The 104,390-nt window shown below is 52.1% G+C and overlaps 1 protein-coding gene across 6 annotated transcripts; it reads right to left on the bottom strand.

Annotated features, from left to right (window-relative positions):
* Positions 1-2,812: 2,812 nt before the first annotated feature.
* Positions 2,813-96,741, bottom strand: SIL1 (SIL1 nucleotide exchange factor). Of its 6 annotated transcripts, none has more exons than XM_035562868.2 (13): positions 96,696-96,736; positions 95,550-95,641; positions 93,150-93,273; positions 73,780-73,894; positions 70,598-70,733; positions 45,375-45,495; positions 44,020-44,116; positions 41,261-41,452; positions 36,404-36,525; positions 7,106-7,202; positions 4,967-5,131; positions 3,383-3,484; positions 2,813-3,276 (listed from the first exon to the last, which is right to left on the bottom strand). In XM_035562868.2, exons 4-13 carry the CDS (start codon positions 73,882-73,884, stop codon positions 2,926-2,928), a joined length of 1,488 nt encoding a protein of 495 aa, XP_035418761.1. In that variant the 5' UTR covers positions 73,885-73,894; positions 93,150-93,273; positions 95,550-95,641; positions 96,696-96,736; the 3' UTR covers positions 2,813-2,925. The 6 variants fall into 6 exon arrangements, with proteins under 6 accessions (XP_035418761.1, XP_035418762.1, XP_050569518.1 ...); XM_035562869.2 differs by having other exon boundaries at positions 95,550-95,666; positions 96,696-96,715; XM_050713561.1 differs by lacking the exon at positions 95,550-95,641 and having other exon boundaries at positions 96,696-96,741.
* Positions 96,742-104,390: the final 7,649 nt, after the last annotated feature.

The raw sequence follows: 104,390 nt of genomic DNA, 5'->3' as shown, positions 1-104,390 counted from the left end.
TGTCTTCAGAGAGCTTCAGCATGCTTTTTGGTAAGCAATGCCAGGATTTTTTTCATTATTTTAGGTTTTTGCTTCCTTTTAAGACTATGTTCTTCCTCCACTGTGTTCCTCTGACAGTTTGAGGGAAAATGCCAGTGGGTGTAATTATTCATAAGCTGCTCGCCGCGGCTCCCCGCCGGCTCTGCGCGGTGTTTTTCTGTTACAGTGCAAATATCTGCGCCGCGGCTTATTTGCATCTGTGCGGTGCTTGCAGCTGGGGTCCCCGCCGCTGGAGCAGCTCACACAGGCACTTTGGAAAGCAAAGATGGGGAGGGGGAGGCACACACCAGCAGAACTGGGGGCTGCTTTCCCTCCCACCACTGCGCAAGGAAGCCCTTGCTGCAAGCCCTGTGCTGCTGCAGCAGGGCTGGAGGCAGGAGGTGGGCGAGCTCCAGCCCTGCGGGTACCGGGCAGGACCCTGCACAGCGCCGCAAAAGCTGAGCTTGTTTCCACATAAACCTTTAGGATTCTGGAGTTGGGTTGGTTTTTGGCCTGATTTTGGGGGCTGAGCACGGAGGGCTGTGCCAGCTCAGTCGTGGCTGCCTCGCCCCGGTGCAGAGCGAGCAGGTGGTTGCGGTGGCGCTAGGCCAGATCCCTGCATTCCCCCGCCAGCATTGCCCGAGGACTCAGGTTCACCCTCCCCAGGTGGTGATTGTGATCAGATTTTTATTTATTTTTACTGCTGCCTACAAACCAGAGCTCCGGCAGGGCTGGCTGGGAAAAGCATCGCTGGAAAATGAAAACAAAAAATCATTTCTAATCCTAGCAAAGCAGCCCAAATCGAAACCCAAAAAGGGAAGGTTAAAAAAAAAATCGATATTTGTAATTAGCCCTACTACTTAGCACTGACAACTGACAAGCCATTAGAGGTAGCCAGAAATACTTTAGCACCGAGAAGGGCTGAGAGCCTTGCAATAGCCTGATCAATGGCTGGCCCTGCTGCAGGAAGGCGCTGCCCCACTCACACACCTTTGCACACCCCTTTGCACGCAACAACACCCCCCCCCCCCCCCCCCCCCCCCCCCCCCCCCCACTGGGCTGCCCCGGTGCTGCTGCAGGGCTGGGCTGTGGGACAGGACCAGGCCGCCTTTAATTTTTATATTTTTTAATATACTCTTCAGCCCATGGGTCGCATGAAGCCACCAGCTGCCCTAGAGCGGGCACAGCAGGAGTGAAACACTGCCAGTGCCACAAAGCGATTCTGAACCTGAATGTGGGCATTAGAAGCGCTCGGCTCCTCCCCGTGCTGTGAAGCAGGCCGGGATGGCAGGGGTGGCCGCAGCACCAACCCCAAGTGGGGGCTGGCTTCTTGGGACCCCAACATCCCTGTGGTGCAGGGGCCGGGGCTTCCCCATGGAGAAAGGCCATCTGCAGCAGCTCAAAACCACGTGCAGGTGATGAGTCAGGGCCAACATGTGCCACCCAGGAGACAGCAGGGTGATGTTCCTTCCTCTCGTTCCACCACGGGCTACGGTGGAACCAGGTTGGTGGCCGTGGGGACCTGGTGCCCATCCCTGAGCACACGGCATCACCGTGGAGCTCACCGCGACGTCCTGCGCTGCAGGACTCGGGGGGGGGGGGGACTCGTTCTTTATGGGGCAGTGGCTCAGAATCTCCCTTTTTTCAAAAGAGGATTCAGAGCAAGGAGGGGCTGATGTTAGACAGACAAAATAATGAACAAATGTCGTTTTTATAATGTTCTTTGCTGATGGTGGCAGTCACCTGCAGGCCAGGAGGTGGGCAGCCAGAAGCATGGGTGAGATTTTTGGTTTCTTCCTCATCTGGGGAAGGACACGGAGAGGGCAGGACTTCTTCCCTGAGCTGGCGAGGAGAAGCCCAGCCTGGGTGTACGGGGGAGCTGAGGGCAGGGAGCTGCAACTGGCAGGGGTGCAGGAGGGAGCCGCACCACCCCACACGGAAAGGAGGGGTCGGAGGAACGGTGACCCTCTGATGGCCAGCCGGCAACCTAGAATGGGCTCAAGTCTACCTGCTGCATGTCACCCATCAAAAACCTTTGGCTGTGAGCCTCAGTCCCTAGGAATCGGCATCTTGGAGCCCATCTCCAGAGACAAGAAGAATCTAAGCAGCAGGAGCGGCTGGTTTTTCACAGGGCTGTGAGCTCCACCCACCATCGCCTCCTGGGAGGGACGGAGCTGGCCCGTGGCCGCACCACGCCAGGCCCTGAGGCGATGCTCTGGCACCCCGAGCGCCCCCGACCTGCAGGTCTCCGAGCAGGGAGGGCCTGGGAGCTGCACGGCAGGGTGGCGGCGTGGCAGAACCCCGGTGTGACCAAGGGACCGGCGAGTCCTGCTCCGAACGAAGGCTGGAGCAGAGGGCCCCAGAGCCCCTCGCCCAGCGTCTCACGGGAACACCACTTGGGCCTCCCAGAGGAGCACAAAACCCAAAAGCAGGCTGTGCTCGCCCAGTGCTGCGATGCATCATGCAGCAGCACGCAGATCACAGGCACTCTGCAAGCCACCGCCAGGCCAGACCGAAGGCGGAGCGGAGCTGCAGGAACAAACATTTCCCCTCGCGCAGCAGCTCTGCCCAGCAAGGACAGACCCAAACCCCTCAGCACCCCGAATAGTCCTGCAGGACGCGCTCAGACATTTGCATTAGGGACCCGGCTGGAGGACGACAGGCAATGTAAGGCGAAACTCTGCCCCTGCCCCTGCCGGGCACGGCCCTCTGTGACCAGAAGCATTTCATGTGAAAACCAGCACGCCCCTGACACTCGCTCTCACAGTGACGCCGCTGGCACACTTGCGCAGGGTGGGGTCTCGGTTAGCCCAGCAGTTTATTCAGAAGTGCCTTTACACAGGAGCCCATCAAATGCCACGCCGTTGTCCTGAATTAGCTGCAATGCAACTGAAATTACCGCGCTTTTCATCCTAACTCCTGGATGATGGTGTTGACGGAGCCGAGGAGCTCCTTGAAGTAGCCGTCCTTGTCACCGTCCCTCTGCTCCTCGGCCGCCAGCTCCTCGTACTCGCTGCGCAGGAGGCCGAGGGCGGCGCTGAGCGCCCGGTCCCCGCGGTAGCGCTCCCTACAGAAGGCCATCAGCACGCCCAGCAGCTGGAGAACCTTCTCCCGGGCGTCGTGCTCCGGCAGGGCCAGCAGCTTGGAGACCACCACGCACCAGTCCTGCTCCACCAGCGCCGGCACCAGCTTGACTTGCCGGTACTGCTGGATTTTCTCTTCCGTTTGGTCGCCGTGCTGCGAGTCCTCGAGCAGCATCTGTGGGGAAGGGCAACAGGCAGGGGGTTGTTTACCATCCGTACTGGTTCACTGCTCCGGGAGGGCTGCCTCGCAGGACAGCGGGCTGCACGCCCCAAAACCCCACCTCGGAAGGTGACCTGCGGTGGGAACACAGGGGTGGCCACGAAGTGGTGGCCCTGGAAAAAGCTCTCGGTGCCTGGGGATCCTGGTGGCATGGGGAGGGGACTTGGGGGAGAGAAGACCTGTAAGGCCCTCGGGCCTGCTGCTGCTCCTAGCTGCCAGCCCCCGGTGATAAGGGCCATGTCATTAATTAGTCGTGATTACCGCGGGGCTGCTCGGCTCAGGCTGCTGAGGGAGGCTCGGGCTTCTGCGGGGCTGGTGGGCAGAAACCAGACCTGCAGCGCTGGGGAAGGGAGAGGGCAGCCCGTGCACCAGCCCCGAGCAGCAAGGGGACAACACTGTCCCCAGGGGCCACCTGGGTCCCCAGGGACGCCCCTGACCTTTCCTTCAGCTGCCGAGGGACTTCTGCTGTCCCCGGGGCAGCTGCTGCGGGCAGCTCCATCGCAGGGCTTTACCCCACTGATGGGCTGGGCACAGGGGACAAGGAGGGACAGCACCAACATCACCCTCCCTTCTCCTGGTCCCCGAGAGGGCTACTTGCTAAACTCCATTTGTACATCAGCCATGCAGGGCTTGTGGTGAAAAAAATGGAAGCAGGAGGCAGAAAAAAGCCACTCAGACCCTCTGCTCTCTGTGCTTTGATGCAGGGAGCTGGCACCCACCACAGCTGATGTTAGTTTACGATTTTAAAACCAGATTTTCACCCAGCCCACTCTGAATCTGCCGACCCCACTTGGCCCAGCTCCGCTCCCTGCCAGGCTGGAGTTTTCTCCCATTTTCTCTGCAGGCTCTAAAAGCGCGGGGGCTGTGAGTTACTGGCTGGGAGGCGGCGCTCCCAGACCGAAGGGCAGTGAAAATCATTGTTTTAACATAAAACCGAGAATCTGTAGGGCCTGCAGATTGCCTCCAGCCAGAGGGAAGCTGGGAACAGATGGGGCTGCCAGAGGTACGGCTGTAAAACGTGCCACACGAGCAAACGGGAGAGGTTACGGCAAAAGGCCCACGGCCCTTCCCCTTGCTGCAGGCAGACAAACAGGAGGGCTGCACGTTAGAGCCAGCACCTGGTAAGATTTCAGACCCACCAAAATAATTTGCACCTTTACAAAATCTCCTGGAGAACAACTGTTTCAAACCACAGACGGTTCTCCTGAAATCCGAGCGCTGCGGCAGCGATAATCTGCAGGGCAAATTGGCTATAAACAGCGCGAGAGTGGATTTAATTTCCATTCTCTGGAGTAAGGGAAATGCGCAAACTAAATAACAAACGATGGCAAGGCAAAGCGGTTTTTAAACTGACATTTGCAGCAGTAATCCAAGGTATTGGGAAACAAACCAGTGAAGGCTGCGGGCTCAGCTCCAGAGCAAGCCTCGAGGCGGGCACAGCCCCCGCCAGCAGCCGGGGGCACGGCCGTCGCCGCTCCGCGGGCTCTGTGCTGATGGCAGCAGCCCGTGGGGAGCGCCGCGGGCCCAGCTCGCGGTTCTCCTGCCCGTGTCCCTGCGGTTTGCTTTACGAACACCCCCGGGAGAACCGGCGCCGTCGGTTAACTGCAGAGCAAGGTTGGATCCCACCGGCCCAGCGCCCCCTCACCTTCTCCACGATGAGGTCGTAGAGCAGCGTCACCACACGGACGTGCAGCGCCTCCGTCCCCTTCTGCCTGAAGAGGCCCCGCAGGACCTGGAGGCCGCCCAGCTTGAGGAACTGCTGCTGGGCGTAGGGGAAGTGCCTCAGCATGGAGCACAGGGCGAAGAGCGCCTGGCGGGGGGAGAGAGGTCCGTCAGCCGCCCGGCCCGGGAAGCGGCGGCACGCAGCTGGGAGGGATGTCCCCTCCGGGTCCCCAGGGGCACCTGCCTCCCCGCCCAGCCCTCGGTGCCGTCCACCCGCTCTCCCCAGACCGCCACTGTCAGCGTTGGGCCTGTGGGCAGCTCCTGGACCGACCCGAAGCCATCGGGTCCTGCAGCTCCCTCCCGCCAGCCCTCGGTACGGATGCTGGCTACGGGCTAAGATGCCAGAACGGGACAAAGCAGGGCTGGAGGTGACCTGGGCGCCTGGGGAACGTCCTCTCCGCTGTACCCACGAGGACAGAGGACAAGCTCGTGCTGCTTGCCAGGAGCACACGCCGCCAGCAAGAGGCACCAGCGCATGTGCACTTGTCTCCGTGCCCTTAGTAGATGGGGCTGACACCGAGGAGGCAATTAGGGGCCAAGTGACTGATTTTGATGACCGAGGTTCCCAAAGGCGACAGGGGAAGGGCTCGGCGAGGTGCCTGCGCTGACAGCGCCCTCGGGGCAGGGCCGTGGCCGTGCAGGGACAGGGAGCGGGGACCTGGGCACGGATCCTCCCCTCGGCTCCTCGCCTCAGCACCGCCAGCGACCTGCACGGGGGCGGCCCCTGCCCCCCGCTCGCTCTCTGCGGACAGATCCGAGCTGACAGCCACTGCTCCCCCAGTCCCGTTTGTTCCTATTTTACATCTCTTGAGTTGCCTGCGGTAAATCAGCGGATGTTTCCATCTCCTTTTTTACCGTAGGCCAAAGGACCGGGGAGTGGAGAGATGCACTTCTGGCCTCGCTGCGAGCATCGGTGCGGAAAAACCCAGGGGCTCGGGCACCGACCGGGCATCGGGCTGCTGGCCTGCAGGGAGGCTGGGGACAGTACGTGGCACGGGAACCCACAGTGGGAATCAAAAGCTTTTGTCCTCCTGGAAAAGGAGATTCAGCTGTGCCCTTGCAGGCTCTAGCAATGCCGCCTGGAAAGGCAGACTTCACCAAGCTCATCTCTCGCTTTTCCCCAGCTGCTGCCAGCAGGACACGTTTGGTCTCTCTGGAAAGAATCAGTCCATACCCACACCAAGGGTTTGGGGAGGTGCTGGTGGGGACGTCTGCACCCCTGCCATCATCTCCTCCCCAAAATGAGCAGCGGGTTGATCCCCAGGGACTCCAAGGAGGAGTTTCTGAGCACGCAGCTCCCCGTGGGGCACTGCTCCCACATGATTCCCCACGGAGGTTCCCCAGCCTGGCCCAGGGGGAGGACATTTGCCACAGACTAGAGAGGAACACGTTTGTGGGCGCTCCTTGTTCAAACATCGGCAGCACATCGCTGTTTGTCCAATAACAGGTACGTGGAAGATGAACACGAGAGCTGTGAGTTCCCTTACCCTGCCGAGTTCCCTCTTGCAGAAGGTCACCGTGTTAAGTGGTGGGACTGGATTTTCAGAAGACGACAGAACATTTTATGGCCAATAAACACCGGCGGCATCGCACGCTAAGGCAAGGCTAATTAGATCTCATGCTCCAGGGAGCACACTGGGGACGGCGGCAGGGAGGCGAGCGAGGAATCCCCCGGCCCGACGGACAGCGCTGCACATTTGGCCGGGGGCTCCCCGAGCTGCTCGCCTTGCTACAAAGCCTCCGCTGCCGGCCACTGCCGGCGGCAGGACGCGGGGCTGGCTACGGCAATTAGCTCCTTCCAGATGTCAGCTCCTGCCTTTGTTGGCCTCTGAGCTCTGTGCCTGCTGCGGGCATCCCCGCCTTTCCTCCCGGCAGGGCTGCGGCATCCAGCCCGGCCCCCGAGGTGGGGACGTGCACCCCTGCCTGCAGGAAGGCTGGGACCCACCGGGGTGCCCTGGGTGAGCAAACGCCCACCCAGTGCAGGTGTGGTTCCCTGCAGAGTGTGTGCGTCGAGGTCCCCATGAAAATGGCTGGACCCAGAGGTGCTTCTCTGCTCGCTCACCTTCTTCTTGACAGCCTGGGGTTGCTCCGTGGCTAAAATGACCAGCAGCTTCTGCAGCGCCCCGCCCTCGATCGCTTCTACCTGGACTTTGGGGTTACTGCAGAAAAAACACACACAAAAGGCAGGTCACACACGGGGACTACAACAACAAGGGGTGGCTGAAGCGATGGCAGCGCCCACGGGGACATGCTGGGCCATCGGTGCCACCCCGCCGCGTGCCCGCGTCCCACTCCTCTTCCCGGCGAGGAGCCCTCCCCTGCGCTTCCCTCGCAGCCCTCGCTCCATTAACCCTGCTGCTCCGACGTGCGTCTGCTCCTTAGCAGCCTTTTGTCTCGCTCCTCGCCTTCCCCTTCCCGCACGCTCCTGGCTGCCTGTTAATGTGCTGGTTTAGTGACACGCTGCTCTGCCGTCGCGTGCCCACGCTGCACCGCAGCCGTGCTCCAGCCTCACCTGGGGAAGGACCTGCTTGGCCCCTGGGCCTCTGAATCACAGCCTGGGCTCCCCACCCACACATCTGCATCGAGCGCTTCTCTTCAAGGACTACAAAAGGCAGAATTCATCCCTCTGTCTGAAAGAACGAGGCTAACATGTCATGGCTAGGTGCGAAGGGCCACCCCAGCACCGCACCAGCAAGGCGATGCCAGGCTGAGCTGTCCTGTCCCCCTGCACCTCTGCTCCGTGCCACTTCCAGAATGCCTCGAGGGTGGCAGAGAGGCTGGACGCCACGGGCTGGATGCTACGTGCTCTCTCCTCGGCAGGGCTTTCAGAGTCAGACCACAACACGCTGGCTGCCTCCAGCCCTGGTCCTGGGTCTCGCGCGCTCCAAGGAGGACCCAGCACTCCAGCCTCCGCTCGCCTCTGAAGCAGCGATTGCACCGCATTAGCCCAAGGTCAGGCCTCCCTGCTACGGCAAACACCCACAGCTCTTACTGCCACGGAAAGCTGCTGAGCAGCTAGCGCCGAGAATCGTGCAAGACATAGGAGATGGAGGGAGACGGGGTCATAAAAAAACAAAATAGAGGAGAAATGGGCTTGGTAGGGAGCAGCCTCAAACTAAACCAGGCTTTCTGGCTTACAGAAATGGAGCAAAAGCTCACAGAAATGGAGCAAAACGCTGAGCTCGGCTCTGACAGTCAAGGTGCTGGGCAATGCCTCCCACTGCTTCTCACATCACTGGAGTCACCCGCAGCGTGTGGGCCCCCGCAGTATTTTCCACCTCAATACGGTGGAAATGGTGGCTGCGATGGCATCGCCAAGTCAAAGCAGGCGAATGGCATCAGCCCCAAACTCTTCAGCTGCCCCAGGCCCAGGGCAGCTCTGTCCCCGAGCACCACCACTGCCCCCAGCTCCAGCAGTACCGGCGGTCGCAGGAGCAGCCCCAGCCCCGCCAGCGAGGGTAACGCACGGGGACGTCCTGCAGCATCAGCCCGGCCTCAGCGACTTCTCCCCTTTCCCCAGGGCGAAGACAGAAGGAGCACGACGGTGGGAGACAAAGCACAACTCTCTCAGAGACCTGTCTGACAAAGCCCAGCAGGCACAAGGTGGAGTGTGGCACTCGCCACAAAAGAGTCACAAAGAAGGAAGATCCACCCCGGAGAAGCGAATGAATCCTGCATCTCCCTTTTGTGCGGATGAGTTTAAAAGCCAGACGTATTCGGGGCTTTTGAGCAGGCTCCTTTGGGAGCCCGGAGACACAAAACCCAGACAGGCTCTGCTGCAAGCCAGGCAGGGGGAGGAAGATTTTTTCCAGCTCTGTTTTTTCAGCAGTGACAGCTTTGGTCTCCACCTTTCCGTGTGTGGGGGGGGCTGTGTTTGTTTCTGCTCTGAGCTTTCCTAGCGAAATCACGGTGCGGAGGCCTGGGTCCTGCCTGGCACATCAGCCAGGCTGCCTGGCACACTTTCAGCACCGGGGCTCCATTACCGGTAAGGGTGCGAGCGCTGCATTTCCAGCTTCCAGGGAGGAGCTGGCAACTCTGACATGCAGAAAATACAACTTCTGATCCTAAAACCCCCTCAGATTTCACACTGAAGTTGCTCTGGGCAAGGGAGAGCAGAAGAAGGCTGCAGGCGGGCGCGTTTCTGAGCACAGCTGCACTGAAAGGAGCCCCTCGTCTGCTGGAGAGCTCTTAGGCCATTCAGGGAAAACTGGGGTACCGAGGTTCTTTTGTCACATCTCCTACCTAAAATAAATAATAAAAACCGCACAGCAAGGGATATAACTGAAAAATTGGTATGCCTTTTAATGCTTGGCTGGTCACCTGGAGTATTAGATCTAATTAAAATCTCTGAACCATGGCGATTTTGCCAAGGAGAACCTCGTGAGGTTAGGAAGCCTTCCTGGCTGGTAGGTGTGCTGCTCCCTTTTCAATGTTTCTGTTGTTTAATGTCTCTACTATCAATAGTCCACTAACAAAAAGCCCATTTGAGGGTTTTGGAAATTCAGCACAGATTTGTACAAATTACACTGTCAAGCCCAGGGAGAAGCAGCCCGAACAAAATAAATACAATGAGACAGACCACGGACTGCTATCACAGGAAATTCAACCTGTGCTAATCTGTTACCAGATAAGGGGATGCTGGCATCAGCAATGAAATCTGCTGAAATGAAACGCTGAGGCTGGGACGGAGACGGAGCACAGCCTGTGACGAACACCCGCAGTTCCGCGGGGACGGCCGAGATCTGGGTGTCCGCAGGGGCCGGGATCAACCAGCCCCAAACCTGGGCGAGGAGCAGCCTCCACAACGGGGGGACCTGGCACGAGTGCTGAGCTTGGGCTCCTGCAGCTCCCCACCAGAAGACCCCGCACGTGCTCTGCACAGCCCCGGTTTGTCCTTGGAGGAGGGAGGTGCACGGACCCTCTCTGATCATGGGGCCCCTCCTGAAATGGACGTTCCCTTTACATGTGTCTGAGGTCTCGTGGCTCCATCCATCCATCCATCCATCCATGTGTCCGTCCGTCCGTCCGTCCGTCCCTCTGTCATCCTCTTCCTGAAGAGCAGAAAACCAAGGCTGGTACAGACCCATCGCCCAGCTCACCCACGCAGGAAACTGCCTGTGTCCTGCGGTGGGGGTTGTGCTGGGGTTAATGGGCCTGACACTGGTCTTAATGGGCCCACCACTGGTGTTCACGTTGGCTGAGATGTGTTGAGCAGGGGCAAAGAGCCTGGGGAGACCAGCAGGAACCTGCATCACCCACAGGTGCCCATGCCATCATCTCTGAGCAGCTCCTGTGAAAGCTCTGTCCCTTACAAGGTAGGCTCCTTGGGCAGGTGACCCTGAGCTCCTTGACACGTGGGTCATCCATTCGTCCATCCCAGATCATGCCAGGGCCTCTGAACTGCTCTGACACGGCCACCAGACCCTCCCAGCAAGGATCCTGGACACCACACCCCGTTCCCCAGGGCACAGTCTGTGGTCTGTTCTCGTCTTCGTGCTTTCACACCCCAGCCCAGGCCAATTCTGCATCCAACACCAGAGAGCCCCGCCGCCTGCAGCCCTCCGTGGTGCTGCCACCTGGTGCAGTGACCTCTGCAGAGGGCTGAGCTGCCACCAGCACTGCCCCACGCTGTCACACACACCGCTGCAGGTAGGACCGGTCACTTTGGCCACAAGACAATATTTATGCTGCCTCCTTCCTGAGCTCCTGGAGCTGTATCTTTGCCTAGCACGAATTTAATGCGCCATTTTATCAGCCCAGCACATTCTTGCTCCCTGTCTGGAGGAGGGTGACCATGCCCTTTGGCTGAGGGAGGAAAAACAAAAGCGGGGAAAGAAAGCAAAGAAACCCCCTCCACCCGAGCCTGCCTGCTGCAGAAGGAAACACTCCGTTTTCTGCCAGTTTATATTTCACTACGCTGGAGTTATAACTTCCCACAAGGGGCCAGGCAAGGCCTGTTTGCCAAAACACCGCAAGCCTCCACAGCACGCAGAGAGAGGGAGAAAAGGCATTAACAGCGAGCTGCGATCAGCTCCGGCCCTGGGCAGGGCAGGGAGGCTGGGGCAGCGCCTCAGTGCTGGGTGGCCAGCCCTGCCCTGGGGGGCACCGAAGGCAGGAGCCCTGGCAGGGACCTGGCCTCAGCCAGCAGCCATCGGGTCAGGCTGTTTGCTCCGATCTGCCTTTTTTTTTTTTCTCCTAAAGCGTTTTGTGGAAGCAGCAAGGCTGTAGGATGGGGCTGACCGGCCGGAGGAGCCACCAGTGAACATCGAGGTGCAGCTGGCAGCAGGCTTTGGGGCCGGGGCCGTTGCTCCTGCACATCCAGCACCGGCTTCACCTTTGCTGTTTTCACTTCACATGGAAACAAACAGCTCCTGTTGTGCTGAAGAACGGATTTAACAGCCCTGTCTGTTAAGGAATACCCTCCCGCTATCACCTTGCCCAGCCTTGATCCAAGGGTGACCCAGAACACACGTGCACAGACCCAAAGGAGACTTCTCCAAGTTTTTCCAGAGCGCACATTCGGAGGGTGTGGGAAGACTGAGAAGCAGCAGCAGAGCCCCGAGGCAACAGCGGCTCTCCAGTTAGACGGGAGCTTGCAATACAGCAGCAAAATTAGATTTAAATTAAAAAAAAAAAAAAGAAAAGCCAAGCGGTGTGGAGGGGCTCGGGGACTCAGAAGCACAGAGCAGGGCGGGCAGGCAAACGCCCTCATCTCTACTGCTCTGGCAAGGACACACAGAGAATATTTATTTCTCGGGCTGCTTATTGCCAAAGTGATGCACAAACTGCGCAGAGCAGAACGGAGACCCTAAAACAGGGCTGCCTCCTTGCTCTGAGCCTCCTGCTGAAGCCAGACCACAAAGAGGTGAGGGTGGGGGAGAGCGGAGGGGGTGCTTCTGCCCTGCCTCCCTGCCGAGATGCGTGGGGTGCTGAGCGGGGCACCAGGATGCGTGCCCTGAGCTCAGGCTTTGATGAAAGCGCGGTGTGGTGGTGAAGAGGCATGATAATCACCGGGCTAGACAGCACTTAATGGGTCTCTTGTCTCTTCAGAACCAGCAGTCTGTGATACCGCGTGGGAAATCAAAGCCAAGGATCAAAGTCTGTGAAGCAGCCTAAAAAATTTAGTACCGTCTATTTAGCCTGTGCTACAAGCGAAGGATCAGAAACAGGCAGGGAAGCAGTGCAGCTTCGCTTGTCCTCCCCAGCATTTGCTCTGCTAACGAAGCACACGACAGCACCCCAGCCCTCTGCTCGCAGGGGAGCGACGTGGTTGGGGGCTGCGACCACTCCAGGGGGCCTGAAACACGGCCCTGAGCCTCGCGGGGCTCTGGTGCCTCTCAAACCTGGCTGAGAATTGGAAAGGTGCTGGAAAAGGTCATTTCTGAGAGCACTGGAAACTGAAAGCTACACAGGCAGGGTCACACGTGAAAAGGCCAAGAACTATTTTCTGAGAGGCCTCTGCGTTTGGAGGCTTTCTGACAGCTCTTGTGTGAATAATAACGTTACAATTACCCGGCCACACAGACACGGACAACACTGGCTGCTACAACAGCAGTGTTTAAAGGTTTGTCTGGGAGTCAGTAATTCCAGCCTTGACTGCAGCTGTAGGTCTGTGACTCTGAGTAAGAACCGAAACGAGATGCTGGATGACGAACTGCTTGCTAATCCCTCTGCAGCTGGATTTTGGGTTTTAGCTTTAAGGGAAAAAAGCACTGAAATGGTCTAGGTGAGAAGTGGCACATGCAGAGCGCACACTTTGCCACTGCGTTCCAAGCACTGGCTACAGCATGAAATATTCCCCTCGGAAACGACTGCATCGCAGTCACGATGAGCTCAGCCACAAATGAAGTCCCGTGCTCCCAAGGGTCCCCAGGCGGTGGGAACGGGCCAGCCGAGTGCTCCCACAGCCCTCCCACAACACTGCACACTCCGCTCCTCGCCTGCTGCACGTGGCAGCTCCAACATGGCTCTGAGCCCGCAGCTCCCCCGGTACGTACAGGTTGGCCACGTCCCGTTCTGAGCTGTGTTGGCAAGAAGAGACAGCTCAGCGCAGGGAATCGTGCAGCCCCCCAAACTGGGAAACACCACCCCGGCTCCGCCGCAGGATGCCACCCCAGCAGCCTGCTCCTGCCACGGCACCAAGCACACGGCGCTGAAGCGCAGAGGGGTGAATCTCTTACAAAAATACACATTCAGCACGGAGACTTTCCACTATTGCAGAGTCTCACGCTCTGGAGAAGGAGGTGGGATGTCTGCAGGCACGGCGGGAGGGTGCTCAGCCAGCCCCAGCCCCGGGCAGGCCGCCTGCCCCCCTTGGGAGCGAAGAGGAGGCGGCGGGGAGCACGCGCACCCCGAGGCCCGCGTGCGGCACAAGTGCCCCAGAAAGGCTGTTCTCTGAGCGCCGGCCCAAAGCCGAGCTTAGCACAAAGGCCTTCAGAGGTATAACTTAAGGAGATTAAAAACCACCCAGCAAAATGGAGCCCTAAGTAGTTGTGCCGATCAAAACAGAGCGGAGAAGAAAAGTGGGGGTGAGGGGGGACAACCTGACAAAAGGAAAACTAGGTTTCAGTAGGCAACACAATACAACAATTTCGTATGAAAGATGTGAAGCATAAAAGAGATGTTAGATGTTCAAAAGCGCAGAACATAGGAGAGACACAAAAAAAAAAACCTGAGAAGATGAAAATCTCCACTTCAATGCAATGCTGCCTTCTCACTTTCTACCAAGCCAGGCGCTCATCGCGGTAGCGGGGGAGCAGCAGCGTCCCTGCGAGAACAACGTGTCTCAACGTGACATAATGGATTACATAGATGCAAGCGTGGTTTTTAATGAGCAATTAGGTTATTGAGTATTTGTTGCTAAGAGGAGAAAAGAACTGCAGAGAATAAGTTGGAGCTGAGTACGTGATTGTGTGATTTTGATGGGCTAATGCGATACTTAAACCGAGGGAGCATGATTCATGCCATAAATGCAGAAATAGCACGAAGAGCGCCTGGGAAAGGTGGGGAACCTTGGCTTGCTACCTGCGTCCCAGATAACAAGCTGAACTGTCTCTTGGTGGTGTGAGCCCCGTGATGTCCCAGCTCAAGGCAGGCAGGCTATGAGGTCCTGCTGCGGACAAGACCACCGTGCCCGGACTGAGTGATGTGGAGTTGAACCAGGGCGAGCTCTGCTCTGATTTGAGCTGGAACATGGCACTTACCCAACGTGAGGCCCTTTGCAGAGAATTGAGGAACGAGTCCCAGCTCCATCACGAAGCAGAGCTCCTTTACGTGGTGATTCCAGGGTCGAGAGCCGCCAAGAGCCCTGCATGCCCGCTGCTGGCCTCGGCGAGGAGCCCGGAGTGGGCGAAGGCAGGCAGGCCGGTATTTTGGAACAGGGAACAATTAGACAAGCTGCAGTGCCATAATGTAGCGTAACAGATGGATAATTAGATTTACACAAAGAGCTGTAAAAGTAATTAAATAAAGAGATGGCATGGTGAATCTGAACACCCCTGGGACGCAGCGCCCCAGGTGTGGGGTGCCAGAGACCAGCACCCGCTGGGGTCACCGTGAAGCGAGGAATCACCCAAAGCACAACAGCTTCAGAGAGGGGCCAGGAGAAGGGAGAAACCACGCCTGTGGCAACGGAGAGCTGCAGCGAAGCAGTAAAACCCCTCTTGCTCCTCACTTCGCCATGCAGCAGACTAGAAAAGCGAATACCGGGTGTGGACAATAAAATCTTAGGTGCCGTAATAAAATCAGCTGCGGCAGGTTGTTCCGCTAAACGCTCACAAACAACAGCACAATGGGCTGTGTTATATCTGCAGATATAAAACAAAAAACCAGGCTGGAGATCTCACACGGCAGCAAACCAAGCGTGGGCAGGAAAGCCAACATCTCGGCACGGGTGAGGCTCCTGAGGACACCCCGGAGGATCTTCTCCCGACCCTCACACCACCTTCTCCAAACTGATGGGCTTCGCAGGGTGTTGCTCACCTCCAGCTCCCACCGACGCCAGGGCAGATGGAACCGTCAAGAGCCTCAAAGGCGAGCTCAGCTGCCAAGAGTTTAATCAAAGACCCACCACCGCTGCTGTGATGAAAAGCTTTTGGATTCTCGGGGGGCTATCAACTTCATCCTGTCAGCCCAGAGCAGGAAAGGAGATGAAACAGCTCCTTGAATGTCAGCACACCTTCCCTGCCCTGCTGATGGTGAAGGACAGGCCCTGGCAGCCCGCTCCGGAGCGTGTCATGATTTAGGGGTGCACGAGGGGCCTCATGCTCCCTCCACAACGAGCAGGGAAACGCCATTTGCTCCCTTCCAGCACGATGTGTGAAATTACCGATCCTTCTCGGTGGGTACGAGCAAGTGCTCCAGGGTGCATGGAGAAGGACATCACAGAAACTCCCCTCGGTGCTCAGTCATCCAAAGTGATGCTTTATACAGAGGCGTAAATCAACCTTAAGGCTCCGTGTGCCATGCTTACAAAACAATATGCATTTCTGAAAGCCTGTTATTTTACTGTAGGTCAAATACATCTCGTTGCCTGAGGATGGGTTTTGTTTCATCAGAGGCTGCACTAATAAAGAGTGAGTGTCTTTCTATGAGGGCAAAACTCATTTACTTCCACGTAATTTAGCCATAGCCGGCAAAAAATGTCTTGATTTCTTTTCAAAATCACAACGCAGCAAGGAACGAGAACAATATCGCAGGATTAATACCATGTCCTTGAGTTCATCCAGTGCTTTTCATCAGAGACACTTCAGAGCCCTCCCTGATTTATAGGAAGCCCAAGTGCTACCAGGAGCACCGGCAGCAGCCCCGGGATGCGGTGGGAACACCAGCTCCTGCGCCATGGCCGCTGCTCACCCCGCGCTGCTGCCCCACTCTCTTCCTTCTTCACGCTCCTTTTTGACACCGCGTAGCTCTGGTGTGACAAACAGGCGATGTCCCCGCTGCAAGCCAGTGCCCACGGCACCAGCCATCTCCTGAGCTTGGGTTCCCGGTGCTGCTGCTCCAGGTCACGGCTCCCAGGCTGTGCAGTGCTGCTGCGGCAGCTCCCTGCATGCCTCCAGCCTCCAAATCTCAGCTGGCCTGGGGCGGTGGGGAAGGCAGGAGCACCCAGCAGGTCCCTCTGAGCTCTGTGCTGCTGCTGAAGGCCCCCTGAGCAAGGCCTTCTGAAACAGCACCTCGCAGTCAGGCAGCTTTGCAGCCCTGCCAGATCTGCCAGGTCACACTGCATGCCTTGAATTACTCTCTAAATTACTCGAACAGTTACACAAAGCCTATTGCCATGCCTCAGGTAACACAAAACGCTGTAAAAAACCTGTCTGAAAGCACCACGAGAAGAAAGCCTCTGTGCTGCCCGCTGGGCTCCTAGCACTTGGGCTTGTACCCTCGAGTGGCAGTGAGCACCTGGAAGGTGGCTTGAGGCTCAGACCTCTGGTTGTTACTCTATTTATTTGTTTGCTTGCTCATTTGAGCTGATTTTTCTTTAAGACAAGTGTTAATAATTTAAAAAAAAAAAAGCATTTGCCTGGCTCGTCCCTGCTGGGACCGCCAAAGGAGCGCACAGGCTCTCTGCAGCTCCTGCAGGAGATGCGAGCAAAGTGTGAGAACAGGCACTTCGCTTCCCTCCCTCCACAGCATCTCCGAGCCGCACTGTCCTATTTTAACCCTGCCATCTGCTTCTCAACTCTCTGCATTCCTCTTGTAACCGCCGAAGATATTACATTGCATCAAGCAAATCCTTCCAGCAGCTACCACCCTTTCTGCCCCAGAGCACCTCCCGGTGCCGCATCGGAGGGCACACCACCGCTGGCTCCCGAGCAACGATCGGCTGATCACTTCCACGCCTGGTTTCCATCTCTCCCACTCGCTCTAAATGCAAGGGGAGATGGTGGATCACAAGAAGAATCACACCCATTACAATTGTCATGTTTTCAACTTTGGCTGTTCCCAGTCCCACTGGGTTTAACAGAGTGCTATTAGAATCATTTTAAACTAGAAAACTAGATTTGTTTCACTGAGTCATAATTCAGAACCGAGACTCTGCTCCATTTACAAAAGCAAATCACCATCTCGCAAATGCCAAGCACAGAGAATTGCAGCTCCAAAAGAGAAGCCTGGGGAACAGTTCCAGCAGGGAAAAAGGAGATAAAACTGAAAAGCTGCATTTGCAAACCCTGCAAACCTGTATTATCATTATTATTTTTTCTAATAAACACAAAGTGTGACCCGTGGAATAACAGTTCCCAGATAAATCCAATGAACCAGTTCTGGATCAAGGGACTTCCAGGCATTAACAGAGGGAGAGCGACAGCGGGGTTTTCCATCCCAGGAGCAGCACTGTGATGCTGCAGGGCAAGACCACAGGCTCTTCAAGCCCGTTCCTGGGTGGGAAGCCCTCGAGGAAAATTTGGGAGTGACAGAAAGCACCAGTAATTCTTTCTGCCTTCTGATTCATCCCTACTCAAACACCCACATACTATGGCAGAGGAGGCTGGAACTGCTACATTTAGGATGACATTTAAAATCAAGGTTGTGCTGCTGATGGTCATTAAAAATCCAACAGCATTTTTCAGAAACAAGTGGGTACTCGCATCGGTGTCCCTGCCAAATATCAGCACAGCAGTAATTTTTCTTGTAGCTTCAGTTGAAAGATAAAGGAAAATTGCACCCACCTATAATTACTGTTATTATTGTTGTTGTTGTTTTTCAAACATTTACTATGTACCTTTCTATTTTCCAAATATAAAATAAGATAGAGACATTCCCCCAAACCTTTCTAAGTGTTAGATACATCTCACTTAACATTAGACACCTAAAATTAAGATATCTAGCTTCACTGAGCTGCCTGGGCTCCCTCGGTACCATGTTCCAATCTGCAGTCTGTACATCCCCAGAGAACCAAACTGTTCCTGGATTTCCAAGGAGCCTGCCCAGGCTAACCCAGAAAGGCAAGTCTACAGTCAAAAGCTTTGGATTGGCTCTACAGGGGTCTGTCCCTTTTTTTTTTTTTTTTTTTTTTTTTTTTTAAGTTTCGGAGGAATTTGGTCACCAGCAGTGAGCAGAAAAAAATGACCTACCCTGTGGGAGTTGGGTCTGTCTTTGAGTCCTGCCTTACAACGATGCTTTGTCTTTTGGAGGCATCTCTCTCCTGGTTGGAGATGGAGCCTGGACACTTGGCTCAGGTGGATACATGTGGGAAGACTGAAGCTTGGTGGCGTGGAGCCCATCTTCAGAGAAAGGGCACTGGAAATAACTAGGAATGCCTGAATCAAGCTGTCAAGGAGTTACAAGGACCAAGCTAGCTACCAAAATACGTTAATAAAGCAATGAATGAACATCCGTATATAAAAAACAAAGAAACACAGCTAAACTGAATGCTCAGAAAGGGCAGGAGCAAGGAGGTGAAGCACTTTCAGAAGGGAACATTCTGCATAAAAGATGCAGTGGAATAAGGCACTTACGCAAGAAGAGGGGAATTTCAGTAGTGTGTCCTACATCAGTGGGATGGAGACAACAGATACCTCGACACAGAAAGCCAACACGCCAATTAAGTTTTCATGACCTTAATGGCATAGACAAAAAACCCTCCTCTGCCATGGTGGAGGAGGGAGCCGACAGATGGACTTAGCCTGGGAATGAAATGGTTAGGAAAAGCCAGGAAGACCTTGAGATGAGCACTGCCTGTGTACTGGAGAGCAGTCGTGGGTACCAGAGGTACGTTCGCCGGGACAGGAGCTAAGGGCTTGATCACTGGGGCAGAAGAAACCTCTGAGGGCTGAGAGCCGCCGTGGAAGATGTGAAGCCTGGATTCAGAAACAGCTTGAACGTGAAGGAGGAAGCGGGGTTCAATTTATTCAACACTCTGGAACTGTGGAAAGACATACGCTACCCAAACGTTAGCTGCGATGATCACTTCCCACTGTCAGACGTTGTTAGGAGAGGACAGGAAGGTGACACAACCAGAAGTTCACACGTGCTGCGAAGGCGCAGAACGAGGGAACACTTGCCAGGATTGCCGGGATGGTAATACTCCAGTTGATCACAGCCTAGTAAACAAATCTGGGTTTGCATTTCCATCTGTCCTTTACTGCATTGGTCAGGGGAGGAAAGAGGGCAGTGATTGCCCCTCGGAGCCGTCACGGACACGGTGCAGACCGCCGGGTGGTCTCTGCCTGGTGCTGGGGGCCGTGGGGTGCTGTGCCGACCTCCAGAGGCTGCGGATGCTCAAGGGAACCACTTCAGAAACCAACGGCCCTTAACTGATGCTTCCTGCCTGGACAGACATTCGTCAGGCCGCGCAGGAGCACCAAGGGTGTCCCCTTGCCAGCATCCCTCAGCCCAGCACGCGGCAGTCGCGCTGATCTCAGGCCCTTCATGCAGGGGAGGCTGCCACGGCCTCCAGCTGAGCACACAAACCCCGCGAGATGAGGAGCCGCCTGTTCCACGCTAATGACTAACGACACGAGTGCATCATCCTCCCTTGGCCATCCCCTGAAGTGTGAAAGTCTGGCCTCCTTCCCGAGCGGAGCTGCTGTTGCTTCCCGCAGACAATACCCGTTAGCGACTCGTGATGAAGAGATCAGGATCCGCACACCTCCTGCCTTCCTCTGTCCTTCCTTTTTTCCCCCCCAGCAACAAGGGCACCAGCTGGAAACCAGCCCAGGGAGGATCTGTACGGCCCTTTCCCCTCCCTTGCCGCGCTGGCTGGCTTTCTGCCTTGCCGCAAAGCTGGCGGCACCAAGTGGCACCAGCAGCGCGGGGTGAGACGTCCCACCAAGTCAGCACACCGACCTGCCTCCTTTCTGCTTCCTTTCTGCCTGCTGTACAAAACCTAGGGAAAAACAATCTCAGTTTGATCTCAATTGATCAATGTGAAATTCAGCAGTGGATCTCATCTGTTCTTCACCCCCAGGAGGGATCGCTTGACAGTAGGGGTAGGAGACAAACCAATTATCACGTTGGGAAACAGAACTTTGCTTTTTGTTCAAGTCCATCTCACAAAACTACCGTGTAGCTCAAATTCTCTCCCTTTTGTGTGCTTTCTCTGTAAATTCCCCAAATCCGGCACAAATCTTCCAGCGTGTTTGCCCTGGGATAAATCTGGGCAAGCTCCCGGTCCTCAGAAGCTGATCCACGTTGATGTCCTTCACGCCGCGCTGTGACAGCACGTCACATAATGCCTTTGACAATCTGGGTCCCCTTATTTATGGCAATGGACCTCCGTGTTCCACAGCACAAATCTGGGGCCGTACAACTGACTGGGGGCACATTACTTGTTCTTGAAATGTAGGCCACAAAGCCACTTTAGTTCTGCTTTTGCTTGTAAATCAGGGGCTTACATATGTAATTGGCCTAAACCGTAAGAGCAAACAACAGCAGTGGTAGCACAGTGCCAGCAATTATTCATGCCTATAATAAATGCCTGTAAAATTGAAAGCCAGCCTTTAAAAATCTGGCTCCTAACTGCACATACGAAAAAGACAAAAAACTCATTTGCAGGGCTCGGCCAGTGGAGTTTTTGATGTGGGGGGAGAGGCTGAGAGGGTTAGGATATGTTTTTTTCCTTTTTAATTCTTTAAAAACATCGCTCACGCCTACGTTTAGGTCAGGGATTATTTTGGCTGCATTTCAGAGTTTTGGAGTAAACCCAGTGACGTGCACGGAGGACAAATCTGCCGTGCGTATTAACAGAGGAGATCTTTGGGAAGGAGCACAGCTGATCCCCATCCCTCGGCAGGCAAGAAGCGGAGAGCATCCGTCACAGACCGCCTTTATCCCCGCCGCGGTGCTGAGCCAGCAGCGAGCCTGCCGATGAGATGTCACCAGCTGGAAGGGACTTACAGCCCCTGCTGCCCCCGGCCCCGCGCTCCTGGGCATGCAGTGCGAGAGCAGCCGTGCCGACCCGGAGTCCTGGGCAGCTCCCACCCGTCAGTGACGGCATCCTCGCTGATAAATCACGAAGGATGGAAGGTCTTAACAGATCGTTCTTTCTGCTACCCATATTTCTCACCCACAGCAGCCCCTATAAAACTTTGGCAGCATGTTGCTCAAAAGCAACGCGGTCTGCCCTGCTGGCAAAGGGAACAGGCGTCTCCCACGGGTGGTCCTCACAAGCCCAGGGGACAACATTGGGCTGCGATTCTGCAACCTCCAGACCCTGAATTTCTTCAACGATCAGCAAGGCTGGCAGGTGGCAGCACCGCCAACAAATGGAGGGAGGATGGGGTGACTGCCAGGGAGCGGAGCCGCAGCCCGGTGCGCACACAGGGAACGGGCACCTCACTGCGCTCACCCCAAAAGCAATGCGTTGTGTTCTCCTTGGTCACCTGCCTTCACATCCTACAGATGGCCTTCCACGCACATCCCTCAGGGGGGCCAGGGGATGGCCAGGGGCTCCAGGGCTGGAGGGTCCCGCAGCTTTGCCGGCCCCGCGCTCCTCCAGCTCGTGACTTCCCCAGCACCCATCGGGCAGAAGCAGATCTCTCCCGTGCCAGCACCAACGTGGACCACACCACAGGAGCAAGGACGTTTGACTCGTGTTGGGCCTCCCAGGTCTGAGGAGCCGAAGGACTTCCTTAAACACGGAGCATGTTTCACATTTCCCTTGGCAGCTCTGATTTTTCCCGGCTCTAAGCAGTGGCTGAGCATGAATGGGGAGAGCCCTGCAAGGACTGCTGCCCCTCTCTCCGCCACGCAGAGCTTCCCCTTTAGAAACGGTCTGTAACTACCAAGTTTCAAGAGCTTCTGAAGGGAACCACATTCATCATAGCTCAGAAGGGACCTTTTGGCCTAATCCTCACTAGAAAAACTGCCACAACGATCCTCCCATCTCACAATTAGCAGTGACAGAGACTTCGCGATGCCGGGCGATGCGGTGCTGCTATGACAACAGGACCCGGAGACTTGTTACGGGTCTCATCGAGGGATAACGAGCAATCACGGCTCACGGAGAAGACAGATATCAACGAGGGCCGTTGATATTGAGACGTTTCCCTGGCTCAGGCTGGGTTTTTGGTGAGCCTGTAAAGGTTGGCTCGCGTTGTTAGGGCACAGGCACCGCGAGTAAAACTTCTGAGGACGGGCAGATTCCTGGGGAGTACAGATGAATATTCATGAAGGAACTCAGTTTGGGAGAGGAAATGAATCAAGTGTGACAAATGCTGCCTATTAGGAAAAGAGGGTGGTGCCTATTTTTAGTGGAGTTAAGCAAACATTAAGGCTCACTCTCTAAGAACTCCAAATAATGCCACTCGCCGGCTCTGCCTCCCCATCGCCGGGGAAGAATTTAGCAGCATGTTGCCACAGCCAAAACCTGCTCGCCTGAACAGAAGTGTTCTGATTTAGCCGCCGTATGTGTTTTATAAAAATAAAGGTTTTAATCTCTAATCTGCATAGGAAGATGTGACAGCTTCCACCAGGATTTTTTCCCCCTCTCCAGCATCAGAAGGCTTGGAGGAACCTTTTTAAGACGGAAGAAAACGCTGCATTCAAATCTCCGAAAAGAGCACTCACGCGGAGCTGTAATCACTTCAGATGCACAGAATTATCAGGAGGAGAAAATTCATCTCACTTAGAATCAAGACCCAATTTGAGGCAGAAAGGAAGAGGCTTGGTTTGCCGCCGTGCCAAGCACTCAGACTTTTCACTGAAGTCAAAGAAGCTCCAGCTGCTCAGAGCCATTGAAAATCATGCCCAGAATCTCTAGTGAAACTTGTTTGTAGAGATGACAGCAAGCTGATAAGGATGTTGACTATTCCAAATAAGCACACATTATTTTATATTTTTAGAGATACTTAGCCCGGCTATTATTATTATTAAGCAGAGGTGGAGTATTTACTGCCTCCTTCTCGGAAATCTGTAAAAATGCTGCCTTTTAGCAGGCTCTTCTTTTCTTCTGGTTAATATTAAAGAGTTTCCTCTTACTTTTCAGACTTACAAAACGTCCAATTAAGTAAGACAATCGAAAGAGAGTACTGCCTGATAAAAATAACATGCTCCCCACTAAGCTATTTGAAACGCCTTGATCTCATAACCTATGCTCCCAACCTGAGATTAAGATCAGGGCATTTGGAGAGGTCTTTACGGTGTTGTCCTACGAGCGAGCACTCAGAAGATGCCGCGGGCAAGGGGACGGCACCAACCATGGAGGAAGGACCCTCAGAGAAAAGCCCCTGCAGGCACGGCCCTGCTGTCATTAGCTCAGCTCGTTCCTTGACTCCTCCACCTGCAACACCACGTGGCTTTTGTCACGTCCCTTGCAGAGCTTCAATCGTGGTCTTACCGATGGCTTCTTCCAACAAAGAAGCAGCTCTGCAACGAGACTTGTACGTATTTATTACTGCTATCTGCCTGCGGCACTCTGATGCTCCCATTGGGGCTGGGTGGGATTGCACCATGCCAGCCACCGCACGCAGAGAGAGACCCCGCAGCAGCCACCTCCGGCAGCCTGCCTTCCTGCTCATCCCTTCCCTGCAGGGAAGTCCAAGAGACAGCTGTTCAGAAGAAATGAAGTACCTTACTCAGCTGAGTCCTCCTGAAAGACAAAGAGGTGGCTCAGCTGACCAACGTCCTTTCCTTACCTTCACGTTGCCGCCTAGCAGCATGGGGAGGATCTACTGGAAGCTGGTTAATGCCAAATCTGCCCAGAACGAAAGCATTTGCTGGAGTCCAAGCGAAAGCCTGGAGCCTGGGGCCAGACAGGCTTTTAAGAGAAGGGTCATCTGCACGCCAGGGAACCAGGAACAAGATGGAAATCAACAGCAGAAAGTTGCAGTCTTTCCCAGAGCAGCCAGACACTGGAGCCTGCTCGCCACGCACAGGCAGTGTGAACCACACCTGTGGCTTTGGGATCAGAGTTGCCTCCTCCTGAGGCTCCCAAATTGGCCTCTCCCGATTGATTCCCCTGGCTTTCAGGTAACGAGCTCCCCTTTCATTTGGAGGGCATGATGCCCACCACTAACGAAGCACAGCTCGTTACCGGCTGCACTGGGGCAGCCCACGTCCCCAGGGTGCTGCACACAGCTGGGTCCCCACCAGGCCAACAGGCAGTGCTCACCATGCGTCGTCCCCTGGGCACGTCACAGGGTCATTTGTTAGTGAAGTTGGGTCCCTCGTCCTTTAGAAAACCCAGCTCCATCCCTCGCTGCGGCCGGCCCTCAGCAACTGTTGCCATGGTTATTGCATTTGAGTGCTTTTCATCAAGAAGATGCTGCAACAGCTGAATTGTCTCTAGCATGAGTTATTTAGGAATAACTAGTTAGTGAGTAGGAATAATGGGTTTAAACTGCCCACAGAAGCCAGCGATCGCAATTATTTTTGCTTTGATCCTGCCTTCTTTCTGGTCTCTGCCAGGTTCAGGTTTAAAGTGTGGGCTAGAGATAAGCAGCAAAGGATGAACGCTTCCTGAAGGGAAACACACTCATCTCTGCGAGGAGATTAAAAGTCTCTCTTTATAGAAAGCCTCTGCTTTTCAATCAGTCATAAATAGGTTATAACAAGGCACAGCAATAAACCAGGAAACATAGATCCCCACCTGTCGGGTTCGGGTGGAGAAATGAGATGTACTTTGCAGCTCCATCATGTTAATTGGTAATCAAGACGTGATGGGCAGAGCCCCAAATCCGTCCATCAGGCACGGGGAGCGACTGGCGTGCCGGCACCCTCCTGCAAGGCGCGGGCTGTGCCAGGACACGTGCTCCTCGCCGGGCACAAAGCTCGTGGCGGGCACAAGCCCACGGCTCTGCTGGGGTGTTGGCACCTCGCGTCGAGCCGTGCTTCAGACCCACTTTCAAGATCACAAAGTGAGCGAACAAAGGCTGCTCCAGAAAGCCACGTCCGTTTTGTTTTGCTCTCATTTAAAGCTCTGAAAAGTGACGGGGTAACAATGGAGCTGGTTTCCCCCCGCAGATCAGGTCCCACAGCGCAGTCCGTCAGGCATTTAATGACATAAATGCCTTGTGCTGCTCTGTGCCTGCCCTGGTACAGCTTTTGGGTAGGGAGGCGCATCCCACGGGACCTGCAGAACAGCGCAGCTACAGCAGAGGCACCGGGAGCCTGCTGCAGCCTGCACCCACCGGCACCAGGGCCCCCAAACCCCATCCCCTTACAGCAGTGGGCACGGCAGGGTGAGGATGCTGCCCGGGGTCCCGGACCCTGCACACGGAGCAATCCAGCTTCAGCTTCATTCACACACACGAGCCTAAGGGCAAGAGAAATGCACTACATGTCAGCCAAGCACGACTCACTGGAGCCAACGCAGCGGCCGTGCCATGGAGACTCTCCGCAGAGCAGCGGCACTGGGCTCAGAAGGGTGCCTACCCAGCAGCAACTGGCAGGGACGCCTGAGCTGGCTCCAGCACCGCAGCCAGAGCCACCAGGCTCTGCCACCAGCTCCCGCGGGCTCGGCTTCACCTGGCTGTGTTGACGAGCCGCACGCCGCCGGCAGAGCTGCAGCCCACCACGCAGCTCTGCCCACGGCACGCCACAGCCCTGCTCGGCGACCACCCACGGGCAATGAGCTCTTTTCTTGCAAACTGGCTACACTTTCATAACGGCAACAGGCTAAAACAAATAACTGCATTTATGTGACGTGACGTGATGCCCAAAGAGATCTCGATTCAGCCTTTTCTGAGTTACCAAAGGAGACAGAAAAAGACTTCACTTATTCTAGCTAACGTAGCTGGATTTAAAGAAATTAAATTTGTCAGTTCATTAGCGTGTAACATAAAAATGAAAAATGCATTTCTAATTCCTGATCCACTAATCCACAATCCGCTGATCTGCAATCCCCAGAACCCACAAAGAAAGAAAAGAAAATCCACAGCAGCCTCTCACTATTTCTCTAAGACTTCCTGGGCACGTCCTGCAGAGAAAGCTCGCACCGCAGACCTTTCCTCCCTGTACAAAATACACTATGGCATATTTCCTGCTGTGCTAGAGGGTATCATGAATAACAAAAAACAAATTGCGCTTGTCAGAATAAATGAACAATGGATGTTCTGTGAGGTGCCAGGCTAGATGCTTCGCATGTTTGCTCAACTCCCTATCGATCCGTAATATCAGCTCATTTGCAGCAGCCCTCCCGCTCCCCAGGACAATTAGCGAGGTCCTATATTTGCGTTCTTAACTCAGAATTGCTGCTGCTGCGCTGCAGGAAAGGTGGCTGGCCCATGCGAAAGGCTCCCCTGGCTGGCCTGAAGGGACTGTCCCTCTGCACCTTCTTCCCAGCTGATGTGCCTCTTTGGAAGCTGCTCCTCTTCCACTTCTGCCCCTTGCTCACTCTGTATACGTCAAACCATGACTGCTACGGGCAATATCAACTTTCTACACCAAATCCTTCTTTACATTATTTTAAAACCCTCTGCTTCATTCAACTAGCCAGGGTGGAGGCATCCAAAACCCTCTCTATGGCCAGCGCACCCCATGGCAGCACAAGCCATGGCTCTATGCAGGGGGAGATGCGCTGCCAGCACCGAGCCATGGGCTGGGAAATTGGGCTGCCTGCTGGGGGGGGCCACAGCTGCACGTAGCCGCGCCCCTCGTGCCCTCTCCAGACACACTGACACAACTCCGTGTGCTGACCTGCTCTGGCCTTTGCAAAGCAACTCTGCCTTCACTCACTGCTGCTCCCCAACGCTGAAGCTGCTGAGGACTTGCTGACCATGCACGCGTGGCTGTGGTTGGAGCTTTTCGGCTGGTTTGCATGGGGAGGGCTGGCTTCCAAGGCACAAGGCAGAGACTTCCTTTCTGCAACATCCTTTCTTTCTCTTTTCCAGCAGCTAGGTGAGAAAAACTTTAAAAGTGTGTGGCTACAGACTCCAGGAACACCCACTAATGCCCAAACCCACGCAGACAATGCCACCCTGTACTCCTCCGCTGCTCCCTTTCGAGGGGCAGATGCACCCTTCAACATTCCAAAAGCAAAGATGTCCCCAGCACACATGAACCACGCGCTGCCTCTGCACCTCCATGCTCCCAAACTGCTTGGAACATCCCTCAAAGCCTTCCCCCCCCCCAGCTCTGCTCTCCATCGCAGCAGTCGCACAAGAGCCATCAATGACTGCACAGCTGTGGGAAGCTCGAGACCAGAAATAGCAGCTCGTTACCGAAGCGCGTCATCGCGTGCCAGGGACCCCGATGCGCCCTTCGGCTCCTCTTCCCATCGCTGGCACAGCTCTACCAGCTCCTCGCGCCCTCCTGCAGGAACAACACGCACCAGCACCCGTCCCAGGACCCGTGCCGTGACCTGCAGGGGACAACCCGGGACTGAGCCCACCAAGTGACATCTGTATTTGTCACATCGAGCTCCTCAGCCCACGCGCGGGGACTCACGCCACCTGAACTGGTCTTGGGATGCTGCCCGGGCAGGACCAAGCCCCGGTTCCACACAGCTCTTGAAGGGTTTGGTTAATCCTAACGCCAACTCCAGTTTGGGTTCCATCTGTCTTTATTCCTCCGGGGACTAATAAAGCAGCACCGTGTGTTTTCATACACTAGCTGAACCAAAATTAAGACAGATTTCAATACAAAGTGCCTGAGAAGAAAAAGCATTTTCTAGTAAGAAAATTTCAGGGTCGTTACTGTTCTCAGCTTGGAGAAAGATTTTGTTAAATAAGATCAGCAGGGTATTAATTTGGAGAACAACACAGGTGAATTCCTGCTTGGTGCAAGACACAAACACACCAAAGTCACATTTACGGGCTCTTAGGACAGGAGCATGTATGGAGATGTACTCCCGTCCCCATCCGAAGGGAGGTGGGGAGCTCACAGCAGGAGATGAGAAGCACCCACGCGTGCAGCAGCCGACCAAACGCATTCCTGCAGCCGGCACCCTGCTGCACCAGGCATGGACCAGAATCCAGAAACCCTTTTAAACTCTGTTACGTTGACAGGAATAGATAATAAACCAACCAAGAACCCTTGCGTTTCATCTCATGTGGCATTTTTTAGCTGCTTAAGGCTAGGGGAACCTCTGCATTTTACGGTACCGTTACCACCCCAGGATTTTTGCTCCTATCACCCAGAAACCCAGCCACAGGCGTGCTTCAACCAGACAGACCTGCACGTCCACTTTAATATGGCAATTCCCATGTTGATCTAGTGGTTTATACAAAGCAACAGCCCTAATTACTGATCTCAGCAGATGGAGCCAAGGACTAACAGCCTGTCCCTCAAACAGCCGCGGCGGAGCTGTGCCCATCGCCGCCCGGCCGCCAGCCAAGCAGCAGCACCGTGCTCACTCGTTCCTCTCCCAAAGATGCGATCCTCCTTCGGTGACAGCCAAAAAATGCAGAGATGCTCACGATGGACAGGTCAGCTGCAGGACAGTTAACAAAATTGAACAGGTACAGCTCGGCGTTGGGGCAGGAATAACTGAGAAATGGCCACGGCCACGGAGGGAGCAGCGTGATGGACGGGGCGTTGGCCGTGACCCACATATCACGCAGGCTCCAGCTAACACCACCTGACTGCTGGCAGAGTCCTTTCTCTTTCCCATCACCTATTTTCAGGGCATTCAGAAAATTCAAAAAGGAGAGACAGAGAAGTTACATGGTGCACTCCGTGCTAGATTCATAACAGACAATACCAGTGAGAATCTGCGAGAACCGAAGCACGCTGCGGGACAGCCAGGTGCGTCTGATGGACGCGAGGACGCAGCCCTTTGATGGTTGCCTTCTGGAACTGGCTACCCTGGAAACTCATTAACTGCAGCAGAAAGGGTAAGTGACGTACAGAGAACCAAACTGGGCTTCAGATCTATTCAGAACTCACGCAGTGGTGTCAAGGGGCTACGACTCAGTGGGCAGCAGCGGCGATAACGTTTCTCAAACCTGGGGGATGGCTCCAAGCCACGGGGCAGGGGCTGCCCCCAGGAGCCTGGCAGGGCTCGGAGGTCTGCCCGGCCTCCCAGACAGCCGAGCCAGCGGGTCATCCCCTTCCAAACCACGCGAGGCAGCTCTGAGGGCTTCCAGTGGACATTTTCTTTTAAGCAGAAATAGGATCGTCTAAAATACAGATCAAAACCTGGCTCACAAGAAGATGCAGAACGTCAGCACCTGAGGGAAGATGCAGGCAGTCAACAGTGATGATGAGTTTCTTCAGAAAAAGATAATTTCCAGTAAGCTGTTTTTTTTTCTCTCGGCAGAACATTACCCTATGCAAACACTTGGAGAGCCTTGAAGGGGCTGCGGTTGGAAGCAATCTGGTGGAAGACCTGAGGAACTGTCTTTGTGGATGAATAACCAACTGTTTCGCTGCATCTTAAAGCACATGAGCAGACAGAAGACAAAAAACTTGATCAAAACACAGTATCTGGAAAACAGGCAGGCTGGAGGATGCCAGCCTGGGAACGAGCTCATGTGCCGCGACTTGATCCCTCTTCAACCAGGACAGGCAAGGGCCAGCGTTAGGCACTGTGACAGCCCATGGCGGCTGGCTGGTTTTATTCGCTCCCTACGCGAGCCCTGGGCCCAGCAGCTCTGCCTTCCTTCGGCACGACGGGGAGAGCAGGGGAACAACAGAGGGCTGGCAAGAAACTGGAGCTAAACCCCAGAAGCCGCCTGGAATCCCACGAGAGCTACGGGCAGGCCCCCAGGACCCCTTCAGAAGCCTGGTTCTGCCTTCCCCGTTTGTGCTGCGAACCCGGAGGGATCTGCCTCTGCATGCTTGCAGCGTACAGCCTGCCAGCAATTAAATCCAACAAAAGCAGCAATCAGGAAAGGGGTAGGAGGGTGCACACAGCAGGACCTGCAAAGAAAGGGACAGGATCCAGATCCTCCCATAGCAGCTCAGACAATTGACTAATCACTGGGCCAGCTCTGTCCACCCCAACCCCTGCTCAGAGCAGGTATGTAATTGAGGCTAGATCCCGCATTTCCTGCTCTCATTGTTCGTCCTCCTCCCATTTTTTGTTTCTTTGTTCTATTCAATGCACTTTCTCAACCTGCCTTCTAAAAACACATTAACGACGGGCTGCTACAGCCCCCTGCACAACGTGATTAAAGAGGAGACGCAGATGCCTCTTCTTTGTGGAGCGTTTTGCACCTATTACTCGGAGGGAATGCAGGGAACACGCGACATGGAAAAGTCGCAGCAGGTCAGGAAAATAATGTAGGTGTTATGTAGGAAAATCTTTGAAGCTTGTGAAGCCATTAACTGAGCGCAGAGGCTGTAGTAGAAAGGATAAACACAGAACATGGATGATGAATAAATAGTGGCTTAAGTGACAAAGGAATACATGTTGCGTCCAGTGATGAAGCACCAAACCCAGCAAGTTTGGGCTGTTTTTTGCAGAAAGTGATTAGGTAACCAGTCTGAGTGCATTTCTTACAAATGAACCACAATAACTCAACGGCTTTAGCGGAGAGCACGCCTCGTGTTTTTCCTAAACGAGAAGACAGAAACAAGGTGTTTTATACAACGCGTTACCTGGCTGCGAGGACTTTTTTCTGCAGGTTGTGTCACCAACCTCCCTGCTAAAGGCAGGGCGCTGCTGAGCCCGGCCAGCGGGCTTAGGTCCCCAGGCACCGCCAGCTCTCCCGCGAGCGGTGCGCTCAGGGCACGCCAGCTCGAGCACGACAGCGAGCTCCTGCACGGCTCTGCAGCCCCTGCCTCCTTGTGGGGTCAATACCTGAAAAACTCCCCACATTCAACCGAAGTGAAGACATCCCCAACCCCGAAACAATCCCACTGGGACAGGCTAAGATGTGCTAGATATCCACCCGTCCCATGTCCACCATGTCCTCCCCTGCTGCACCGAGTCAGCTTCCAGAAACCTGCCCTTACCCAGCATTTACACGACCAAAACACTCAGGAAAATGAAAACAGACGCAAAACTCGGATTCTAGATTTTTCTCCTGGGGTCTCCTCTCCCTGTTTTCACGAGAGCACAAGGATGGCAGTTTACTATTTAATTGTTAATCACACTTCCTTGTTATATTTCAGACAATGAAAAATGTTTAGGGATTTATTCTTCTGTGTAATTACCCATAATGATGAAACACAGTTTTATACCGCACTGCAGTTTTTGTTGAGGTTATTTATAATGGGAAAAGGCTAAATAGGTTGAGTTCATTATCGTTACAGAAAAAATTGAGGTGACCCAATCAAATTAATTTGAAATTAAGTGCAGTGAGGCTGCTAACTCCACACAAGTCAGGAGTTTAAATAAAAATAGAATAGAATCTACAAAGCAAGAAATTACCAGTGGGCAGGGAGCTGAGCTAGAATTACTGCGTCTGAAAGGTGGCAGCACACAAAGTTGTCAAACAAGGCCACTGAAGCAAACAGCGAAAATGAATAAAGAGATGGGAAGAGATTGCAGGGTGTAAAAAGAGAAGCCGGAGGAGGAAGGGACAAACATGAAGATGGATTTGAAATAAATGGGAAGGGACAGTGCTTGTTACGCTAACTATATGTATCTTTCTGCCTGGAGATTCTTCTGTCCTTATGAGACAGAACCAAAGCAAGGTCTTCAATTTTACTTTTCCTGAGTTTATCGTGTACCACTGGACCTCAATATTAAACAGCAGTGAGCATCAACCAGTTTCATTGCGAAGTCAAACTTAATTCCAAATCGTTACATCTGGTGGGGATTTTCTCCTGTTGGCAAAGATCCTGAAAGCCGCCAGTACTCCCCCAACAGACACAGGAGTCGGATGCTGTAGGAGAGCGGACACCACCGAGATACCAACAGATACAGGGGGTGCGAGACACAACATTCCCCCGTTCCTACCTCCCGAAGGAAAGAAGATGAAAAACCAGAAGCCAAAGTGAGAACAGGCAGACCTCACGGTGCTGAGCAGCCCGCGCACAGCTCAGCACTGACCTGCGCAGGGAGGCAGCGGACCCATGGCTCCGGGCTCCTCTTCCAGGCTCCCCCTTGCCGACACAGGGCAAGCTCTCAACGCGCCTTGGGGCTGGCTGAGACGAGTAACGGCTCTCGGGATGTTTGTGATGCACGTTGTCAGAGTTCCAGGGGTTTGTAACTTATGGGAAATGAATAAGAGAGGCAATGGGCTGACATGAGACACGTCTGGGAAACTTCCAGGCTGCCGCCAGACGATGCCCAGGTTACTAGCCGGGACGGGTTTACTCCCAAGCCTTTGCCAAGTCATAACACATGATTTATCATTCCGGGCCGAAATGGGGAACAGCGAGATCCCGGTAGCTTCGGGCTTGTTGGAAGGTCTCCCACCCAAAGAGGCTGTGCTGGGGACTGCCTGATGTTCTGTAGGACATCTGGCACACACGAGATCAGACCGCTGGCTGGAGATCCTGTCCCCAGCTACACGGCTCGAACAGAACTCAGGTCCTGGCTCCCACTTAGGCCACACCAAAATCTCACTTTTTGCCCTCTCTGCCCTCTCCCCGTGAAATACAAACTGCTTCTCTTTGCCTCACAGGCTGCATGGCTTAGCTCCTCTCCTTCTTCACCTCTAATTCACCCCTAAGCATATGGGGATCATTTGGGATAAAGCTTCAAGAATGCATTCGACATAAATTATTGTTCCCCTCCTAAACGGATTACAAAAATCCTTTTATTACAAAATATTAAAATGTTCAAATTGTTGGTGTGGAAAAATGCTTCCTGGTGGTAAAGTTTTTAAAAATTGAGTTTTTAAGCACAAACGTAATCCTTCCTGGCTAACATTTCCAGTCTTGTGAAACATCTAGATACAAATTGCACAGAGGCCTGGCTGTGCTGCGAACAAAGGAAGATGTTGCCTGTAAATAGCTTAGAGGACATCAGAAGACACTTCTCTCATCAGCAATCTTTTTAGCTTAATATAGCTCCTCTTTGCATAAAACATTGACATTTTTGCAATGTTTGGACCCAATGGTGCGAATGCTGATTGTCATCCGAAGATGCCGGAGCGTACCTTCAGAAATATGCAAGAACATTTTACAGACAGTAGTTTTACTTGCCTCCAAAATGCTGTATCTTAATATTTCATACTTTATATATATTTAAATGTTAGTACCACTGGATAAATGCTAACATGCTTTTATGCTAATGCAATCACTGAAAATCCAGATAATGTTGTGTATTGGCATATACTGTTAGTGAATTATGGATACCTAAATGTACAATCCCACATGCCTAGCAATTATTTTTGTTAGTGCATTTAACTTTTATTTGCAATCAGAGCACACGAGGATTGTTCAAATGAAGTTTACTTTTGCAAACTGCTGAATGGAAAACATTTTGTTAAAGGTTTAAAAACAGTGAGGCTGTGATGAGGTTGCAGAGTTGCAATAAGGGCAGCGCTCAGAGAACTCCACCAGATGGAACGATGTTTGGTTTGGTCACAGGCTCGGCAATTAAACCCCACATGTCTAAAATGAAGGACGTATAAGAGAAATGAGATGAAATCTTGATTTCTTCCGAACCAAGTCACCCTCTCGCAAGACAGAGGCTCACAAGTAGACGCAGACGGAGCCCTGGAGGACCGCATCCATCCAGGCAATTCCCTGGGACCCTTTCCTCTGGGGACCAAACTCCTCTGTGCTAAGGCTGCTTTTCAAAACCAGTTTAAGCCAAATAAACCAGACTGCTATCAGGGCAAGGAAATCCCAAACATCCCCTGCTGTGCCTTCTCCTCCTCCTCCTCCCTCCTGCCTTTGCTGATTTCGGCATCTTGGCCAGCTACGTGGCCCATTGACTCAAATTGCTGATCCACTTGAAAACCATTTTATCCCAGCTTGGTTTTCAGCTCTCTGAGCCAAATCCCCACCAGACTGCACGCAGGCAGGGCCCGGGACCCAGCCTGAGGCAGTGCTGCTGCCCTTCTACAGCAGTTGCACTTAAATTCACTGTGAAACCAGCTCCTGAAGCAAGGGAAGAACTGCTATAAATCCACCTCCCACCTGCAGCATGTCATTGGCATTGAGGAAGAGCTGCAGTGAGAGTTACAGGCCTGGAGGTGGAAATCAGAGCTTCAGTTTTAGGCTGTGAACCTGGGAAATCACCAGGTTCTGTAGGAGGACACGGCTCTGACCTCTCTGAACAGCAGGAGTAAGACCTGGGTGATGCAGCTGGTTTCTCCATCCTTCCCCTGCTTCGTGCCTGCACCCACCTGGTCAGAGTTACAGACAAAGCAAACCTGAAGAAAACCTGAGCATTTTTCAGTTTAAAAGTTCTGGATCTGACCCCTGCAGGTCTGAGACTACTCAGTGCCCTGTGGTTTTCTCCTGTGTAACACCACTCACCTACAGACAGCACCACAGACAAACGACCTCCTGCAGGTTCGGCTACACCAGGACTTACCGACCTCCCAGGCTGGGCAGAGGAGCTGCTACGATCACAATCCGATTTTTCTCTGGGAAGGTTTGCTTAGCTTGAACCTGCTGGCCTGAGCCAACCCGGCTGCTTTCACTTGAAGGGACCTGGGAGGTGCCACAGACCCCCTCGGCAAGCAGGAGACTGCCGCCTCTTGCCCAGGCATGGCTCAGCATCCAGCAGAAGACCTGATACCAGCACGGGGCACGTGAGCACAGATCAGATCATGTCCCCACAGCCCAGCGAGCTACGGCACCTCTGGGCAATTACAGGGAAGTCCTGCCACCAGACTGAGGCCCCCAGGAACAACTGCGAGGGAAGGAAATAAATAACAACCCCTCCAAAGAACAAAGCACAACCGAAAACGCTTAGCGTGAAGTACATGAAATGCCCCTGGCAGTTTAAGCAGAGCATGGAGTAACCTGAGAAAAGGTACGAACAAATAAATTAACCAGCTAGCACAAAGCAGATGAGTTGGCATGTAGGTGTCTACTGAGAAAGCTTAAGCACAGCAAGGAGAAAAAAGCAAATCCAAAACTGAAGCATAATATTCCTCACATTTTGGAACTCAGCTCTCAGACAATACATCATCTGAACCACTCAAAATTACCATCTGTCAGAACGTCCTTTAAAGAAAAAAGGCTTAAAAGTTTTCAGAGCAGTATTTTAATATTGTCACGTTAGAAAAGACACAGTTTCTGTCCAAAGGAAGGCATTTCCAATAAAATGAGGAATACTATGCAAAAACATTAGTTTCATCAGCCAGTGCTACATGCTCATCTCATGAGAGAATGAATTTCTTGAGTCTTGATCACGTCACATTAGCTAAATCCGAAAAGATAGGGTTTGATAGCCCCTTTTTATTTTGTAGGTTGCCTTTACGTGTTTCCAGAGCCTCTGCATGAACCATATTAATTAATTAAACATCCACATGCCATCAAAAACCCTAAGGAAACAATTATAGTTTCAAATATTCAGATATGCCAGCAGATGACAAGCAGGTCTATGCTTCTGCCATGAAGGAATGTATCTTATTGTAATCAATAAGGCGAGCTCTGTTTCAAATCATGAGCTGGATCATTTCCTGGTGTAAATCAGGGGACCTGCTGCTGTCAGTGAAGCCCCATTACTCTGTACATGCTGAAGACCAACTGCATTCTGTGTAAGGTTGCAAAAGAAATGCAGATTTGTAGACTATATATTAGACTAAGTGATAAATAATTTATAATGGTGGAGAAAGTGATCATATTTTTAGGCATACAAATAAGCAAATATAATGGTCCTGACTTTCAATCTTCAGTCTTCACTTCCGACCTTGAAGCTTGGGTCCATCCAATGCATTTCTGAAGTCTCTGTGCAGGGGAATGCGCACTATACCCATGCACACAACAACGCCCAGACACCCGTAAAACAAAAAGAGCACCAACAAAACCCACCTTGCCCACAGGGTGCACCTGAGTGGTACACGTTCCCACCTAGCACGGGGCAGACTAGGTTCCTGTGGGCAATAGCCATCAGCCAGTGAATCACAGACATCCTCCAGATCAGTCTCTAACACTGTATCTAATTGAAACTGCTTTGGTTACACCTGTAGGTCAGAGGGAAGTGTCCCTGAGGCTAAAAATAAAAAATAAAATCCCTTCAAAGACCATGGGAGCTGCTATATTTCTGAAATCAGCATCTCACTATCCTAAAGCAGCTTTGGAGCAAGGAATAGAAGGGAGAACAGAGCACCCTGGGCGCTCATAACTGCATCATCCTCAGAATCTTCCCCCTGAAAGGGCTGCTAAGGGGATAGGAGGGGAAGGAAGAATTATTCTCCTCGGATTTGGGTAAAAACAAGGAGATCAGGGAAAAAAAGCAATCTTGGTTTCCATGCTGAATTACTTCTGGCTAAGTTTAATGAGCAGGGTGAGGATGCGCTGAAGAAAAGCCTGGGGGAAGTGAAGGGCTGCAAGAAAAGGGCTAGGCAGGGGAGAAGAAACTTTGGTGTCACAAGAAGAAAAGCTTCCAGCTCTGGCTATAAATAGGGGAGCTGAGGAGAAGCACACCCAGCCCGTCGGGCTGGGCAGGAACAGAGCTCACCTGGAGAGCGCGGCTCCCAGGACGAAGGCAGCATGTTCCTTCAGGACAGGCTCCGTGCTGTTCAAGCCCTCGATCACGAGCTGGAGTCCACCCATGGAGAGGAAATCCTTCGCGTTGTCCACCTGGGAGAGAGCAGATCCCCGTCAGTACCAAACAGCCACAGCCACCGGCCTCGAGATTCAACTCCATCATTCAACAGCGCCTTGCTTCAGAACGAGCATCAGCTCATCCCTCCCCGTCTCACCAGCACGGAGCTTTAAAAAGTCTAAATTAACAGAGAACGATCGTGGCTGGTTTCATACAACACTGCCTGTGAGAATGGACGTCATGTTTGCAGGAACAGAGCCTGCTGACAGGTGGCTATTATCAAATGCGGAAGCATTGCTGATACTTTGATTAGCTATCAAAACTTCCCTCGGCACGTGCCTCAGCAATTCAGGAAGCCTGATGATGTCAAAAAAGAAAATTCTCTGCTCTCTTCTCTGAGCAGGCCATTACTGGGAACCCAGGGAATTGTGTGTTTTGCAAATGCGATTAATTAATTAATCCTCTAATTGCAGCACCAGGAGTTAGGAATGCTTAAGAGCCCATCAGCAGCAGTGGTACATCAGCAGCAGCATCTCTGCTCGCAGCGCTGTACACGGGCTATTCTAGGCACTTGTCATGAACATGGTCAACAATTTCCTGCGGACGTGGAAAGCGAGAAGCCAGACCCTGCTCGGGAGCACTAGCGAGGAGCTTTTCCCTCGGGCAGCCTACACAATGATTTCTCTAAATCCGACAATATTGGAGTAACTGCCACTAGGGAAAAGTTTAAACGTTAGTGGGAATTCCTCCAGGAAATTCATCAGTCTTTGACTTTAAACAAACATGGGGCTAACCAGAAAAAAATCACAGTGGACATCTGTTCTAAGGGAGAAAATTAGAAAAGGGCTCTGAGTGGTTTGCAAACAAAATTTAGAGGAACTGTGCAAAATGCTTCAAGTAGAAAATTTGGTCCAAATTCAAATTAATGCATTTTGTTTTTAAAGGCTTTTTTTGCAACTTATAAGGAAATCTGTCAAATTTTCAGAATTGCTTATGCAAATAACTTGGGTTTACGATTTCAACATTTCTCTCTTGCAAAAGAAACAAAGACAGCATATATTGGTGGATGGAGAAAGAACAAAAATGAAACTAGCTGGGCAAAATGACCTCCCTGGTTTTAGTGAGAGGGCTGATCTGAAAAGGTAGGAAAGAACAAACACTGCAAAGCGTGCAGAATATGTCGGACTAACACATCACTTCCACGTCTGAATGCTCTTTGAGAGTCAGCAGTGATGTCATGCTTAGCGTTATTTCTATCTCGACCGTGTGCCTTCACCAAACGTGGCCATAAGTCAGGTGGTTTAGATGCCATTTTCTGGAACGAAGAAGCTACTCAGTTTTGTGTCCTACAGCCTTGTCTTCACCAAAGCACGACCTGGGGAGCTATGGCTCGTCTGTTCTCCCCACTGGGACAATACCTGTCACTTGCTGTCCCTCTGCAGAGCCGGTAACAGAAAGGCAGTCTCCGGGGGTGTCCTGTAGCTCATTCAGGATTTGCAGCAGCTTTTTGATCCTTTCAGGTCCTACTTTTAACCATCCCTATAAACTGGATCTGCCAGACCTCTTACCATTCTGCAGGTCCCTCTTTGTCTACAAAGAAACTTATGCAGCAACCTAAATTCATCTACCGGCGGGGGCTCTTATTGCTCAAATTGAAAAAAAACGAGGCTGTTTTAAGGCTAGAATTGGACGTTTACTTCTGCTCAGGAGGGAACCGCCTCGTTAGGCTATGCAGTGCCTGTCTAGAAGGGAACTCTGTGCCACAGAAAGTTTCCAGCATCAGTCCTGCTAAAATCAACCGCTGCCGTATCCTCATTGGGAACAGAGTCCTGCAGGGCAGCGGCAGTGCCAGGGAGAGACCTTGACCGCAGAATATAAAGTGCACTGTAAAGCTTATTTTGAAGATGTATTCATTTTTAACCACATTTCTTCCTTCACTGGAGTCTCTTGTGAGAGCTCCTTTCCTCACCATTAAATTTAAAAAAAAAAAAGGCACCAAAAAACACAACAAAAGCCCCAAACCCAACAACTCAAAGGTATTAACCTCTCTGGGGAGCAGAGGATGCTGTGAGGCAGCCTGCCTGTGCCTCGCTTCAGTCCACTGAAAACAGCACGGAAGAAAGGCAAAGATCAAAAGAGCTCTTGAGTAAAGTACACAGGCAAGGTTGGAGAGGAGAGGGATGGGAGAAGAGCAAATATGACAGCAGTTACTTAGGGAGCGCCTTCAAATTGGAAGGGAAGGAAAATGGGGAGGGGAGATGAGAGAGAAAATGTTAGGAAATGAAAGCGAGGAAAAGCAGCATGTCAACCATCCGCGATGGAGAGGAAATTAGCAGTGAGAAATGGTGTAGCATGTCACAGGAGGGAAGAGAGAAAGATAAGGAGAGTAAATAATTGAGAGAAAGAGCCTGCAAAAGCATGAGCAGGGCTTGGCTCCGCACACTGCTGTGCAAGCACCGTGAACTCTGCTTATAAATGAGTTATGCTCTGGCCTCTGCACATTTGCATTTGTTTTTTATGCATTACGGATAACCTAGGAAGCCAAACCGTCCTGCTCTTCCTCCAAGATGGACTCCCAAACATGCCAACTTGAATCCTGACTGATGAGAAGCAAACCAGAGCTGGCAACCCGAAGCCGAGCAGACAGAGCCCTTGGGCTGGCTCTCCAGGAGCAGCAGAGCATCTCTCCCCAGCTCAGCCCTGACCACAGTTCCCCTCTGCTCCTTCGTGGAGGGTTTGGCAGCTTCCCATCCAGGATGCCCGTGACCGCGCTGCGGAGCAAAGCACAATCCTCCGCTTGCAAACCCCGCAGGGCACGACATGTCCCACTCAACAGGTATTTGGGGAGAGGAATAATCAGCAAAAGCAGAGGCACACTGCCACCGGTACCCCGTGCTGGTGCCCACAGCCCTGCAGCCCCAGGCCCCACACCTGCGACGTCCCACAGCCTCCAGGGGCACGGCGCCGCTCCCGACCGGTTGGGTCCTCGCAGCGCTCTGCGGCACAGGCACACTTGGCTGCTGCTCAGTAATTACATTAAGCCGGTGCTGCTAAAGTCAGTACCGAGCGGAGATAATGCTCTGGACACATTCAACTCGCTGGAAGAAGAAAGAGGAGGAAAAGCCACGCTGGCTTACAGACAAGTCATATTTCTTATCAGCTTCCTGCCTGATGAGAAGGTGTTGCCCAGCCATCTGCCCCGACAGCGCGGGCACAGAGCAACGTTGTGATGGATGCACAAAGGAGCCCTGTGTGCGCCGTGCCAGCCTCCCTGCCATTTCCCTCTCTGACCCATTTGATGCTGGACGCGGTTCCCTTTGATGCTCCGAGCCCTGCCCTGGGAGCGGAGATCGTTTCCCTGCTGGTCCTGTCTGAAATGGCTCACCCCATCCTGCGCCACAAGCAGGCAGGGTTTTACGCTGGAATAATCCAGAACGTTATGCTGGGATCTAAAGCATCCCAGCGTGTTTGGGAATTGCTTTTTAGCATGCTGGCCTGATGCTCTGGCACCCTTAACTGGACAGAATTAGCCCTGAGTAGAAATACGAAGCTCTTAGGGCGCCCATTGTTCACACTTATTCTCTGAGTCAGACAGATGCCGGCAGTGAAACAAAAGCATTGAGAACAAACAGCAAGGAAGCCTCTGCGTGTGCATGACAGAGATTTAATGTGGAAAGGCAAGACAAAGAGCCCTGCAAATAATGCTTCTATTAGCTGGAACATGGGACTCCATTCCCAGCAGCTTGTTCCTTCAGCTAACTTCCCCCCAAAAATGTGCTTGTTTTTGTAAGAAACGCCATTCCAGCAAAAGGTCTTGCGCCGTCACCTCTCGAGAGTTCTCGTTCACCCTCTGAAATAACAAAAGTCACCGACAGTGACAGTGGAAACTCTCCCAGTCTGCTCCAGTCCCTCCCGGTCACCGGGCAGGGAGAAGCCCCATCCTCTCCCAGGAGGCTGAGCACAGTCCCGATGCCCGGACACACAACCAAACCGCTGCGGCCTGAGAAGGCACCAAGCACAATGGAGGAGAGCGGCATGCCCAGAGCCTGCAGCAAACCAGGGTTAAAAATGTGTGAGCTTAAAGCAGAGCAAGAGAGATCTGAGGGGGGGAAAGAGTGTGAGCATAAACCAGAGGAAGAAAGATCTCAGGAGATATTCAACCTCATGCACAGCCAATTACCATGGCTCAGCTGATGCTCAGCAACTGGCCATTTGCCTGAGCCTTCAGTCATTTCTGCCATCAGCCCAGCTGCGAGAGAGGCTCTGCAGGCCAGTTCTTACTCACACCAAGACAAAATACAGGCTTCTGGGTGTCTGTCATCTTCCCTGGTATGAAGACATTCTCTGTGAACTGGTCTAAGAGGACCTACTTGCAGCCACAAACGCTTTCCATGGAAGAAGCGAGAAAATATTTTTATTTTTTTTAGCAGCCTTCAATATACTTACCCAGAAAGTGGCAGATAAAACCCATTTTCATAACATTAACAAGTATATAAAAAAAGAAGAGAGGACAAGAAAAAAAGCCTGAGAACAGACAACAAATCAAGCAACACTAACCCCTAGGAAACTGCTTGCTGCTGCTACAAGTGATGATTTATTCAAACTCGGATAAAAAATAAGCCTGCAGTAGCCTCTGCTATCTGTTATTGTCCCAGGATTATGCTAATTAAGTAATTTGTATTACCTGATACTGATAAGAAAAATAAAACCACGTTTATTATACCGTAGTCCCTGGATTTTACATGGTAGTTACAAATGCATTTTTGTTACCTGGTGTACATAATATTCGAGATCATAAAGCGCCGCTACTTTTTCATCCAGTGTGGAAGCAGAGCTGTTGAATTTGCTGATTAATTTATCCATGATTTCATAATCTGTCTCCATCTTCACGTTCAGCTTTTCAAACTCCTCCTTCAGCTGCTGTATGGGACGGAACTTCTTCCTCACCTCTTCCTCGTGGGCCTTGAAAGCAGCAGGAGGAAAGCAGATATGAAGGCAGGCGATAAAGAAAGCAACCCCGGCCCCAGACGTACAAGGGGAACGTGGCTGTCTCGTATTTACCACTCTGTGTCAGAGCTGTAGGGCAGGGCTGGAAGGTACCTTGGGAGAAGGTGTAGGACCTGAAGACAGGGGAGGGGACAGCTGCCCAGGTGCAGCCTCTGGCAGCTCGCTCTGCTGCCTGCCGTGCTGCCCCTGGCTCACAGCAGGCACCACGTGTGGTGGGACCTGTCTCAGAGCTGTGGACCGCGTTCGGCAGCTCGGACACCCAGAGGCTCACACCACAACCCTGTGCAGCACTCATCCACCTGAACCCAGCCCAAGACGCGTGGAGCAGCCTCCTGGGTGTTTGGGCCCTTCTGGGAAGCCCAGGACCTCGTGTGTCTATAAAATATGGCTCGTGGATACCAGCGCACATTCCCCCAGCAGCTTAGCACCTAATGCTTTGTACCCCATTTCCACACCCTATGCACTTTTCAGATCAACACGGAGCACAAGGGCAGAGCGACCCGATGAACCAAGAGCAGCAGCAAGGCGTGCAGCAGGGAAGGAGAAGGCTCTGCCAGAGACTCGAGAGCCCCAGAGGCAGCAGAGACCACTCCTCCCGCAGCAGCGCTGGTGACACTGGGACCAGCAGGGCAGAGCCTGCTGCTGCACGAGGACAGGAAAGCAGAGGCCAGACTGAAGACGGACTGCCCAAGAGCAGGAGAAAGCAAGGAAGAGTAATGGAAGTAAAAGCCCTGGCAATCTAGTAGCAGTTGTACAATCTGCGCTAATGACTGCTGGCCTAATTACTACAGGAACTGCACAGATACACAGAACACTATCCCCACTCCAGCCACACTGAAGGAATTGCTTTTGCAATAGCATATACAGGAGCATGCTTGGTGTAAAACTCAATTTACTTTGACACAGTTACTTCAAGGATGAATTTGCTCCCTGCAGGAGTGATTTTAAATGGAGTACTTTAGGTCCATTAGATATAGCTGGTGTTAGCCCAGTTGCTGGGACAATAGCTATTCTAACAGGTTTTTTAAAATATGGCTTATTTTCACATAATAGAGTATCACTAATTTTTGCATTTAAATGGCACTCATTTCAAGAAGTCCTGCTATCAGTAATGCTACCTGCTGCATAAATAATCTTACAGAAAACAAAACATTGCCCTGATGTCAAACAGAGGAAAGATATTCCTGGGACTCAAAGACAATGGCCCTGACTCGCACCTCAAATTTCCTTCAACGTCAAGGCAGCAGGAGGAGCTAGGGCCTAAGGAAATACTTGGAAGTGGAGAAGGAGACAAAGGCCGTGATCAGCCTGGCAGGTCACTCATCCCACCGGTGTCATGCCAGTGGCTGCTCCTGTGCTGGGGACCAGCTCCAAGCCTGGAGCTGGCTGAAAGCAGCACATGCATTCTCTCTTTGACTTTGAATCGTCCACTTTCTGTAACTAAACAGGAAGTTTACAGCTTCTTTAGGTTAACTTCAACCTATGCTCCACCAAAGCCATTTGTGTTTTTACTACCCTGGCGTGAGGTTGGAAACTTAAACCATAAGATCACTTCTGGATCCAAGTGTGCCAATGGCAGGGGATGGTACATCCCGGGGCTTGTCACCATCACTGAATCCAAAATAAAGAGCCTTAGCTGTGCTTTTTGTACTTCCTCACTCTAATGAGGATAACGAACAGCAAGTAGCCTCACACTGAAATCCATTCCACTTCAGGGGCTTGCAGACATTTTTGCGGCAGATGAACAAGTAAATCAAAACAATGGATAAAAATGCAATGCAAACAATGGAAAGGAAATCAGCCCATGGGTTCACCCAGGTGTCTGCAAGCAACTTTTCTGCGTTATTAATTCAGGTCTAATCACACCAGTATCCAAACAGAAAACTCAGGGGAGCAGCGTCACAGCGGAGAGCTTACTGACTGCACCTCCCCTGGGTTCACAGGAAAGATCCCATAATTTCAGGTTAGCATTGCTATACTAAGAATGGCAGGAAGAAATCTGGTGGGTGGATGGCTTGTGAGGATGGGTACGTGCACACCGTATGCCTGGTTTGCTCGCTGAGATCCCACTGACTTGAGTTAAGACCAGGAGGCACCGCTGTACGATGGGTGAGCTGTTGTGCAGCTGCTGATCCCAGCCCGCTCCACCATGCAGCCCCCTCCCACTGACAACCCATGGGATAATTATTGCCAGGAAACACTGAAATGTGACAATATACTTAAGTAGTTATAAGTAGCTTGCAAAACAGGGCCTCTAAGTTAGAAATGAATACAATGGGCCTGAACAGAAGTTTTCCATTTTAACAGAAAACCCAGGATTCATGCAAAAAGGGGTGAGAGTTTCCCAGGGGACTTTACCACTGACAGAACAGCAAACGTATTTTAGGTCCATATTCACCAGGTGATTAGTCTGGACAGTATTTTCCCAAGTAATTGCTTTAACCATATTCCCAAGACACGCTACACAGCGCATTCACATCAGCATACTGTGCATTGCTTTAGAAACAGGGAACTGTCTTTACCATTCTTTCCGCCTTCTCACTTTCCTTCATTTTAGCCAATGCCTTTTTGAGCTCCTGGGATGTGAACGAATTTGAGTCAATATCCATCTTGTCCAGCCTTGCAGAGGAAACAAAACAAAACATTACACCAATGAACAATTTTATCTGTAACATTTTCATTGCAACATATTAGCAATGGATAATATCAGGTGAAAAAGAGCTAAGAGAGCTAGACCAGCACATATCTCACTTAAAACACACTCAAAAAGCTCCGCACTCAACAAAAGGTTAGTCCCAGTGCTGTATTTTTTGTGTGGTTTGCAGACACCTCACCTTGACAATCACAAAAGGCTTCAGAATCTGCATGCAGACCCAAAATCTCAAGCTTTAACACAGCAAGAATCGCTGATTAATTTATGCCTCTGCTTTCATGTAGGAATACAGAAAAATAGGAAATGTTCATGTGAAAAAAGGAGAAAGCACCACTGTGTCACTAGATCGTTGCTAAGGAATCGCAAGCTTTAGCAGAGATATACAGCTGAAGTTCTGGTGATCATCGTATGCTGTAACTTTATTACAGCAAGCCTAAGTTCAACCAGAAATTTAACAAAAATGCTAAAAAGATAAATAATTTGTTGCTTTTTTTGTCGATCTTATTGGCTCAGGGAACTTATCTGAGCTGTAAACACTCCTGTAGAGGAAAAAAAAAAGGAAAGCTAACCACTGAGGCATCATGAAGTTAATGAGCTCCATACCCCAAACAAGAGGAGCTACAGGGAGCAAGGGAAAGGCTATTTGCAACGTCAAATCCCTGCACTTCAGGAAGGAAAGTTCCCAATAGTAACTGGACGTGTCTTTGTTAAGAGTGTGCCAAAGGGAAAATCAGCACGAGAGAAACTGTAACACAAACCTGGGTGCAGGGAAGGCTGTGTGATCGAAGGGGAACAAAAGCAATAACTCATGTGAGCACCAAGCTAAAACCATACTGGATTGGACTCAGGTCAACACAAACGAAGCCCCTCACAGCTGCTCTGATGGTTTAAGCTTAGAAAGTAATTTCAGACTGATTGCTGTAGATATTTCAAAGGAAAAAATGTCATTCAGAGAAGCCAGGTTGCAAATTTAGTTTTGGCAGCATGGCACAAGAAGCCATAAAGGCATCTCTGAATACCTACTCAGGGCACTTCTACCACCATCCAAAGGGATCACAAAGGATGGAGGCCAAGTTTCAGCACGACTGAACCCATAAACCAGCAATTAAGTCTCCGGACGACACAGCAATTGAGTGCCCCAGGGAACCTGTCTGCTAATAAAAGGCACAAAATTCCTAGTTTGGCTCTATGCAGCGTGAAGGCAGGTGCTTTGCATCACTGTACCTTCTTCTTCTTTTCTCTTCTCTCGTGTCACTTTTTCCATTTTCACTGTCTGGAAGCCGGGCTTCTCTGTCTCCTGTCTGCAAGTTTAGTCGTACGTGTGACCCTGCAGGAACGGCCTGACCTACAAACAAAGGTCAGATGCTTTAGGCTACGCACACCATTACAGGTTTGCACACAAAGGGCAAGCTGAAGTCACACGCTCCTGCTCAAAAGAACCACACAAAAATAAATAACACGCAAAAAAAAAACCCTCATCCTACACGGCGAGAGAGAGGCTATTGACTGCTGGCCACCCAACCCTCCGGTAACGTCCTTGTGCCACAAGTGCTATTTTAACCTTGCAGAAATGCCACGCTGACCTTACCCGCCGATTCCTACGCAAGCATTAATAATCTACATCAGGAGTAGATTTTGAGACTATTTGGAGAAAGGGGAATAGACTGCTGAATATGGGTAGGCAGCATGAAACACAGCTGCCAAAATGAAATCAAAGCATACATCAGAGTACAGCCTGGTGTGCTGAATATCAAGTGTACCGAGGCGAGGTTGTGTTGGTTTGGAAATATTGTATTAAAAGGAATAACTGATCACTACTACCTGCCAACAAAAATATACAGAATACATTAAACTTTGCTTTTAAACGCATAAAAGTTGGGAAATTCAGAGCATTTTTTCTTGGTCACAATTTACCACAAACACATCATGACGGCCACCTGTTGCACAGGGATGGAGAGATGACAGTATTTGGTTGCTTCTTCTTGATTTTGCTTACTTTCCTCTTAACGTAATAAATTTGCCTGCTTAAGAAAGTAGGATCACAGCTGAAAAAACATGGAGATCTCAGCTGCACACACCCAGAAGTACATAGACAGACACACAGCTGCTCACGTTCTTCTCCATGAGGATTCCCTCTTTAGTTTTTCCTTTATTTCCTTTTAGCTAAAAAGATGCCTAGAATAAACCAACACAGCATGTAGGAGACAGGTAGCATCTCCTATCAAAGGGAAGTGAAGACAAGGATAATTATTTTGTACGATAAATACATGTTCTCATAAACAAAATCCTCTAATCTAGGGAACCTCCGGACTGATTCCACCCACTGAAGACCAAAGAGACATGTCGCTGATCAAAGGATGCGGTGCTTGCTTTGCAAGACCCGAATGTTTGTCACAATTCAGATAAAAACATTTCAAAGCCTAAAGCCATGCAGCAGGTACAAATGGTTTTATAAAAAGGAGAAATCCAATTTGGAGGATTTCTGGGTGCATTTCTGATAGCTGTTCTTTCTCTCCCACCATATCCTTTCAGCAGGATGTTGCACTGGTTTGATATGTGAAGGGACCGACGTGTTTGTCTGTCTTAAACGAAGCAAAGACAGGCTCATTACGCCTCCCCTGCATGCAGGTGCAAGGGCACACATCCATGGGCGAGCCTCATGACCCAACTGCTCTACTGCTCCTTCACTTGTTATTCCTGGGACCTTTAGTCTACGCGCCTGCGTAGAGAGGAGCACGTTCCCATTTTCAGAAGGTGAGCTGTGCAGCAACGCGCTGTGGTGGCCGAGCTGTTCCCGTCACAGGCCGTGCAGCTGGGACATTTCTTGAGGCAGGGAGCTGCCAGCAAGAAAAAAAAAAGGTATAAAGTGGCATTACATGCTGAACATACGGGACGTCTTCCTCCTCCACGAGCATGACCATCACTTGGCCGAGGAGACGGCAAGGAAAAAGCTGGGTCCTTCCCACTGCTGAGCGAGAGGCTCTCCTCGCCAGGTCAAAAGCACTCGGGCAGCCCAGGCTGCAGCCACGGCATCTGCTCGAGCAGCTCCTGATCTGTCCAACGCGGCCAGAAATAAACGTCCCTGTTACAACAGTACAGTATATTCTGGCTTTCATGTTGCTGGTGCATCTGGCCACATTAGTTCACTCTGTTGCCAGGGGAGAGGAACAAGGCTGACGGGCTTCACTTAAAAGAAACATAAAAAGGCAAAGCACTGGAGCAGCCTCCAGTAGGGCTGGGTGACTCCCACGTGACCAGTCCTCCCAGTTGTTATTTTCAGCGAGCAGTAAAAAGAGGATCTGAATCCCAGCGTGCACGAACTCACAAATCCAGCATGACTGAATTAAGGATGTTCCCATCAGAGAAGACACAAACCTTTCTACTTCTGCTTCTTCACACTTTCCCAAACAAAATTTGACTAAGGCTGTCCAAACCCCAGAGCAGAAATCTTGGCTCTGACGTATTTAAACGGCATTCATTGCTGCAGGAATTTCTTGCCACTGTGCACAGCAGCACAGGTTCATGCCACAGCAGGACAAACATACTGCCTTATTAAACAAACCAAGAAAGACATCTCTGTTTGCAGTAAAAAGATTCGCGCAGTCACTTAAAATATTCCAGATGTTTGAGCCGGGTGAGGACTTCAGTCTTGTTTAGTTTGGGATATTTTAAAGTATTATTCATAAAGTGTGTTTCAGGGTGGGTTGACTTGAATAATGTGATTAAAATTGCTGACTTAAACGAGCAAGCTGGAAATCTTGAATTTTAATCTTGTTTCAGTATGCAGCTTCTAGACATTTCCTTTAAAAACAGTTGATTCTCTTTGATTCCTATAATTTGATACTATTCAACAACTAGGAGCATGCACCGAAGCTATACATATGTAAGCAATTACCCAGCTTAACGTTCTGTTGATACAGAATCATATCCTTAATAGCTTTTTTTTCCTAGAGGAATTCATTTTTACTTATTGTTTGCATTAAGTTGCATTTGGAAACCAAAACTCAATTAAAAACTGTAACAATTTTACATTTAAGTGATTTTCTGACCTGTTTTCTGCTTGATGCCTCAGAAAAATACCAGATGATTACCCGAACAGGTACGCGCTGCACTCCTGAGCGCTGAATCACACAGCTCCCACATGGCCTCACCTTGCAGACACCTCAAAATCCTCCAGCTGCTCCATCTCCTCCCGTCCCACTGCCTCGCTCCCTCGAATGGGAAGGAGGGGTTTCCATTTAGTTAATTTCTCGGCTCTCAATCACCTAACTGGTGTGTAGAAAGAGCTGCCTAAAGCATGAGAACCCCTCTGCGACCCCGCAGAAAACGCTGTAGAGCTGCTGCTGGAGGAAGCCACCGAACTCCTTCCCCCACATCCCGTCTGTGTTCTTCACACCTTACACAAAGCCCACCCCTGGAATTTTTTTGACCGTAATTTAAAGGATTTGAAAAAGCACAATTGCATTAGCTTGGGCTTGCTCTGCTCGTCCAGGAAAAGAAGCCCCCAGCTCTAAGCAGGCTGCCGAGGCCAGACACGAGCGGCGTGCCCAAATCGTGCTGGGTTTCGGAGGTCTTCCTGGTGCCTGAGCATTCGTCATGTTGGGATGCGTCCTGTCTGTCTTGAAAGTTGCTTTAAGTGACACCGAGGAAGAATTTAATTTATAGCCCTATTCTTTTAATCTTGGACAGCCAGATTTTTTCAGACATCCGTTTACTCCTCCTTATAATATATTAGATGGAGTAACTGCACCAGAGTCAGCTTCGAGGCAGCAACTCACTCTCGGGGGTTCTGCTGACATTTATAAACTGATCCTATTTCTCTCTTGTGTTTTATGTTATCAGCTAAACCTGTCGGCTTAAATTATTGCCTTGTAACCAAATCACAGTTATCTATTATTCTGTTATGTGTACGTTTCTGAAGCTCTGCACCTATATCAAGTTTTGCAGGGGCTGAAAACAAGACTATAAATAAATAAACAAATGGAAAACACAACACACTTCCATCGCGCACACAGCTAAGGGAAGAAGCAGGTAGGGTAAACACAGAGTATCTAAAAGCAGAGGGCTGCTGCTTCACCTGCGTGAAGGTGTCACGTAACATCCAGGTGAGCCCACCTCTCCTTTCCTAGACAAGGATCAAATGCCAGCCATGTTTCCTCATGAAACAAGAAAGGTGCAGTCCTGCCCAGTACCTTTCCAGTACTTTACCCCAATTAGTGCTGGCCACTGCTGGCCTGGTTTGGCATCTCTGCATGGGGACAAGGCGGTGCCACAACTCGACATACAGCAATAAGAAGGGATTAAAAATAATGGTGGAAGTTTTACATCATGCATATACATGCAAACCTCATACCGAGGTCTGCAATATCCCTCTAAGCTTCCCCATCTCCTGCCCGCCTCCAACTCGAGCTGTGGTCCATCGATGTGCCCAGCAAGAGCAGCGCAACACGGACGTGAGATTGTGCCAGGAACACCCTCCTGCTCCGTCCTGTCCCCGGCAGCAGAGCATTGCTCTGGGATGGCTTCTGCAAGCAGAAACAGGGCACCACAGCACCCCGGGGCAGCCCCTCGGCCCCTGCTCCTTCACATCTTCCTGTCTGCTCACTCCCCAAGCCAGCATCCTCATTTGCCATTGGATAAAAAATAAAATATCTATTCAGTGTGAAAACAGCCCACCGTTACAAGTCAGAGACTGGCTCCACGGTTCTTGGAAATCACCTTGGTGTCTGAGAGAGCATCAGATAAGATCTGCCTTTCCTTGCTCTTTGTTCGTTTCAGTGCAGGTGAGTGACGGGAAGGTTCTTTCTGATAGAGGCAACAAAAGAATCTGCAAATCGATACCCGAATGTTCCCAGCAAAACAAACTGGCAGTGCTGCAATGCTGAAAATAATAAGGCTGCACAAGACTGGCAGAGCATTCTCAAGAAGTGATCTGATGACACCACATCTCCACCTTCAAATAAAATAATGATTAAAAAGCACGAGGAGACAAACCCCAGGAAGCAGCACAGCTTCCCCCTGCTGTGGCCCAGGAACCACCAGTACCACGGCCGGGCACTGAAGGGATGCTGGGGCATCCCGGTGTCCCCTGAAGCTCCAAAATGCCATAACCAGCCGAGTGGCGACACCAGGATTATCCCCAGCGCGGCTCAGACCAGAAAGAGCCACAGCCTCTTTGCTGCAGAGGGCAGGGGACAGAGCCCAGGCTGGAGCTAGGGGACAGCTCCTTGTCCAGGGATGCTCAGGCAGGGTGGTGACGACAGCCCCGGCACCTCCCAGGCTGCCCGCGCCACTGCGGGCTCTGCCTGCGGAGCAGGTGGGATTTTGCAGGAGCAGCCAGGTGAGCACAGTGCTCTGATGCCCGTTTCCCACGTTGAATGCTGTGCTCAAAGAAAATCATACGAACCAGCCTTAATCTGGCGGGGTTTGGTGTGTGTGCTCCGACTCCGGCCTCACTGGTTAGCAGCGGTGAGCAAGGAGGCAGTCAGAGCCTGTTTTTATTCTTTAAGGCTGAGTCACAGCACTCCTTGGACTGCTTGTTATTTCAAAACAGAACATTTTTACATACAAAAGGAAGAGAAGATGTGTAGCAGGCACAGGTCAAGAAGAGATGGATTACTGATGGGAAGAGGAAGCACAGAGCCTGAATCTCATTTTGCTATTTCCTGCGCTTTTTTTTAAATTTTATTTTCTGCTTAGCTTTCTATATTAGTTCATCCAGCACTCCCAGCTCCTCCCAGTTAAGTGCCACTTGGAAAGGGAATTTATATGCTATTTATCACCCCTTAGGGTTGGGAGAGGTTTAGCAGCACCAGGCCCCAAAGCTCCCCACAGAAGCTGCCCCAGCAGCCCCAGGCATTTGTTAGGCATTGGAATGGGCTGCCCAGGGAAGTGGCTGAGTCACCACCCCTGGAGGTCTTTAAAAGACATTTAGATGTAGAGCGTGGTGATATGGGTTAGTGGAGGACTTGTTAGTGTTAGGTCAGAGGTTGGACCAGGTGATCTTGGAGGTCTCTTCCAACCTAGATGATTCTGTGGTTCTGTGCTTTCCCACTGCCCCTCGTTTGCAGCGCAGGCAGCGAGGAAGCGCCTGCTCCAGCACTCACGTTCACACTGAGGTATCAGCTCCCGTGGTGCTGGATCGAGTGCTTTATGCAGATCCTACGGCCACTTCGTGTACAGCTCTCGTTTCCATCAATTCTGCACTTCTGCTGGGAAATGACACCCTTTATGAAGCCCGGTCCTAATTGCTGCCCATCGCTCCCTGCCTTCTCAGGTCTGCACAGTCAGTGACAGCAAGGGCTCTAATTACCTACTGTAATTAATTAGAAACTCTTTTTTGTAACTACTATACGCATGCCATGTTCATAAACTGTTTCTTAAGTATGTGCTTGTGGCATCTGTAGGGGATCGCATCTCTTCCAGGGCTGCCTGGATGGCTGACAGCATCCCTGGGCTGCCTCTGTCTGCAAACAAAAAGTTCTTGTAGTGTCAAGCTGGTTTTATCACCGTTATTTTGTATTATTATTGCACCTGGGAGACCTCAATATGGACAAAGATCCTGCTGTGCAAAGTACCTGCAAGAACAAAGAGACATCACTTCTTGGGATTACAGAGGAAACCATGATAGAGGAGTTTTGTCCTTATGACAAGAGCAAACAACAACTGAAATTGTTTTCTTTTGTTTTCCAGAGTGCACAGACAAACACAGAGCACGACGGGCCTGCTCCCAGGCTTGGTGATGCTGAGGGGAACTCACCTGTGGGGCTGAGCCATGGGTGAGCACGGTGTGCAGCCCTCTGGGAAGCCCCATGGGGTGCACGGCCCTGCCTGTGTGCTCTTGGAAGGACTCACAAGCCTTCCTACAGGCTAGCACTGCTGCAGCATAAAGCTAACAAACCCCAAAGTCTCAGGCATTTAACTTCTTCTTACTAAAGATAAGCAAAACTGTTCTAAATTGCATGAACGCAGGATTACTACAGTGTTATGGGCATCGATACCCCACAAACTGCCAGATGTAGAGGCTGCATCCCTTTGTGCTCACTAGCTCTCGGCAGCATCTTGCACCAGCGTCTTCCAGGAATGGCTGAGTCTGATGAATTATCGAGAGACTGAATGAACAGTTTAAAAAAACAACAAGGATGTTTCACATGAAAGACACTTAGTTGGTCCGTTTATCTGACAAATTCTTCCTGTAATACTCCGAGCTATGCTAATAAACACCCTGCGAGTCAGCCTGTCAAAATGGTGATGTCTAAATACAGAATCTCCAACACTGCTTTTGCTCCACTCCGAGCAGGGACAGAGCTATCTGAAATGCTTTCCAACTCACCAAGGGTGAATCTGTTCCCAGCTTCTGGCAGCAAAGCCACCCTCAGGAGAACCCCACATCACTGCACTGACCCACCCCAAAGGCGCCACCCTCTCTGCTCTCGCCCAGGGGTCCCAAAGAAGCAGCCCCGTTTTCTGCTGGATTTAGACCATGAACAGTGCGCGAGGAACGGGCCGCTCTCCACTCATCTCTCATTTGGTGAGATGGAAGTTACTTACTGGTGCTTACTGGGATATTGCCTTCCGATGGCTGATGCCATGGGGATTGCTGCATGGGCTCAGAGCGCTCAGGTCGCCGTGAAACCAGGACTACGGAGAGACGAGTGCCCACGGCAAACTCCTGGAGAACTTTATCTTTCTTGCATCATACGATTTTAATGGCAACAGCTTGCTTGCTGCAGTAATGATGAGGCCTTTAAACACCATCCGTCAGGCCTACAGCTCAAACGCTTGTTTATCTGGAAAAGGATTTAAAGCTCCTCTTTTGTTCTAGTGCAGGGAGGTCTTTGTAATTTGTTTCCCTCAGCATATATAATGAAAATGTTTTTAAAATGTCTTCAGCATCCAATCCCTCCTTCCGCGACTCGACCTGCAGCTAAAGGAGAACAAAGCCTTGCGAGGAAGGCGCCCTCCAATAAGTAATACTTGGTTAGACATGCGAAAGCATCAGTTAAATTTGGACACTCAGCTGGACCACTGCTTACGACTGCCAATTTGAGCCGAGCCAGCCCTCTCCCACTGCACCACTATTTGTGCTCTCTCAATTACCAGCGAGCACCGGGACCCGGGTTATTCAAACTCGCAGTGCCCTGAGAGTACCGGGCTCCAGCTCCTACCAAACCCACCTGCTGCCTTGGCTTGGCCTGGCCTCCAGGAGAGCAAAACAAGAGCCGAGCTAGCTGCCAGCCTGAAAAGCCATCGAAACTCCAACATCTCGTGGCAGGAGGAACCACAGAGGACAAGAGAGCCAGTGGTCAGGCACAGGGCAGAGAACGCGTCTCCTGCAAGGCGTCTGCTGCTTTTTGGTTTGCTCTGAGACAGTAAACGATGGGAGCAGAGGCAGATGCTAGCGAGGAAGAGTCTTCGGGAAGGAGCGATGGGAGGGCTCCGAGAGGACATATGGTGCCTCTCTGATGGGAGTCACTCCTGTAGCATCTGTTGATGTATCTGCTGCCGCCGCCAGTAGAGAAAAGCTTCAGATGGCACAGAGCTCCTTGCAACAAGTGCTTCTGCCCTTCCACCTCCCTCTCTGCAAAGGCTTCTCTCTCGCTTGCACTACAGCAGCAGGAAATGCACCAGGAAAAGAAAAATAGTAGCATCAAGGAAGGAGGAAGAGTTGTTCTTTTGTAAAATGGGCAGAAACATGTTTTTACTTTATAAGCAAAACTTTAGCTCCAGCTTTGAGCCAGTCATTTCCTATGCATTACCACACAGCCTTGGTTACAGCGTGATGCATGTGCTTAGTGATTCTATACGAAGCACTTAATTTATTTTCTGTTCTCATATTGGGCTCGATTCTGTGAATGCTAGCAGTCTGGAGAGTTCAATCCCCCAAAGGGGGATTCTTCTGCAAAGAAGCAGAGATGGGAGGTGTGCAGCCACGCTCGGATCATTTCAGCTATCAAACGGCACGCTGGGCTGCACGGACGCTGGACTGACCTGTGTCTCACCACTTCAGCATCAACCAGAACCATTATTTGCAAAAGCCAGTTGTAATCCCTCACCAGCTCACCAAGTTATTTATTTCTAAGCCTAAACTACTTCATAATGTCACTGCAACCTGTTAAATAACTGTCATCCCACAGGTGTATTTGTTATACTTGAAAGCCCATCTGGGATGCTGCATGCTTATCTACATTCCGGGAAGATCAATGCAGAATGTAGGCAGAAAAGAAAAATGAGGATGACCAGGAGAATTGAGAATCTAACAGAAGGAACAGGGGATGATATTTATCCTGCCTAATTTTAGGAATCTAATAGTTAGATACTTTTCCTGAGCTAGGCAGCACTGGCTTCTTTACTGTGAAAGAGATTTGCACCTCCAAAAAATCATCAACCATAGCTGTCTTTAACACCTGTCCTGGAGAAGGAAAAATCACCCTCAAAGAGCCTCTCTTTCTCTCTCCAATGAGCACTGATATGACCACCACAGATGAACACAAGGGCACAGAAAATTGCCCTCAAAGAACCCGGCGATGCAGAGGCATGACAAGGACAACTGCTCTCTCGGGAGGGATAATCTGGCAGGACCAACGCCGGAACAAGATGAAGGGGTCCTGAGCTTGGTCACGCTGAATCCGTGGCTGGAAATGAGAAGCTGAACCCTAAGATTGTGCAAAAGAAGGAGAAAGGGGCAATAAAAAATACACCAACAAAATAAAAAAAAAAAACAAGCCTGTTTTGGAGGGGAAGGCTGAGAAGCTTCAGCAGGGGTTCTTCGTGACTGGCTCTCAGTGGTCTCTGTTCTTCTCCCCACCTCCTGCATACGTAAAGCAATCAAGGCTGAAATGGAAAAGGCAGACCCGTACCACAGAGGAAAAACAACCTCCCTCACAGCTCCAGCCATCCCTGGGAGCGCTTCAGGACACGCTGTGCTGCTGGCAGGGCACGCGCCTTGTTGACTCGGACTGCCTGGCCACGAGACGCGTGTCAGCTGGCCCGGCGCACGCCTGCACCGCAGCGGCCACATTACATCCCAGCACCCAGGTTTCCCCCAGCCTGCTGCATCCACCAGCGCCGAGAGAGTGCAGGTCCACAGGCAGTTGGACAACATTCCCCCGGTTACACACTGCAAGGTGCCTGATCCAAAAGGCACGGCTGCGAGACGAGCAGAACACATCGAAGGCACCGTCTGCCAGCTCTGCTGCCAAGCTATAGTGAGAATGAATTTGAATAATAAAAGCTGGAATAAGAAGATGCCTTGGAGAGCGTGTTGGTATAGTGCTTTTCTAAGCTTCAATTTAAAGCCTCATTTCTGTAGCTAATGCAGTCGTAAGGGACATTAGCCTAATTTTTGTCAAGAGAACTTGTCAACACTGCAGTATTTAAGACAGGCGCTAAGGACTTGTTTTATCTCACAGATAGATCACCGAGAAAGAAAGTAGTTGTGCCGCTCTTGGTTCACAGCAAAATAAATTGACATTCTCCCTAGGCCTCAATGGCGGAATGGGGGATGCTTCTTTTTTTTTTTTTTTAAAAAAAAAAAAAACAAAAACCACAATGTGTACATGAGCAGCCCTGCATTTTGTTCAGGGTGCTGTGCACACGCTGCAGCAGAGATCGGGTCTAAACCCACAGCAGGATTAGGTATGGGAACCTACAGGGAGGTGCTTTACACACCCAAGACATCAGTCTCGTCCTTTCCTTTCGATATACGTTAGGTAAAACATTTGCCCCAGTTCCTGAAGGGTCTGCTGATGGTGCTCACCAGTTTAACCACGGATTACCAGCGGATTGTGATTTCAGGGCTACGCCAATGAGGCTGGTGGTGGATGCAGACAATTGGCTTTGCCTCCTCAGCTGCTCCAGCAGGAGGCTGAAATGGAAATTGCCTGGGCTGCTTTTAAGTGATGCTCCATGGGTGAGTCAGCAGAAAGCAAAGGACAGAGGCTGTAACCTGCATCTTCAGAGGAAAAAAAAACTCATTTGCACGATCCTGTTCCCATCATACCCCTGCTAATATCTTTGGCATCTGTCACAGTAGAGTCATTCAAGTGCTACAAACTGCAAGTGCCTTAATACGTTCCAGCAAGCCACCCCTGGCACGCGCTCCCTTTGTCCCAGCAAGGCTGCTCCCACCCCACTCCTCCCTCCATGACAGACACCATCCCCTGCAAGCCTCCCTTGATATCTGGGGGGTCTTATCCTCCAGCTGGACAGCACCAAACCGGAACTTTTTAAAAGAATTCACGTGTTCGTAAAAGCCTGGGTGCATTAATGCTGGCACGGCTTCGTGCTATCCAAGTGCCAGCCTCAGAGCTGCATTTGTACCAAGTCCCAGACAATAACGTTGATGCCATGGCATAAACACTAGGGCAAGAGTTGCAGCTTCCCAAGTGCAAAATGCCCTCTTATTTGCAGGAGCATGATCTGGGGCTGCGGGCTGACAGGCAGGAGGCCAGCTCTGCTCTGCTACAAATTCTGCACTCGCAGAAGAGCTAAATCATTATGATGGCCAGAAATGTCCCTTGGGAAGGAAATCCTCTCAAAGATAAATCAATAACTCAGTGTAATTTTAGCATGCAGCCAGGAGAATTTACATTGCCAGGAAGGCTGAGAGCTCTGCCACGGAGACAGAGCTGCAGCAGGATCAAATGGCCCTGAAGCGCTCCCCCGAGCAAGAGCCCAGGCTCTGGGTACTGATCACAACGCCAGGAGCTTCACAAGAGCCTGGCCTCTGGTGTGACAGCACTGCTACAGTCCCAGGAGGACGTGGCAGCACGCAGCGACATGGCATGGCAAAAGTCCCTCGCAAGGAACCTACCTCTTCCCAGCTGTCCTCCTCCACGGCCACGGCAGAGCTGGCAGACGCTTTGGGGTCTTAGGGGTAAAAGCAGGCAAGCACAAAGCACGAGTTAAAGACAAGCACAGAATACAGGGAGAGCGTTACAGCCACTGTCGTTACCCTCTGGCTAGGGTTACAGAGGTTCCCACCAGCCAGAGCATCTGCAAAATAAGGCGAGACAGTGATACGCTGCAGAATGTACTGTGATTAATGAGACTGCAATTTACGTAATTATATTAATGCAAAGTACACTTGGACCAATAAGTTCAAGGAAACTAATGACACTTTACGGCGCAGTTCAACATTGAGCAGTAACTCTGGCAAAAAGAGGAAAAAAAAATAAGGACCCTAATTATTCAGCAGTTCTTCTCCTCGCAGATTCTCAGGGTCAGCTTGGAGGAGAAGGTGGCCTGAATTATATTTTCGTTTCCAGAACATCAACAGAATAGCTAACTAAGTTCCAGCGGCAAGGTCGAAGCCTGCCCGTCGTTGTGCATGCCGTCCCCTTCCCGACTGCCGGCTCCAGCACCGCCGTCAGCAGACAGGTCTCAGGCTGGCAGCGTCTTCTGAGAGCGGGCTCAAGCCACCAGCAGCCTGTGATCCTCCCCCAGAGACACCTTTTTGCTCTGGTTCCCAGCACGGATGGATGAATTACAGCAGCTAATTCCTTAGAAGCTAAAAGCGGTCTCCGTGAAGAGCAGGACTTGAAGCTTGCTAAAGATAAGCTCGATGGGCAAACACCCCAATCCATCTGGCAGCAATCTGCTGTACACCCACACCACTCACATATTGTGACCACACCACCAGGCAGACGTGGAGCCTGTGCTGCTAACACAGTGAGGTCTGGAGACGTCCTTCTCGCACGCAGGTCGAGCAGCGAACACGTCCACACCTGCCTGGGGAACTGGAGCGGGGCCGCCCACCGCAGCTGGAGGATGTGGATGTGCCAACTCGTGCCATTGCTCCCACTCCCCTTCAGTCCCACCAGGCTCTCAAACAGAGCTGCCCACACTGCTTAAGTGCTGCCACCCCCCGCGTGCCTCTGTCTGCAAATCGGGTTTTACAGCAGCTCCAGACGGGGCTGTTTCCACACTATTTCATCAAGACTTGGGCCTTGCCCCTCTGAAACGCTAAGGGCTGTTAGCAGAGCTGACCCAAAGGGTAATGGTAGGGTTGGCAGCAGCACCGAGCCAGAGCTGGAGATGTGTAACGACCACCCCAAAGAGAAGCACGACATGCCGTTACGTCCCTACGATACAGGACACGAGGCTGTCCAAGAAGCCACCGCAGAACAAACCTGCAATGACAACGCAGGACAGGAGACCACACAAAGACACCTCCGTGCCCAACACAGAAGCACACCAAACCCCACCAGAACACTTCACGTGGACGGTCACATTCGGGGGGTCAGGAGCCCCAAGACTGCACTCAGGGGCTACGAGGAGGTAAAGCTCCCCAGCTAGCTCCCAGGCTCAGCAGCATCCTGCGAGACGAAACATGCAAAAAGCCAACTCGATGACTGGGAAGACACACATAAAGTAATCTGTCACATGGCAATTTGTGTGCACCCAAATGTCCTGCAACACAATTAGAAATCAATAGCAAGAAGTAGAAACCCTCAACCACACAGTAAAATATAAAGAACACTTGTAACATTGATTTTTTTTAAAAGTGCCTAAGAGAAGACAGTTGTGAAAGAGCCTGAGAAATCAAAGCAAAATGCCTGAATTGAAGCCCTTTTTCTTAAAAAGACATTAATAATGGATTTTCAATGCAAGAAGAAAAACTGAAACCCACACCAAATTCTCCTGGTAATAACAGCTTTCTGCAAAGCCCAGCTATTAACGTAACAGGGACGTCCATCAATCAAGCACGCAGAAAGTACTTGGAAAGCTAAAAAAGGAGCAAGCAAACATCTGCTTTTGGCAACTTAAATTTTGCCCTTAAATGCAAGAACACAAATTATTGCAAGGTTGGGCTTGAACTCATTTTCTTCCACCCTGGACAAGTAAATGCTGAGTAGGGGGGTAAAGGTCCACAAGCACACCGCTCTGTGATTTGTGTCCATGAGAAACTCGGAGAAACAGGCGTGATTTCATCTGTAGACTAAGCAACACTTGAAAAACACCCATGCCTTTCTCAGAACCAACAACACAACGTCTTCCCAACAGCAAACGAGTGGCAACACCTGCAGCGAAGCGACAGCGAACGATTCTTTGAGCCAGCAGCTTTAGCAACTACCTTTTTGTAGTTACGGAAGTTCCTCTGAACTCTTCTGCACCCCCAGCCATCCTAAAGCTGCCCAGGGCTCTGTTTACAAGCTGAAATGATACCAGGGTGGGATGAAAAGGCATCGAGCTTGCTCTGAGGTAACAGTCACATCCCTCCTCATTTCAGCTCTTCTCTTCCCGTTTCCGTGCAGTCCCCACGGGAAGCTGCAGTAATTAAGACAGGTCTTTGGTGCCTGCGCTTCCCAGGGCTCACATCTCTGCAACACTTCACTCTGCAGGCCCATCTTCCCAGACAAGCACTGTCTGACTGGGGTGTTAGCAGCAAACCTAACAACTGCTGGATTTACACCAAAAAAAAAAAAACAACACAAAAACAAACAAACAACAACCAACCAGCTGGCAAAGAAAGTAACTGAGGAGCCCCCATGCCTCTGATATTTTCTCTTTCTTTAAACAAACTGGGTCAAAACAAGTGCTGGAGCTAATGAACAGAATTTACTGATTCAACTAGAAACTGTAGGCACCGCCGCAACTAAGTCTTAATATATTCTGAAGAGTGACACTATAAAATGACATTATGGAAGTCTGTATTTATTGTCTCCCCATGCTTTCTGTATCCAAGGTGCTATGTTACACTTAATAACAGCTTTTCTCCCCAGCTGCCAGTGTTGCAAATCCTGCCTGACACCTGACAAGCGAACGGTTGGGGTTAGCCTACCCCCCCAGGTACACACATCTCCACTCGATGTAAAGCTTTAGTAGTATGTGGAGGGATGAGCGATTAAAGCAGCACTGCCCAGGCGAGGCACAGGCAAGTACAGGCCATCTCCTCATGTGCTGCCTCTGCAGGGCTCACTGTGAAGCAGCAGCAGCATCCTTTGGTCCCTCCTCCATGGACTGGACCGAAGCAGAGGAGCAGCAGCTGTCGTTGGGAGGCACCTCCAGCTCCGTGCGAGGGTGCCCAGCTCTGCTCCCTGTGACGTGCACCTCAAGGGCCCCACATTTAGCTTGTAGACCTTGGATACAACCTTCCTCACGCGTGGTCTTTATGGAGTGTCGTGTTTTACCTGTCTGCAGGGTATTCTTAAGTCTGAAAGAAATTCACCTTCGCACTCAGGCTGTACATGGGCAGTGCCTTGGGCTGCGGATGGGTGCTTGACAAAGGTGCTGTCGTCCCACCCTGCCTGCATCATCTGCACTGCGGAGGAGACGAAAGAAATCACGTGAACCACCTCTAGTCCACTTCAAGGAAAAGAAAAATGATTTGTGGTGTGTTTTTTTTTAATCGAGTATAGATGAGAGTGAACAGTGAAAACAGGCAGTGTAGGTGGTTTGACCTAACCCGAGGGCCTTTGTTGTAGGAAGTGAAGGGGAGCGTACACACTCGCTCCCTGCAGAGCGGCTGCATTAACACCTCTCACCAACACAGCTTGATTTGGATGAGCCTCGGCTTTTCCTTCTCTTCTCCTTGCCAGCAAACCCGGTCTTTCCTGCAGGCAGCAGGGCAAAGGTACCAGCTCGTCCCTGGCTGCAGCCTCGCCCTGCTCCTCTTGCAGGACAAGTCCTTTCCATTCTGGAAAGCAAGCCAAAGTTTTGGAAAAGAGCACCCGAGGAGATCAAAGTAGGTGGAAAGATGCTAAAACAGGACTTAGGATGAGAACACTGAAAAGCTTCTTGCCTCATCTTCCAGCAAAGGCTCTGGTCCCCAGGGGTGCCTTGGCTCTGGCCTCAGGCTCCAGCCCTGCTCAGCCCCACGTCTCCCCAGCAGCTGGTCCCAGTCACCACTTTGTTGCCTTTCTTCAGTGGGGTCTGCGGCAACTCTTCCCATGTTTGCTTCGTTTGGGTTTCAGCTGATGTTGGCAGGAAGGAACAGTCAGCATCACCCCCAGGACTTGCAGCTCATGGGGAGCCCAGAAGAGATCTTGTCTTATGAAAGGCACCGTCCTACAGCGTCCTACAAGGCCCCTCGGGCGATCATCCATCCCAAGCCCTGCTCAAGCAGGGCCGCCTGGCGTAGGCTGCCCAGGACTGCACCCAGTTGGCTTTTGGGCATCTCCAAGGACGGGGATCCCACAACTTCCCTTGACAACCTGCTCCAGCGTTCCATCACCCCACACTACAACAGATTTTTCTACACTTAAACAGAATTCCTTCTGTTTCATTTTGTTCCCATAACCTCTTCTCCTGTGACGGGGCGCTGCTGGCAGGAGAGGAAGGCTCCGTTCCCTCGCTCTGCTGGCAGTGCTGTCCCTCACGCAGCCCCGGAGCCTGCTGGCCACCGTTGCCCCAAGGGCACTCTGTTGGTCTCTGTTCAACCCCGCGCCCCCCAGGCCCCCCAGGTCCCTCGCTGTCAAGCTGCTTTCCAGCCAGTTGCCACCAGCCTGCGCTGCAGCAGGGGGTTATTCTCCCCCCGGGGCACGCCTTGTTGTTGGACTCCACGAGATTCCTGCTGGGACATTTCTCCAGGCTGCCCAGGTCCCTCCGAAGGGCAGCCCACCCATGGGGGGGGGGGATCAGCCTCTCCTCCCACCTTCACATCACAGACTGTAAGTGCCAAGCCTGCACCACCTGCCACCTTATTACAGCTCTGCACTCGAGCTACCGAGTGGTCTAATCGCTTCTGCACATTACCGAGGGCAGAACAGGGAGGCAGCTGCAATTACCAGTAACCTGGTTAGCAGGTTAAACGGTAGTATAACAGATGAAGAACAGGTGGGCTTCGTTTCAAATAATAAGCAGTTTATATCAAAAGGTAAATGCATCTTAAAAACGGTCTTGAAGATAACTTAAAAGGTGCTTTTGGAAACACCACCAGACAGAAGCAGAAAGGCTTCACTTTGGCTGCAAGACAAATGCTAAAAATAAAACCTGGTCTAGGGTTAAAATGTAAATTGTTGGTTAGATCTATTTATTCACACCCTGCAGTGATGGCAGAGACATGCAGCTTGATGTTTTTTCTTTTACTTTGTAGGACCATAGGCACATTCCTGTTATTGCCATTGCTGCTTGCAAGGTCTTTACAACCCTGGGAGATCTCCAGCAGAAGAACAGAAGAAATACCAAGTGACAGACTGCATACATTAATTCCGTATTCAGATAACATCCTGTTGCAAGTGAATGACCCAAGCGAAACTTCCTGCAGTCTTAAGGAGTAGGGAGAAAATCGGGAGGGAGAAAAAAATCTGAGTTGAAGAGAGATTTTGAATCAGAAATGTTACCCCTAATTAGAATTTCCAACGCCACCATGCTTACTCCTTCCAAGATGTAAATATTTAATAAAAAAATTAAACTTGAATACAGTTTTGTGAGGTTCTTCCAATAAACTGGAGTTAGCTCTACAAAATGCCAAGACAGACCCAGGGAGATTATATTTCTTTCCCAAGCTTATGCTGGTAGAGCAGAGCTGGAAAAAACAGATATCTATTTCTTACCGCTGAATTTTCCTTGAGATGCTAAAGGAAGCTGTTTCAGTAAAGCGGCGACATTTGTTTTGGTGTGCGCTCAAGGAAGAACAAATGCAAAACAAGCTTCGAGACTTCACGAAACATCAAATAGCTGCTTTAATTTACATCTCAGACAAATTCCTTGCAGCTTCTAAAATGAAGGGAGGGCAGAGAGCAAAGAAAATACTCTGCCAAATCAGGACAGCATGATGGATATCTAGAGTTCTCCTCAGAAGAGCAAGGTGCTTTTAAGCCAGAACGGAGGAGGCAGAGCACCTGGCTCTGGAAAGGGTTTGTAGAAAAAGAGAATCTGTTACGACTGCGACCCCATAAATAAAAGTATGGAAAAATTAAAAAGAATAGCTGCAGCCTCATCTGAGCATGAGCACTGATTGTAGCCATGAACTGTGAAGAACCAGGATGAAATGTTCCTCACAGGAGCCATTTCACCATGTGCCGAGTGCCCAGAAAATATCTTTGTGCTCCCCCACCTACAATCAGTTTTGTAGAAATTCTGGTAAGCAGAGTCTTTGGGCACACACAGGAAGGAACAGACAGAGCAGGACCATGGGAAAAATATTTTCTCCCTAATTATGAAAAAGACAACATTGTGAACTCGACAAACACAACTGGGACCACCACCACACACAGAGGGTACGACCACATCTGCGCCTCGTACGAAGGGTTCAGAAATGATCGCTCTGGCCACAGGAGAAGGGAAGGTGCTCAGACTGGAAATTCAAGATTGCTGAGGCTGGATGCACTCCCAAAATGTTTTCCAAGAGGGAAAACATTTTTCTTCCAAAGCACTGTTACAAGCTTGAAATAAATACACAGACTGTTAGATAAAGACAGAGATAAAAATAGGCCTGTTATTAAATACCTCTTCTTTAATGAGGTTCATCCTTCTAAACAGTCACACAAAGGTTATTAACATTATTACAGAAAATATAGCATGCTCGCACATAAAAACCATGGCAAGATATTTCTCATCACCCAGCACACACTGAAGCATCTCTCAGCAGCTCAAATCATCCCCGGCTTGGCTAAAAAAAGATAAAAGAGAGGAATGAGATCTCCCCTGTCTGGGAAACCATCTCTCCTTTCAAAGCATTTTTTCTCTTCCAAACAATGTAAATTTAACTATGTGAATGATTCCCACTGCTTACACCTACTGCAATACAGCTGGTATGCTTACTCTCGTAGCTAATGCTACATTTACACTGTAACACCAGCCAGAGCATCATTAAAGCTAACTCCGAAAACATTTTGAGAAAATGCAGCCTAACCTCCTATTGCTGCACAAAAAAAAAAAAAAGCCCTTGAATCTGCAGCACCTCCATCACCTGGATTACAACTGCTTCAAACCAACCACTAACACGCTGCGGGGGGGACGGAGTCCTACAAGCAGCCAGCAGGAGTCACCAGCTTGTCTCATGTGGAAATGCAGCAGTACAGAGTTCAAATGCTGGACGTAATTGAAAAAAGTACCGGCTGTGTGTTAGAGAAGCTAGCAAACTTTTATCTGGGTTCGGAGAAAAAAAAAAACTGGCTCCCAGTTCACTTCTCTGAAGCTGACACCGTCATGGACATGCTGGCAAGAACATCGGCCGCAAAACCTCCCAGGTCACAGAGAAGCAGACAAGAAACACAAGGAAACAACCCTGCAGCCAGGACGGTGCCTGCCGAGCTCCCGGTGTGCGGCACCAACCTGCTCCTCCCGCAGCACCGAGCAGAAAAATGGTAACCACAACTCCACTGCTACACCTGTCCAATTAGTTGTCTTCTGTGGGAGGTTCTTCCAGTGTTTTTTTCTCTCGTTTTGTTCACTGGTTTGTTTGAAATGTGTGTGTTCAGTTGCTGGCCTACAGAGTGCTGCTGTTTGGTTTTGTATTTCATAGTGAGAAAGGAAAAGGCTCTGCACCTCCGGTGTCTGGCAAAGGCCAGCTTGGTGCCTGAGGACCCAGGAACAGCCACGGCTGTTTCCGCTACCTGGGCCCAAGGCAACGATGTTCCCAGCACCTCCACAGCTGCGGCCACGACGGCACCTCACCAGGAGGCTGAAAGCTGCTTTTATAGACAGTATTTCCACATCCAAGAGTGGGCATCCTTCAAACGGTACCTACCCAAACACACAAAGCTCCTCCCCACATGCCATCTGAGCGTCAGCGCTGCGACCTTGCTTTGTTTTACACTCTTGCCTTCCAGCGCATCCCACCAGGGCCAGAAGCAGCACAGGAGGTTTCAGCCCGGCACCTTTGTCCGAAAAGACTTCTGGTGTAAGGAAGAATTAGGCAGGAACTTGTAAGGAAGGCAGCCTAAAGTGGATCATCCATCCTGGGATGTGAGGGTGAGAAGCACATGAGGACGGGGAAGCTGAGAGAAGGGAGCACAAAGGCATGCAGTAAGAAACTGGACTTGGAGGCACGAGATACTTTTCAGATATCAAAAGCACGAGGATAGATGGAAGAACAGGCAGAAGAGCTACCAGCAGCCATAACTCCAAGCTGTGAACATTTGCAATTGCTCTCAGGACTGCCTGGGCTTTCCTGTCGGCTGTAACCAGCCTGCAGCAGTCCCTGTTGCTGGCCAGAGCGCACTGTAACACCACCACAGTCGAGATTTCTCCCTTCTGCAGAGCAGTAACAAGTTCAAAAAGAAAAGCAGAAAAGAACTGGAAAAGCAGCATTTCATCTGGTATAAATGAGGTTCACACACATCAGGCTTTGCAAAAACAAGCATACCCTTGTGGCTTACCGACACCTCTCACAGCCTCCCCTTGCCAGCGCTGACACAGATATTTCAGAGACCTGCCTACAACTGCCTGAGTCAGGTCGGGGTCACCCAGAAGCCAGAGATTTGGACAGATTCATTAATTCAGCAAAGCAATTAGCAGGAGGCAGGTCAGGCCACCCCGCTGAGCGGCACAAGTGAGACACGCACCCAGAGCCAGCCGGGCTGTGGGACGGGTCTGGCACGGGACCGCTGAGCCAGGGGGGTCCCTTCGGATGGGGAGGAGAGTGACAGAGACTGGCAGGGCACCTTGCGGCTCTGTGTGCACAACCCTGCTCCTGCTGTCACCTTCTCCTCCCAGCTTTAAAAAGCTCTTCCCAGCTTACAGCCGTGCTGGCTCATTTGGAGGCTGAGATCTCTTGAAAGGAAGACTGATAACGAAGCTGGACCCAGTTATTCCCCATCCCAAGTCTTGCTCTTTCCAGCAGCATCACAGCAAGACTTTCAAAGGAGCTTATAAAATTAACTCCCATTGCAAATGTTGTCTTTGAGAGCCATGTTTCCACATGCATAAAACCTTGTTTGCGCAGCAAATGAGACCCAGGAAGACCTGGGACACACATGAACAGCAAAGATAGCTACTGACAGAGAAAGCAGCCCGAGGACCTTTGGAAGCTGCAGCCATGGATATTTAAATGCTAAGTGATGTATCATCAGCTCCCTGCTGAACTTAAGATGGTTTCATCTTCACAGAAGCAGCAACAGCAGCATGCTCACATCAACTTCTCTCTTGCAATTTGATCAAGAGCGGCAGTCATGGCTTCTTATTTTTTTAAACTGCAATATAATTAGGCACTTAGGAAAATGACTGCACAGCGCAAACGCTATAGAGTAACTGCAGGTAGCAGCACGGAGCTCTGCAAGTCACACGTTTAACCACAGCCGAAGGTCCGGGCCAGCCCAGCTCCTTCAGCGTATGCTGCACCTGAGCAGATGCCAAGACTTGGCGCCTGAACCTGACAGAGACCCGGCGCTGCAGCTCTTCAGTCACCAGTTCAGGATTTTGCTCTGTTGCTCAGGCCCCGCTGCTCCGGACCAAAGGAAGCCTTCCTGTGCCCCATTGTTGGTTCCTCTCAAATGGAAAGCCTGCATAGTAGATGGTAAACATTTTGATATTTTCAGCAGATGAGGCTCTCATTTGATCCATCTGGATTTGGAGACTGGACACATTAATTCACAACTTTAAACTGACAGCTCAGAAACCTGCCAGCGAGCTCCTGCCGCGCTGGGGAATACGAAAGTGCTGCTGTCACCGAGGTGCACAGAGCCTGGCTGCAGCTGCACCGTGCAGCCCAGGCCCTCCCGCCTCGCTGGTCGCTGCTAAGGGAGGTGGTGATTAACCCCCTCTTCCTTTCCCAATTAAACACTTGCCTTTTCTGCTTCTTCAAAGCAGCAAGAGGATTACACAGGTCTCTAAAAACTCAGCGGAGAGAAAAAGTCAAAGAAGAAAAGGGCTAGCTAAGAACAGAAACCTCAGTGATAATGAAAAAAGAAAGAAACAAAAAAAAGGAGCATATCACTGAAACCAGCCCAGAAGGATCGCTCAGCCCTGCTCTCCACACTCCCCGAGCTGGGGCAGCTGCAGGAAGCACAGGGCGTGCCATTACGCACACCCACTGCTCCGATGTTCTGCCCCAGGCATCTGCCCTTGCCATGGCCAAGACAAGATGCTGGACTGATATAAACCTTTGCTATAAGCCAGCACGGCCTTCTTAAATTCACACGCTAAATTTCCTGGCATTTAGGATCTCAAATAATGTGGTTCTCCACAGAGTTTGCCACCATATCCTTTTGCTTGACCTTCACAGCAATGCCTTCCCAGAGGAGCAACTTCTGATGCTAATGTCAGGTGGAAAAATCTGCTGGTCGGTGATGTGATTAGCTGATCAGAGCAATCCGATTCTCAGTCATCAGCAGGAATGGCTCTCACCCTACGTTTCCCTGTGTTTTGTTTAGCAAAGTGCCCAAATGACAGAAATAAGTAGTGCCTTGGAAATGAAGCATTAATGCGCCCCAGGACGTTGTGGGGCAGGTTTGAGGTCACCTGGAAACATGAAATAAACGCATTTATATGCGGGAGCGCAAAGAAAACTGTCAGTTTGACATAGAAGACCAGAACAGCTGTGAGTGCAGTAATCTCAAGGACAGTTTTGTCATTATGACTGTCCAAATAACCACAAGTGGTCCCCGCCTCGCAGATTCCCCACCTCTTCAACAAGAACACCCTCCAGTGCTCCTCATCATCTCTGCCACCCCAAAGACTAAGGACCAGTCTTTGGTTCCCACAGCCAAAGAATGCCTTGAAAATCAGTAGGGTGTTCCTGTGTGCTGGCAGACTCACCTCCACGCACTCGGAAAAGCTCGGCATAAGAAACAACAAAGCAGGCCACTTCAGCTAGGTTTCTCCAGAGAGCTTCTGACTCATAAGGGTACTATCATCTGGTACAAGTGCATTTAAAAAGGAAAACAAATGATAATAATATAGGAAGCACAACTTCAAAAAAAAAATCTGTCTCCATGATGGAACCTGAGATGAGAAATGATGCAATCACAGGCAGGAACATCCGTTCAGAGGATGCTGCAATCCCACTCACTAAAATCCAGGTAACCTACAAGTGCCTACAGGTGCAAACCAAGAAGAGAGAGAAAAGCCCTGCAAATATCTTCATCATTTCCTCCGATGACGCCTAAAAGACACGTGGAGGAGCTGGGAGACTTTCCAAGGTGCACGTGTCCTTTCCATCTAACCCAACAGTACCTGGTGCATTATTTAGTGCCATGTGAAAAAGAAGCAATGCCTAACAACTACGTTAAAGGACTTTGTGAAGTTTCACCAACCTTTCCACAGCCCGTCAGCTGCCCAGCTGGCTGGCAGAAGAGACAGCTGATCTCCCCGCTTCCCGATTACAGGCGGCAGAGCTCTTCGGGTAACTGTCTCTCCGTGTTTGCATCCAGCTAGCTTCAGCAGCTTGAAGCGTGCACAAAGCACAGGAAGAATTTGATCAAAATCCAGCTCGCATTTGAGGCAGCGAGGGAACAACTGTACAAAGCAGCATTACACATACAGTAACAATTGAATTTTGTGGAGCGATTTGACAGGCTACAGGTTGATGACACTGCTGCAGTCTCAGTGGAAACGCAGTTTGATGCAATTAGCAGCAAGGAACAGGAAAAACAGCAGAATAAAACTGGAAATACACGTATGAAATATGAGCAACCATGGGACTGGACACAAGCATAAAAATCAGGTGTTAACCTCAGAACAGGAACAAGATGAAACAGGAGTGCGACAGGGGCAAGGTAACTCGGAGCTCCCTTCTGCTATTTAAAATTGAAGACCCAGTCTGAGCGACGTTTGGTTCTGCTGGAAGAGATGGGCAGAGTTTGCTACACGGAGACAATGGAAGATGGGAGGGCATCCTGGAGAGCCGGGCAGAGGAAAGCACATTTCTGAGCGTTTGAGTGCAGCTTCCCTCAGCCAGTGTCAAGCACACCCCAGCCGGGGCAGCCAGGAGGGCGCTCGGCTACCAGCGTGAGGAATCACAGCACAAAACGAGTGAAGGTGCAGAACCACCGGACCTGTTGCGCTGCCAACCTGTGTTCCTCTGTTAAATGACCCAAACGCACCTGCTAACTACGCGAGTCACACAGCCACACACAGGATTTTACCCCCGTGAAACCTGCAGGAGACAAAAAACAGGCTGGCGGGAGGGAAAGCCAAGGAAGACTCCTTTTTCCCAGATGTTTTGAACCAAAGCCTACACGCGCACCTGTAACGTGGACCTGCCATGACTAGACAACAAGGCAGGCCACCAGGTAAGCCTTTTACAGCAGTAACTGAAATTCTTCCCTTACAGCACCCTGTGAATGTTGACAAGCTCCCCACTTCCATAAGTCCTTTACTGCACGTACCTAATGTGGAACTGCTACAAAAATAAAGTGGAACAAAACACCCAAACAATGGAGAAGGTACTTCGGAACAAAAACGGCAATGACATTTACAATAACTGCAAATATATCCATATTCTGCTCCAGCAAGGGTGGTGGGGATCTGCCAGTCTGCATACTGAGCAGGGACACCACACGCCTTCCATACATAATAGTAGGAAAATGAAATGTAAGTGCATACTGCAGCTTTGTGAAATTTAGGGCCTTTTGCTAGACATTTACGTTACAGAAAGATTTGCATTTGAAAAAGTCATTTTGCTCTATCTGGCAGAAATTTCAAGACAAATGGATCCCATATTTATTCTTTCAATAATAATACCGAGCACTGGATAGAGCTCTTTGAAATTCGGAGCACTTTATAAAAATTAATTACTACTTAGTTCACTCTTCTGAGGTGCAAAGGTATTACAGCCACACATACACCAGGACACCAAAGCACAAGTGGATTAAACACCTCATCCAAAACCACAAAGGCAGGCTTACGGATCATCCTAATTACTGAAATGTATGTGCACATGCATCTGTGTGTGTTTAAAAGGCCTCTTCCTCTTCAGAGCCTTGCCCAGAGTACGTGTTTTTGCAGTGAAGCAGCTTGCTCAGCTGGTGTCTTCTCACCACACGTCCCATACAAGTCTAATAAAAGATATCAACCCAAAATAAGGGAAGAGGTTTTTTTGTGGGATGTATGGGTTAAGGTTTGAGGGATAAAAGCTGGCTTTCATACAGCTAAGGAACAGAAAACCCATTGTTAAGAAGCTGCGTAGTGTTACAGTGACAATTCTTAATCAGACTGCCACTGAGCAGCATTTCATCAATCCACAGTGGAGCACAGCAGACCTGAGATATTGCGTGCCAATAAACGTTATAAAATCTGTCCCCTGACAAGCACACAAAGAGAGAAAGGGCTTTGGAGCTAGTGACAGGGACACATCACCACCTACAATTTGACTGGCAGCCCACTCGACCTGCCCTGGTGAACCGAAGGCACTTTAGCAGCCACTCCTGTTACTGGCAGGTTTGGTGACAGTGGCTTTTCTCTGTACTGGGTCATTGGGTCTGTACCTCTTTGTCTGAGCAGCAGCAAAAGAATACATTGTCATGGGAACAAACAGGTATTTTTAGTTTTCTGCAGGGCTTCTGCCGGCGGTGTCAGATGGGGTTTCGGAGGGACACTACAATTATTCAGCAGCACGTTACCTGGACGGAGAGTTTGCCATTGATGTGTGGGGTAAAACACTTCCAGGTCCTCAGGATCAGCATCATCGTCTGCTATTGGCTCTTTCCCGCTGTCATCTTTTATGTCGCTCTCTTCTATTTTTGTAAGGGCAAATTCCTTTTGGACAGAAGAGATTCAGCTCATTAGCAATCGCATCTGGGTAATTTAGTGCCGGCTGAGAATACAAAATTTTTCCCTCACCAGCAGATTTTTTTTTTTTTTAACATCCGAGATTCTTTTCACATGGTTAAATTTAGATTTAGAGTATATTAAAGGTTAAACATGCATAACCAGCATGACATTTGTGCTGAACAAAGCAACACAGCTTATTTCCTATTCCACTGCAGGCTGCAGGCTTAACACAAGCTTTTGCAGAGCCTCACCTATCTTAGAGTCAGAGCAAGGAGCCCTGACTGTTACTAGGGTTGTGTAACATTCCAAGACCCTGTTTTCCCTTGCCTAAAAATATGTCAAACTTTTAACTTTTTCAGCTGAAATTTTCCACACTAGTAGAACGCCTCAAGCATTGTTTTTTTCGTTGATTTTTTTTTTCTTCTTCTTAAATGCATTTATTTCAGGCTTGGAGAAGATTTCAGCTAAAATAGTTCAGCTATTTCCAAAATAGGACACAGGGAAAACACACCCAATTGCCCGCACGATAAAGACGCGAGCATCCTCTCCTTCATGCGTGCCAGTGCCCTACAAGTCCTCTGAAACAAGGAGGCAGTGATCTCCTCACCACTTACCTTGCAGCCGGTGCACGCGAACGCAGGGGTGCAGTAGAACAGTTAGCACGGGTGGCATGGCATTGCACAAAGGGAAAAACAGGGATGAAAGCAGGAAAAAAAAATGCTTGCCCCTAGGGAAACCTCACTGTTCACTGGAAAGCCTCCCTAGGGAGCTGGTGGGAATCAATGAAAACTTCAACGGACAAAATTATTAGGAGTGCATAGTAAGTAACAGGCTCGTACTATCTCGTAGCAGGCTGTTAAGTGCTCGGGAAGCAGGGCTTTGCTATTCTGGTTTTCACAGGAACAGATAAGCCAGCCCAGGCTAATCATCCAGATAGCTCCGTCTCTGTTGCGGGGAGCATTATCAGCTTCTGATATTGCCAAGAACGACACCACTGAATAATTTCCCCAAAACAGCCTACAGGGAAAGATGATTCCTAATTGTTGGCAATTAGAATAAGAGTTGCAGCTCACTTCATGAAGTGTGATATCAATCCTCAGAATATTTCCACAGGGGGAAAAAAAAGAAGTCAATTAAGAGGTTAACTGGAAATTTCAGGCCATGCTCTGCCTTCACTTCTTCCACTTCTTGGAAGAAATGTGTGCATATTTACTGGCAGAATCTGGATGCTTTGCATATAAATATCTATTATCCAGTCTAGGAGAGTGTTTCTGAGCAGGAGAAACATCAGCCTGAGCAAAACGCATACAATTAGCTGTGACAGTGGTAACACATTAAGAAGGTTGACAAATCTATACAATGTTTTTATTCTGTCTGTCAAAAGGGATTGAAACTTCAGAAATACCCTGGAAAAGCAGAGCTTAACTCCTACTTTCGCTTAGTGCATTAGAGGCTCGAAATTGTTAAAATTATGACAAATGGTTAAAGCTCAGTAACAATCATAAACATAAAAAGCCAGGTTCTACTGATGAAAATCAATGTTAACATTTTCTGAGCCGAGACTCAACAGGACTAAAATAAATGAGTGAGGGCAGTTATTACTTAGCTTATTTGTGCTGCTATATTATCATCCAAGAGGGACTTAATGATACCGTCCATTGTAAATTTACCAACAGGCCTCCAACTGTTGTATCTGTTAAAACACTTAATGGAGATAGCTGATGTTTACAGCCTCTGCTCAAGGGAAAAGCTGTGGTCTAAACGTCTGTACGGGTACAAGGATGTGACTTGGCTCATTTAAATGTTACTGCCGCCGCTTGGCCCACGACTGCTTTGCAGTACCCTGTTGTCATTAGCACTTCCCGAGTGGTGACAAAAGGCAACACCACACAAGCAATTCTTCATTTATGCAGAGCGACAAATTGCATCAGTAAGTAGAATCTTTTTCGGTTTGTTTTCACAATTAAAACAGTAAAAGGAAAGACCTTTTCTAAAGATCAATGGAAATTTCCTTAAAGGCAGAACTCCTCCTTTCTCCACCAGCCTGAAATCCACTACAATAAGCTGAGAAACCTCAGCAGGGACAGCTGAGACAACCCGCAGCCTGTTTTCAGCGACATGGCCACCACACAGCCAATGTAGAAGGCGTGCAGGAAAAGGTGATCTGAGAGTGGACTGCCCACTGAATTCATCAGACTCCTGATCTTCCAGGTCAGGCTGCCTGCCAAGTCGGGCAGGTAGCGCTGGGCGGCTGGCCCAGCACTTGTTCTCCAGCCTTTTCCCCGCACTTGAGATGCCTGCGCTCCATCTCCAGCCTCCTCCCTGCCCTCCCTGGAATCATGACAAATTCCCACATCAGTACATGACTGCACATGGCTCCTGGGCACTGGCCTACTTACAGCGTCTGTCCTGCAAGCTCCTCGAGGAAGCTTTCCAGATGTGATCTAGCAGGGCCGGGCACTGGGGCTTGGAAGCAGAATCCAACGTGGGGTAATTCTGCACAGCTGTAAGGGCAAAGGGCAGACAGCTTCCCCCCACCTCAACTGCAGCTTCCAAATAACACTGCAAGTAGCAAAATCCAAGTGAGACACAGGGACCCGAGAGGGTGCTCTTCTAAACCTGACTCACTCGCAGAGACTCAACAGAGACACAGCAAGAAGCACAATCGAGGCCATCTCCTCTTGCCACTAGACCTCATTATTAGCTTTAGCTCTTGGCACAGGGGATGTATGACAGCTCCAAATAGAAAGAGGGCCACCCAGCAAACGAGAGCTGCCCGAGTCGTATTGTTCCCTTTATAAACCCTTTTGACTGAGCGTTTTCTGGATTTCCCGGGGTTGAGGCAAACAGCCTTAAGAAAGAAGCCCTTCTGAAATTGTGTTATCGAAGATCGACTGTTGAGGAAGGAAGAGGGGATTGACCAGCTGCTGCAACATCCTGCGTGGCGTTACAGCTGGACCAGGGCGCTGTCACCCCACCGGAGAGGCAAGCCCCTGAACAACCCTTTGCAGACCAGAGCACTGACACTTACGGGAACTCTCTCGCTTAGGCTTGTCCGGGAGCACACCGCAGAAACCAGCAAGACCAGCAGGCTGACCTTGGCAGCAGTGGGGGAGCGACCAGCCCGGTGAGACATTGCCACCAGCCTGCAAAGCAAAGGAGAACGAAACCAAGCATATTTTAGTACAAATTTTCACACGTTTCAGCAGTCTTCATACAACATTTTTCAGCACAGCATAGGTTTAGGGGTGTGAGACAGCAAACCGCAGAACACCTATAGGTGTTAGTTCACAGGTCTCCTCGGGGGGGCACAACTATAGCAAGAGGTGCCAAATTTACTGCTAATAGAGTTTATAACAGGTAATGACAAAGTAGTCTATACTGACCCTGCAGGTGTTTATACGTCTCCTGGAAAACGTGAAGAGACCAGCAACTCTTGTTTAAAATCCTTGTGCTACTTGCATGGATAATAACTTCAGGGAAAAACAAAATTCAGTTGTTATCCTGCCACAGTTTTCCATGTGTGTGCCTCATTTAAAGCACGAAAAATAGCTGCGTTAATTCAAATTAAACAAAACCATAAGCCATCAAACTATCAGGCATTTATCTAAATGCTTTGCTGGAGGAAAACACCATTTTGCAGAGGTGAACAAGATTTACTCAGCAGCTCTGCAGCACGAGCCTTCCCCCGCCTCCTCCGAGCGCTGGCCGACCCTGCCCAGCTGGCAGAGGAGCACGGCGCGGTCCTCGGTACCCCCGAATACAGAACACACGTTGGAAATACACGGGGGGAGGGGGGGGGGAAGGAAGGAAAGGCCCTGCTCCTGCGGCCACCAGCCACCTTCGGAGGGAGCTGGGGGTGTATTTACCCGCTCCGTGTGTAACCATGCTCACGCTGACCCCAGCACGAGGCTCGCAGCCATCGGCGGCGTTCGGCTCGCTTTTACTCGCGCCGGGGTAGGAGCCGAGCTGCCTGCCAGCACGCAGGCTGGAGAAGTATTTCCTTTGATTGGCTCTAAATTTACACGCTGCTAAATTAAACTAAATGAGGTCTTTTGAAAGAAGATGGGACTGATTAGTTCCGTTCAAACACTCCTTCATTACTCATCCCTCCATCAAGTCTGCTCCTACTCCTACCCAGGTTTTAAAGAATTTCCTCCCATACACGCCGAGTCCCAGATATCTTCCTTCCCCTGTTGTCCATCAGGACGGCACACCACATCGCAGGCTTCATTCCTTCCTTCCTTCACGCATCCAACCACCTTCTACTTCCACACAACAGAAAACATGCTGTAAGTGGAACTGTCACGATATTTGCTGCCAAATCCATCCGTCTTTTCTTCGGCCAAGCCTCCCTGGTGCCAGAAGGGCCTTAGCCTGAACCGCACCTGCGAGAAGCCGGCCCCGTGAAAGCTCCTGCGATGGCAGCCAGGATCCCAAACAGGCCCCCAGGCTCATCCTCTACCTCCAGGCAGCAAGCTCTGGTTCCTGCTGGTGGCACTGCTGTCTCCGGAGCAGAGCTGACAAACCCCTGCGCCAACAGCTCCGCAGGGTCAGCCCCAAGGTTCACCAGCCCAGCGCCGCTTCACCGCGGACCAGAGGGGAGAAAGCCCGGTCCCGCCTGAGAGCCAGCGGGCAGAGCGCGATGAGCACGGAGGAGCCCATCTCCCGCCCTCTCCCAAAGATCAGGGCAAGCAGAAGAGGCTCAGCAGCGACACCACCCCGACACCAACACCATCACCTGCACAGCTGCGCCACAGCACCCGGCCCACTGCAGGCAGGAACCGAGGACCCCGGGGGATCGCAGCTGCACCCAAAGCCAGCTCCTGCCTGCAAAGAGCCTCTCCTCCCCCGAAAGGACCTCAGGAACATAGAGGGAACGGAGTCGTCTCCTTCCCCCCTTCACTATCTTTTCTCCTCACTCCGTTACGTTATTTCTTCCCTCTTCTTGTTTTTTTTTTTCTTTTGCCAAAAACAGAAGGGAATTTAAAAAGGCAGAACCCCGCATCGCACCGGTCAGCGGCGGGCATTGAGGAGGAGCAGGGGAGTGAGGCAAGCACGCAGCAGTACAGCCGGCGCGCTTCCGCGGCTCCCTAAACTCCTGACCCCAGGTACCTCTGAACAGCAGTTTCTATCTCAACAGCCCTCAATGGAACTTTTTTAATCCCCCCCACGAACGAGTATAATTGCTTTTTAGGTGGATCTTGGGCCTCCTTCGATGTCCTCCTCATTTCTGAAGAGGCAACAAACCAGCCGCAGGAAGGACCCACAGGCCCCTTCGTAGGCTACAGAGCAGAAGCGAAGCTCTCCATTTTCTGATGACAGCCAAAACCAACCTGTAGCCGAAGTCCCCATTTCTCACTGAGGACACTGCCAAACACAAGGCTACAGACTGAGACCCGGGCTCCTGAGCTGGAAACCCCAGATCCGTACCCGTGGGCTCAACCTCCGTCTGCTCCCAGCAGGTCTGCGAGCCCTTCTGGCTAACGCCAGCCCCGACCTCTAACACAGACTGACCAAGACAAACAGTCCCCCCTCAGCTCATCTCGGAAGAAACAACTTATTTTTACACAGGCAAGAGGTTGTTCTCTTTCAGCCAAAATAAGAGGCAAAACTGGGATAGTGAAAAATAGACATATCCCCAAAACTTTACCTGCAAGTCTGGAAACAAGAAGAGAAAAGAAGAAAAAGAAATTCAACAAAGCAGTGGCTGAAAGAAAGCGCACGCTCCCGTAAAAATAGAGCTCACGTGTACCGAGGAGGCTGGTAGCAAGTGACAGCACAGCCTCTTTAAAGCCTACAACCTCATGCCTGCCTGGAACATGACATCTGCACAACAATTAGCAGTTTGCCTGGGTCCCAGGTAGGCAGGAGGAGCTAACATGTGAAACACGGGGGTTTGAAGCTCCTGGAGAGAAGCCCGCGCAGGCTGACATCTCGTTACAAGACAGACGCACGCAGACGGTGCGAGAGGACTTCCAAACGGAGCACTGCGATCACACAAAGCAGTTTTGGAAGCGACCCTGCAGGGTGTAAAGCAGCAGGAACGGTAACCGTGACCCCACCTGCACGGGGAGCGCTTGCACTGATGTGAGGACGTCGATTTGGGGTCACAGCACCCACGTCCGGCTGCAGCCAGTCGGCACCACAGCCTCAGCAGCACGGCCAGCAATGCACGTTCCCCTTGCGCGGAGCTGGGCGGGTTTTTTTCCAATCCTCCTCTTTTTGTCCAAGAAAGCCAGGTAATTGCGGGAGCGCAAAGTGTCAGGCTCGAAGAAGCCTCAGTTCCTGGCAGCAGGCCCCCACCAAAGCGGCGATGCCCTCGTGCCGTGGCTCTGCTGTGCCCCGTGGCTTCAAAAGCCCCTCGCACCAGCGGCTGCAGAAACCTCAGCACCCCCGCGCTGCTCCCTGTTAGCAGAGACATTTCCCTGATTTCGCTAGCTGCACATCAGTACGTGCTGCACAGCCCCGCGAATGCAGCTGCTGTAGTCATAGGTGACAGTTCAAAGGAGTCGGTACCAGGACCGTATTTCATTAATGCCTTCTGCTGCTGGGAACGCACCACTCTTTCATGTCCTAACTCAAAGCGTGCACTGCGCACACGGTGTCACTCCAATAAATCTACCCGAAGCCTCATCTGAATTCTGATCAGCTGCTTCGTAAGAGCAGACAAACATCCCAGCGAGCTCCCCAGCCCTCGCCATGCTCTGTTTTATGGCCAAGAGGAAGCAATAACAATAAGCTAATCCTTGTTCTCATCTAGGGATCAAGGGAGCAGCATGGGAATTGTAAGCCCTGCGAAATTGCCTGAAAATTTACTAGTTCAGGCACAGTACCCACGCAGCCAGCCTTCGCTGAGATGGCCGATGAGGACGAAAGCACCGATAGCACTTTGTGTGCCTATGAGCAGAAATTATTCATAAAGCTTCCCTTGCTGAGCATAAGGCAGCACTGGAGAGCCACCAGACGAAAGGCATTGACGAACACACCCCAAGCAGGCTTCAGCTGAACCGGTGACACGAAGGCCTCCGAGCACTCACAGCCTCTTTGGTTCAAGCCAGTTTGACTGCCAGGAACAGTTAAGAAAATTGTTTTAAAAGATCGCTGTGTGACTGGGCATGTCTGGCTGCGGACATGCACACAGGACAGCAGGTGCTCCAGTCAGTGTCAAGGCAGAGGATCCCGCTGCGAACACCACGTCACGTCAGCAGGGCTGGCACCCGGAGGCGAGGGCAGCGTGACATGCTACGTGATGTGGAACACAGCCGAGAAGGAGAGACCGGGAGGCACGTTTTGCCAGCATCGTGCGTGTGTCGAGACGCTCCTTTCCTCTGGGCTGCCATGGGACAGCAGCCCAACAGGACTCTCCCGTGACAACTCGCACAAAGAAACCTGTGATTTACCACACAGCGCTCCTTGGAGCTATCAGAGGACTGCTCGCAGGTGACGCCGTTGTGCCGACCTCAGTCGCTCGTGAACGGTGTAGACGAGGTCCTCCTCCCGGTACGGCCAGAGGATCCAGCAGCCCGCTACCCACAGACCTGCAGCCTCCCAGGAACCCGCAGCTGCTCCTGCGGCAGTCGGTCGGGCAGGCGCCCCAAAGCAGCGAGCCTGGCACAGCAGCTGCCCACCTCGAGCTCGGGGTAGCTCCCGCGGGCTGGGCCAGGGGTGCTGCGCACTGGAGGAGAGGTCCCACGTGGTGCAGGAGGATATGAGAGGTCACAACCTTCCCCGACCCATCAGCGGGTGACGGTAATCATTGAAGGTGCCATCCCTTGTCAATTTGACAGGCATGCTCAAACCCCTGCTTCAATATGCTTTAGTAAATCGTTTACTTTTTGTTCAGTACACTCATGTTTCACCTGTTTGCATTTTGCTTAGTATGCTTATGTTTAAAGCATTTAGGTTTCGCTCTGAAACAGGAGTTTGGGTCGTTAAGGTTCACTGCTACAGTAAAATCTCTAACTTGGCACTCGGTTTGCTGCCCAGCACCCAAAGACCCCCGTTGGCCTTGTCCCCCTTCCTTACAGTCGGCCCTGCACAGCCCTCTGACACCAACCGGAGGAGCGGGGCAGTTCTGCAGATCCAACCACCCTCTCATAACCGAGCTAAGACAAACCAGCCTGGAAATGTTTGTGTCTTGGTGGCCACAGACCCGTGCGTGTGCTTAGCGGATCCCAGTCCCGAAGACCCACCTCAGCTCCCCATGCCCTGCAGTTGCATGGACACGGCACTGTGGCTTCTGGCACTAAGCACGGGATTTCTCGGATCTCATCTGGAGACGGGAGCCACAAGGCGACAACTTGCCTGTATTAAAAGCCCAACGGCTCTCCTAAGAAAGCAGAAGTCTTTCCGGACATGCCTGCCTGGGGCTGGCTACCCGCAGCGTGTTTTAACGTGGGGAACTCAGGAGGAAGATGCCAGGCGAAGAGCAAGATGCTGCGTGAACCACACGGAGCTACCAAACCTCCTCCTCTCCCTCTGCAGGACCACTGCTGGGATTGGTACAAAACCTCCCTCGTCAGAGGGTGCCCTGGGCATCACAGCGCCAAGGCCTGAACTTCTCGTCGCTCCCCGTTGAAACCTTCCTGAGGGAACCTGAAGCTGTGCTCCACGTGCTCAAGGAGCTCGCTGAAGCCCAGCCTGTTCCAGGTGGTCAGACAGGCTCACCTGTTGACTTTGGTCAAGAAGCCAGGGCTGCTAACCTGGTGCCCACAGCAAACCTGCCCAGGGGACTGTCTGCAAGAGCTGGCTTCGCTAGGACAGCGGAGATATTACAAGGGTCTCAGTAAGGACAGAAAATCTGCTCCTTTTAGCTGGTAAAAACAACAGAGCCCCGCTGCCGAGAGCCACCAGCCCTGCCAGAGGGCCAACCTCGGCACAAAGCCTCGCAGACGGGTGAAAGAGGACAGCAGGCACAGCCTGTCTGCAAGGCACCTCATATCGTGCCAGATTGCAGCAGGGAGGGCACGCAACTGCGCTACAAACCATCCTGTTGATATTGCTCAGAAAATCACTTCTAAAACATTTATTCTTCTTGCTTGCTCCTCATCATTTACTCCTACCAGGACTGCGCTGTGGTGTGTTGAAAGCACTCCTACGCACGGAAGAAGTAGTGGGAACACCTTCCCAGATCTGCTGCCTACAGAGAACCCACACAGCGAGGCAGCCACGCTTCTACGCTTACACCAATAAATAACAGCAGGAACTCTGCTGCTCGGGCACAGACTGCCCTGAGCCAGCAGGTCCTGCCCTGACCTTCAGCAGAAGGTCTGAACTTGGACCACGGCACAGAGAGAAATTTTGAGTCCCAAAGGCTAAAAGCGAGCCAACAAATCAGGCATGCAGTCACTTGGGTACGCAGCTTTCTCTCCCTGGTAGGGGAGCTCACGTCCCAGGCACTCGGCTGAGCCCCTGACTTGGGCAGATGATGGCAGGGCAGCCGAGAGGGGCTGGGGGCTGCGACGAGCCCCGTGCCACGCCGTGCCCTGCGGAGGGACGGCTGCTGCTGGCACCCCACGGCTCGTCCCACGCGGTCCCACGAGTGAAGCTGTGCAGGGAGGACAAGCGCCAGCACAACAGGAACACGTGCGTGCACAGCCTGGCACCTCCCCTTGTGCCATGCAATTTTTCCGGCCACTATTAACAAAACACAACAATAAATACGAATAACACTTACCAGCTACCTGCTCAGCCTAACCTTAGGTGATGCCACCTAACGCTGCACTGCCCTGAGAGCAGAGAGGGGATTTCTCCAGCGCAGGAGACACCAGGCTCAGAGCAGCAGGGTCCTAAGGCACAAATGCTCCTGTCCCACGACTGCCTGGGATGACCAAGGTGGCAAGAGAAATCTCCTATTTGCCTGTTGTAAGAATTGTCCCCCCTGTGCTGCACGTCTGGGGGACAAACCCCCTTCAACACCTCTCTGCTCTGCTGCACCCAGCCCAAGCTTCTCCACTGCACAGAAAGCCTCCTCGCTATTTCATTTCTCCTCCAAGTCCTCACGTTTCTTCCTGCTGCTGCTATTTTTCCTCCCGTTGTGCTGTACCCACAGATATTGCCCTGTCTACCCAACCACAGCACCCGGAGCCAGCGCGCCTCGGCACGGGCCAGGCTGCTCCTGGCGCTGCTGAAGACGACGGGGGGAGCGCGGGGGGGAGCGGAGGATGCCGCTGCCCTTCTCCCTCTTTTGGGTATTCCCAGCAGACACATCAGCAGCACCGACAGTCCTAACCAGGCCTGCGGAGCATTATTCAAAGCCTAATTAGTCACTTAAATAACACTGTTTATACAAACAACCGCATGCCGTTTAACATCGAACATCACTTAGTCTATTAATTAATTTTACTTCCTAAATTCCTTCAGAAACTTCAGCGTTTGTGGAAAATGCTGCTCTCCAGAGGGCGAGAGCGCAGCTTTCTTCTCTGGATGCCTGAAGTCTGAGCAGGGCTGCCGGCGTCCCTGCGCCCGGCCCGCAGCTCCTTAGCGGCGATGACAGAGGGGCTCCTACTCGCCTCTGGGAGCAGCACGCAGAACCAGAGGCCTGGATTTGTCACCTCTTATGGAGGAGCAACGCTTTCATCCCAACGGGACAGCTCCGCGCCCGCCTGCACACGCACGCGAGAGCCTCGCTCAGCAGAGCGCCGGGGCTAACGGCTGCAGGAGCTCAGATTTACGCCGACGTCGGATGTGCCTGGAGAGGGAGGCGCGCGGGGACCTTGGGGACAAACGCCTTGCTGAAGACGAACGCGGGAGCAGCTCTCACTGCCAAAACCCTCTCCAAAACCTCAGCCACACCGAAGGGCGTCGCTCTGCCTCACCCCCTCCCCGTCCTCCCAAACCCACCGCCTCTCCTCCTGCCCGCGCCTCTTCCCTTCTGCTCCTCGCTGCAGCCCCCACGCACGGTTCCGTATCAAGCGCTATTTCCCCCCTAGCTGCACCTATCGCTTCCATCAGCCCCTGGGTGTCTCGGCTTGGACTAACCTGGGAATCTGCCAGCGTGCAGCGGATTTTTGTTACCCTCTCCCCCAAAGGGGTAACGAGCTTGGAGAACTGGGTCCCTTTAACACAAAGGAAACCACACAGAGCAGCTGCCAGGGCGCAGGCGACCCCGGCCTCTCCGGGAACAGCCTTTTGCACTTCCCAAGTTGTTGCTGCTCACCTGTGGCTCTCGTACTGAGTAAAAGCCTCCTTCCCCTCTTCAGCTGTCGGCTTCCCCTTAAAGAGACTCACTCAAGAGGTTAAAAAAATTAACAGGAATATCATCAGTGTCTGTGCCAGCCTGCACAGCGATGTGCTACAGCCCCCGCACGGCTGCCCCGCACACCCCGCTCGCTGCGCCGCTGTACGATCAGTCCAGGAGCGACTCCCGTGATTCCCACGCTCCCAGCAAGGCATTTCCCACCGAGGTTAAAAAACACCTCGTGCTCCCCAAGCGCAGGAGCTCCCACCCTCTGAAGCCAAAGCAGGAAAACGGGCAGCCAGCAGCAGGCAGCATGCGGTAAGCAATTTTTTCTGAAGGAAATTTAAAACAGCAAAGAGCTCCAAAGACTGCAAGTGCGGAACTAACGGCACAGAGAGGAGAAGCTAAAAGAGAAGATAATTCCTCCCCTCTCCTGTACTTCATCATCTGCCACCTCTACTTTGGGGGATGGTTTTTCGCCTTTCTGCTTGTGAGATGCTTACAGACAGGTGCTGACACCACACCTAGGATCAAGATGCCCCGTTCTTCATTTGTCCTTGGGCACTGTTTCAAGCGTAATAAAAATCAGGGAAGAAGCAAGAGAACTGCCTGCACACAAAGCACCGCCAACTGCAAAGAGTCCACAACTTAAAAATACTTCCCTCCTCTAATCTCTTGTCAGATAGAGCTATTTTAGGTGTTTCTTATAGCAGTGCACGGGGAAAAAAAAAAAAAAAAGATGGAAATATGACAGTGCAGCATCCTTTTAATTATAGCTATCGCTGCCTCACAGCTGTCACAGCCCGTTCAGCTCCGCTTTCAGGACACGCCTGGAGCGATCGCTGGGGCGCTGCGGGGCCCGGCGCACCCGCGGGCGCTCTCGGGGCGGACACGGGCCCGAGCCCTCGGCACCCGGGAAGGTTGCACGGATCCCCCCGGGGCCCGGCTCCGCTGCCGGACAGCCCCGATCGCCCGGCCGGGCTGTGACCTCCGCGGGGCAGCCTCGCCTTGTGCCTCATCAGCCTCCGCCACGCCGAGCTTTGATCCGCCGAGTGACTCCGGGTTCAGAGACCTCCTTGCCTTTTGCTGCCCAGACATGAAGGACGCCGAGTTCGAGTTCCCGAGCATCTCCGCTTCAGACGGGCGGGCTTTGATGCCGCGCAGAGAGCCAGTCCCTGCGATCCTGCTGGTCTCTTCAAACAGCCGCAGAGCCGCCGCTTGTGATCTGTGCCACAGAGCCTTCTCCTTGGGGAAGGAAAGCCACGCCGGCGCTCATCTCCACCTTGTCACCGCAGAACAGGCTGCTCCGAGGCTTCAAAGAGCTGCTCAATCTTAAATCCCCGCGACACGGGGACAAGTTAGGGAGTCTGCCTCTGCACAGCTCAGGAATCCCAGCAGAGGTTACAAGATAGAGCCGTGCCGGGCGCCACGCTGAAGGGCTGCTGGGCCCGTGTGGCTTCTCACCACGGGGAAGGCGCCAGCACCACGCTGTGCAGCCCCGTGAGCTGCGAGGCCGGGACACGGGCATGCAGAACACAGGGTCACAGAGAGACCAGGTCCCCGCGCACGTCCCAGGGGACAGGAAGGGGAGGGAGAGCAGCCCCTGCCTCGGGCACCCAGGGAGAACCAAGCAAGGGCACAGACACGGCCTTTGACCCTTTGACCTCTCCACACACCCCATTATTATTTTTCTTTTCTTTGTTAAACCAAAGCGTGGGGGGCCGCTCAAAGAAGTAAGCCCTCCACGCGGTAGGACTGCTCCATGCCCACAGACTGCCGCCGAGCTCTGCAACTGCACCCGCTGCTCCTCAGAGCCACGGGGTTCAGCCACGAGCGGCGTCTCGGCTCCGGCCCAGTGTCCCCCGGCCTCGCTGAGCAGCTCCTTGTGAGGCCAGCGAGGGCTCTCGGCATCTCCCTGCATGCTGTAAGGGCTAACAGCAGATTTGGGGGGCATTAATACCCGTTAGGCTGTGAGAAGAGAGGCACGTGCAGCACCCTTCTCTCTGCTCTGACAGGAGAGAATCCTGAGCAGCTTCCTCTCTGCTCTGGCAGTGCCACAGCCCCGTCTCGCTCTGTCAGGCGGGGACACGGGAACTCCACTGCAGGACACACTTGTGCGGAGGGGGCTTCTCCCACGAGGGCCACTGGCTGCCTCCGTCCCCTCCGGCAGGCTGAGTTATCACACAACGGAAAAATTGTTCTCCAAAGCTTTTAGAGCGGCTGAAATTCTACATAAATTCTAAATAAGGCTGCCATTTGGATCAAGGCTGTTCCAATGACAGCCTCCGCAGTGACCCCCAGTGACCACAGACGTCACACAGCAAGACACGCTTTGGCACAGACCCTGATCCAGGCAGTGAGAAATCTCGGTGCACCCAGAACCCGGCCGGCAGGGCTACTCACACGTACGGGGGTTTGCAGCAGCAGGGGCAGACAGCAGGATTTTTGCAAGGCAAGGACCCTGCCATTTATGCAGCAAATGGTACGGACGTTTATTCTGCTATACAGGATGAAATAATAATTAAGGTGGCCTCCAGTCCCCAACTCTTTGAGTCTGTACTTAAAGAGCAAAAAAGGATCAAAGCAAACAGCACTTCCCCCAGAACCTCCGATTTGGCTTTTAGTCCCCAGACAAAAGAGGGCCAGCTGAGGAACGCTCCCCTCGTTGTCCTCCCTAGTCCGTTTCATAACAGCAGCCGGGCACTGCAGGCAAGGCACTTCAGGAGGCGAAGCGCTGCCTGGGCGGTTGAGCAGACCTGACCTCCAGCCTCCCACCTCATCCCCGTGCTCCCAGCGTGCCGCGACCACCCAGAGCCGTCCCGCCCGCCCTGCCGCCTCCTGTCACCCGTGGGCCAGGAGCACGGAGCCAGCCCGGGCATCTGGCGGGCTCGGAGGGGCCAAGAACATCCCAGCGGCGCTGGAGGAGCCGACACGCACGGCTCGGGGATGCTCTCACCCAGACCCGTTGCAGGCACGGACGGCCCTCCTGGTAACCAAGCAGTCAGCCCCGTTCCAGCGGAGATTTACAGAGGGTTTTTTCTCTTGGAAGCAATAATAGATGGACAGCAAGGATGAGACAAAATTAATGAACATAGTAATTACTCCCAAAGATGCAAATAGGAGCGATTCCTCACCCTGAGACATGCCTGGAAAACAAGATTAAAATGCTTAGGGGACATATTCTGGAAACCAGAGGTAATAGAAGAGATAAAACGTATTTACAGCATCTCACAGGGGATGTGTACTTTTTAGGTAACACTACTAGATACTAAATTCTGCCGAGAACAGTAATATTCCACTCCTCACTGCAGAGTTAAAAGGGTGCCCAAAAGCAAAGCAACCCAACAGAGCGTCCTTCGTGGCAGCCAGAAAGGCAGGCTCTGCCCCGCACGCCGGAGCACAATGACAAACACAAGGAGCGTCTTAAGCACATAAGCACCATTAATAATCTCTGCAAACAGCACAACTCAACCAGCAAAAAGGAGGCTGGGACGGGAGGTGGCCCACAAGAACACTCCTCTGCTGGTGTGTTCGAGCAGGAGGAGGGCAGGCTCGCCGTGCCCAGCTTCCCTGGTGCCTGCAGAGCCAAGGCTGCCAGCTAACAGCCCGCCTCGAGTACCCACCAGCAGAAACAATTTGTCATGTGTCAGCTCAAATCAACTCTTACGAGACCACTGTGCTCCCTGAAGCAGAAGGCTGCCAGACTCCGAAGGAAACTCCAAGAAACCTAGCTGGCCGGCGCCAGAGCCAGGCGACACGGAGAGCAGAGCACTCCTCATCTTTAACACGCCTCGGTCCTGGGCAGCACCTCCCGCGAGGCAGCCGTCAGCAGCATCCCTTACTACAAAGGCCTTGGGCTTCCAGCTACTGCTCTAGGCTGAAGCTCCTCCTAGCCCAGAAGCTTCACGCTCCTCGCCCCGCGGCACAACACCGTGCCCATCCGAGGGAGCCACCACGAAGGCTGACGTTTGCAGACGTGCCCTGACAGCACAGAGCGCTGCCAGCCTGCGGTGGGTCATCAGGATGGGAGCGAGCGCTGCTCCTCTCCCAGCCAGCCTCTCCCCCTCCTTCACCTCAGCTTCCTTCCGCCACCCCTCACTCATCCTCATCTCCTTCCCGTGTTTTCCTCCCTCCTGCCCTTTACCTGCTCTCCCTGCAGCCACAGCACGAGGCCCCGCGAGCCACACCGATGCCTTTCTGAGGGGGTAACCTCGCAATTACAAAGCCAAAACCTGGACCTGAAACCTTCCAAGCAAAAGCAGAGATTTCAGCTCTACTTCCCTGGCCAAACCTCAACGTGAGCAGCACTGCCCTGCCCGCCTGGCCGCTCACAAAGGGCCGGCATCATCTCTGCTCCTGCCCTGTGGGGTTAGGGGGAGCTGCTAAACAAGGCAGAGGGCAGGAGCGGGCGCGGGGCTGGTTTGTTTGCGGGAGGCAGTGCCCACCAAGGCAACGTCAGCTCCACCAGGGCTGCGCTGGCAAAGCCCCCAGGCAGCTCAGAAAAGCCCAGGGGTCTCCTGTCAGCACAGGACAAGCCAGCTCCCTGAATAAAACACCTTTAAGGAAAAAAAAAAAAAAAAGCTGTTTCACTAGAATAAACACAACTGAGATGGAAATAAGAAGCAGAGTAAATAAGACGAGAATACTTGAAAGAATCAAACTACAAGTAAATTCACACAGACTGAATTAACGACATAAAAACCAGGCCTAGAACCCTTTTGGGTTCCCTCCCGAGCACCACCACAGCTCCCCGCGCCCTGCCCTCCCCTCAGCCCAGGCCCTCGCGGGCCCCACGTGCTGCACGCTCCTGCAAGAGCCACCGAAGGCCAGGCCCCGGCCCCCAGCGCTGGCCCTGTTGCGGGGGGGGGAATCAGCCCCACAGGTCTGCCCTTCGCTGGCCCTGCCTGCAGCATTTTTGCCACCACCGTTGCACAGTTAATTAGCGGGTGCCAAAATCAATGTGAGAGGTCTTCGCTGTTGCTCCCGGCTCAGCAGCTCCATCCCCGAGCTCTCCGAGGACAGCCTGGCGAGCTCCCACTTCAGCCATCGAACCGCTCAGGGTCCCAGGAGCGGCCTGGAAAGCCAAATCCCACCCCCCTGCCCCTGCAAACGCCAGGCTTGAGCACTTGCAGCTCCGTGCAGAGGCAAATCCCCAGCCCAGGACTCATCCACCAGCTCCAGGTATCCCAAATGGCAGCGGGCTTCAAGTGGTGTCACTCACCTGAGACGGACCTCAGCTGCCATTTTTTCCCAGCATTTACTGAAAGAGCATCTGATGCCTCCTGACAAGTCATATTTAGGCACCATTTTGTCTGTACCAGGATTTCTCGCCAGCCACAGGGACTGGCATCAGCTCTCTCTTGCCAGCCTTACTCGGACAGGATTGCTGTTTCCTGCCAGCCACCCTCCTGCTGCTGGAGATGCACCTGCAGGCAGGCGAGGCTTCAGGTAGAAACCCTTACCACGGCTCAAACTCCCATCTCTGAGCAGAGGACAGCAGGTCCTCCTCCGAAAAGTTTACTTTTTTCCAGCTCTCTGACTTGAGCAGATTTCAGAGAGAAATCAAACGGCTGAGGAGCTCCAGGGCACCCGCACTGCCTTCCTCAGCAAATTCCGATTGTGTTCTTAAACAATGGAAAATTTTCTGAACAATGAAGGGAACAAAAACCACGCTAGCCACCAGAAAACCAGCTAGGACTCAAAGATGCTCCAGCCAGCAAGCTCGCTCTCTCCTAAAGCGATGCTCTGCAAAAACCCAAACAAAGGAACTCATTTACAGCACCACCAGTGAATTTCCTTCCCCCCACAAAACTTGCAAAAGTGCCACCCTTGCGAGTGCCACTAGGATTTCCGACAGCCTCCTGCTGCTGTTGAGCAGACTTCGCAAGCTTCCCCGCACACATTTTGAACTTGATTGCTCCGCGCTCGTCGGAAGAAAAGGAAAGGAGCGCCCTAAAGCCACTTGCTTATTCCTGACATGGGTGCAACAATGCAGATGCACCAACCCCGCCTGTACCCAGCCGGCTGCTTCCCACCGAAGGAACGAGAGCCTGGCGCCCGGCTCTTCAGCCGCTAACCCTGCCAAGGACACATCTCCACGAGCCATCACGCATTAAGCAATAACGCTGCTTTTAAAACCTTTTAAGACCAGAGGTTCCAGCAGAATCTAATTCACTCAAGGCTCCCGCTGGAAATTGTGCATAGTGTAACAGTTTATTTTGTGGGCAGGAGGAGATCAAGAAAATTAATTCCAACTACAAAGGAAAAACTCCCACAGAAGTAGCTGCACTACGGCTGCAATTGCGAGCTGGCCAAGTACATTTTAGGGGTTACACGTTTTCACCTTCACAGTCTTGGAAAAGGAAACAGAGTGAATTTGGGCTGTATGGCCCACCATTTGTTATTGTCTATCTACTGATGCTTACTTGAAAAAACAAAATTTAATTAAGCCCCACAGTGCTGCTTAGCCTGCCTTTGAAATATGCCCACATTAGTGGATCATTACAGTAACTGAAATACGGCTTCATATCGGATCCTTCAAACAGCATCCTACAACATTTACAAATTAAACAATCCTCACGCAGAGAAATTGAGACGGAGTGTTTAGCAAGGGCAAAGAGATGTCTACGGACGAAAACTGAAATGAGATGTGGAGGCGATGAGGCAGAGAGGTGCCGGAGGGCTCCTCCGGACCTTGTCGAGAAGGTTCTCCACGTACCAGGCGCCACGCAAGGAAGCGCGTGCTGGCGCCCGGCGAGCAGGAAGGGCAGCCTCCCCGAGCCCCCGGGAGGCCAGCACGAGCTCGTTTGGGGTTAGGTGTGTGCCGGCACAGTCGGACGAGCCCAGAAGGTGCCTGTGCTCTTCTGTGTGCAGGAGAGATCCAGCACAAGAACTGCAAGGAGCAGAAGAGTCAGCAGTGGAAGAAGGACAACGGCAGCAGCAGTGGAAAGAGAAGGGCGTCCTCACGTCCTCCCCCAGCACCCGTCACACGCTCCCCACACAGGCTGATACGCCTGAAGTCCGAGAGCCAAAAATGCACGGAAACAGCAGAAAAGCAAGAGAAGAGCAACCAGAGAACACGTTCAACGTGACTGGGAAGATCTAGCCCCGCACACTGGCTTACCACGCGGTCCCTTACACCAAACCCTCTCCCACAAGGGGACAGCGTGCACAGCCAGCATTCCCCAGCAGGGCACCAGGGCGAGCTCCTGCCGGTGCCTTCCCGTCCTCAGCAGGCACACGGGGCCTGTTCCTTCTCCCATTCAGGTTTCTGGCGCCTACGGGAGGTGAATCCACACAGCCTCTGTCCCAAGGGAGGATGCCCGGGGCAAACCGGGAGGAACTCTGCTTCTCTGAGAACTCCTGGGCGGCCTGAAACTGGTGAGTGCTGGAAAACACCGGGAGGGAGCGGGAAGAGTGAAAGAGAGGAAGGCAATGCAAGCACGCGCCTTTGTGTCCTTTGGAAACCAGGCCAGAGGATTCAGACCAGCAAGGACAGGGAATCTCAACAGACTGATAAAAGGGGTGCACGACAGCGCTCTCGTGGCACGCAGCATGAGAAATACAGTGCTAACGTTCACGTGGAGCAGACAAACAAAGGGAGCTTTGGTTTCTTGGGGTAAAAGCACCGGCAGGTTAATGAGTCAGCGCCGGTCACAGCAGCACCGCCTGACGCTCGTGAAGCAAAGCAGCAAGTGAATATTGCATGAGCCTCACAGCTCAGGCTTGAGGAGACCCAAGGTCTGTCTTTTCCTTAATAGCATTTGGGGCGATACCAAGGGTTCTTTGGCAAGTTATTTACTCTGAGAAATCATTTTCTTTGAACAAGGGTAGCCCACGCCTGTGTCCTCTTTCACACGCGTCTGGGAGAGGCTGTGCGGGCAGCTCCTATTTCCACGGCGATACACTGGGCAGAGACAAGCCCCAGCCCGAAGGCAAACCTCCCAAACGCGAGGATGGCCGAGCCCTCACCGGCACCAACCCCAAGGAAAGGGGGCTGCAGCTGCCCAGCTTGCAACGCTCGCTTTCGTGAGAAGCAGAAAGCATCAGCCTACAAGAAAGAGAAAAGGAAACCTTGCGAGGACACACCTGGATCCATTTTACAGGAACATGATAAAAGATTCACAGCTGCTGCCCGTGCTGGGGATCAGCAACCGACAGCCGGATTCCCGGTGGCCCTGCTGAGCTACCAGCATGCTGAATCTATTATTTAGAGGCAAAAAGTTCAGCCTGGCATATAATCACTGAAAGCTGTCAACTTCCAGCCTATCCTGGGCACCCTCTGTGTAAAGGATCCTCCCCTGTGAACCACGGACTCCTCACCAACTTCACAGCACAAAAGTAAAACGAGCAGCTGTGGCAAGGAGCAATCCATTATGCATCAAGCTCTGAGCCCCCCAAGACACACAGCACAGGGCAACGTTGGCCAAAAACCTCCTGAACGTATGAAAAAGCTGCCCAGGATCCTTCCTGAAGGAAAAACTGGTAGAGGTGCACCGGGAGCTGCACAGAAGAGCTGGCACACAGAGCACCCCTCCTGCACTGGGGCCAGAGACTCCGCTAGGGCCCACGCAGGTCCCGGCTGTCGAAGGCCAAGCAAGCACCGAACTCGCGTGCCCAGCAGTGCGACTGTCCCCTACCTGCTGACGTGTCCCCTCCTTCCCACCTCCACGGGGACCAGGCGTTTCGGGACCAGGCACTGCTGCCCACTCGCCCCCAGAGCCGCTCTCCCATCAGCACCAAGGCAGGCTGGGGCTGGCTCTGCGCCTCTCAGGCTGCGTCAAAGCCTCCCTGACGCTCAGAAGCGGCACGACCGGCTCACATAAAGGATGAAGGTTGCTGAGCCTCCCGCAGCCCTCCCAAGGCAGGAGGGATCCGCGCCCATCGCAATCAGCAGGCAGCAGCAGCGCTCGGGAAGCGCGGCTAGACTGCGGCACGAGGCTCAGAACGAGCGGGCCTCCCAGTCACAGGTACTTCCAGAAAGCCGCTCACCTACAGCGCTCCTCTCCATCCCTGGACATGCCGAGAACGAGGGTTTAACGCTTCAAACCGGAGCAGAGCGTCCCTCCGACTCGTTCGAGGAAAGGACGGGCAGGGGGTGTCTGCTGGGGGGGGCAGGGCTGCAGCCCAAGGAGCTGCGCGAGTGCCCATTTTCTCCTTCTGCAGTTCAAGGTTAAACATTTCATTTGCGCTGATTTCCAAATCTGCCTCTCTCAAAAGCCGTGCCAGGTAATTAGAATCATTATAACTATTATTAGACCATAATATTATTATAGCATTTTTGCTACACTTGACATCTGTTGGCTGATAGATTTAACTGGTACATAAGAAATAATTGCACATAGATTTCTTGCAAATGAGCACCAACACGGAAGACATTAAAGCGTTCTGCGTCGAAAAAGTTAATTCTATGAAAGCACGCTTGAAATAAAAATTCTAAAATTAACAGTTAAACCTTTAAAAACTCTCATTAAAGCAACTATTTTGGTTCAAAATAGGCAGCTGTTAAAAAAAGACAAAAAACTGTCTTTTCTGTAGGGGCTTAAAGGAGTATACCTGGCTCGGTGCCTCTTCCAGACCAACATCTGCATCGTCCTTCCCCCATCCCAGTGACCCAGAGGTTTCTAAAACACCCTCCCATCTTCCTCTGTCTCTCTCTGCAGCAGGCCTTTCAGTTATTTGCCAGGGAGTCTGGCTGTGCAGACAACCAGCGTAACCAGAACTCTTACAACCTGCTCACTGAAAATCCTCCCGACTTATCTGCAAACCCGCACCTGGGATAAAATACAGCCTCTTGCATCCTGTGAAGTCCAGAGGGCTTTACAACCTGGATTCAGGCTGCAATTTATCCACCAGCAAGACTCAACTGTATCCAGAGTGGAACACAACCTCTCCACCGATAGTTAGCTACAGCACATAGCCCCTGCTGCAAGAAATGAGGAAAAATCCAACAGAAATCACAGGCGTGCTTTGGGGAGGCTGAATTTTCTTCCCTGGAATTGAAATTTGGTCAGGGTGCCGACATCAGCCATGGAGTTTATTGCTCAAACACAAGAGCTAGCACGGCACAGCTTCTCCCTTACGCTGGTGATGAAGCACAGCCAGAGGCAGCAGCTGTGGCCAGGCACCTCGAGCTACCAGCCTTGAGAGGAGGAAGGGATGAAAAACAGAGGAACCCTGAGCTCTCCTTGAATTCTGGGGGCCCGAGTTTCACCCCCCAGTTACACAGACGTGCAAAGAAAGATGTTACAGTGGACTGAAGCACACTTTGTAAGAGGACCAGCCTCTTCACCTTCAGAAAGTTGAACACAGCAGCTCCATACTGACAAAACTTGGGGGCAGTTAGAGCACTGTCTGGACAGTGACATTTTCCCTAATTAAGGCTATTCCATCAGTTAAAGCAACTCCTCCTCCTCAGCTCAGTTTGCACTGCGAAGGTGACAAGCAGAGCGCTGCTGGAACGAGGCATCCTGCAACTGCTCCCACAGGGAGACACCACTCAGGGATAAAAGAAATATTATAATTAATTACGCCAGAGCAAGTCAGTTTTAATCCAGAGTGGAGTAACCCCACAAGGAACGTCCTTAGGACTGCAGGAGAAGAAAGTTGCATTTTTACTGCCTCAGTCACACACAGCCAAGCCTGCCTCGCTGCGGACAGAGCTACGAGGGAAGTACAGCAACACGCTGCAGACCCACGTCCCGCACACACGCCCCTGGGCCCCCAACGCAGAGGGGCTCCTGCTGTTTGTGCGCAGCTGCTCCAGCGAAGCTCTGCTCCCAGGCTGCTCGTTTCTGCCTCACCCTCCTCACCTCGCGGTGAGACCGAGAGCCGGGAGGCGCCTGCTGAGCGCGCACACCGCACGTGGCCGGGGAAGGAACGCTGCCTGGGGGGCTGTCAGAGGAGAAGCTGGGCTGAGGGACTGGAGAACTGCCCTGAGCTGAGCCAGGCAGGCCTAGCGAAAGCCCAGCTTGCAGAACACACACAGTGTTCAGTGAGATTCATGAAAGCTCCCGAAAATCACCCGAGCCTTCAGAAACAGGGCACAATTCCCCCTCAAGAGAGCTGCCCATCACACCTCCAGCCAGCACAAGGGAGCTAGAGCAGGCTTTTCCCCATATCCTTCAGAGGCTTTTTGGCAACCCAGAAGAATCGAGACGAGGTGAGCTCACCTTAATGAGGCGCAGTACTGGCTGGAGAAGGAAAACAAAGCAACTCACCCACGCGTGCACTCCAGGGGTAGCTTTCAGCGATTCCCTGTTGCAAAGGGAGAAAACGTCACGTAGGGACCCTTGGAGCTCTGTCCAAGTCTGCTTCTATTCATTCATCCTTTCCATTCATGGCCTGCAGAATGAAAGAGAAAGTACTTCTATACAACCTGAAAGGACGCCCAGCAGTTAAGAGCTAGAAGCACTCCAGAGGTCATGATCAGAATTGATAAACTGAAGAAAAATTCAAAAAAAAAAAATCCCACAGATCAATAAAAAGAAAAGCCGTAAAAACAAGGCAAAGAACTACCCTTGGAGAAAGCAAAAGCAAAGATCAGATGCACAAATGCAGCACGGGGGAAAACCTCTTGACGGAGGTAATGCCAAAGAAAATCAGGGACTAGACTAAAAACGTGTGTCAGCGTTGCAGCACCACAGCTCCAGCAGCAACAAACTAAACACCATTCTGGGATTTAACAGCATAAAATTCACAGCTCTGTAAGACAAGAAAGGGAATTAGCAAACGCAGCTAGGCCGGGGAGGGCAGAGCTGGAAGCTAGGTGCTGGTCCCGCTCCTCCCAAAGGCACGAACTGGAAGGGCTGTGCCACGACAGGAGCAGGCGGCGACATAACATAGGCAGCTCGTAGGAAGCTGCTGAAGGGTTTCTGCATCCCCGCTCCCCTCCGGACTTGTTACCAGCTCTCAGCACCTAACAGTTCCTACAAGAAGGACAACCATCAGCTGGGTCTCCCTGCTTGTTGAAGGAGAGAGACAGCAGCAGGCTGCTACCTTTGCTGCAAAGGAGAGTTAGGCGAGGTATCGGGCAGCCGCAGCCGCACATCACAGCTCACCCCAGGTGTGAGGGACCAGGACCCACAGCTGGGGACACAGGAGGCACCGCAGGCACCGGGCGATACCCACGGAGACCCACGTCAGGGGTCCTGCCACAGCCCTAAGGGAACATGCCTGCACCCCAACACTAAGCCAGTGCCCGCTGCCATCAGTCTGACCCTGAGCATCCCCCATCCAGCCCCGGGACAGGAGCAGGGACAAGGTGGCTTTTCCAGCCCCATATTTCGTTTTAGCACCCTCCATCTGGCCACTCCTACACCACTAGAGCAGTGACATTTAAGAGCTAAATTAACAGCCTTCTCTTCCCAAAAATACAATAGAGTTGCTCACGCTGCTGAAAGGGCACCCACACAGCAACACAGCACGAGCACAGCTGTACCCGCTCCAATTCATGTCTGTGGTACCTTTCAGAAATGAGGCTCTTCAGCTGCACTTGCCACCAAGCCAACCTGTGCCATGGGCTGCAGCCTTCCCGCATCCTCACCCAGCTCAGCTCCCTGCCACGCCAGAGGCACCGGCAGCAATCCTTACCAAAAGCACTGCGAGGATTTAAGTGCTCACTGAAACGAGGTATTTCACAGAGCGTGAGAGCAGCTGTGCCCATGCAGCTGATAGATGCACGCACAGCTGCACCACACTGAGCAAAACCCCGGCTGAAGGCTCTGCCAGCAATCCAGCAAGTGGGCAAGAGCCACAAGTCCTGTGCAGAATTAGGGCTTAACTTCCAGGAACATTTAAGATTTCACAGCAACTCAAATTGTATTTATTTATTTTTCTTTTTTGGAAAGGGAGCTTTACGAACACGCTGCCTCGCAAACTGCAGCCAGAAGAAATTTGACAAAGCCTTTGTTAACACATGCCGTCTCCTTCCACATGGCTGTTTCCCAGAAGATCCCCAGTGTTGTGGCATTATTCATTTCAGGCGCTAAGAATATCTGTGTTAATAATAAATAATAACCAGCTTTATAGGGAGCTTATCAACAAAGCGCTCAACAAATCTTAATTAAAGCTGATCCACCTACTCCATGCGTGGAAAGTTAAACATTATTTCTCAGAGGGGAAACCTGAGTGGTAACAGAGCTGAGGTGGGTTATGAAAGCCACAGAGGGAGTCGGTAGCAGAGAGGATTAGCACGTAGAAGGACTGACTATTATCCCTAAATTTATCGCAATAATCCACTGCCTTGCAGTAGAGTTGATGTTCTCAGTGTAGAGTTGATGTGCTTTCAATCACACCTGCCCAGCTTGACCACATTGGTATTTAATTAGTCCTCCATTTCTTTGCAAGGTAAGAGCAGGGAAAGAAAAAGGGCTTGGAGGTGATCGAAAGTTTTTGCAGCCTTTTTATTGCTCGTGCTGAAGAAATTCTCAACAGTGAGAAAGGAGGTGGCAGTGGCACAGACAGAGCTTTGCAGGCTGAAGGGCTGAGCTGACACCTCATCAGGAACTGCCTGTTTCCAGCTTATTTCTTTAACAGAAACATATTTGTACCCCTTAAGATCTAGCAAACACATGGCCATACAGAAGGCAGACCCAGGAACCTGCAGACATGGTCCTCACCTCTGTCAGCTGCACTCCTATACCAAATTGAACGTCAGAAGTCTCTGGGTCAGTATTCTGGATGCTTCCACCACAAAACACCTTGGAGGTGGCTGAAAAATATCAGTGTGGGCCAGCCTGGTCATTTAAAGGCAGGGTTAGGGAAAAACAGAGAGAAAGAATGAAGTCCATCCCCTAATAGCACTACCCCTAGAGCATAAACAAATTCTAAAGGATGACGCGGATCAGAAACACGTCTGGTAAACACTGGGGCACGTTACCTGCTTCCTGACCCACACTACTGCACTGAGAGCGCGGCCACGGGCTGGAGCAGCCTCCCTGCACAAGGGGCAGAAGTGCCTTTGCTCGGGCAGCCCGTACTTCTCTGGCGAGCAAATTAAACGGTGTCGGCAAAGTTACGCTTTGTGCCCCTAAACCGTGTTTGTACTAGGCCAGTTCCAGCAGCAAAACACCAAAAAATAACTTGCCACGAGGAAACGGTGCCGAGAGACCTTGTCAGCAATAAACCCAGGCCCCGTTGCGAGGCGGGCGGCGTTGGTTATTTGTCAGAGGCTACCTCAGCAGGAGCGCCAGCCGCTGCTGGAGCCAAACACCCTGAGGTGACGCCCCAGCAGCGCCTGTACACAGAGCCCCGCTTGCTCGGCCCCCGGCTTCACGCACCGGTTGTGGTTTCACTCAGTCTGCACTAAGAGGGCCGTACGCAACCGCGTCCCTAAGTAAAGTTTTAAAACCCAGGCTAAAAACCGCACCGCCGAGCCCAGACCCTGAAGGAAAAGCCCCGTGAGCGGCCCCGCGCTGCAGCCGTGCCCTGGGACACTTTGGGGCCACCTCAGTGGGGGTGTGAGGGGGTCGGGGCACAGCTGAGCTCTCCCTAGCTGGAGCACACAGCACGGCCTTTATTTTTTATTATTTTCCGGTTATTTCGACAACACGAGAGCCCAGGCGGCTGCCTGCGCTCCCCAGCCGCCCTCGGGCCACAACAAACTCCTTTATTCCACCTCGGGGCCTAGCGCAGACCCCGTCCCCGCCGCACTACGGGGCGCAGCGCCCGGCCCCAGCCGCCGCCGGCCCCTCAGGGGCTCCCCGTGCGCGGCCCCGGCCCCATGCGCGCCCCCGCGCCCGCCGCCCGCCGCGCCCCCCACTCACCGCTCCGCACTGCGCGTGCGCGGCCCCGGCCCCGCCCGCCCACGAGGGCGGGAGCGCGGCTGAGGGGAGGGTGCGCGGGGCCGGCGCCAGGCTGAGGGGACGGCGCCATGTTGGGGGCACGGCGCAATGCTGAGGGCACGGCGCCATGCTGAGGGACACCCCCGAGGCGACCCGGGCTGCAGGGCCCGGCAGCCGGCCGGGCTGTTGATCCTGAGGCCCCAGGCTTTTTGTTTGTCCCGCAGTGTGAAGCAGCCCCCTGGCACTGCTGTCCCCCCCATGGCCATAACCCGTCACTGCCCCCTGTCCCTTGGAGCTGCTGAGACAGCTTGTCCAAAAACTGCCTAGCCAGCACAAGCTGGGGGAAGAGGCAAATAAAACGTGGCATTTGTACTTTGCAGCCATCCCTGCCGTGCTGTGGGGAGCACCGTGCTGCAGAGCACGCTGCTGTGGGACAACAGGGTGCTGTGCAAGGGGCCCTGTGTCCTTGGTGCTGTCAGGAGAGAGAAAAGGGCCAATACTGCAGCTGGGAAAATTCCCCTGTGGCTGCCAGCTTCGTTGGCAGCCGTTTTGGTACCTCCTCACGCTGTCCCCACACTGGGTGGGTGGAGGAGGTGACACCCATGCCCCTCACTGCTATTTTGGCTGCAGGTCTGCACCCTTTGGTCTTTGCATGTCTTGAGCAGATAGTGGGGCTGCAGGGAAGCAGAAGGGTGTTTGTTCCCAGCCCTGGCACCCGGCGTCCCCCAGGAGGGAGGCGAGAGGCCAGGGAAGGTGCACAGGCTGCCTCTCCTGCCTTCCCCGGGTATGGGAGCAGCTGGGAGCTGGCTTTCCCTGTGAGCCACAAGGACAAGGAGGGGAAGGATCTGTGCTGGGGTTCCTGAGGAAGCTTTGCCCAGGAATAAGCGCCAACATTACCACTAACACGGCCGTAAGCAATGCTGCGATGCTCTGGCAGGGACAGTGCTGAGCACTGCACTATAAGTGGGGCTTTGCCCTCCTTTTCTCTCAAACCTCATGCGTTTTGTGCCTCCAGCAGTAGGTGATGGATTGTAGGAAAATCTCAGCCTTAATTCAGAGTAAATGAAATGTTTTCAGTCTTTCCAGGTCGGATATAAACACCTCAGAATCAAAACCCACAAAGCCCATCAGAAGTGCTTCACAGATTTATTAAGTTTTAATGCCACGGTTTTTCAGGCAGGTATGTGATTTTGAGCAAGGCATAACTCTTGGTCCTCAGCTGAAGCACTGCACACTCCAGCCTTTTCCCTCTCCTCCCATGGTCAGCCTGGGCCCTCAGCTCACCAGAGCAGCACTGCCAGCAGCTCCACCCATCTCGGCTGAAGGCCTTCTGTGGTCTCTCCGGCCGGGCAGGTGAGCTGGGTTCTGCTGTTCCCTTTTGTTCCTGCCACGTGGATCTGTTCTGGTGGGAGTCCCGCAGACGGGGATAACCAGAGGTCTCTCGGAAGCTGTGGTTGTCAGTGACATCCAGAGGAGGGCTGGGACATCTGTGCCCTGGTGCAATGATGGGTCTTGAACTTCTTTGGCTGCTGACCCTTTTCAAAGTGACTGCCCAGCTGTCCCCACACCTGCTGGGGACACCCTGCCCCAGCCGGGTGGTGTGACACAGGTCTCATGCTCGTCCTTCCCTCTGGTGCAGCCCAAGAGTGCTCTCCTCCATCCCTGGGCAGCAGAGAGCCTTGGCCACAGGAGATAATTGCTCTGCTGCAGATGGGAGATAAAAAGTAAAATTCAGGCAGCAGGTGCTGGAGGAACATCAGCAGGAGGCAAAGAGCTCCTTCGCATAAGCTCTGCCTCTGCTCTCCTGTTTATTGGGGTTTTACTGGAAATCTTTTGGAGCATTGAGAAGAATAAAGTCCCCCTCCTCCCCAAAAGAAAAACCTGGATCCCGACACCCCCGAGCTTTCAGGGAAGGGGAAGCTGCAGTGACTGCTGCCCTGGGGGTGGCTGAGCTCGGCTGTGGGTCTGGCCCATATGGGAGGAGATGAACCAGGACTGTGGAGCCCTGCTGCTGCCCCAGTGCATGAGCTAGCCCTCTGGGTCATCCCTACGGCTCCCTGCATACCCATGGCCTGTTCTGGGGGCTTGGGAGCTGCAGCAAAAAGTGGGAGCCTGTGCCATGGATCCCAGCAGGAGCAGCGTCGGACGCCAGCCCCAGGCAGCCTGGAAAGTCTTGCTAAGATGCTTGTCCAGAGAGACACGCTGCTGCATCCTCGGGCAATGCCAGCCTAATCCCCTCTTCTGAAATCGCACGCACATCAAAGAGATTAAAAAAAAACATGCTCTGCATATATTATCTTTTGCATTTCGAGATCGAGTTCTTCAACAGTGCCTGTTCGATCTGATGGGATGGAAGCTTTTTCTAAAGGTACTGAAGAAGATGGGTGTGAGAGAGTAATTCGGGGCTGGGAGTAATTTTTCATCAATGTACTTGAAGACAATCACAGCACTAGGAGGGAGGCCTAATTGTGGAGTTGTGTAATTAGTTTTTATGTCACTGCAATTATTCTGTTGGCTACATATAAAGAACATGGCAAAATGCAGCACTTAATTTTAAATCAGGACTTGATTCTCTTTCAGTAGGTAATTGATGTTGATCACATCACTTAGCAGTGACTATAAAATGCGCTATTTAGATTGTAAAAGGATGGAGAAAGGGACTAAGCAGATAGGTAATTGATGGATCATCGGGCTGCATTGGTGGGAGGCAGCATTAATCCATCAGATGTCAGTTGTCTCTGTTTCCAGCCACTTCTGGCCATCGTTAGTGGCCCAGAGCATTAACGAACGCGGAGCCACCGATCCCTGCAGCCCAAAGCGTCGCACACCGCAGTGAACAGCCGCTCTGCCTGCGGACGGCGGTGTCAACCGGTGAATTTGCACTTCATGCAATTGATTTCTTGTGTCTAAAGACCTCCTGCCAGGGGCAGGCGTTGCTCTCTGCTGCTCAGGTTGAGCGTGGGGTGGGCTGCAGGGGTGGTCTCCCTGCACCCAGCATCCCGGTCGGGCTCCAAAGGGGAAATCAGGAAAGCCAAGAGAGCACAAGTGGGTTATTCCTGTGAAACAGCACTGGCAGCTTCTCAGCCGGCAGCTTGACAAGTTTAACATTTCGCGCTTTGGGTGAGAAGTTCCCCACGAGTGATGTGGTAGCAATCAAAGCGATGCTCATGTCAGGGTTGCTCACAAGAACAGCTTTTTTGGCACTGCCCTCGGAGGGGAGAATACTGGGGGCACCTTCCAGCTCGTTTCCCGGGGACAGCCACACTCCCTGCATCTCCACGTGTCCCACTCATGTGAGCTGGGAGGAGAGATGCCAGCGCCCTGCGTGAGTCCCTGTGCTTGGGACTTTGCTCCAGGGGATCAGTAAGAAGAGAAGCTGAGTTGGTAAAACTTTTCCTTGCCTTTGCCACTGGCCATAATTACTCGATTTCAAGCAGTATTTGCAAGCGGTTCCAATGATTGGGCGAGGACAGGAGTGATGCTCCTGCACTGTGCCAAGCAGAGCCAGCGGGCACAGCCTCGGGGCAGGAGGCGAGATGGCATGGTGGCTGCAGGGATGGTGCTCAGTGACCTGGGGTGACTCCTGGGCCACCTGACCAGAAATTCAGATTTTCTTCAGCAAAAACACGTGAGTTTGTGCCCAGGAGCGTCATGTGCTCAGCTGCAGCCACCCTCCTAGTGGTGTGTGGCTCCCTTATATTTCCAATGAACAATCCAGGAGGTTTTCCTACTATTATCTTTTTATTTTTTTTCTAAAACAACCCCGAGAATGATAAACAGCATCCCCGCACCACGCGCTCCCCAGAAACATGGTGCCCAGTGAGCGAAGAGCACACAGAGCATTTAAGGAGGGATAATGGCTGTGCCATAATTGCTGGGCGTTCGGGGGAGATTTCACGCTCAGCCTGCGTGCGGCTCGGTGCTCGCGGCTGTTTCCTGAGCCGGCGCGCGGGGAGCGGTGCCGGGGCATCCCAGCGCCGCAGCCAGGCATCGATTCGCTCCGGTCCCCGGAGCCGAGGCTGGAGAAGAGAACCGCGCGGCGTGCAATGTGTTGTTCTCCCGGATAATGAGCAAACTCAACAGGCTGAAGGTGACTTCAGACGAGTTTCCAGGTGTCAGGTCTGGGCTTTGCATTCTACACTCATACCAAAAGAGATGAATTTGTGGCCAGATGGTCGCTGTTCCAACAGTGCGGGGAGAGAGTCCCAGCAGGGTTGTTGTCCGAAACACTATTCCCCTCCAGCCTTTCCTCTCTTCCTTCCTCTCATCCTTTGCTGTAGCTCCAAAAGAATTAGATTAAATTGAGGCTCCAGCAGTGCCATGTGTAACGACCTGCAGATCTGGCACAGCACTGCTTTGCCTCCTAGAGCACTGGTGATAGCCACAGCCGGGCAGGTGCCACACTGGGATGGTGAAACACGTCTTTACAGCTCACAAAGTGAGGTGTGACCCAGCCTGAGCCCGGTGCAGACTACTTTCTGCAGTGCAGATGCATCCGGAGAGAACAGATGTGAACACAAGGCTTGAGACCGGGCAGCATCACAGCTGCCGGGCTGCCCCGCTTCCTTTGGGAGTGCTTTCTCTCACCCATTTTGCGTGCTTTACCCGTCTTTTGTTCCCTCCCTGGGCACAGTGTTCCCCCATGGCACCTCCTTCCTCCTCTCCTTTACCGCAGCTGAGGCCGCTGCTGCCAAGCGGGGGCAGAGCTGCTGGAGGGGCTTTTTGGGGTCTGCATCGCTCCTCTCGCTGCTGGGACCCGGGGGGTTCTGCAGGACCAGCTCTGCCACCGCAGCATCACCCTCCCCAAATTGCCGGACCATCAGCCAGCCCCTGCTTGCAGCCTCCGGTCTCCACCAGCCCAAACGCCGCTTCAGTCTCCATCAAAACCAAAAACGACTCGTCCACGGCCAGCAGGCGAGCGGGGCTTTGCTGACAATCGCTCGGAGGCTTTGGAGCAGTAAATGGGATGTGACGAGCCGAGGGACCGTCCCTGCTCTCGGGGAGGCTGTGCCAGCGGGGCCGAAGCTTTGCGGGCGAGCTGGTGCAGAGCCTGGGGCCGGGATCCCAGCGAGTGTCAGCCCCCGGCGCCACTTCTCCCGCTCGGATGCATCCGCGGAGCCTGGGTTATTTGGGAGCCCCACAGTGGCAGACAACCCCGGCATTTCATCGCGGGCTGTGGCAACGTCGCTCATCGCAGCAGAGCGGTTTGTGGCACCCAGGCTTCCCTCACCTGCTTCCATTTGATCCCGGGTTTTGATTTAATTAGATAAGGTGGCAAAGGTGATCAAAAAAATGAATGAATCAAAAAAAAAATCATCATTCAAAGCTGATTTCCTATGAAGCTACACATGATTTATAAGCAGAGAGGAGAATAAAGCCTGGAACAAGAGCAGAGGGGCCTGGCGGGTGCGTAACTGTTGCGATGGGAACATGAAGTTTTTACTGCCGCCAGTTCGGCTGCCACAGGGCTGGGGCTGGGAGCTGCAGCCTGGCTGCACCAGCGGTCCCCAGGGCCACATCCAGCGCTGCCACTTCCTCGCCCCCGCATCCGAAGCATCCCTGGATGCACAGCACACATGGGTTTGGGAGCGAACGCCAGGACAATTAATGGGGACGCTTCCCATAAAGTGGAAACAGGGAGGCTGTAAATCTCGGCAGTGCCGCACACATAGGGGAGAGGGATAGTTATGAGCAGTTATTCCCTGCAAAAATGGACTTTAAGTCATCACCTATCACCAACGCCTAGTGCTGGATGCTCTGAAGTGGCCCGGCACAGCCTCTGTGACTCCTTTTACACCGCAGTGCAAGCGAGTGACCCCGTTGCCTGCCACCTGGGGATATTTGTTGCGTGTCGGCACCTGCTCACGGGGTGATTTTTCACCGTGTCAGATATTAGTTACAAACGGTTACCAGGCCCCACGCAGCGCTTCAACAATATTGTCTAACAAAACACTGCCAGGGAAGCACATCAGTCGAGCCGGCCAGCTCCTGGGAGCCCCCGTGGTGCCAGCACGTGTTAAGAGCACATCGACGCAGCCTCTGAGGCAGCCCAGAAGGGCCGAGTTAAGGTGATGCAGTTCCTAAATATCTCGGTTTGGGATTTCAGAGGTTCAGCTTCCTCTGGGCTGCGTGGTGCAGGGGGGATCCCAGCACCAAGTCATCCTTCGCTCTAGTAGCTGGACTTCAGGGGAGGATGATGTCTATGGGCACCTGGGAAGCGAACAGCCCTGCAAAGCAGCAACAAGACCGAGCTGCTTTTTTAGGGCCTCGGCTCCGTACCCCCGTAACGACGAGGCTTTGGGGAAATGGCCAGGCACGTCCACGGCGCAGAGCAGACGATGGTGAAGCGAGGACCCAGCTGCCCGATCTGTCCCGCCTGCAGCCTGCCGGCAGCGTGGCAGGGGAAATGAAGATGTTATCGAGCAGCAGCACGCAGCAGTAATTGAAAGCCTTTTTGCTGCTGGAAACCCTCAAGGCTGCCAGTCTCGTCTGAGCTGCCACTTGCAGACACTTTTTCATTTCCTCTCTGTTTTTGCCTAAACTTTCCATCGAGGGCACCGATTCCTCATCACGCAGCCTGCATGGCAATGATAAATATGTAAATACGGAGGTATTTCCAGCCCCTCTCCTGGGCTGTTGTGGATAAATTTGCCATGCCTGTAGCCTCCTTTTCTCTGCACATGCTAGGAGCAGCAGGCTCTGCCTGAAGCTTGGCAGGGAAAAGCTTTTGGGGAAGCTGCGTGCCAGAGGATGTGCAACAGCACTTTGGTGCTGCTGGAGGATGCTGACAGCCTCGTCTCTGGGTCACTGTGGGGAAAAACAGTGGCCAAAGTGATGGGGCGAGCGAGGCTGCTCCCCTGCCTCCCCCGGTGCCTCCTCGCTGCTCCCCCCTGCAAGCCCCCGTGGGGAATTCAGAGCAGGAGGGGAAGGGTAAAAGCAACAGCTGAAAAGCTGAAAATGGGAAGTATGAAGAAAGGCTCTAATTTTCCCCAAATCTCTTAATCCATTAATCACAGTGAGAATTCTGTACGGAAACCTCCCTCTCGTTTAATACCGTCTAAAGATTGTCAAGATAGTAATGACTGTTTTGCGGGGGAGGAGGAGGAGCGAGGTGGGACAGGCTGGAGCCGTGGGCTTGTCTCCAAGGAGAGGAGATCAGCCCTTACCAGCAACGAGCCAAGCACGTGGATGAGCAGCGATGAAAAGCTCCGCTGGACCCTGCAGCAGGAGAGCTGCAGCAGATGCTGGGCAGATCTGCCTGGGCAACTGAAACAGTTTTTAAGGGTTTTAAGAGCAGCCTTGAATGTCCTCTCTCCCCCACCGTGCCCTTCCTCCTCCCCGTTCATGCTGCTCCCTCCCTTGCTCCCGTAAGTTTCAGGAGTTCCCAGCTGTGTTCCTCCCCGCCCTGCTGTCATGCTGCTTCTCACTCCCTTGCCGCTGTGGGAAACAAAAGGCTGGGGAGAATGAGGGAAGCCTCCAGCCCCGGGGGGGGCAGCAAAGGCGTTGTCCTCCCTGCAACGCCACTGCTACCGTCGGAGATATCCCAGCTGCAGAGGGAATGGTTTTGCAGGATTCATTTATATTAGGAGTTTCCTAACAGCTCCATCCACCCAAACCACCTTCCAGCCCTTGACCAGAAACAACCAAGGTGCTTTTCCACATGAAGAGACTTCCCAC

This window comes from Cygnus atratus, chromosome 14, assembly GCF_013377495.2.
Source record: "Cygnus atratus isolate AKBS03 ecotype Queensland, Australia chromosome 14, CAtr_DNAZoo_HiC_assembly, whole genome shotgun sequence".
Taxonomy (NCBI): domain Eukaryota; kingdom Metazoa; phylum Chordata; class Aves; order Anseriformes; family Anatidae; genus Cygnus; species Cygnus atratus.
This window is presented reverse-complemented; position numbering and strand designations above follow the sequence as displayed.

What these genes read in the sequence shown, in the direction of transcription:
- SIL1 (XM_050713561.1), bottom strand. Translation starts at nt 73,884, where the DNA reads ATGTCTCACCGGGCTGGTCGCTCCCCCACTGCTGCCAAGGTCAGCCTG. An exon ending in GTGAGAAGGCGGAAAGAATG is followed by an intron (nt 41,453 to 44,019) that starts GTAAAGACAGTT and finishes GCTGCTTTCAAG; the next exon opens with GCCCACGAGGAAGAGGTGAG. An exon ending in CTGGGAGCCGCGCTCTCCAG is followed by an intron (nt 7,203 to 36,403) that starts GTGAGCTCTGTT and finishes TTTTTTCTGCAG; the next exon opens with TAACCCCAAAGTCCAGGTAG.